Genomic DNA, 144,179 nt, shown 5'->3' with positions numbered 1-144,179 from the left:
TAATATTTTTCTTGATGCAACCTCTCAAGTAAGCAATGAAAAAAGAAAAATAGCAACACTAAATATTTGAATGGTTAGGACTTTATAAGTTTGATATATTAGATTATGAAAGCAAATTAATCAATATTTCTTTTGTCAGAATAATTTGTTAACTTGATCCATAGATGGGAGCCAACAGTGAATTTCTAACCAGTCTAGTGGGTACTAAGGAGCAGCTTAATAAATCTTTTCATAAGGTGCAGGAATTTTTGTGACTGAAAAAAAAAAATAGTCAATTTGCTCTAAGAAAAATACAACAACAAAAATACCCAACAGTATTACTTTAACCTATTTTTACATCTTGTTACATGGTTTTATATTATTGATGCATTTTAATGGAACTGTAGATCACACCTGATATTTTTGATAAAGCATACTGAGTCCGTGCTGCAGCATATTAAAATGAGTGAGTAACTACAGTAACCTTTCTATAGTTGTATTTGATAGGTAGAAAGGAGCTGTAAACTGGATAAATAAGCCTCTAAACTGGATAAATAAGTCTTGTAGGACTTGTAGGACACAAGTAGTAAAGGAAAGATGTTTGTTATGTCATGAGGAGAATAAAAAAGTATATTTTTATATTTATTTATTTATTTAATATCAGCAGTGGGAATGGTGAGGAGCTGAAAACCAAAGAGTAAGTACCAGTTACGTGGTGGACTGAAGAAGTCATGACATCTCTTTGTCCAGAGAAACCAGAAGGTGAATGGGAAAAAGTGAGTGGTTCATTACTGTGATGAGTTCTAGGGAGCTAAGAATTTTGCCTTATTATAATTACTATTTCTTGGGTTTATAACAGTGGCAATTAAAACTGTGCACAATTAACTACAGCATTAAAATTCTAGTTATGAGACTAAATATGTCAACTGATTAAATACTTTTTAGATAAATAAAATTAAAGCTAATGTAGATAATTTCCTGTCTAAGGAAAAGAGACAACTATGCAATGACTTTTAAAATCCTTTTGTGTAGTCATTTCATGCTAAATACCCAGGTTCTCACTCCTTTGTCAAAAAAAAAAAAAGTGGTGCAAGTTTTGGCTGTAGACAACATGGAAGAGTATCTTCTACATATAAGTGAGAAAAATGTTTGATTAATAAATACAAGTTCTGATCAGGGATTATGAAATATAGATGAGAAAATAATATTTTACTAGTTCATGCAAATTTACATCACACACTGAGGTAAAACTTAGCTACATGAATTTGTGTTGAATATGTGGTTCTCTGTGCCTCTAATATATCTCAGAAAAATACCTAGCATTCCTCTAAAACACTATAGTGCAGGATTTCTTCCCCCATGAAAGGCTCCAAAAAGCATTCCCAGAGTGTATTGTATGATAGTATTATTTATTATTCTTTTTTATATGTGTTCATCTGGGTATATACAGTCAAATTGGTGATATAGTCCCTACCACAGACTTTATTCACACTTATCCTAAACATGAATAACCTAAGTTCAAGTAATGAAAACTAAACACTGCAAAAAAGACATGTACAGCTCCTGAAGACAAAACATAGGGTTTGCATAAGTTGCTAACTAAAAACCTCTATTCAGTTAGCAATGCCAGTATCTTCATGTTTCTACTGTTTGACACAATGATGGATTATTTATTTACTGAACAGCACTGGTGGCCAGAAAATCTGATTTTCATGCATGAAATCCATGAAATCTCAGCCACTGAACAGCTTCTTTTACACGTGGCAAAGGTCACCTATCAAGGGATTTTCTCACGTTTTGTGTGATTGGTCATGCCTCATTTCCTTCAAGAAAATATGATTTCCCCAAAGCGTGTGCATTTTAAGAGACTCACAAAGACTGAGAAAGTTATTTCCTCTTTGTTTGTGATAAGCACAAAATATAGAGACTAACCTACAGGGAACGACAAGCAACTGTTTGTAGCTGGAAACCATATTTAATCCTATCATTAAGGAAAACCTCAGAGCACGCTAGGAACAAAAAGAGTGCAAAACTAGACACTTAACCTTGTCACTTAACCTTTCAGACTTGCAAGTATTTAAAGAAAATATTCAGTATATTTGATAAGTGATTTCCCTGTATTGGGAAAGCATTACCTGTTCATGCCAAGAGCTTCTATTCTTTTGAGCAATGGGAAGTCAAAGCAAATGAGATCATACTGGATTTTTATGGAGATTTCACTATTCTTAAACGCTAGAGTAAACAATTTTATTTCCATGTTCTAATCTCTTGGAAGAACTGAAAGAAAATTACAGCTCATGTTACCTACTGTTGGTGCAGTACTTTTAGAAGGTGGCAACACATCTTCTTTGTGAGTTTTCTTCAGAACTAGGACTGCCTCTTATTGTTGCATCCATGTATAAAGTGCCTATCACAATGGAGCTCTGCTAACAGTTGGGGTCCCAAGATACCATGGTGACAGATAACTATATGAAAATAGAAATGTAGAAGAATCCCTCGAAGTGGGATTTTTTTTTTTTTTGTACTCCTATGGGCCATAGGCCTGCCTTTTGAGAGGCTGAGCTTTAGAATGCTGATGGATGTTGACTAATAAATAGAGAAGCTTCTGCAAGACCTTTCAGATTTTCTGTAGTTTCTGGCAAAGTCTACACATCTGCAAGTGACAATGTATACCTTTCATCTAAGGAAGGATCCCCCATGTTGTGATTTCTTTCTTCCTTTTTGTTTGAAAACCATTGAAATTAATAACCTCCTGCAATGCCAGTACATTTTATTATATGATATAGTAAGTCATCATGAAAAAAAATTCTTACTACTCTTTTTACAGGGCAGATATCTGACTATAGTGCATTAATAACAACAATATCTAATAAAGAATACACAGAAATAGGACATAATGTCAAAAGGAAAACATTCTTATCCCAACTGAAAAAATGTAATCTGTTCAAAGAGAAATCCTGTGGGTTTTAACCTGTGCTATCAACATACAATTATCTGTATATGAGAGAGGGGAAAAAAAAGAAAGAAAAAAAAAAGAAAAAAATTATGCTTAATGAAGGTTCCGGGCTCTGTTAATAATGTGGGAATGTTTAAATACTGGCATAGTGTATATTTTAATATGTTAATGGTAATATGCACTGTTCATTTGGCCGTGTTATTTACAAAGCTTTATAATCTTCTCCATATCTTTGGCTCACAGTGTTGATTGAGTCTTTTGGTGTATTTCTGCCAGTAGGGTAGTGATGAATTATTGTGGCAGTTCAAAAAAAACATCAAAACCGATCAGGGAATAGAAGAGATTAAAATACTGTGGTAGGAAAAGAAATACTATACCTCAGCAACAATGAGGAGGAAGGTGACAGTGTAAGAATGTTTAAAGTAGATGGGAGCAAAAATTTATTAAAAAATACAAATTGACTCATGCACCTAAATGAGAAAGATCATCATAGAAATTCTTCTGTGCTAGCTGAAACAGGGAAAAAGCTGCTATTAGCATAAGTCTGTAATCAGTACAAAAGGGAAAGGATGAATAATGACTGTTGAAATTTAAGAAAAGGAAAGATTTAAGCTGCATGTCTGAAGAGAAAGTGGGAGTGAATGAAATCTTAATAATGTTTGGTATTGGAATACGAAATATTTTTGCATGGCAAGTCTTGAAAATTACAAAGCTTGATACATTTAAAACAAGACTGGACAATAAAAGAATTAAACATACTGAATAGTGCTTTCACAGTTGGGTAGAGGGATGGAGTTGAAAACCTCCTATCCGTCTTCTGCATCTAACTGCTATCCTTCTCCAGTAATACAAAATAGTCTGTAGTACTTCATTCCACACATCATAACAAGCAAAATACAATGCTTACTGAGGAATTTTGTGTCTGCCCCTTTTTCTTCTGGGGCAGAACTGCATATCAATATTAATGACATATCATCTTCTAGGTTGTCTACAGCCATGCCACTCTCATGATAAATGCGATCGGATACTGTGCACGGTGTTGCCAATACTGATGCTGTTGAAGAGGTGTGTGCCTCTCTGTTATGTTAATTTTGCCAGCTCGAACTTGGCTGCTGCTCCAGCTGCCACCGCTATTTATGGAAAGCAAGTTTGTGTTAATAAACCTCTCGCGTAGTTACAAATTGCCTGGAATGAGTATGACTGTTACTGCTCTGATTTGTCTTGAGGAACTGGAAGGAATTTTACACGTAGATTGTCAGAATAAATCAAAACAGTGCACAGATTGTTTTATTTGTTCGCTACTCTCCAGGTAATATTCTTCCTTTAAGTACATGGTATAATGGGATAAGATCTGTATAAAATAACCAGGAAAATTTACCAAGGATTCTTAAACTTTGTACAGAAATCCTTCCTTTTTTTTTTTTTTCTTGTCTCCACTGGCCTACTGAAAACTGAAGTTAATCCCCGAGACAGGATGATATGTCTTCATTTTGCAATAACCTTCTGTTGATTTTAAATATAACTTTTGTGTTTCTAGATTGCATGCAATTACGTTATTTACATATTTGTCCTACCTTCCTTTCTTCATCCTTAGAAATATTAAATAAGGAAAAGAATTTCCTGAATTCATACTTCCCCTTATATTAAGGTTTCCCCATGTTTCAGAATTCCCATAGAAAACTTTAATAAAAATACCATTTTTTTCATATTGTACTACAATGCATGTAGTAGATATGCTCTGTTTTCCTACAAGATAAACAATTTTTGGTCAAAATAGGTGAACAATATATAGTCTGGTTTTAGCTTAATTTTTTAGAAATAAGTCCTCTTCCATTTCATGAAAACGTAATATTTAATATTTAATGCAACATTTAGATTAGCCATAGATAACAGTTGTAACACTGTTTACCAATCAAAATAATGAAGATATGATTGCTTTATTTTTACTGGCAAACAGAAATTCACTACAGTTGTAAAGCAGTTACATTTAAGGCCTAGTGAATATTTATTTTTCAATTTTGTCATCGCTACAAGAAAGATTAGCAATTGTTTCATTGACAAAACTAATTCAGTGTCAGAGAAAGATGGGGGGGGACACCACAATCCCCATAGAATCAATTCTTTTATGAATTTGGAAAATAGCAAGTAATCATTGCTTGTTATAGTTTTTGACAGCTTAAGTATAAAAAAAAAAAAAATCAATTACCATGAAACTACTATCCAGATTAATGTTGAAAATAAACCTGCTTCTTAGGTACCTGATAACATAGCATTGATTTTTATTGTTTGAGGGAGGCTGGCTATATTTAATTTCTTTTATTGATTTTTTTTTTCCTTAAGTCCTATATTCAATGCATGTGAGATACAATGCAATTTCTTATAGCAAAGTAATTCCAGGCACCAAGCTTGTGAATTAATTTTACATGAGTGAAAGCAGTGCTTTGTAATTTGCTGAGTATTTGAGAGCAAAACTAGTAATTTTCCTCTTTATTATTTATAAATATCAAGAGGTCCAGAAGTGGGCATGGTGGTGTGGGCTCAAATGAGAAGACCTTGCAGTAATTTCTAATATCTTGACACTGCAGCACCTCATGTTCTATGCCTCATGTACTTTGAATGCCAGTAGTGATTGAAGGTTTTTGGAAACTGGGGGAAAAATATAATTCAAGCAAGATTTCCAATTGGCTTTTGAGACCGTGAGCTTCAAATCACAATGCAATTTTAAACAAAAGTGAATGCATGATTTAAAATCACATACAAAGATGGCAATTAAAAAAAATAATCATATTGTTTGGAGTTTAAAGTGGTTTTAGTCTTTTTTCCAACTAACGAATAACTATAAACAAATAGCATCCATGAGCCTGTACGAGTAGAATTTTAATGATTCCTGCATCAGCAAAGTGAAAGCAATGTCATTTTGATAAGAGAAATGCAAAAGTTTCCTTCAAATAAATGTAAAATATGCAAATGCCATGATTCAGAAAGGTAGAATGAAAAGTTTGGAGCAGTAAGTATTTCGGTTTCACTGAAATGTTGCTCGTCATCTCATGCATTATAAGTTTATAGCAGCAGTTTTCCTTGCCTGCCTAAATATGCTAGGTAAGGTGGGTGCTTGTCACAGAGATTGCCTGTTATTTGGAGATAGCTCAGAGGGTGAGTTTCTCTGCAGCAAAGCACTACTGTTTTTAGCCATAGAGGAAAATGGTGACATCTGAAAGCAGGTAAGCAAAACCCGACATGCAAAGGTACGGTAATGCCCAGAGCCAATTTACAACAGCAGGTGAAGATCATACTCCATCTGATTCAAAACAAAGTAAGTAAAGCCTGACCAACTTACCCTGAGGAGCTTCAAAACCTTAATAAAGGTGTCGCTACTATACCTGGAAAGACTTGATTACTCCTGAATATTTATCCACCCTCATGCCTTTACCTGTGTGAAGCGGGGCAGTGGGTGGCAGTGTTACGCTGCTGCTTCCTCAGCAGAGAAGCTATTCTAATGAGGGGAAGGAGAAGGGATGTATCTAAATAAAGTTCGAGAAGCCCCTTTCCTGATCATTTGATCAGAGGTGCCATAATAAAACCATTCATTTGATTTCTCCTGGCCTCTCTGCTTTCATTAATATAATTTGAGTGGCATAATGTGGTCAGCTCCAAGAGTTTTATTGAAAAAAAATGATTGAGAATACTGATTTGAAAGGGGTGGGGTGGTGGTGTTTATTTGGTGTTAACTGGTGCACATATTTAGTAGTCATGCATAATTATCATTGCTTTCTATGGTGAAAATGTCTACCAAGTTTCCGTCAGGGAATAAGAAGAGTTATGCTCGGTCCTGTTCAGATATAACTACTTATCGTCTTTATACAGTGTCTTGATGTTGAAATTTCTCTCGAACAGCTGGTTCTAGAACAGATTTTTGACAGATTGGTCAAACACAGAAGCACTAGAAAATAACATAATGTTAATGAGAAACTATGCCTCTGCAGGAAAAGGTTGAGATGAAATATGGTATCTGGGCTGTTTAGGCATCTGGGTGGCTAAATTATGAGGCTGATTTCCTTGCCTTTCTCTAAAAATGAAGTAATTTTTGCAGAGGACAGTTAGAGATGGAGCTGACTCTCCACCTCTGGAGGAACTTGTTTCTTTCACTTGATCTCACGAGATGTATAGGAAGATTGGCTTCCTAACATCAGCACCAAAAGTTGAAGGGCTAAAAAAGGATGCAAACACTATTTAACAGTCCTATTATGCAATATTTTGCGCAGCAAACCTATAAAGGAAATAATATTTTGGAGGTATTGATAAAATTGCTGCAAATATATGGCTGAGTGCATAAAGTCTGACCTGCAGAGTTAGGTATTGCTAGAGTTCATGCACTCTCCTGCATCCACAGTAAGCCTGCAAGTCTGACAGTTTGACTTCCTACAGTGGAAGGTTGATCCGGATATCACTAAGACACAATAAATCTGGTCCAAAATTTCATCACTTTATTGTTTGGGTTTTTTTCACATTCAGTTCTGTTCTGGAGCCTAACATAATCTGCTTTCTACTGTAGATAGGTGGGAGTGTGTAAAACTTAGCGAACTTACTTGCACTGAGTAAAAACCCACTCCACCTTCATTTATTCAACACCTCTCAAATTTTGAGAAGATGAAATATTTTTGACTTTAACATATAATATAGTTACCCTTACAGTGTTTCAAGAAAGACTAGATGAGTCCATCAAAACAATATGCTTTCAAAGTCTCCTCAAAGAGTATTAGTAAGTTGTTTAGTCCTCTACACGTGGTGTCCAAGTGCAAATCTTCTTTATAGGAAAGTTTAGTTTTAGAGGAAAACTAAGTTAGTCTTTTTTTTTTTTTTCCCCCCTGAATAGCTGTTTGTCAAGAGAAAATGTAAAACTAGTGAGTTCAGACAAAGTTTCATTGTACAGGTATCTCACAATAAGTAATTGTTCATGGTAAAGATATTACATTTCCTTCTGAGATGATGCCTGTACTACATCCAAATTGCAAAGTAGGGGTATGCTGCTGCTCTCTGGCATCCAGGAAGAGCACCATGCTCTGTAGGGACAGACAGGAGCATATCCTTTACTCCACCTTCTGGTCTTTATGCAGGGGAAAAATGCACACGTACACCCAGGCTATAAAGGCAGTCACACTAGGTCTGGACATCTGGGTATCCAGGACCTGCAGCACACATTAGCATACCTCTGCTGCACAATCTACTTAATGCCCATGAGAATAAATTTGAGGTGCATTGCTATGAGCAACTGCAAGATGCTTACACAGCAGATGTTCCTGTGTTGTGGGTATCTAGAGAGTTTCACAACTAGTAAAATTATTGAACTATAAGATACACAGAAAACAGAATCTGAAAGTCTTTGTTAATGTAGGCCAAGCATGGCTGAAGCCAGATTTAATGGGCCTGAAGGGTTTGGGCAACCCATAAGTATTCTCAATTATCTTCTGGGCAAAATTACAAGAAATGTCTATTGAGGCTTAATAAGTACTTAACTACTTCTGAATGAGTATATGTCTCAAGTACAAATGATGGGAGGCTGGGTTGGAATTCTTTTGTTTACCGAATGACTGCTCTTCTCAGCACCTCATGAATGAGGAAGAGCAGATATTAGAAAGAACCTCCAGAAATTAATTCAAAGCACACAGCTTTTTAATATGGTCATTATTAGCTGCAAGCTGATAAGCATTCAAAGATACTTATCCCAGGTCCTGGTATTTCTGTTTCTGCTTAATGCTGGTGAAGGTGTAAGAATTCATTTAGTGTTTCTCTTCCATTCTGGAAGTACAACACTTGCTTGCATTCTTACATTCTTTTGCACATGCCCAGTTTGGGCCATGGTTGAAGACAAGCTTGGTATGGTCAAGTAAAGACATTCATAAAGTCTTAAATTATAATCTAAATAATGGATTTTGCCCTTTTTTTAATGCAACATTCTGACAAGAAATATGACTTCTTGTTTACCATTTACCTTTTCTGTGATACGATTTTGTGTATCAGTTAATTATTATTGTTCTTTAGGCAGTGCTCAAGAGACCCCAGTCAAAACCTGGAGCTCCATTATTTTATACAGTCTTTACCCTTACAATGAAAAAAATAATTTCCATACTAAAGCTCTGACTAGCCCTGTCCATGATAAGACAGAACAGATTGGTACTACCAACAGACAAAGAAGGAAAACTGAAAACAAAACAGCTATATTTATCATAAATATTAATAAAACAAATACTATTGCTAAAATAAAGTCTTTAAATCATATTCTAGATAAAAGCATATGGGCAATCATATGAGAAATTTCTTTACATCTGCCATTGTTACAAATAGCTTTCTTACAGATTGCTTTGCAAGAAACCAGTTTGTCAATAATTTTCATATAGCCTTAGAAAGGAGTAAAAGAAGTGCTCTTCCCAGGGAAACATTCACTGAAAATTCACAAAAGTATTTTCAGGGAATTGACCTACTTTAAGTTGCAGTCTGTGATTTCTGTGTGTGCAGTACCGTTTCTGGTACTGGGGGCAGATATTCATAGAGGATTTGCAAGATCTGACACTGGTGGATGTTGTGTTTCTGGCAAATTATTGGAATTATTAATTGGAATTTTTTCATATTAACACTTTCTGCTTTTGTCCAAGGGAAATGCAGAATGGCAGGCGTGGTGTGGAAGGTTCCTTAGCTTAGTTACAACTTAACACAGAAATATGGGGAGAATTCCAGCCCCACGGTAGTTATCCACTAGACTCTCATTGGAGTTAATTAAATCACTGTTTCACCCATAGCGATAAAAATAATATAAAAATAAATGTTACCCACTGAAGCATAAGAAAAGCTATCTACAGTAGGGCCACTTAACAAGAAAATGTGCTAGGCTACAGAGAGGTAAATGTATCCTTCTTCACATTAAACAAGCAAAGTTAACCTCAGCTAGGCTTGCGATGGTTATAAAATAGAGCTCATTTACCCAATTACTTACCTGCTAGAGTTCCCACGATCCCTGAAGATCCACCCCATTTTTCACATCTTTCTCCTCTCCTACAGCTTCATCACCCAAACTCTTTCCCCCACCAGTTGCCCACCGCGGTCAGGAAGCAGGAGCAGCCACGAGCCCAAACAAAGCAAACGCCGAACTCTAAACTCACCCAGGGAAAGCTTCACCACCGCCGTGATTACCAGGGCCACACACCTGAGGAGTATTCCTGGAAACCCCCAAGCAGCATAAAGGTGCTCTGTGCTCCCAGAATGCACCAACAGCCCTTAGTCACCCTCACCTGGGACTTCTACCCATGCACCCTCTGCTCCTGGTTCATTTTCCCTTGTGGAGTAGCCTAGGTTTGTGGTTTTTCTGTGTCCTGACAGTATTTTTTCATTAATTATGAGCCACATTCGTAGAACTACTTGCCAAGTATATTTTGGAGAGGATACTTAGAGGATAACAGCTCTCATATTGCTCCTGGGGGACAGTGAAGGCAGTTATTATTTTAATTTTGTTTTTGCAGTATTGTTTATATTTTTTAATAAAAATGCAGGTAAAAAATAACTATTCAGCATATTTATCAGGAATTAGATTCAAATGTTCCAGCAAAAAGCATAGAAAATGTGGTTGTCACTCATAAGACTTGCTTCTTTCACAAGTTTATTAAGGAAGAAAGAAACCCTCCACAAACCTTTTTGTGCTGACTTAGATGTTTTTGGCCAAAAAAGAAAGTTGATTGGAAAGCTCCACACATTGTGAATATGTTGGCATAATTACTCAGTAAAACATTTCTTCAGACTTTACGTACATAGATTGTGTGTGTGAGGGTGGGTGTGTGGGTGGTGTATTTTGGTTTTTTTTATTTTTAATTAATTAAAAATAGACTATATGGAAAATGCCAGCTCCAATTCTTTCTTGAATGGCCTGTCCTCCCAAATTTCTTGTTTTATTTTCACTTCAGCAAGGAACTTGGGCTTTTTAGCCTTTAAAACTGAGATGGAGAGCCCAGCTGGCATAGCTCTGGAGACAAGCAACTGAAACCTGATATCCTGTCACAGGAAGCATTAGGCCAGGTTCTAACTTGACATAAATTAGCATGGTCACATAGAATTGAAGGAATAGGTCCATAATAACGTTTTCAATTGAGAGTATCATTAAAACACAGAGCTGAAGGATTCATTGCTAACAGGGCTAATACTTGAATGAGGGAAAATGATGAGGTCCTTACCTAGGAACATTAATCAGAATTGCTTTATTCAGTTCTGTAGAGCAACTCTGATTTTAAACAGCTAAAGTTCTCACCCAGGCAAATGGGGTTATCCCAAATTCAGTGAGTACAAAGCGTTTACATACCCAATATATTTTTATATATTGATTATTTTGCTGGTTTATTTATTTATTTGCTTAACTATTCAAAAATATTTGGCCAGCATCTACTTAGGAAAAAGATGGGATAATTCAACAGTTACTGCTTTAATTGGAATGGAAGGTCAGTGAATTTCTCTGCTACAGATTTCTTGTGTGGTCTCAGGTAAATCACTCCATTTATGCCACAATGCAGGCAAAGGTAATTTCATATCACAGAAAAAGGTGGTTTTTATAGAATGAGAGGAAGGAAAGTCTGTCAACTTCAAAATAGAAACGTGAGTTTCTCTGTGAGACGGATGGACACCAGTCTGCAGGAAAATTTGCAGTTAAGAAATATTGCAAGGATTTTGTAGAGCTAATACACCATTTGACCACCATCCTCCCACCCCTCCCCCCGCAAACCAGCTCATGTTATTACTGTAGGACTTAATTTTGGTTGTGTACTTTGTGCAGCTCAAAGGCTTACATAAAATAAAGCAGACTATAAATCATCAGTTCCACACTGATTATTCGGGGGGCAGAGGGGATGGTGGGTATGTGGAGTGGTATGGAATGGAATGGAAAGTGTAAAGGTTAAATGGAAATACTTGCACTTCCTTCATCCTAATAGTAATGGATAACTTTCACACACAGTAGAAATCTGTTGTGGTTGTTTCCAAACCTCTTTGCACTACAGTGCAAAAGAGGAAAATTCCCACTGCAATCTATTTCAGCATAGCTTCAGATTAAATAAAAGTTTTATTTGGATTAAGGTTTCCTTTCTCTTGGGTTTCATCATTCACAAAAAAAACCAGCAAACAACTGCCCCCTAAAACTCCTCACACCTTTAAGAGGTGTACCATTTATTATTCTGTTACAAATAAACAAATTTCTTGCTATATTCTCAAGAAAAACTGTTTTGTGGATTTTTTTTCCATTCTGGAGAATAATTGAGTAAAATGATTTTTTTTTTCCAATCAGGAACAGCCAGTAAATCATGTTGGACATAAACATATTAAAACAGCCTGATACAAACATTACCTTTTCAAAGTGTTGAAATTCCTAGGTGTAAAATACCTTCTTCTGTAACTACAATCTAGTGTGATATGTAAAAAAAAAAAAAAAAAAACACAACAGCAAAAATCCCCAACTCAACCTTATTCTCTCCTGCCTCCTGGGATTCTAGTCTAATTCAACGTTGCAGTTATTGATACAGAGTTGTCCCTCTATTGTTTCTTATATGTTTATTTTAATTTAACATCAATAGGAGTACCTGTCTCCTGGCACATTTTATATTTCAATTGCTTTTGGCAGTTAAATACATGTTGGCAGCATGGATGACAAATCTAACTTCTTTTATACTCAATGGATTATTTTTTTCTAGATATTGCAGTTGCTGCATTTTCTTGGTAGTCCTGGTGAAAATAGATGCATGACTCTAACTGCTTTGCTCAAGCATTTCATGGAAGGCAGATAGGCAGTAGGTTTCAGCTGTTTATATAGTTAACTGCAGGTGCCCCTTTTTTAGATTAAAATTTAACTGAAAGAATTTTCACTAGATTTCCATCACATCTGTAAAGGTAAGAAACAGAATTGTACTAATTCTGTCCTTGGATGGGCAATTGTATTGTCCACGGAATTCTGTAGTCTGTGAACCTCCAGAAAATTGGATGGATGTCATTGGACAAGAGCTTTGGTTATTATTAAGACAGATATGGTGGACTATTGCCTCTAAAAGTCTTTTTTTCTCCCACTCTTTACCTCCCCAAGATTGTGGATGCAAAGAGCACTCACAGGAGGCACAGCACATACACTAGGACCTCCTATCTTTTCTCCTGAAGGCTTTGATCAGCATAGAAATAGCTCTTGACAGTAAAAATTGGATTGTATTAGTATTAATACTCAACAGTGTGATAAATAAAAAAATTTGCATTCATTTCATGCTTCAGACTAAATGAGACATTGCTGATAAAAATAAATACATTCACTTCAGGGTTTGAAGGTTATCTTTGCAACTAGAAAGGTTAGAGGTTGTGTTTGTTTAAAGGAAGATCAGGTAGTACAGCATGAGATGACAGACATACTGGGAGAATCCTGTGACTCAGAATTGGGGCAAAACCCAATAAACATAGCCTGTCATGGAAAAAAAAAAAAAGAAAAAGAAAAAAAAAAGGCAAGCAGGAAAACATGTATTTTCCTCATTTCTTGGAAAATGTTTATAATTTGACAATACTTCCTAAGTGGGACTATAATGAGACCTTGCAAAACTGAATTCGTTGACAGAATAACTAACAGTAAGGGCACTGCATTCCAATTTTAGATAATGAGGTTTACAGCTCTGCATCTTATGGGTTATTATAGACATGAATTCAAGTCCTTTACCTCAAGTGGGTTCCCTAACCATGAGGCAACTCGTTATTGGAGAGTTCCTTTCTCTCTTTCCCATTTTTGACCAAAACCTTTAATGAATCTTAAGAAAACTTCCCCAGGAAAAATCATCACTGAAATCTATGTTTTTCTATTCAAGATTTATTTTTAACAAATCAACATTTTTCATTGATATCTCTTTTGTCTGAATAGTTCTGAATAGCATTAAGTCTGAGGTTCCTTGCCCCTACTCAAATAGAAGGATGACGGATGGTTTCCAGCTATCTGTCCTTCCCTTTTTCACCTGAAACACAATGTTTCTGCTGCATGTTATACCTTGCGTTTGATGGGGAGAGGGGATTACCTCCTTTGCACTCTGAGAGGCAAAAACTGTCATAATTCAAGAAATGATGTTATCTCTTAATGACAAAATCATTAAAAAAGAAAAAGAGGAAAAAAAAGAGCTTCTAGCTATGTGAATAAGCAGAAGGCCATGTCTGTTGTGAGAAAAAAAATTAACTGTGACTACTGAAAGCTTTGTAGTGTATCATTATCAACAGCCGACATCTGTGCAGAACTGTCCTGTATGACACTGTGTTCCACATCTCACGTGCAAGTAGCTTTTAAACAGGGATGAAATGGGATCTGGGCCAGAAATCCCCTAGGGACAGTCTGTAGGAAGAAAAATCTCTGCAGCCAGATTTCCAAATCATTGCCTGTAGGCAACCCAATTCCAAACAGAAAGATAAGAACCAAAGCAAAACAGCAGAAACTAAAGGTATATAGTTTTCTGACTTCAGAAGTATTTCCAACCTGATCTCCCTTCACTTGTGTACATCAGCAGCTGGAAATCCATAGTTGCCTGATGAGCTTTCAAAATAATTATAAATGTAGAAATGTTTCATGTTGTGGCAATTATACCCATTGCACCATAATGATTAAATATAATAAGCTACCACCATAAGATTTGCTATTTTCTTTCTGAGCAAATACCCATAACTAAAACAGAGAAAGGGAATTAGAAGACAATAACATGGATGGAGATTCAGGCCATCAGAAAAAGGACAACGTTCTTGATGTCAGTGACCTGAAATGCTCCGTCACTTTAGGGAGCAGGACAACCACCTCCACCCAACACTGTTCATTCAGGATTTCCACCTTATTTTTGCCTCAGATGCTATGCCTAAGATTGCACATGGAACTCAGTTACAGAAAATGTCACTTTGTCCTCCTAAATACTCTGGTCATTTTATGATTGACATTTCTGAGCCCCAAAGTTACCTTTTGAGCCTTAGCAGAAGTGGGAATAGAGTAGAAAGGAGAAAGAGGTGTAGCTATTGCTCTGTGAGCCACCGAAGGCAGATCAACTTGGCAGAGGTACGTGGTCTGGTTCACTGGACTGAGTGTTAACAAAGCCATACTGGGGCAATTATTAGGGTCCCATGGAAAGTAACCTGTAATTGTGGGACTTGGCCCTTAGCACTGCATTTTATGTGGAAGACAAAGAGAAAAATACCTATATTTAAGATAATGCAGAAAAGGAGTGTGTTTTTAGAACTGTACATTTCTCTTTATTAAGACATCACATTTTCAATCTCCTAATCAACACAATGTAGAAAGGCTTGAAATCATTTTATCCTACTAAGCCTAGCGCTCTGCTCAATTATCATCATAAAAAGGAATGGCTTTTGTTCTGCAGTTCACTGCAATTGGTTTCCAATAATTACCTTTATGTCTTTTTAGCTATCTAGTTTACAGAAAAGATCATAGTGTACGTAAAGTTTACATTAAAAAAAGTTCAATAACTTGTTATCTGAAGATAACAATTTAGCCTTATGTTCACTGCATATATTATGGCTTTTGTGGCTTCTTTCCCTTTGAATGACACGGTCAATGGTTCATCACATTTGCACCTCAGAGGCAATTGTTACCCACTCATGTGTGAAAATAGCAGAGTCTATTTAGATTAAATTGCTCAAGATCATCACGGATTGGTAAGGGACAAATCACAACATTTTGCTTGAAAGAAGATTGTTGTTGCCTTCCACCTCGCACATTCTGGGCAAAATTTTAAGTACTATACAAATGCATTCTAAAGAACACAGAAAGAATTCAAATTTCATTCTGTTCCTTCTGCTCAAGGAAGATAAGTGTACTTTAGAAAAAAGGAAGAAAGAAATGACAACAAAATATGTTAAATAGTTACTTGTGTCATCATTTAAGACATCCTTAATAATAGGAAAAGTACAAAAATATAGGAAAGTCTCTCGGGGAAAAATACATATCAGAACAAAATGCACAATTTTTGTTAGAATATGCACAATAAACACACAAACGTACATTAAACATTTTAAAATCACCAGATCATTTGAAAACTACATGTACCAAGTATGATGTTACACTTAAAAATATATTTTGTTTAAAGTGTTGAAGGAACAAAGGAATTAAATTGAACACTTTAGGCCATTTTCTGTACAAGTTGATTTTCATTTCGAAATCAGAGTACAGAATATCCTTGTTTACTTTGATTCATTGATTTAATCAGTTTGCAATTAACTGAGATGATAGTGAAAGTGAAGGTGATTGTACTAAATGTAAATATAAATATAAATAGTAGAAATATAACTATGACTAGGGGTGCTATAAATATGAATAATACTAATAGTACCAATATAAACATATATCCAAAATGACATTTTTAATGTAATCCCATCTTGGACACAAAAAACATAGTTCTTCAGGCAAATCTGTCTTTGAAGACAGTCTTTTTTCATTACCATTGCTGCCTGGAACTACACTAAACACATTAAAGTAAGATTAAAAATGAGGTGCTACTACAAATATTGCATGACAAATTTTGTATTAACAGTGTTATTCCCTACAGTAAAATTATAGATCTAGGGCAACCTAAATGAGGAGAGAGATAAGCAAATTCTGTGAACTAACATGAAAACAAGAAGCTCTCGATTCTAAGAGTGTTGAGGTATGCATGAAAGGAGAGTCATGAATATGTGAGGAAATCAGTAAAAGTACTTTCATATAAGATAGTATTAACATTTATGTTCAACATACAGTGAAAAAATTGATGGTAAATTGACCATACCAAAGGAATAAAACATTCACTTTAACTGTGTATTTCAAAACTACAGGTAAACTCCTGGAGCAGTGAAATCGGTGACCATTTTCTCCCTCTCGGAGTATGATGTGAACTGCTTTCTAACCACACAGTAGTTGGAGTAGTTGTCAATTCTCCTTGATGGCGAGTTGGGTAATTGTTTCAACAGACAAGTAAAATGTCACGCTTGGTTCATTATTGTCTCCTGTCATAGGAATGCTGGGTAGAAAAAGGTTCAGTTTAATGATAATTCGGTATTTTGGCATGTCTTGTTACTATACGTGCGCGGATACGCCGGCACACAACCGACAGAGACGAGCAGTAAGGGCAGGTACGGGTCTGCATGTGCCCACCTGCGAGCACAGAGGCACGCGTGCAAAAATGTCCGTTTGGGACAGGTGCTTTATCAGAGCTGGAGGAGGGCTGGAAGCGTGTGTTCGAGGTTGCACCAGCTCAGTGGCAAGCTGGGCCTAACTTTTCCACAGGGTTTCTGGGGCACACGGGCTCAGCACACTTCATAAAGCTTCAAAGGGTACTGCTGCACGCTGCGTGCCGGGGAGCGCGGATGACTTTGTCTGTGCAATATGCGCAGACGAGCTTTCTCGGTTACCGCCTCACAATTGCCGGCTGGTTCCTGGGGACGCTGCACCCCGCTTCGGGGCATGCCCCTCTCCATCCCTGCCTCGCTGCCAGCAGCACCCGTCCTCCTCTGCCTTTGACCTCTGGGAGCACGGCAGTCCAGTCCTATTTTCTGCAGGGAGGAACTTCAGGGCAGAAGGGGATTCCCTGCTGTTCTGCATCTCTAAAGTATTCCCACAGAAAGCAGACGCGATGTGGCTGTTCGTTTCCATGACATAAAAAGAAGAAAAATACTGTATAAATATGTAGAGGTTTCTTTATCTCGTGGAGTGTAACATTATCCCCTATGAGGAACAGAGAAAGCTTTCAGAAAAGAGATGAAATGAGGAAAATTACTAAACAGTCTGTGGACAGCCAGACATTCTTTGGTGTTCAGAGTATTTTTTTTCAGAATAACTCATTTACTATTTTTGGGGTGTATTGCAAGGAAATCTCTACTTGACTATATATAGAAATTTGCTTCACTTAAAGATCATAGCTAGAGTTCCTTTTAACAATGGAGTGAATTTAGTCTTTCATGTATAGCTAGAAAAGAATAAAAATTAATTTACAAAAATAAGTATTACCTAAACATTTATGTAACAGTGGCAAACAAATTATTGTTTAAAAATCTGTTGCTGATCAAGACATGTTCATCTTAAGAACGCTGACAAACAAACATACAAAAAAGCATCTTCATTTACTTCATGTTAGGATTTTGCATTTACAACTTAACAAATATTAAAACCCAACCAAACAAACAAAAGCAACCAACAAACCCTTCTCTCTTCATTCGAATGCCTACAGGAGTGTGGCAGTGATGCATTTCAGGCATTTTATTCCAGATATGCAGACATACTTTTGAGTCCCTGGCCTAATTTGTGCCAAAGTCCACTCCCTTAGAAGATCTAGCTGTAGACAGATGGTTGCTTTTCGAGCCTGGAATGTCAAACGTGTTTGATTACAACGCTGTTTTCTTATCACTTACTGATTTCAGAAAGGGTGGTGCTTTCAGCTTAGTAGCCCAGTGGACCACCTAGTCTAGAGACTGGCCTTTGATTCCCATCTTGACTAACAGCTGTGACTACACAAGGATATGTTGCCTTAGCTGGAAAACAAAGCTGAACACAGCTAGGTGGTGAAGATTCAAAATAACCAAATTTTGATGTTCTCAACAGATTAGAGATTTCCAATTCATATTTGGCTGTGTTTTACTCAGTATCATGCCCAATTTCTAATGACATTGAAAATCATAATCCTGATTTATTCCCCAGTAGGTTTTTTTTAATATATACTCGGTGTTCAGAAAAAAAGAAGAGAAAACAAAAAAAGAAAACCAAAGAAGAAAAAAACCCAAACCCACAAACACTGGGATTCTATTTACATTCAACAGTTTGTAATTAGAATAATCAATGTATTTAGACAAAAAGAAAGATGTTCATATCATTGGCATTCCTTGGTAAATCTTTTTGGTTGAATGAATGAATATTTAATTAGTGTTGGTTTTGAGACTCATGGGACTTTACAATTACCTTTTCAAATAAAAATTGATCAAGGCTGAAAATCAAAGAAAATATGGAAAGGTTCTTTTAAAATTTCTTATGAAAAGATGTGTATATTACTAACTGAACTAGAATCAAGCATTTCCTCTATTAGTGAAAATATACAAGATCTGAAAAATTGCTGAGTAAGTATTATTAGTGTGTTCACAAAAATAGAACATTTTTAATTTAAACAAGAACTTATTTTAAATACTATCCAAAGGAAGAATTATGAACTGTATTTGAGTATCCTGTGCGCTGTGGAGTAAATACATGGTTTTTTCCTTAAAAAAATTGAAGAAAAATACAAACATAGGTAACAGTACTCTAAAGTCTAGTTGTCTTTTGAAGCTGTTACTCATTGTTGTCTTATTGATTGTTTATTTACTGCATGCTTGGTGTTTTCATTTTAGTATTAGCCCTGTCTGAGAGTCTGCAGGGTTAGAGTCTGCTGATGGAGCTAAGTAAGCAATGTTAAGTTACATAGATAAATTTGCTGTACAGGGATGAGTTTTGGAAAACTATCACAGTTATGGTTTTAAAATTTGCATGCTTTTAGATAAAAAAAATAATAATAATCAGTGAATAACCTAAAAAAACAGGTAAAAAAAAGGAATTAGATTATTTGACTGGTGCTGTTAGTAAAATGCAACGTCCTTATGTCAATATGGATGTATTGGTCAGTACAAAGGCATATAGGGCCATTATCTACCTTTTGAATTTCCTCTTCTGCTGAAAAGTCTCACTGGCTTTTGATACGTGTTTATGGGTCATTGGTGTATACTGTACCTTCCTCTATGATGTGCATATAGAAAAGTAAGATTCTTGCTTATCCATAATTGTTCGGGTTGGTTTGTCTTCTCACGTAGATAATGGGTAATATTTTCTCTATATACTCTCAAAAATTGAAATTTTGGACTAAATACTACTCACTTTTTTTTTTTTAACTTAATATATATATGATGATTAGTGAATTGGCATAGAACCTAAGTATACATTCCTAGTCCAGTGCTGAAGACCGAATCTAGAAATCACACTTAAGTAACTTAATCCATTGCAAACCAGCCCAGGTGACCACTGGCATAACTGTAGGATTCAAGCCAATGCCCTATTGTTTTGTCTACTATATTTATAGTACAGTATATGTAAATATATTTTTAACATATTCTGCTAACTCATGCTGGGTGTATAATTTTAGAGTTGAGATTTGGTAATTTATTTACAAAGGGTGCTACTACAAGCACAAAAACTACAAAAATATTGGTGAATAAATCTATTATCTGGACATTACAAAGTAATCTGTGACCTTTCCTTACTGCTAAACCAAATAACTTCATTTGCTGTAGAGTTTTCAAAAATTTGCATTATTCTCCTTTGAAAAAGTTTGTCTCAGTACCTTCAGTCATCTCCTGCCCTGGACAGAAAATCCTGACTGTTTAAGAACAAAAATGTGGACAAGTCAATGTTACTTAGGCACAGCAGAAGATTGGCAAACTGTTCTAGTTTTCATCTTCAGCCATAAGACTGACATTTAGGCCTGTGCTGTTGTGGACACTAGTATTTGGCACTACCTGAAAAGGAAAAAATGGTCCTTGTACCTTCCTGAAGATGCTCAGCCTTAGTTTTAAACCGATATTGCAGAAGGATTTTTTGCAAGGACTATCACAGATTAGTCTGATAGAGCTGAAATAAAGACATTATTTTAGTTGTCTTTGTCTAACAGTACACTGGTTGTCAGCTCATTTCTGCCTCTCTGCTACACAGGCATAGTGGAGAACATTAGCTACAGAATCCTGGGCTATACTAAATCAATCTTAATGTTGTCCGACACAGTGTTTAAGCGAGTCCGAATGTACCTTTTCCTGTTTCTGCTGGGGAGCTATGGAAATGTCTGCAAAGCACCAAGGAACTGCAATGATCAGCACCGTACTGCCAAAACCATATTTACAATTCAGCTTTGATTGTATGATACTGATTTATGCTGTCTTTGAGATAAAGGCCTGAAGAAGGCCAAGTCCTGCTATCACGTGCGGGCATCGTTGCCACAGTTGGCAACACTTTCTTCAGGATGACGGAGGAACTTTTCCTGGAAATTAAATGAACATAAGATTCTGTCAGCTTTTGACCAATCTCTTCTTTTCTCTGACCAAAGACAGGGATGAGGAAATAACAAACCCTGCAGTTGTGTTTGTACATACCGACTATAAGGCAATTAGCAAACTATTTATTTTACTATTTAAGTACACTGAATAACCTATTTCTTAGGGCTTTACCCATGTTGCTAGAAACATAGATAGGGAAAGCTACCGCCCTCTGCTTGAATCTGGCTCAGGGTTCAGAAAGAGACTTCCCAGGGGCAGAGCAATGGAGAAGTTTTGTATGAAACCTCAGTGTTTTTAAGTCTACCTTAAAAAGATATTTAATATCCGTGGAACAGATGATGTGCAGAGTTGCAAACTGGGAATTGTGAAGTTGGTAACTTAATGGTATCTGTTAATTTACGGCATTGAGGTGATTCTTTTACATGACGTGTGTAGCACTTCAGGAAAGTATTGCTGGAAAAGTGCAAATGATGTAGATGTCTCTCATGAGTCAGATAAGAAAGATTGTTTCCTGAGGGAGTTCCAGGACAGATGGCATTTGCAAATGAAATGGCAGTGATGACAGAACTTGCCCAAGCAGATGTAAGCTGCTTCCAGGGAAACAAGAAGTTGTTGAATGAAGCAGGATCAACATCAACACCTATTAGAATGGCCCATCTGAAGAGATGCTCAGATAACCATTATGTTACACACTGACAGCTAGGAGACCACAGTGTTGTTAGTTTCTGGATTGGAAACCAATTTTTTCCAAGGAGAGCAGTCAGTGAAAAAGAAGAAATGGAAGAAACTTACGCAGCAGGATGTAACCTGGTAGATGCAAAACTTCAACTTCGACATTCAAGAGGGGGAACACAGCTCCTGGGAACTTCAGGGTTTTCATTACTGCTACTTTACTATCATAACTAGAATTTGTAGAGTGGCTCTGTTGAGGATCAATTTCTTTAAAGTGTGAGGGAAATAGATTTGTTTCTGAGAGTCTTTAGGCACTTTTGCTTTGAGTGCATAGGAGAAACTGTGGAATCTGATGGTGTATTTAGACACACCAGTGACACCTCTGCTATGCCTATGAATGATAGGGATGAACAACTCTAGACTGTGCTTTGGACTAAAAGCTGCTCTAAATCCATATTACCTAACTAACAGAGTCACCATTATACGATTTCCATAAGGATAAAATATTGTAAAGGATATTTTAAATAAAATAGCAACTTAGACTGCAGTTTAACAGATGTCTAAGTGGAATTAAGCAGTTTCACAGTTTTTAAGCTGTGGGACTAATTTTATCTCTCAAAGAAAGATAGTGAAGCGAGGGATACAAATCATGGATTTCATCTGTCTGCTTAGTTCCAGACATCAGGGTGAGACAGGAGTCCAAAAATACGCAGAAATAGAGTATGGTAGTGACTAGGTATATTTAGTAACAGTTCCAAAAACCATGTTGAAAGTTTTCATTATAAGGAGGTGGATGAGTTATTCACATCTTACTTAACACTGAGTCAACCTTATGGAAACATGGTAAAGCTTTTGTCTATAAGAATTAAAGACAATGTTATGGGATAATACTGTATATCAAATTCATTTATGACTGAAATATTACAAAATAATAACAATATTACCCTGTTCTCCAATGTGTTATTCATTAAGGTAGTTTGGTCCACTCTGATATGTTCATGGAATGAGACAAAGCATTGGCACATAAGCAGTTTGTCATTTCCAGATGCAATGCTGTCAGTAAAACCTTCAGGCAGCTACAGGCATCACACCAGGATCCTGTTTTTGTTTAAGATGAAATAACAATAGAAGCAAAGATGTAGATTTTCTCACCTTGGTTGAACTAAGAGCAAAACAGGTGTTCTGTAGAGTAAAACATTACAGAAACAATAAGGAGGGATGTGCCAATAGCCTGTACCATTCTGAGAATAGGCTATGGTTTCCAGTATATCAGCATCTGAGGAGATGCAGTCAACTATTAAGCTACAGGCTGAAATGTTATTAGTTATTGAGACTCAGACTATTTTGCAGAGAAAACTGGAATATTTGTAAAAGTTCTTTGTGTCTTGAGGAATCTGACTATCACACACTATGCTCACATTATCAAGGCTGAATTTGTATTAAAGTGTCTGTGAGAGCATACATACACAAGCAGCATGTAACTGAGTTTACATATAACAGAAACAGTTGAGTCTGAACAGAGAAAATCAGCAGATTTATTGTGCAATACATTTCAACGTTATTACTTACAGTGGTTTATATTTTTTCTGTATTTGTTATACTAAAAAACCACCAACCAACCAAAGAGGTAAGCTTGCAAAGAAAATTGGGAATTAGTAATATTTTTACCAGAGTTTCATTTGCAAGAATCTTGCAGATTTGCTTTTTGTAAGTTGTTGAATTTCTGAAGCCTTCTAAAGAGGCTTTACTCTTGTCTTTACAGCAGTACAGTTAAAAAGAATTAAAGGAAAAAGTGTGTAGTAGTTCTATACAGTATTATCCTAGCATATATTTATTTTTGGCATTTAATGTTATTGGCATTAACATTAATAAGACTGGAGTTCTGTATGCTTTGTACAATAATGCATTCTCTCTGAATATTAAATATTTCAACTTCTGGACTTGTTCCTTTTCCCCAATAAGTAATATATATATTATGCAGTGAAACTTACCATGTAAATCATTTACTCAACTTACCCTAAAGCAACAAAGGATTGATCAAATAATAATGGACATATATGTATTTGCACACATATTTCCTTTTGACAATTGTATCAAAGAAGGTTTTGCCCCTGTTTAAATATGACCTCTGTCCAGAGTATGTGCATACTATGTCTATGTGCTTCACACACAATAGGGTGAGAGCATTTTTCTGTTCTGTAGAAGGGCTGGAGTACTTATATTGTATGTCACAATTAGGTTTGGCTGTCAACTGTGTGCTAATAACCTGAAGTGCCATCCATTGTGTAACATCGTATATAATGCTCAATGACCTCAGTGCTTGTTGGAGGCTGATTGTATTAAAGTGGCTTCAGAAAGAATCATATTTCATATATACCTGTTTTGTGTACTTTTTTTTTTTTTGCTAACAGCAGCTTCAATGTATCAAAATGTTTTTTTTATTCATCCACATACAGGATAATGTGATGTCAGGCTGCTAAATTTAAAAGATGCGGTGCTAGACAGCATCAAATAGCAAACATATTAAAAGTAATTTCACATGCATGAGGAAGATCTTCTGGGTATTTAACTTGAAGGTTAATGAAGAAGAAAATTCACCCTCCACTAGTGTTACAAGTTCTGCACAGCTCCTGATTTACCATAAGCCAATTCCATTTGCTTCTTCCTGATATCAGTACCATCATGTTTGCTGTTTCCATTATTCCTGACAAAAACACATATAACACCACTGGCAGATACCAAACAACACGGAATACATACATTCTGGCAAACTAAACAGGGCCAATGCACAGACTTGCATGCTGGTATGTGGTCATTCATACTGTTAATTTCTTAGCATGGCCCCCGAAATAATTTTGGACTCATCAACCAGCACTCTCAGAACTATGCCCAGACACAGTTTGATGCTTAGCATGGGCCAGGGACTCCTCCTCACAAGCAATCTGGATGCAGTTACTACGGTTTGGGACAAAAGAGAATTTATCTGTACAGAAATAAGCTGTGCCAAGGCAGCTGGCAGCAGGACCAAAGAATGGCTTGTGGTGCATTTTCTTTATTAGCACAGGCATAGCCACAGATTCTAGACAATGAATAACATGCACTCCCCATGTAACTACATCTATTTGGATTCTGCATCCTTGCTTTTAGCTTTGGAGTGTGGTGAGCGATGCTTAACAATTCAGAAACCAGCATGATTTACGCACTACTGCAGAAGGCTTCACGTATTTATTTTTAACTAAGGAAAGCAGATGATTAAAATCAATGTAATTCTTTATTAAGGCAATGCTTTGTGATAACATTTCTTTCATAAAAGTGTTCTGTGGGAGTCATAAATGATTCTGTACAAATTATGTCAAACTCTGCCTAATTCCCAGAAGCACTTTAAGATGAATTGATGCAGGAGGCATGCTCCAGCCTGAGTGTTGCATGTCGTTTGTTTCGTGACATTCAAGGCTGAAGCTAAATCCCTGAATGTCAGAGAGACATTCAGGATTCAGCACAGTACTGTCTGCAGAGAGTGTTTGACCTTCACTACGGTACTTGCTGGGGGCATTCTAGTCTCCTGAATGCTCATAGGAGGCCACAGATACCTGTGGCCTGTTTTGGCAGACATAAAATCTAGTGCTGAGCAATTTTCAGTTCAGACTGAGCTTGCAATGCAATTGAGCTGTGCTTTTTCAGCACCAAATACCAGGTGGCATTTAGGCTTCCAGATCTACTTCCAGTTTCCACAGTGTCAAAAGCTGAGGATCTACCTTGGCTGACTTAGTGGATTTTGGATTAAGTTCTGTATAAGGAGTCTGAAGATGGTGCAAACTTTCTGAAAACCCCATTCCTCATCTACTAAACTTGTAATTGTGTGTATGTACTTCTAATAAACCTGTGCTCATTACATCTTTCAGTACTACCTTACCTAGAACTGCCCAGGCAGAAGAAAATTCCTCCTACTCTTCAGCTACAGGCTATTTATTTGATGGAACTACTTATATATTCTTCTCTGCTTAGTTTCTTATTTTATTTTCTATATTTTTTATGTTTTCTGGGACAGTATAACCTTTAAAGTTAAAGACTTTCTTGTAAGAACTGTGATACCATCTCAGGTTTTGATGGTTCACAAAGCTACAGATAAGTTGTACTAGCTCAAATCCTTAGTCATATCTGAAGTTGGAAGAGTTCATAGGATCCTTTATTATAGCACCATCCAGAGGTACTAGACCTCTCTTTTTTATCAATCTGTTAATAATATTTTCCAGCAGGACAACTAATGTTTAATGTCTTTTGGATATAAATATAGATTCGATTATGGCAGAGTTTCATCCAAAAAAATTTCCCATTTTCCTTCTTAAAAGGGGAAAAAGCAGTTCATTTTTTTTTTTAAATGACGTATATAAATAATTATTCTAACAAAAGAAGGGGGAAAATGGAATGATTAAATACTTGGCCTGGTCCTTTGACTCAAATGTAAAGAGACTTGAGCAATCTATTTTCAATTTGTCTAAAATTTTTGTATCACTTTCCTGAAGAATTAATATTTATTGTTCAACACAAATGGGAACAGAACTCAAAGTGATGCCATTTATGAATCTGCATCGTGTTCTGAAAGGCCAACCTGCCTTAGAAAATCATCACTTATCTATCTCTATCTGGCCACTCCAGGAATAGAATAATGAAAGAAATGAGCCTATCTGTACTCTCAATATATTTTAAGCCAATTTCCAACTTGAAATATACTCCTATATGAAAAACAAACCAAAAACCCTTCTGAGTGCCTTTTGCTAAACCCTCTCTTTTACCCTGACCAGTAAAGGTGATTAAAAATGTTCATTGGTCTCTTCAGTTTACCTTTTTTTGTAAAACAGAAAACTAATGTATAATTTGGGTTGCTGCAGTAGCTCAAGGACAAATATCTCAATGGTCTCAGTTACAACATACAGTATTTGTTTGAATTCCACTTCACATTCTCCACCTCCATTTTCTCCAGGGAAAAGGATTAAACAGTATGGTGTTACTCACTTCCAAACACTGCTTTGTCCTTGGAGCAATTACAGAGCGTTGTAGTTAAATAGCACCCTTTCCTAACTGACATTGCTATAGCCTAGGTCTTTGCACTTTTTTCTGCAAACCCAGTCTGAGATAACTTTATGCCTGGTTTTCATGGATGGTGATGTCATACTGCTCTTCTTGAGTGACCACATCTGTGTAAACCCCCAAGGGCTTTCAAGCTATACACGGATAGAATTGGAATTAGTAGCACTTCTCAGAATATTGCTTAAAAATATAGCTTTTCTATAATAACATAAAGAAATATGAATGTTGCTTTCCTACATGCTGCTGTAATATTTTTACAGGAATCAGAGAAGCACTAAATAACATTTTGTCTGCTACCTTCTTTGGAAAAGTGGACTTTGCTTTGAAATGATCTATTTGGATAAATAAATGCAAGGAGTGAGAAATGCAGGTTGTGAAAAGAGCCATACAAGCCATTTCTATGGCTCCATATCTTACTACATATATGAGCTGAAGCCTTGCCATCTTAACAAAGACACATATCTTCTAGCAACTTCTCCCCAAGGAACATCCCCCACCATACTCGTTCCTACTTTCAAAAGAAGTCTGTCCACCTATAAATTTTCTTATTAATGACTCATTTTAAAGCTGTCTGAACCAATTAATACCCATAGCATGTTTCTACAGTGGGAGAATCATCAGAGAATGTCAGATTACCCTTTTGTAGTGTTCTGTGGCAGCCCATTCAAATGTCCCATTAATAGGAAGCAAAATGTTTGTTTAATTGTTTGTTTTCCTTCTCCACTGTATAAAGGAGGCACTTTTTGGCTAGGGAATGTGAATATATAACTCTCAAATGCATCATGAGCTGCCGGCAGGAAATTTATAACTCATGCTTCCTTATCTGCAAATAGCATGCTCCCATTATGGAATAGGTCAAGCATTCTTTTTGCCTAAACCACATTAGACTGCTTTTGAGGGCTGTCCTGGGGCTTAAGAAGCTCTTGCTGAAGGACTAATGTAAGATAGTGGAAAGTTCAAAATATTGAAAAATACAAAGGAGGAAGAGACTTATGCACAAAATCTTCCTTCAGTCTAATCATCAATATACATCTGGAGAAATTCCACTGAAGCCAGAAAATTACTCTGGAATTATACCAGAAGAAATGTAAACAAAATACAACAAATATGTTGGGAGAAAAGAACAGGAGAGAAAATAAAATACACTTAAGCATAATTGAAAGGAGAAACTTCACAAGATAAAATGTCACAAAAGGAAAACAGAACAATTGGACCACCGTTTAGATAAAAGAGGAGTCAGCTAAATGATAAACCTATCTACCTAAAACTCATAAAAAGATCTGTCATTAATGTACAGCTCATATCTTAGTAGTTATAGCAGTCCTCAAAAGTTGAGACAGGTGAGTTAAAATCTGCTGCAGTTAACTGCTCAACAAACATGCTGATTTCATACGACCACTGCACGCTGTGGAAGCCTGTATTCAGAGTAACTGTACGGGAAGACTTTGCACCTCTGTATTCAGACCTCCCTTCTCATGGCACATGCTTAGAAAATTTGTGCTATAAAGCATTTAATGTAATCATTAAGGACATAGACTCACGAAGTCAAAGGCATTCGGCTGCCTAACTCTTCAAACAATTTGTGAAGTTAAGATACTAAAATCTGTGAGAAGTTTGGGTCCAAGTCCCTGAATCAGCACTGTGGTTACAGAGCTGCCTGAGCATTGTTTGCTTTATTTTTTCTGAATTGAAGCATTGATAATAAGAAATCAACATCTTTAGGTTTTGTCCCAAATTAGTGATTTAGCTTACTAATCAGTAACTTAGAGAATGACTGGATAGTCAAGACAGTATCAAAAAATGATTCTTCTCCACGGGGGTGTTAGAAGGTGTCTGTCACCTATGCTAGGTATCTGAAGTTATATCATAGTCAATGGAGAATTAAGGCATAAAAGTAATAAGGCCCAGGGAGTTATTCAGTTAAATACAAGAGTTATTTCAGATACTCTGAGCTATCTTGTCCTGCAGCTGCATCCAGCCTAGTCTCTAGCTGCTGCTCCAGAAAGGTACAGATCATCTGTAACACTGGGACTTATCAGTCAGCCTTATGCACATATCCTGGATACTCTCTAGCATTTGAAATGACACCAGATAGCAATATTTAAGCAAAAAAATCTCACCTTAGTTGTTTATGCTCAAATGAGATTAATTCCTCTGTAATCTCCATTAATTGCATTGACTAAATCTCCACTGAATATAATGAAAGACAAGTTAATTTGCATGCTTGCGGATGCCCACATCCAGACATTCAGTCCCACTGTCTTAATCTCACGATGAATTCTATTTTAGCTGACCATAGTGACATCTAGTTGAAAATATCATAACTTAGCATCAATGACGTCTTGGGTCTGACAAATATTAATTAATATTTGAGGAGCTTTGGTTATATTTAGGTGGAAAGCATCTGTACTTGTGAAGTATATTTATTATCAAAATTACTGTATCTGATTAAAAGTTTAGGGTCATAAACACTGAAACTTTGAAGTTTTGCTAACCCAGAGAGTAAGAAAGGAGAACTCTATCATAATTAAATTATAGTAATAGCAAAAAGATATGGAGCAACCGAAAAAAAATAGGAAAAAAAATAGATGAATGAAAAGAAAAAATAATGGTTGGGCAAAACCAGGATAATAGGGCCAATAAGCTCTTTGTAGGACCCTGGACAAAGTTCAATTGCATCAATTCTTCATATCCTTTCTCACTTTTTCCACTTTGTCTTCATGAAGGACTAACTTCCTGAAGACAATAAATTAGGCCTCATCATGTTCCCATTAAAGTGAGTAGTAAAACTCCCATTAATTTTAGTAGGTCAAGGGACAACCTCAAGTGTGTGTTATTGAAGACAATCGTTTGTGGATATATTGCAAAAAAAGAGAGAAGTTTCATGAAATCATACTAAACTAGTTTCTGTTATACTTACACTTTTGTTTTCCTTAGAAATTCAGTTGTTCCAAACCATGTTTTGCTTTGTTTTGCTTCCTGCAGTATTGATCGAATTGTTAAATTGTTTGTTTCTAAGTAGAGCAGGCAAATGTTGAAGGAAAGTACTCCAAGATCTGTTTTACTAATATGAACAACCATTTACATATTTTCCTCATTAAAAAATGGTCAGCCAATTGTCAAAGATGTAGCTTGAACAGATATTTCAAGGGCAACTCACAAAATGGGAGAATTTATTAAACTATTTGCATTTTTTTTAAAGTATAAATATAATGGATGTTTGTGGGCTATTTATTATGAAAGGGGAAAAAAGGAGTGTGAGGGATATATTGGGTACTTTCTGTGATAAACAATTTGCTAGTTCCTTTACTGGAATGCAATTTTTCTTGGGTTTGCATAGTGATTTTTTTGACTGTGCTAATAAATGTCCCAAAGTGTAGAAATGACATGAAGTTGGGTATGTTGATACAGAGTTCTTTCTTAGGTAAGAGTCCTTTGTATCTAGTATTGTCACAGCAGTTTGAAAAGACTACCATGCAATGTTTTCACCATATTTATGCTGCATTCTTGTATTGTGTAAAAACTAATTAGTCCAAAGGTTATGCTGGGCACCTTCCAGAGCCAGGATGGATTTATTTCTTTCCCTTGCCTTACGGAAAACTTGGGAAGGAACCTAGGGGAGAAGAGGAACTTCTTCAGAATCACTGAAGACTGGCAAAACTAGAAATGGGATACGATACAAATTGAGATGATCTGTTTTGTTCATGCTTAGGTCATCAGAATTGGAGTAAGGAGCTACCTTTTGCCAGTTTGTAAATAGGAAGAATGGATTTGAGATAAGGGCAAGAATTAGTCACCTGCTTCATTACAAGGAATATGTGACATACCTATTTCCTCAAAGATTAGTTTAACTAATCCCTTTCCATAGTAGAAGGATGTTGCTGATGAATTTGACCTTATTTTCTTCCTGGGAAGTTCATATTGTTCTATTGCAAGACTTATACTTACTAAACATCTTGTGGACATTTTTTGTCTGAGGATGTGACCATGTGAAATGGGTGTTCTGTGCACCCTTCTGAACCAGACAGACCTAATGACCCATGTGGCCTATTACTAGTAACCAGTCTTTTCCATGCTATAGACAAAACCTTTTATCACACATACAAAACTTCATCAAGTGACGATATGAGGAAATAACTGGGAATTCACACAGTAATTTTTGTTTATTTTGTCACACAATCTGCAAGTCTGTTTAAACTACACATAGCAGAATTGTGGTTTGAACTCTGTTTTTCCTTTGTGTAGCTGAGCAATGGGAAAAGACATGATACACTTACAAAACAGAAGTACGGAAGTGAGTGGGGAGGGACCCCAACAACTCAAAACTACACCGTATTATGTAAGCTTGGTATTTTAACTTTTTTTTTTTTTTTAAACTTAAAACTATTTTGCAGTGATTGGAATACCTACTACAATATCCTCCATTCCTGAATTTCCTCAGGCATATAACTGCAATCACTCTGTATCCTGTATATACATTCAAACATTACTCTCCCTGGAGATTCCTGTGGGAAATATTATTTTCTCTTTTTACTTCAATCAAAATCATCAGCCATGGCATATCGATTACAGACATAAAAAATAACTCTCCACAAACCTAAGTAAGCAGCAAAAAAAGGTGAGAACCATAGGAATATTTTGCTGGTGTGCAGTATTTACTGCTTCATAGGAAGTTCTCAGGAGAAGTAGCTAAAACCTTATGATGAAAGTCCTGAATTTACTTTAGACTGCTCAGCAAGAAAGATTCCCTGCAGAAAAGTAAGGAAATGTATAAAGTAAATTAAATATTAAAGAGTTAGTAAAGAATTATCAAAGCACTGTAAATAAACAATTTCAAATTGAAAACAATTTCAAAAATGTGTGATTTACAGGTTGATTTAGCAGTGTATTTAAAAATGTGATTGTGCTTTTATACACAACCCTTAACAATACTGCATTTATTAACTTTATGTCTTCATAACTAGCCTTGGGTAATAATGTGATTGACACAGAAACACTGTTCATCAGATGCTGTAGGACATCTCTAGCTAATGTCTAATCATCTCCACTGGTCAAAAATGTGCTGTCACAGCATCATCTTGCTAATAATTAGAAAGGTATCAAACAAAGAAATTCCAGTTCCTCAGAGCAGGCTTTAATTGGTTTTAAATATTCATATGTGAATATGGCTTTCTTCACCTTTATTCCTTGGACTTAGCAGTTAAACTATACCCAATCCAGTCTAAAATTTCAAAGCCAATATTTCCACAACCATTCATTAGCTTCTTCATGAACTTTATGGCCAACACATGAATTTTAGTTGGCTAACTTTTAATAGCATCTTTCTGGCTTGGGTTTTTGGGGGGGATCTTTTTTTTCATTTTTAATTTTTAATTAAGAAAGAATCTGGAGAATCTATTATGGATGGACATGGTGGAAGTTATCATGGCAGTGGCAGTGGCAAGAGATGAGTTAACAAAGGGACAAATGCACCTCCCTGCAGGAAAAAGCTTCTGATCCTTGCCTGAGCTACCCAGATTTGGGGGTCTTCACCTTGGTCTGTTTGAGCTTTGCTAGCAGTGAGTTCAGAAAGGTGAAAATCTACTGCTTGACACATAGCTGATTCCCGCAGGATTTAAGGGTCCTCTTTACGTAACACTCCTGTGGAAAAAAATAAAAAACAGCAGAAGACTTGGAGCATGGTAGCAAAAATAGTATTCTTTATTGAAGCCTTTGGTTGTTTTGAATAATTTCTGTAATTCTTCTGGTGTTAGATTATACAGGAACTTTCCATTAGAGGTTTTTTTTGACAGTGAAACACTCTTTGTGTTTTTGGCTTGGACAGTTGCTAGGACACTCCCTAATTCATCTCTTCACCTGCTATTACACTTCATTCTGAGGGGTGAGTGACATGTTTTGTCAGTAAGTTCTTGTGTACCCCAAATCCCAGTAACAGGGAACAATGAATTGTTACAGTCCACAACACTTTCCATTACCTGTCTTTACCTCTGTGTGTAGATACCCCAGTCTGGTTGAAGCAAAACAGCAAAAAATATGTTCTCAGATGAATTTCTGCTATTTAGACATGAATACATATCACTCGGGGCATTGCACAAGGAAAATACTAAGCGATAGGATTTCAGCCTGGGCTCCCAATACACACCTTTTTCCCTCTTCCTGTTTTGACTCACTGGAGCACAAGTATTTAAATTCTTTATTATAAATTCTCAGCTATTTCCTAAACCAGATTCAGCTACAAAATCTAAATCTAAGACAAAACCATTGTATTGATACCAACACAGAAAAGGAAAATTAACAAACCTCATCTCTAGCGGCCCATTACAAACTGCCTTGCTTACTAAGGTGATTTACTCTTTCCATGAAGAAAAGGCAAAGCTGCATCGTGGGAGAGACAAACAAAGTGAATCGTGTGATCATCCACTTGCATGGGTTACTGACATGATATAGAACATGTGCAAGCATACTATACTGCAAGATAGGAAGGAGTGGTTTCTTAACAATGAAAAATGTGACTGCTTTGCTTTCTTCAGTGAATATATATAAACACTGAGAAGTTCTGTTATTCGTACTCTCCAGATTCCTCAAGAATTTTAGTATAACCTGGAAATCTCCAATGAAAGTGGTTTTTTTCTGTTTGATCTTCTCACATAAGCACAAAACACTGTGAAATCTTTTGCTCTTGTGTTTTAATCACCTCCGCTTCAGACTGGAAGCAGGAGAGATTTTGGACAGTGGCAAATATTGGGATAAAGATCTTCTGCTTTACACAGCAAACTTCCAAAAACTTGTAAAAAAATCGTGTCCATACATAAGAAAATGAACTACTGTATTCATCCACATGTGTTTTCTACTTGTAATGATTGCATCAAGGTTAGTTAGTTTGTTTGTTAGTTTGTTAAAAAAGTTAGTTTGTTTTCTAACATTTCTGCAATATCAAGTTAATAATTTGTTTGTACAATCATTTGAGATGATATTTTGACGCTCATAGTTAAGTCACTCAGTAAACGCCTTTGGCAGTGATACATTAAATCCTGGTATTAAATTATAATGTCTTGAGAAATAGCAAGGAATGGATCTGGGTGGTTTCTGGGAAGCACTTGATCCAGTACAGTGGGCCATGTAGATGACTCTCCTGATACCACTACAACTTTGACATAAAGCCACTCTTCTGTTAAGGAAGTGAAGTAAACTTTACCCAGAAAGTAGGAGAATTGGCAAGAAATTTCTCAATGAAAGGTAAAGGAATCTTTCTTTATATGTCTGTCCCTCTGAGAGTAACCACAAAACAATATCATGTTACCCACAGCTTTATTACTAAGCAAAATTCGAAAATACCACAAACAAGACTTGGGGAAAACAAAATAAAGAACCTATGTAAAAATCTCAAAATTCTGATTAAAGAAATTATACTGGCTATTCTGCATAGCTATCTTATGCTCTGCAGGATGGCACAAAGTCATCTTAGTATGAAGTAGGAAGTAGTCCTTAAAATAACGATATCTACATTGCTGTGAAGCTGGAATCACTAAAATTCAAAGCACATCAAAAAAGCAAGGTTCTAAGTCTTGCAACTAATTACTTATTTATAAGGTTGTATCTTATAAATGGCACTTAGATTTTGGCCCAAAGAAACAAAATTGACTGTGAGGAACTGTTTAAGAATATTTTGTTGGATAGCATGTTTGGATTTTTTTTAAGTTATACGTTGACTTTACATTTTCTTTCTCCACCTCTTCAGTTGGCAAGTGTCTTTATGAGTTATAACCTTTCCACTACTAGCAATACGAATTATTTTACATGATTGATTGGTGCAATTAGGCTGTCTAGTGGAGCGGTGGCAGTTCCTTGTGCTGCCAAACAGGAGGGACCTCAGTGCTGCACTCTCACAGCCTGGGATGGCCAACAATGGCCCTGCTATGGAGAAGCTGGGCCTGACCTCCGAGGAAGGTGGTGGATGTGTCACTCAAAGAGCAGACCTGCTGACTGTGAGCAGAAAGCAGCTGCTCATGCACCTCTAAGAACTGGATGCAAACTGGTAGCTGCGTAATTCTGTATGTAAAGGAAACAGTGATAAGGTGAGATGTTTTGTGAATATGGAGATGGGCTATTTGGAGCAGACTGGAGGGGAGGATAACCCTGCAATGAGTTAAAAACTCACGGCTTCCCTGTTACATCGTTGCATAGAATATCTGTAGATACGAAAACGTGTTTTAAAATAATAGAGCCTTGAGTTATTATCTTCTAGCCCAATTGCATTACCTTCCCTTGTACCCCAACACTAAAAACAGATCCTTAACATTAAGATCTATTCTGGTTAGGACCTCTCATGAGATGGCTGGGTAGCAAAAGGGTTGGCTTTAAAACAGGCTCAAAAATTATAGCCAAAATGATAATTAAGCCCCCTGAATAAAATACTTGACTGTATGTATCTATGCATTTTATATATTTGTACATAGATACATAAAAGCTAACACTAAAAAAATCTAGATTAGAAACTAAACCTCCATATTGGTAACTCTTTTCTTCATGCAATGTCCACACGATCATTCATGTTTAGTATCAGTCTTCACCCTGTTATATAGGTTTTTCCTCTCCTTTGCTATACATTACAATATTCATGTATAAAAAATGATGACATACGTTCTTATATGGCATAAGAAACTAAAATAATTCTGAATCTATGTACAAAACCGATATAAATAGCATTACCTTGAAAAAAAACCCCATAACCTCTGGTAATTTTGTTTTGTATTTCATTTAGATGCATTGTTTCAGTGGTTCTTAATTCCACTGGTCTTAATTGTTGTGATTAAAAGTCATTACACAGGCAAATCGGAAGAGGTTCGGTGGTTCTAAACACCAGGCAGACAGTAGCCGCAGTCCTTGACACACCAACCCAATTAAAAATGCAATCAAGTTGGAGAATTGGAGGTTAAAATAGAAGCAGGATGAGTGGACATGAGTCTTGGAAACGAAACTGTCTGTCTCGAAAAAAGTCACTGGAAATATCTGGAGAATCCACGTAATCTTGATTACATTCCTTTAAAAAGTGCACATATTGAAAGCAGATTAGAGTTATTAAGGGAACCAGACATTAAATATTTTTGGCTGATAAAATCTCAGAGAAAAAAAATTGTTCCTTTTTTGTGCAGATAACAACAGTAAACTCCCTCCCTAAAAACCATGCTAAAAATTTCCATATCACAGCTGCCCAGAGTGCATAACAAGGAGAATATTAGTAATGTCCAGATGCACATAAATCTACAGGGATGCCTCTTGCCAACAGCAAAATGAAAGGGATGACAGTGTCAATCACATCCAATAGACTATGTTAATGCTTTTCAAACAGTTCTTTCACACTCGAAAATAGTGCTCATTAATAATGTATGGTCCGGTATGAAGGAGAAGGAATGTTGCCTCCAAAACTGATAGAATTCATTGTTCGTCTCTATACTCATCTGAACAATAAAGCCCCATTTCTGAAGGACAATTTTTCTTTTGTCTTTAGGACTGTGCTGAAATGATTTCAAACCTATTATACTAATTGGCCCCTTTAGTTTTCGAGCGTGTGCTGCAAATGTTGCACTTGAAGAGCCTTCTCTCCCCCACTGCCTCCGTCCCCCCTCCCGCCCTGACTGGCATTTCGGGATTGTATGAGTAACTTACCAAGCTTTTCAGAATTGCTGGGCGGGTGACGGTGCAGAGTTTTTTCTCTGCTCCTCCGCTCTGTTGTTCGAGCAGCTGTCAGGAAGGTGGGCCTGTGGGTTTGCAGATATATTTTGAGACTAACAGATTGTAAGCTCACACATGAGAACAGAAGAAATACTCAGAATCTGAAAAGGTTATCCACCCCTTGGAGACTAATCTCCTAATATACTATTTTTGTCAGAAAGTACCTCAATTGCTTCTCAAACAAGCCCATTATTTTTGCCTCACAAACCATTCAGAGTGATGTTTATAACTGCCTGCTTATAGAAAAAGGTCCTTTTATACCTGTGTGAATTCAAGTTTTATTTACTTTCAGTCACTTCCCTTTGTTCTATCATCTAAAGTGACAGCCTGTATTTGAAACAGTGACTTGTAATGTTCCTGCTACAGAGGACAACCAGACCAGCAAGAGATAAATCAGCACACTTTCCTTCCTTGCCCTTACAGAAGAAACAGCCAGAATAGGGCAGACTATCAAAATCCTTAGCTTTTTGGGCTGCTCACCACAAACAGTCCCTTCAGTTTTGCACCAACTGCAAAAGAGCTTCTTTTCTCACTTCCTAGACTTCCTTTTTTCTTCTCTTTTCCACACACTGATATACACAAATATATGTGACACCAAGAGTATCAAAAAACCTGAGGGTCCCAGCAACTTCTCCCTACGCAGTGAGAGCAGCAGCAGGAGTTCAGGTTTCACAGCCCCTTGATCTTTCTGGTCAATGTAAAGTTCAGACTTTGAATTTCTTTTTAGATCCATTTGCAGCACTGCCATCAGAATAATGGAGAAGAAATAGTGGTAAATGTTGCAGCCTAGTAGCCCCCAACCTTACAATCTGTTTTCATTTTATAAAGCACAGAATTTATATTCTGATCCCCTTCTGACATCCCTCGTGTCTCATCCTAATCCCTGAGAACTCATAGATGCTACTCTTCCTTTGGCACAGTTAAAATCAATGGCTATTGCTAAGTCAGGTACTGTTGATTTTGAACCATGCTATACCAATCTGCCTACTTGTTTGTTTGCTATATGCTTTTATTTTTTTCTCTAAGGACAAAAGCCTTTTTAAATTTTGAAACTCTTTCAAGCAGACTCTGTTTTTATGAGGTCCACTGCATGAAGTCTCAGGTCAGGGACTGCTTCAGTGTATATATTAAGAAATTCTCCCTTGTATATGTTCTTTTATCTTTTTTATCTTTGTTTCTTTGTCTAATTTATGATAATTTTTGTTACAAATACCTCAAGTAATACATTAGAATATTTTGCGATTATAAGCATAGAAAAAGGACTAGTTAAGGTTAAATGAAAATTAATTTAGAAGATCCAGGTTAGAAAGTAAATATACAGCTCTCCAGAAAGCAATTTCTGAAAATGGACTTTCAAACACGAGAAAATCGTACAATATATGGTGTAGTTGGAAACTATATAATATCATGGTCTTGTGGCTTCAGAGACTCATCCTCAGTGCAAGTTCAAAAGTTACAAAATGCTAGGCAATCTTATATATCAGTTCCATTTTTGAATGTTTACGAATATTTGAATTAAGTTTCACAGTGATACTTCAAAGTTTTCATTTCAAGTATGATTGCAGACAGGATAGTCAGATATATTGCTATATTCCTTATGAATATGAATCTCATCAAAAAATGTGGGCTAGATCCGATAAGGGATTTATACACCACCTAACTCAAGGTGTGTGGTGATGCAGGGGGGAAACAAAAACATTTGATTGCCCGTAGCTATACTGGGCTGAATAAAGCTTTTCAGCAGAGAGTAGAAAGAGGTAACACAGAGGAAGAAGATGCTTGAAACCAATGCAGGGCTACCTGTCAGGGAAAGCCAAGCACCAGCGTATGCCTGAAAGTCCTCTTCATTCTGCATCCCAGAAGCCTCATTTCAATGCCCTGTTTCAAGACAGATGCCTCCATCATGTCTTCTCCGTGTGGCCGGCGGGATGAGGAGCAATGCGAAGGCAAGCTTCGCGTAATGTAGGTGGTCAGCAAGCGAGAGAAACCAATGGAAACAAGCCAAGGAAATGGAACACATCAGCTTCAACCAGGCCTGGCTACTCGGCAAGATTGAAACATTCTAGACAGCAATGTGGTAGGCAGGAAACAACCAGAGTGCCCAGCAGCTACCTCTCTAAAGGAAAGAGACTACAATTTGTTATCAAGAGTTAGTTTTTCTTACCCTATTTACCTACCTTGTTGGAGTTTTCTTCTTCTCTTATTAAAAAAAAAAGTGGTTTATTAGCTATGTGATTTGTATGTGCAACTGAAGAGAGTTATCTCACTGATCATCATAATGTTCAGTAAAATTTTTGTGGTTTTCTGTGGTTTTTTGTAGTGATTTTCTTAAACTCAAAGCAGATCTTGCTACTGACAATAAAGTATAGCAGAAGGGTTCTGCAGGCATTACTCTTTGCTAGTATTGCTATATAAATATATATATATATGTTTTGCTAGTCTTGCTATATAATAGCCCTACAGAAGGTGTCACATAAGTAGGATCAAAATCCAGCATCATCATTAGCCTGAGAAGATTTAAACATCAGAACTTTTTTCCCACCTTCCAGAACTGTCCTGACCAGCTGTTTATAGGCTGCTTTTCATGAAGGTACACTTTTTCTCTCCCACCACTCTACAGAAAAATACCGAGTATCCTTGGGTAGTTTCTAATGGAAAAATAGCAAGATACTGTATAATCAATAACTGGGACTTTACTAGGGTAATCGAAGTGTCTTCTGTTTCTGAGACAAGAAAGAAGTCTACAGTGGTTGAGAGAGTAAAACAGTGATGACTTCCCTCCTTTCCAAGAAAATTGTATCTATCAGAGCATTTCATAGAAAACCTCATGATGTAGGTATTGGCTCTGTTCATCTAAGGGAGTCCAAAGGAAAGACAAGGCAAATTTAGACAGAGAAAAGTTACCACCCGCATCTTGGAGGAACTTTACACTGATCGAGCTTCAGTCACAGTTTGTACTGGCACAAGTCTGGGGATCTCCAGGATTTGTTTAAAATCATGTGAGTTGTTTCAGTATCTCATTTCTCAAAAGGTCCTTTCAGATTCAGTCCAAATTCTGTAGCTTCAGTTAGTCAGCATTTGAAATTCAATTACCCAGTCCCAGTCTCATTCACAGGGTCTCATAAAAAAAAAAAAAAAAAAAAGCATCAAAAAAAGGCCAAAAATGCCACTCCACAAGAATAGTATTTTTGAGGCTTTACTATCATTGATTATTATGTCATTGATTATTATGCAAAGTATTACTGACTTTCAGCTATCACCAGCAGCATCTTTAAGGATTTAGAGACTGGATTCTGATATGCCCTTGGTGAAATTTTTGTTCAGGCAACATGACCTCTGTTATGCTTTTCTTATTTTTCCCCTATCTGAGTATTTACAGTATACTGTATTTACAGGGTATGAGTCAAAATCAGAGTTCTTAACCAGTTTATTGAAGTTGTCTGAGACAAGTGCACCAATCCAAGGACTTGGCATAATTAAATACTACCAGGGGAAAAAAAAAAAAATCACAGCATAACCTTGCTTCCACATTTAGGTCCTCTCCCTCAATCCCTGTTTATACTAGGACAGGACTTCAAGACCCCTTTGTCTTCTATCTCATTCATCCCAAATATTCTAGGATAATACCACTTACTGTCTTCCCTCCTTAAGCAAGTGTCTCACTTGCAGGTTATATTAGGCCCATCTGCCTGCAATGAACTCAAGGATGCTGTCGTGGTTTAACCCCAGCCGGTAACTAAGCACCACGCAGCCGCTCACTCACTTCTCCCCACACCCAGTAGGATGAGGGGAGAGAATCGAGAAAAAAAAGTAAAACTCGTGGGTTGAGATAAGAACAGTTTAATAGAACAGAAAGGAAGAAACTAATAATTATAATAATAACAATAATAAAATGACAATGATAATTAAAGGTTTGGCATATACAAAACAAGTAATGCACAATGCAATTGCTCACCACTTGCCGACGAATGACCAGCTACTTCCCAAGCAGCGATCCCCCCAGGCCAATTCCCCCCAGTTTATATACTGGGCATGACGTCCCATGGTCTGGAATACCCCTTTGGCCAGTTTGGGTCAGCTGCCCTGGCTGTGTCCCCTCCCAACTTCTTGTGCCCCTCTATGCCTGGCTGGGCATGAGAAGCTGAAAAATCCTTGACTTAGTCTAAACACTACCTAGCAACAACTGAAAACATCAGTGTGTTATCAACGTTCTTCTCATACTGAACCCAAAACATAGCACTACACCAGTTACTAGGAAGGAAATTAACTCTATCCCAGCTGAAACCATGACAGATGCAAAGCTCCAAAAGACAGTGAGTTTTGTAGGAAGTTGCCAATGAGGAAATGTCTTATTTTATAGTTCATTCTGGAAAGGTCATCTGATAACCTCTCCATATTTGCAGGAATTTGGGAATGAGATGGTCTGTTTGCCAGGCATATGTCCTGTCTTCCTGGAAATCAAGGACAGCTGGTCATTACAGAACTACCACAGAAGATGGATGCCCAGCCTTCACTGAAAATTTTTGGAGGAGGTAAAAAAACTGTATATCCAGAACACACTGACAGTAGGTGATGAGGCGTATAATGGTAAAAGAGGAATATAATGGTAAAAACTTCAAGGCTGGTAAATTTCATCAGAATTTTCCTAGATGTTTTTATGTTCTGATTGATTCTTCATTCTGGAATAGATTTGATTCTTAAGCATCACTGTCTTTGTATGTTTTTCAATAGTTACTCTGAATGATTCCTGAGAAACAATTTTTTTTAAAAATTCATATTATCAAACTTTATAATGCCAGATATTTGGTCAGGATAGACTCAGAAACCTTTCTTAGTAGAATCAATTTAAAGGGGACTAACGAGTACTCTGAGAACATAGACATCCCTGACCACAGTGAAAGCATCACTTCAGGTTGTTGGAAAATTCACTGTGGAAGGTCACGATAAGAGTTCATTATTATAGAAAACATGATATAATTTCCATCAGATGTCTGCTTGACATAGGATATTGTAATACAGTCAAGTCCAGTTTCCCTTAAATCTTACTAAGAAAATAATTCAGCTTTATAGACAAGTCAGAAAAAACATGGACCTATATTACAAAATAGCACAGAACACATTGCAGTAAGAAATCTATGTATATATGACAACATTTTAAAATAATCGAAAAGTATTCTTGCTCCCCAAAAGACTCTATGTACCTAATTTAAAATTAATGGGAATGATACTTTAACTTCTGAATCTATTTACTGACTATTTACTTAGTCATCAGTTTTATGGAAGCAAAATGAGAAAGTAGAAAAGCACGTAACATACAGAGAGCAAATCTGACCCAAATGGCATCACATAAGAAAAGCATACAGAGTTTGCAGGACAAAAGTAATTTACTAGATAACATCTGGTGCCAGTTATGGACTGTCTCCCTGGGAATGCTGATTTAGAGAAGTGAGAAATAAAGGAAGCCAATAACATTGCAGAACATCATCTCACTTATGGCTGATACATGGGCAGGACTTCACTTGCAATTTGAGCTTAACAAGAGTATTTTCAACTTATTCTTTCATAGTTTTTCTCTTCACCACTTATGTCTACAGAAGGGCATTTTATCTAATAGAGAAGGAGGAAGATTCTTTGGTTTGGAAGTCTGCTGGTCAAGAGAGAGACTATAAAGGAGCGTAATAAATGCATGTTGCATTCCAATATAAAGGCCATGCAAAGCCATACCAAGTATTTTGATTCCTAAGACGTGTACTTCACCTGCATCCCTCACCATCAGTGCTACCTAACAATTCTTCCCACTTTCCTTACCAGTGCCTCTCTAGGCAACCTCTAGCTGTGGCAGACTTCCATCCCTTATTCCTGTGAAACAGCAGTGTATAGTAGGTCATTTTTACCTCCTTTTGGAATTTGCATTCAAAAAAAGCAGAGATGCTTCACTTACCCCATTCACTACAGCTGCAGAATCAGAGCAGTCAAAGCATTTCACAGTAAGTTGAGCTGCAGCTGTGATGTGTCAACAAGATCTGTCTTCTCATACATTCTGCAGCCAAACAGTAGGCGTATGACAAACTTTTTGGTTCAAAAACGTGCATGCCACATGCCACGAATTAGCTTAGCTGTCTCTGAGAGTTTGTATAAACATTTTCCATCTTCTCAAGCAACGTCACACGTGGCATTCATAATCTGTTAAAAGACAAACTGTGCTCATTTTTGTCACCCTCTGAATCTGTGAACACCCAAGGAGAAACAAATGCAAGGTTGGTTGGTTGGTTTGTTGGTTGGTTGGTTGGTTAGTGGGTTTGTTTACTGGGGAGGACAATTGCTGGAATTTTTCCTGGTTTGATTATTTTTGCATAGAACTATTCAGCTTTGATAACACTATCCAAGAGCTAGTCTGAGCTCAGCATCAGGCGTAGAAGAACTGGCCAGATTCTGTACGGGTGACTCCGAGAGATAACATGTCCTGCTTGCTTGCTTTGTTGCTGTGTGTGGGGTGGGGATGGGAGGGAAAAGGCAGAAGGAAGTAAATTACTGCAGCCCTTGAAAAGTCTATTGTGGTCAGAGAATAAAGGTAGGACTGGTACAAAAGCTCTGCTGACTCCTGTTTCATGACTGCCTTCTCTCTGTCCAGTTACCGGAGAGAGGACTCATTCAGAGAGCAGTAGCTGTGCCCTGTAACAGACCTGATCCAGGTCCCAGGTCCTGCACCAGTCAGATGGAAAGGGTATGAGGGAAGGGCTTCGGTCATACCACAAGATCAGTGTTAACACAATGGCACAGTAGGGAAAGGTACCCTTTGTAGAGGACAATGCAATGTATAATGTTCCTGAAATGCAAGACATCAAAAGGTGTAAAACTTCAAAACTTATCACTTAAAACATTTTTTATAGCAAGAGTTCAAATGTATCTTAAAAGAAAGAAAATGAGTGCAAAGATTTCAAGATGTGAAAAGGATTTTTTTCTTACTTTAAACTTTGTAAATGATCCTACAAATTAAATTCCGGCTAGATCAGGAAAGTAGGAAAAAAAATAAACCACAAGTATTTGCTAATATTCCTGCTAATGGGTATTTTATGGAGTCTTTTATATTTGATATTCTCTTTCAAAATACTTCACTACATTTTTATATGTTAAATGCTTATTTTATTACTGAAAAGAACAGTTACATGAAACTGAAAAAAAGGTTCACAAAATGGCATTAACTACCATTTGAATTGCCAGTAGTGTGGCACTTGGAAAACCAAGCAAAACTAAATCAATTTTTGCAACATTTCTATTAGAATTAAGCAGAAAGGTACTGGAATAAGAAAATAGATTGCATATCAGCTAGACAGCGTAGCGGAATCTGACACTGGAACATAGATTATGGTAAAAAGAATAGACATGTTTAGAATATATACACCATATACCACAGTAAGGTTTCAGTCTTTATCATCTCATATTTTATCTCAATCATATAAGCTAACTACAGGGCAATGTTTAGTTTTCCAAATTTATCTACCTTCTCAGAGTCCAGTATTAGAAGCATATTTTCAATCTGGGATGACCTGTATGTCCTTTATAGCCTCCACAGCTACTTGTGTAAGGAAAAAATAGGTGGTGGCGTAGTAAATCCTTCTCCTAAAGAAGCAGTTATATAGTCTGTTTGCCTGTCCCCCAAACAGTTGATTAATATGTAATATTTCTATATCTGAACAAATTTCAATTGATATTTATAGTTTACACCTTGTCTACATAGGGAAATATTTTCGATATAACCTTGGGTGTTAACCGAAATCAACAATTTTATACTAATGCTAGCTCTCCATGTAGATATTTTTACCTTGTATAAGGAAAGTTTTTATCATTCCACTTTATATTAGTCAGGATAAGTTTTAAGCTAAAGAGGTAATTTTATTTCTAAATAAGAGTTTTATCATGGGGGATGCATTTCTAAAATATTCAGAACTATATTGGTATAAGGACAAAAACTTTTTCTGTCAACAAAGCCTCCAGCAACATAACATGGGTTCCCATATTAGAGGTAAGGAATCAGAATAAACCACTTTAATGTAAAAGGCATTTGAACTAAAAGACTTTGAGTTCATAATGACAACCCATGAGCCATGACTTTGTTTGCGTCAAGATTCTTCTTGGCAATAATTAATAGAAATGAAAACAGAATTGCAAAAACAGTTGTAGAAAGAAAACGTGTCTTGCATACAATCACCTGCTTATTTGAGGTGCATGCATGGGCCATTTTATGAAGTCTTTGTGGGTGGGAAATCGAAGGGAATGAGCAAGAGCAGCAAGCAGTGGGCAGCTTGAAACTATTGTGAAAAACAACACCACCTACAGTATGGCAAACCTTCAATCTAGGCGTGTATATTTGGGCAATAATATTACAAAGTTCCAAAGACACGCTATTTAAGCAGAATAAGAAGATTGAAAAAGGCAGAGATACAGAGAGAGAGGCCTGGTGGAAATGTTTATGATGTGCAAAATATTGTCATTCTGGAGAAGAGAAAAATGTTCCTTCCCTTTTTCACATCTAAAACAAGATGAAGGATGGAAAGCCACAAGGACCATAGAATTGCTGCTAGATACAGTCAATTACTGGTGATAGGAAGAAAAACAACAACAAAAGGTGGACCAGCAATCACTTACTAGTATAGAAAACACTATTATGTAAGATTTAAGGATACCATGATTTCAAACAGAAACAAAACCAGGAAAAAGTATCACCAAAAAAATTCTCCTTGAATCAATTAAGCAGAGGACAAATACAGAAAAAAAGAGTATACTCTTTATAAGTAGGATTAGGTACATCCATGCAAGTGTTTGCAATATGACAATTAGAGATTGAACCTCAAGTCAGCAAAACTGTTAAAAAGTTCTGGGTAAAAATTTCAAAATGTTTCTTAAGAATCCAAACCAATTTTTTATACATGACTTATGAGCTTTGGAATTGGCATGACTTCTCTTGCAGGAAACTGAAAAAAGTTACTGTGTAAACCTTGCTATTTTAAGTGTCAAAATGGCATATCAAATTACAACAAAGATGGAACAAACTTGAAAACACAATATTTTCTTTGGTTCACAAATATAGCAAGGGTTTAAATTCACCAAATCAATATTTTCTTAATGCAGTTGATTAATGCATTTATTAATGCAGTTCTCACATTCCTTTAATGTGTCACACTCTTAGAAAGTTGCTATTTCATACATGTACACAGCTAAAAATGCACAAACACACATGCACAAAGACCTACCTCTCCACATACTTGAGTAGCTATGACATTTTCTCTTTCAAAGAGCAACTAGTACTTGCTTGCACTGCCAGTACATTATACAGTGAAGAGCAATAAGACACATTGTTCTGTTTGAATACACGTGTAGAAGTTATGGCCAAGCCAATGAAATTTTTTATTTGTGAAAATTACAAAATGAATACATAATAGAAAATCCATTAAGCAAAGAAAACAGTAGCCAAAATTGGGTACTAGTCCAAACTTCATCTTTATTTACTCAATATATTTAATGTTTAGGCAAATTTCTAAATTTACAAGTGTTTGCATAAATGGTCTTTTTCAATTACTGACCTGTAATTTACTACAATTATTTGTCTTTGTGTTGCCAACATAAGATATTCCTCTTAACAGATTGGTACATGTTCACATCTAATATAGACATTTCAGCTTGAATAAATCCCAGAGGCTTGACCCTGGATATAGCCAATAAACAAGGTCTCAAAATCTGTTTTAATGCAATAAGTATGGATTTTTGTGTGCTAAACAATCTTAGAACCTAATCCCTTCAGTGTCTGATTAATCAATAATATAAACATTAGCTGCTACCTCTTGTCTCATAGCATTAGAGCAAAACCAGTCTTTCAGTTTAAGAACCAGGGCCTAGCTCTCTGAAATCTTTAATTAATGTAAGCTCATAGACAAGAAATTATAAATAGTATTACAAATATATATATATATGTATTTAATCAGTGAGACACAAAGAGGCAATGATTAATATGGAAACACTGCAAAATATATTATTAGAATTCAATGATGTGATTATAAATTTGACTGTGTAGTGCATGTAAAAGAAAGGGAAACTAATGCAAAATAAAAAGCTTTACCAGAAATTTTACATGTTGAATGTAGAAAGATGTTTTTAAATTACCCAGATTCTGCCTCCCTGTGTATTTATGGAATTCTTGGTTTTGCAATCTGGTGTCTGTGGACAGAAATCAAAGATGGAATGTGTCCCTACATTATTTTCATTGCTCAATTTACCTTTTTAGTGGTAAGTAGTATAGTAGTATGTTACTAGTGGTAAGTATGCATACCCAAATAATATCTAGCTTCATTAAGAAATAATGTCTTAGAACTTAGGACGGTTCCTGTCCATGTGTCTATCATTGCAGTGTCCGTGAGGTAGGACCCTTCCTGCTTCAGGAGAGACCTTGTTTCCACTGTGAACAGGATCCCTCAGCACCCATCCACTCACTATGAGGATAAACAGCAGAGCTTAGCTCACATGCTTTTGAAGAAATTCCTTTCCCCTCTTAAGACAGCATGGCCTTGTTCATCCAGCCTTTTGGGAACTGTCCTGGTAAAGTATTATCTTCAGACCATGTCTGTGTATTATCTGGGGAGGGTGAGCTAGCTGATGTCAAACCCATGTCAGGAATGATGCTAAGAAACGCTGAGGACATCAGCCAATGCTTGAGCAGGTGCCTGCATCCCATTTAGCTTACCATTACTGATACAATCAGGGAGACCAGACTACAGCTCATCTCAGTGGAGAGTTTTATTTAACCAAACATACATGAGATTTGGGCAGCTGCTATGGGTTACCCAGAAGGCTTCTCTGTGGGTCAGGAGTCCCCTTGGGCACGTGGCTGGGTCATCCTGTGCTGATCAAGGACCACAGACTTCTTTTCTCAGTTCTCTTCTTTTGTAAATATCTGGCAAGCAGATATTAAGACCATCACTTGAACATTCTTTTTACAACCCTCCGTGGGTGCACAGGCTGGTCCCCTGTAGCTGTCTGCCTAATAATTTATTGAACGTGGTTGAAATCTGGTATAGGTAAATGACTAGCAATAGCAATCTAATTATGATGCCCAGGTAATACAAATAGAAATTCAATCCTTTGCTTCAGATGTTAATACACCAAAGAGAAACTTACACCTTTTCATTATTCTATTTAGTTTTTGGTTTGTTTTATTTTGGTTTTGTTTGGGTTTTTTTCCTACAAGAAGACATCAGAGGCTAAGACAGCATTTATTCCAGTTTAAGCCTAGAGGATGCATATTTTTAAAGATATACAACAAGTTCTACTTTAAGATGCTCCACCCTGTCTTTTTGCTCTTGGTGATGTGAATCACTTTTCATGGTCCAATGTGATCCATAACAATAGAACTGATTCTGAGATAAAATATTAAACAAAAATTAGCAGCTAAGAGAATTGGATTATTTACAGATAGTGGCCAGATGAAGAATAATATTTCCATTACCATGGTGTACAGAGATTGAGACCTAAATTGTGGCTAGCTCACTGGGGATGAGAGGTGTGTATGCATGGAGAGAGGAGAGTAGCTTTACTGTTGCAGATAATTGCCTTATTTATACCAAAAAGCAGCTGGACATTTTAATGGACTGAACTGAAAAGAAGAAAACATGAACTGTCAAGTTCGAGTTAGGGCTTAGCCAACAGCAGGTGAGAGAGACTCAATCTGTGTCTATGTGAGTCACACTGGATCCTATAGAAGCGCAGCCTCAGTTTCACCATTCAGCAGCCAGGCCAGACTATGGACCAGGCTACCACAGGAAGGTGATGGCATTGCATTACACCTTGGTGACTGCAGTACTCCTGGAACAGTCCTAGTAAGTTCCTTTGTTCACTTCTGAACCACAGGGACTTTCCTCCCCCGGAATCTTCTATCTCGGTGTCTCTGTACTTTGGTCTTCTGTAAAACATGGGCATCTCTTTGGACTTATGACAAGGCCACTGCTTGTCAAATGAGTCAAGAGATAATTCTCCTTCCAGCAAGACAGCTGAGCTATACAGGCTTCTCTCAACTGAAACTCACAAAATAGCTATCTATCCCTGATAAGACAAAACAGTGTGATCATAATGGCTTAGTATTTACTGTCACTCAAGTACTGAATGACATGAAGCATGATGAGCTAGAGCTATATTTCTGTCCCCAGATATGAACCATGAGTATAAGATGATGAAAATAATGTAAATGCATATTTTCTACTCCAGCGTGCAAGTTCCATCGCGTTCGTGAAGATAAAGTTTACCACGCAGCATGGCTAACATTTTGACTGAAGTTGCCAAGCTATTTCAAGACAATAAAACCCTTGCACTCTCCAGGTATACTGTACATTTTCTCTAATTTTTGCTTCACTTTGACTTGGGAAGCAGATATAAAATGATATAACAGTTTTCCCAGAAGGAGGCTTAGATTTTTATTTTTCATTTACATGGCTTCATGAAACAATAGTAGTTTGGTACTAAGGCAATCTAATCTGAGAGTCACCACTACTCACAGTGGTGTTCAGCAATAACCAGAGTGTAAAATTGTGTTGAATATCTCCTGCTGTTGTTTCCACACAGGAGCTTTAGCTTTGCTGCTGCAGTGTGGATGGTTCTTGTTAGAACGCAAAATGAATTTAACAGTTTGACTTCTTCTGAGGAAATATATTCTGACAAATATCTGGAAGCATTCTAGGGAAAGAATGTCTCATGTCAAACACGTTGATCAGTTGCATTGACACACACAACGCTGTCAAAATTCAAGACAGCATTCCTCCCTACCAAATTACCCAAACCTTCAATGCATCGATGTCAAAATATTTTGCAATGAAAGTTTGAAATTTAAACTCCAATTCAATTATTTCTGGTTGTCCAGATGAACAGAATGAGGAAACATTTCCCTGTTATTTCCATGAACTTTTCCAGCTCATCTTATGTAGTATTTTACTGGATATGCATTACAAAGGCATGTCAAGTTCTGTAGAAGATCCAGTGCAACAATAAATACGTACACGCTATTAGTCAGAGGAGACACGCATGACAGCATGCAAACTAGCAAGTCAATATGGGAAATTTATTTTAGGTTCAAATGCATATAGCATGTTTTCCTTAAGACTGAACAGCAAGACTAATTATAACAATAATGGGAATGACAACAACATGTCCATTCTATTAAATTCTGGAATGGGAACAGAAAATGTAAAAAAAAATTAAAGTTCAAATCTCGATATAGCTTTAAGTCATATCAAAAATCTTATCTAGGACAAAAGACATTGGAAAGATAAGAAGACAGAAACTCAGCTGGTATATATCATGATTAGTTTACTGCCTTCAGTGATTTCTGCTGGCTGGGAATCAGTTTCAAGGTTATTAGGTGTACTCTGGTAAATCTTGAAAAGAAACTTCCCAGAGTCTTGAAAGTAAGAAAGTCCTCTTCCTGTGAATGATTAACAGTTTCTAACTCTACAGTTTGAACTGTCACAACTGTAGCCGTACTACCTTAGTTGCCTATAGACAACAGAAAGCAGTCATATTCCCATCACAGTGCTACTTTCTGATTAGCTTAGTCCCAGGATGAAGTGCTGAAGGCCATTACAACTTCCAGTGCTGTCAGGCAGGAATAAATTTTCACCTGGGTTAATGTAATAGTTAGCCTGAAATCAAGTGTCTTTCCTCATACCAGCCACCTATAACTGTGGGAAATACTATGGTGGTGTTATTTTCCCAGTCAGTTGTATTCTGAATTTTAGTGCCTCCTGCAGATATTAGCCTCCATAGGGCTCCAAGGCTTAGTTACGCCTATAGCACTTCCACAGAGTTTAAAGACCTCTGTGGGACTACATTTTCTGAAGCATCAATATAGTTTGAAAAGTATACACTTTTGAGATTACTAAGTTGGCTCATAAAAATATAAAGTGAAAATAATGTTAAATCAAAGTTCCTTTGTGCTGTTACTTTAAGAATCTTATGATTTTAACAGGACAAATACTGTCTTTGGGTATCTCTTCTTTATTATATAAGCTTAGTTGCAAAACAAAATATGTAACAGTTTTACCTGAAGTTGGGTATAGGATAAGTTTTACTGAATGATAAGGGTATAAAATCTGTTCCCTGACAGGAGATATTTAAGAAATAATTATTGCACCTAGTGCTTCAGTTGACTAATATGCTATATCATATGGAAAAAATGTTTATAATAGTTTATAACCATTTATAATAGGTTATAGTTAGTATAACCTTATTCCTATAATATTAAAATTAAAACTAAAGGGATCATTATCAAAATTTAATTAATATTTGTTACACTGAAAGTGTTTGGGAGAAGGAGAGGAAGACAGTACTGAAAGGAACTGTAAGAAGAGATCCTACTGTTTTATTCTGTATCAGGACTTCAAATCAGTAAAAAAGGCCAAGCGTGAAATAAGATTAGCATACACTTATGGGCTTATTTCACAATAAGAAAAATGTTTAGCTCTGAACCCATCTAAAATCTAACTCACAGTTACAGGATCTAGAAGCTTATAACTGAAATCCTGATCACTTTTTTTTAAGTATGTTTGTTCCGATTTGGAAACTCGCCTGGAAGCTGGGTAGAAGGAAATCTTTTTAAATAGGAAAAGAATGTGTCTTTCATTAAAAACTAGAATTAAGGTTAAGTGAAGGTATCACAGTAGATGGGACAATTGAAAGGCTCCATGGGTTTCCTTCTGATTAGGCACTGCATGAGTTTCTGTTCACCTGAATGGAGACAGAGCATCGAAAACCCTAGATTCCACGTGAAGCAACTCATTGTCTGGTTTTCAGCAGCAGCTGAAGCCACCCAGCTATACGAGGAATCTCCCTGCCTGCCCTGAGGATTTCCAACGGCTCAGCTGTAGTCTCCCATGCACACGTGCGTTCCCTGCTTTCAGGAATGAGAGTGCATCAAATATAGGTTGAGAGAAAACAGACAGAATCCCTGGAGGGGAGACCTGTACTCTTCCCGAGTGTAAATGAGTTTCCTAAACTCTAATCTAGGAGCAGACTCCCTTCACGTGCCCCCGTCACTGCTGCATGTCCAGGACATGGCTGCTGCGGACCCCCAAGGCAAGGCAGGGCCCCCAGCTCAGACCCGCTCTCTTCCCACGTTCAGGCGTTCCGACCACAGAGACGAGACCTCTCCTCTGTGCCATCACACGCAAGGAACTACTGTTAGGTGAAGAGACACATGTAGTATTTCCAGTTAATTTCCTGCTCTCTGGAAAGGAGAGATAGGTATCTATTTTCAGCAAGCTAGATCATCCTCTGAGAATCTCTGCATTTGCTAGGCAGAGAAAATGGAGAGAGCACCCAGGTAGTAGGGGATGGATCCTCCTCCGTGGGTCTTCAGAGATGATGACCTCTCTTCACGGAACATTTTGTGATGAACAGGATGCTGTCTCACTGCCTTCTGGGGGGCCAGGTATCAAACTTTGCAGTTGAAGATGGCTATTTATGTCAAACTTAGTCAAATTAATTTTCTGCAAATGTAATCCAGTTTTCTGAAAACAAGTATGGTAAATACATCCCTGTAAAATTATTCTTACTTTTGTTTTCTCCCATTGTACTCCCTGATACAATCTTCGGCAAAGCAATATTTAAAAAAAATTTTTTTTTTTTTTTTTGAGCCAGCACATTATTGTCTGAAACTGTAAAATCATTGGTCACTTTTATATTAGAATTAGTATCCTGGGTTTCTTCTTCTTTCCATTAGGACATGCATTTGTTTCATGACAACTAGATTATCTGGAAACCAAGCTTCCATTTTATATTGAACTGCAGTGCTTATAAAATAATTCTTTACTCCTGAACTGCAAAGGAACTAACTTTAATGGGAGATTAGACCTAATAAAACTTTACACAGTGCAGTAGCTCTCTGTTACTTTCAGCATAACTGTTTACACTGCCAGTATCTAAAGCAAACATTTCCTGACCCATTTTTGGCTCCTTTTCAGTATTGTGTTGCATTTAATGTGACGGTTATACACCAATAATAGGCAAAGTCAGTTTGGCGAAGCTGAATTTCCTCTGAACGTGTTGGTTGTCAGGGAGCTACCTTTCAGGTCAGTAGTTTTGTAAATACAGCTCTGAAAGGGTAGGTACAGCTGGTTGTGGAGGTACTTGTTCCTAAAACAGCTTCTTGTGCAAACTCGATGTGTGCAATACCACAGCAACAGTAGCGTACGATGGGTGCATTGTGGTGGATTCCAGAACAGAAACTGTTCTGCTCCTGCTAAAAGATCCACACACAGCAGGAAGATTCATTTTGCTGCTGCTTAACCTCAGGCCAGGGCTTAGCCAATGGCCTAGTCACAAGCCTGAAGCCCCAAAAGGCTACTCGATGCGAATAATGCTAATAATTCCTTTGTCTTTGATGTCCTATACTCTGCCTGTGTGTACCCCTGCCTTCATCCTACTAGATCTCCTTTTCCTCCTTTCTCCTTCCTCTACCTGCTGCTTTCCTGAGTCTGTGCTTGTTGATGCTGAAGACCTATTCATTGTGGGTTTGAGTCACCTGAAGGTCTAATAGTCTCTCTTCCTTAAAAGTGATAGCTCCCACTCCTATCCCTCATCTTTCTCCAAACCTCGGTGGTATTGCTCAGCTGGCAATGACATTTGCCACTTACTGCTACTTCAGGCTTTCCAAAAGACTTAGGTATCTCTTTTCATGTCTCAGAGTTTTCCTTTACAGTGAACACCAGGTATGAAAAATTTTGGTCTAAATAGTCTAGATATAGGTTGCATTCCAGCAAAACTTTCAGGTTGCTTACTTCATTTTGCCTTCAGTCTGTCATCAAGCTTTAATCTGTATGATCTCATACACCTTGGGTCAGAGGTTACCCAGCTTAAAGTGTTAATTCTACTAGCAGTAGAACTAAAAATGCCAACTGAGGATATATTTTCAGTTCATCAACACAAATCAGATGTGAAATGTATAACGAACCCTGGGTGTTGGGCTTTTTTTCAAATTGTTTTAAAAATCCTTAATGAAAATCAAATACGCTTTATCTCTGTGGAAAATCAAACCCCATTAAACTTGCTCAAACAGAAAACAAAAACATTCACATATCCAAAAGTTAATACACTGCAAAGTAAAAGTAGATTGAAAAGTACAATATAGGCAGTCAGCTTTTTTCCCAGCTTTCTACATTCTGATAGATGTGAATTTCTAAGTTAAATTTCAGCTGCCGTGTAATTGAGAAACAGTGGTTCTTTTTGGGAGGGAACAGAGGAGACACATAGGGAAAAAAATGTTTGTATCCTATTGGAGGGCTTTACAGAGGAAAATATACATTATAAATTAATTACACATAAGTATTATCTGGTGCCGAAGTTATATATATTTACAGTACATCTTTTACAGCAATTCTTTCATGTCAGTGCTAGAAGTGTAATTTACATCCTAACAAGTGCATTAATCTCCCTTTGAACTTGAAGAAAGGTGCCCCTATGGGTATGATATATTCCTGCATATGGAGCAGTTTATCCTTTTGCAATTGCCATGTTAATTTTGAAAAATAAAATATAGTACTTAATTTAAATTTCTCCATCCATAAGCAAAGCAATAGATAATATAAAATTAAATATGTTCTACCAAGCAAGTAAATTGTATTGATGGAAGACTCCAGAAACTGTTTTAAGTATTTTATTAAGGTATTTTTAAATTCAGAAATGATATGTGAATTGCATTTATTACAGTAAAAGGAAAATAAAATATTTAAATGAACTGTTACAACACTTACATAAATTCACATTTTTTATCATTATCTTCAAAATATTGACTGTAGTAGATCTAGTGTAGATCTGCTTGGCTTTGCATCAAGCTCTAGACCTACATGCAAATCTGGACTTCATTTGAAATCAAACTTGAAAGTCAGCTTTTCCTAAAATCTTATAGAAACAAAATTTCTATTAAAGATATCCTTTTTTTTTTAATGGGACAAAGATTCAGTTTAAAAAAACAAAACAAAAACAAGCCCTATTTTTATGTTTCTGCAAAATACCTAAACCCACTTTTGGTTTTGGTACAATAATCTGGCGAGAAGGAGTACAGACAGGATGTTTCCTACAAAACCCTATTCTTACAACATTTGAGAAAGCTTCAAGTAATTCAGATAAATGTGGATGTGAAAATGAATCATGAACTAAAAGCCTGTGAGCTCTGGAATATTTATCTTAAACAAGCTGAATGTCCAGCCATCCCTGCAGTTTAATACATTGAGTGGTTTTTCTCCTTTATTTATTAACTTTGCCTCTGGACAAGTCTTTTTATCTAATTTTTTTTTTTTTTAATATCTTGAGATCAGGTATACAACTTTCACTTTTTATAGTTTATGCCATAAAAAACACGGAGTGAAGTTCATAGAAAACATGCGTGACCCTCATTCATCCAGAGAATTTGCAAATTCAAAAATGTACACATTAGCAAGGAATACACAGAAGCAAATTACAGAACACTTGTAATCTCCCATCTGCATGTACCTGTCACTGCACATGCATAATAGCTGATTCCACAGGAGATGCAGAAGGACATATGTATGCAGACAGAATTAAGTCATCAGGCAGGAGACAGTACATTCACACAAATAATAATTTTGTGAAAATTGCTTTTTAAAACTATCATAAATTGTTTGAAGTCTTTCATGATAAACACCTACTTCTCAGCATGTCGAAGAACATAGATATAATTGCCTAAGCTTATATAGTGCAGAGGGACAAATAATTACAAGGCTAGTATTTAAAAACACATGTAGCACTAGGTGGAATAATGACAAGTAATAAATCATTCGTATAAGTTACAGGGTTTAGAAAGGATACAGGCCTGGGGTGCTGCCTAAAGGTGCTGTCATGGTGCCCAATACACCCTTTTTTCAGTCTCAGGCAACTTCCCCTTCTCATTTGATACAGAGAATTCTGATGAATTTTAATTTCAAACCACAGGGCCTGTATTACTTCTGCATCTGTCTGTGGGACATCATTTAAGACTCTGTCTTTCCACAGGGAGTTTTAGTATCTGCTGTCACTCACAATGATGTTGTCATTCCCGCTTCCCGCATGTGAGGCATAATTAGCGGTGCTTAGTAATCTGTATCCTCTGCTCTGGCACCGTTCTGTTTTATAGTGCACTGTGTTCCTTTTACAGTTGATTGCAAAAGCAAAGGAATTATCTTTGTGCTTTGGGTGTAGGCTTTCTTATCAGCGTGACACTTGGGCAATGACCATATGTACAGCTTCCTCTGTCGAGAATCTACAATGTCAGTTTGTGAGATCACTGAAAATAATCATAATTAATTTTTTATTGATTGACAGGCTAATTCCTTCTCAGAATAATATGCAAAGGCAATTATCAGTCAGTGCTAGCCACATGTCTACGTAAATTGTGTTAGCAATCCTCAAGGCAGAGGTTAAGCTTGCATCACTTTAAAAGCTTGTGCCATACTTCATACAGTTAAATCAAATCATGACCAGCTAGGCAGTTTAATCGAAGTTGTTTTGTATTTAAAAGGGCCTTTTCTGAAATATGCTTCTTATAACCATGTTGGTTTTGTGAGGGTTTTTTAGAAGAATGGAATGAGCCTTCTGTTGTCAAATTGGAAGTACTATCTTCTGATGACACTTAAAAAAAAAAAATCAAAACTTATTAATAGTGTAAAAATATTCCATTTCTGCATTTTGTATTGACTACTTCAAGTTTTCATTTAGAACAGATTCTTTGAAAATAAATCATATTTCAATATGTAGCTCAGAAAATACAATATGCCCAAATCACATTCATATTATTTCTGCCCTGGCAACTCTTTTTGATCAAATCAAAATTGATTGTTTTCTAATCAAAAATGTTAACCTTTTCAATTTTTGTTCCAGTCTGGAATTAAAAAAAAAAAAGGTATTAGGGAAATTGTGGTGCTCAGAAAGATTTACTGTTTCTATTCAAATGTAAAATTGATGCCTTACTAGAGGCAAATCAATTGATTTTATGAGTTATTTTCATCATTTACCAATATAAACTTTCAGCTGCATATCCAGGAGGTTTTTAATATGCACTGATGAGGAAATATAGAATAGCTTGTACAAAAATGTAGAAAATGGGAAAGTAGCAGAGTTCAATTTCAAAGTAGTCAAGTCCTATTTGTTGTAACTCCCAGGTAAATTTATACACAGGAAATCAGAAAGAGACCCTGTCTGCCACGTTTTCTAGCTAGATGCCTCTATGTGCCTGACTACCTGAGAGAAGTCAGAAAGGTGCTACTTTTGTTAAAAGAATCACTTCTTGGCCTATTTCTGTTAGGAAGTGAGCATTTCTATTGGCATGACCACATGTGTAATTTGAAGGTGAGAATTTAGAGATTTTAATGAGCCTTGTCTGGTAGAAATCATCTGAGCATCACTGAAGCCAGCAGAGCTAGATCAATTGGTACCGGAACAGCATCTTCCCATAGAACTTTATTTTAAAACATAGATGGTGCTGATATTTTTGGAAAACGTTTCTCATGCTTCACGCATATGTGATTTGTTCTGCACTTTCAGTGACATCTTCTATTCATTTACTGGAAATGAAGGATAATGCAATCATCCTAAGGCTCAGTACTGTGATGAAGAACTGTAAAGAGCTGCAGTAAAAAGTAAAATATATATACATACATGTACAAGTATATGCACTTATGTGCAATTTTTTACATATAAATATGTATATATTATTGCTTAGGCAAAATAAGTTCTTACCTTGTTTAAGAGGATTAATTTTGGCTCTGTGGTAGTTAGGACAAAATACTCCACTTTCACTCATTTCAAATGTATCTGTAATATTATGCAAAATGTCCTCCATTTGGTTCAGATGAGAGGGTCTCTTAAAGCACATTTTATAATGAAACTTCTTGGGGGGGGGGGGAAGATTGGGTTCTTGCTCACTTTATAAACAGGTCACATTTATGATGGGAAATAAAATTCAGCCATCATCTCCTGATTTGCTCTTTCTCCTCAAAGTTTTCTTTTACTCCACTTCTTTATTAGAGATGACAAAAAAAAAAAATTCTTAACAGTTCAGGCATTTAACACTCCCTCTAAAGCTAATCAGAGATTGTGTCCCCCATGATACACAATGAACTCTCTAAGGAGCTCAGAAAGTACATTCTATTGTTTCTATGTGGCTTTTTTAGACTGCTTCCTGGAGGAAATCCTTAGTCCAATAAATTTCTTAATCACTTTGAAAAACATGTTTCATTTTGTTTTGTTTGGGATGTGTGGTGTTGTTTTGGTTTTTTTTCCTTGAAAAGGTGTTTGAAGTCCTTGAATTTACCCCTGGGCCCAATAGCCATCTTTAATTCTCATTTCTAATCCCTGAACACTCTTAATCAAGTCTTCAGTAGTTTTAATTATTATTCAACATCTTATTTAGGATTAAAATTTTTCGATGATTGTACAATGAATACAGATCATGAAATACTCATTGTATAATCGCAATTAAAAGAATAATCCCTCCAACAAAGTGTAGAACAATTTAAACTACCCAGGATTTAAAAGAGCTAAGTGATTGGAAAGGAGATTTATGGCTTGGCCAAATGTTCTGAAAGTTAAAACAGATTTGTAAGCATTCTCAGGAAAAAGGAAATTGCTATGATGGACCAAATGTGAAATCTGTCAGGTTTGATAGACTGTCTCGTATTGTGGCCAGTTCAAAGAGTTTCAGAAAAAAGGTCTGAGAACCTCACAGCAAGAGAAAAACCTGCATTTATAGTTAGGTCTCTTCCTAATCTTTGATTTCACAGAAAGCTTAAACCCTGAAGCCTGGAGGTAAAGATTTCTTCAATAAAAGTGTCGTTAATTATAAAAATCCCATGTAGCCTTGATATCAATCTGTAAGTCCAGCTTTTTTGGTTAAGAATAAGGCTTCAGAAACTACAGCCTCCAGAGGACTAAAATATTTCCAGGAAGAGCAGGATAACTGGGCACAAATTAAAAATTTAAATGCATGATAAAATCAGCAGTGATGGAAAAAGTGCACAAAAATGCAGTGTCTCCAGATCTTTTTTTCCACTATAACCAGAATGTCACTTTATGAGGCTCATTAGGTAAATTATCATTAGGCTTACAAGAGCCAAGTATCTCACCTATCCAATAAAATACTTACATGTATTTTAACCCTATAATAAGTAAGTTCATTATTCTGTGAGTTACTGTAAAGATATTTACAAAATAGCATCTTAGTAAAACAGCTGAGGAGGGAAAAAAGATGAATTCCAAAGCAGCATGTGTGGAGCTCATGTTCCTCTCAGGAAGAAATATTTTTCATTTCCTATTAACAAGGCTTGAAAGACACAGATGACCCTGTACAAAAGGAGCTTTTGGTGAGTCTTAATGCAAAAATTGCTGCTGCAGACTGCTCGGTAGGATTAATGGTGGTCAAGACCATACAGAAGGACAAGATGGTTAAACATAGCACTGGTCCATTGATGCTGCTGTCCAGCTACCTCTTTCCCCATCTGGGCAGCTTACATTCACATTCCTGTCAGTACACGCTCCCCTGGGCCTAATGTAGCATGCACACTGCCTTTGCATGGGCTTAGTGCTCTTTTCCCTGTGTTCCAGGAATATAGACATTTTTGGCAGACATGTAATGCTTCAGTCTACAACAGTTCGGCTGCTTTCACTTGCAACACATTTTTCATGTCTCAGTACCTTTCCTAGCCCTTCCTTTTCTACTCTGAGTAGTGGTATGCATCTGGATTTTCTGAGTTATCCTGCCCTTCCTCAGCTTTTCCACAACTGTCTGAATAGCAAGTATTGTGTGGCTTACCTTTCAAAACTGCTTTTTGGTGTTTTCCTCACTTTGAATTCATTGAGCATATTAAACTGCATTGGTGCAGGCCTAGTGACAAAATAACTTGAGAGGGAGGTATTCCTATTTTTGTAAAAGAAATTCCTCCAGTGTAAACGGCTGAGTGTCTTAACAGAGTTGATATGGAAAATATGCTCCCAAATTCTCAGAACACCCTTGAAAAAAGTTTTATCTGTCAAGGGAGAAGTGGGAGGAGAGGCAAAAGAAAAGAATTAAGCCATTCAGAAGAGAGTTTCCTGGCAGGTGGCTCAATTTGTGCCACTTCAGCAAATAGAGAAAAACAAACAAGCAAGCAAAAAAACTACAATAGCACTCAAGGTGATTCATTAAGTTATGTTTTCATTAATGTTTGAGGGTGTCATTAAAACACTAAAATATTGAGAAGTTTACCATGTATTAGACATTAGCCATTGTATCACACTGGGTTATAGCCTAGCATTGCCCTGGATCATACTGGGAGACTGCTTAAAACCATCCTGTGTTGTCTGTCATCAGCGTTCAGTGTGGGACTTCCTGCAAGTTTTCAAAGACAATGATGAAACCTGGGGATTGTATCCTTCTGAGCAAGTGACTCACCAAAACATCACAGATGTTCATTACCATATGAATTTAGCACAATTTCTAAATCCCCAGATCACTGTTATCTCTGAGTTTACCCTTTGTAGTGAATGGAGGAAAATTGTTATTTTATTTATCTGACGACTGCATTGTGATAAGCAAAGTGCTGGAAATAATCATATGAAATTTACTGTAGCATAAGACTTTCTGGTAAGGAGAAGAAAAAAATGAACTTTTGGGGGGGAGGGGAGTGAGAGGAAAGGATGTAATAATTTTAGTAAAGAATTGTAGTTGCTATTTCTGACACAACGCGTAATTTTTTCCTTCTCAAGAAAAAGGCAAATTTCATATGAGGGAATAGAGAATATATGAGACATCCCATGAGTCTAGTTTTACACCATGTTTATATTCTATCTAATAGTGAAGAAACCAAGGATGATGCCTACGCAGTCTTTTGAAGGCACATTTGAGCTTCACCAGAGAGCACCTGAGGTGATCCAGCTCCAACCTCAAAACTGCGTAGGGGACAGAGGGGCTTGTTAGAGAGGGTGCAGAGCTCTGCCAGCAGCTGCAGCACAGGCTTGAAAACCAGGCGAAAACCACAGCTCCACAGAAGAAACTCTGTTTGCAAATAACCGTACAGTTACGCTCTCAGAAACATTCCTTCACCTATGGCCTCACATTATTAGTACCGGTTCTTGAGCATTTCTGGCTGAAGCCAACCAGCACTCTCCCATAGACTTTCTGGAGATGGGTCGGTAGCTAGCATGGGCCACAGCAGTTCTCATTAATTAGGCAGAGATTCCGGTAGCATGAACACAAGCTGTCTTGTATCAGCTAGCATAGCTAATGGCTGTGTTTCAATTTCAGCCTTCATGCTTCCAAATAACCTCAAAAATATCTTTTCCTCTTCCTTTGTCTGCTCCTCTTCCTGCATTATTTTTCCTTTAAACCCAGCTAAATATTTCCCTTTTAACAAGTACTCTGTTCTCTGTACTGCACTTCTTCAGCATGTTTTGCATTTGTTTAAGCTATTATAATTTGTTTACAACTGTATTTCAAAAATATATTTTAGAAAAAGCAAACAAACAGAAAAAAAGCCATAGAATATGGTGAGGACTTTACACTGTGACTTAATATTTTAGGAAATTCAGATTCAGTGAAGAAAGAAGCCTGAATATAAGGCAAGAAGCACAGAAATACAGAATAAAAATGCAAATGATTCATTCTGGGACCATGACTCTACATAGCTCTGTGTACAGGTAGGCAGGATGTGGGAAGCACTCAGCTGGCTGGAAACTTGAAGACAGCACAGAGAAAGGCTTTCTACAAGTGCCAGCTACAGCTGAAACTCTACTTTGTGACTTTGAGGACCAGGCACACTTCTTCTTATTATTACCAAGTTGAGTTTGATGTTTCTCCAAGACCTGATGTAAACAGAAAAGGGAAAGAAAATTCAGCTGACGAAAACACCATCTAAAAAGGAAATCAAAGACATTTATCTGTAGTGTGAAACAATCCCTTTACATACAATTACATGAATTTGTAATTAGAGGTCATTTGATTTTATTTCTAATATTTACTAGTTTTTTGTTTACAAGACAGCCATGTTTGCTATCCTCTAACTCTGCAAGACGACTAAGCAATACCAATGAGTTTGAGGTTTCTTCCCAGTTTAAGCCAAGTGAGATGAAAAAAAATACCAGCAATGTGTAATCTCAAAGATCTGGCATTAGCTGAGGAACCTGTAGCCAACGGTTTTAATTACTAAATTTAAAAATGTTCAGACAACCTTTCTCAATCACATTCTGGCATGAAGAAATTGAACAAAATTATGAAAACTGCATAACCATCTTGTATAAATATTGGGGTTGGGGGTGGGTGGTGTGCATTTATTCTAACTTAAAATTTCCAGTTTCTATCTGTAGAGGACTGGAAGGCTTTTGGTGCTATAGGTGCTGACAAGCATGTGGTCAGCAGTCACATGGGATAATTTGACCTTCCCAATCAACTCTTCACCCAGGACCTAAATGAAATGGTTAGTACTGAGTCAGATAACCTGGGGGCTGATATCTAAAAAAGACATGAGGCTTCTCAATTATTTAATTTAATAAGGGGGCATTTGTTCATATGGCACAAAACAATCAACCTGATAATTAGACTAAGAGAGCAATCTGTTATTAACTCAGCAATTATGATCGTATTTACTTCACATTTTTGCATAACGAACTAGTTCATTTGAAACTGAAAGTTTCAGAGGCTGAGCTATTTAGGCTAGACATAGACCCTCCATAAGACCTGGAGGGAAACAAGAGAGATAATCTTTATAACTCCACTACTGTCAACCTCTAAGTACAAACGTTGCTTGCTTTGTTCTTTATTTATGTTTGAAACACTTATTCTGACAAATAACATGTTCACTGATACTTCACTACTTGGTATAATTGGTAGAAGCAGGTCAGCTTAATGGTTCATCCCAGCTTGTCTATACTGCTAATGAAACTGCAGCGTTATCACTTCTTTTCCATCCCCAGGGAATACAATTGACCAGTAGCCTCACATGTTCCAACCCTACCCTTTCCCCACCTGCTGAAAGACACTTCTGTAACCTATTTCCATATGAAAGTATAGTTTCTTTTGTACTCCAGAAAATATAAAGTTAAATCCTAACCAGCTGAGGATCTGTCCCAGTTGCTTATTCTGTGTTAACTACTGCCTAGCACTCCTGCTGAGGCAAAATGCCTTGCCAGTACCTCCTGCAGTGGGCTATGTCTTAAAGGCACATATTAATCGTTAATTAACAGATTATAATTTAAAAAATAAACTCCAAACAGCTCATTATGGTGACATTTAAATCACTCTATTCAGTTAAATAGGATGACAGTTTATTTAATAATGATCACAACGTTCCGTTTTTTCTGTTGCTTTTTTCGCTCTTTAGCAACATTCTGATACAAAAAAGATACTGGCGACAAATGCAATGCAAATAGTCTTTTTATGAGTCAAAATTTGTGCGGGCTGATTTGACTCAGGCTGGTATTGTTTCTTGAAGGACAGGAGGGGTGGTGGCGAGAAAAATCTGTTTCTTTTAGGAGACAACTCCGCATGCCTTACTGTGTAAAATAGTAATAATTGAAAAAAATACCAGTTTGGCTGAATGAGGATTGTAGGATTCAGCTGACTTCACAGTTTTAAGGGTATTTTTTCTTTTTAAGAATGATTGGCCCTTGTGAAATGTGAGGAGCAAACAACACTGCAGGATCTATTTTTATGGAAGGAAGCATCCTTCTATATGATCCCCAGATGAAAAGCTGTCATCCGGCTTCTGAATAAGTTTTATCCTCCTCCCCTTCAATGGCTAGTTTTTTGAAACTGCAGAAGACTCCAAGCAATTCCTTATAATTCTCTAAATAAAGACATCAGAGTATTGGCAGAAACAGTACATGAACAGGAATGGGCACCTGTCTCTGAGAGGGGAAAGAAAAAAAAAGAAGGGAGAAAAAAACCCCCACAACATGCTTACCAGCTTAGTTAAAAGCTATGAAATGTTGTTATTGAGTGTATGTCAATGTGATGTGTCCTTCCAGTTTAAAATAGTGCTTTAAAATGGTGCTTCAATCAGAAGATTTCTCATTTATGATATATTAGCCTAAGTCTATGAACTGTTCTGTGGAAAAAGTCTTACCAGTCCATCAAAGGTAATTAAAGGCAGAGAGTAAACTTCAAAGACAAAGTGCAAATTGAATTGGGGAAAAAAAAGAAGAAAAAAAAAGGAAGAAGAAAGAAAGGAAGGTTAAAAAAAAAATCTTTTCATTTGGGAATATTTAAAAAGGCATCTATTGATATCATGCTGCAGAGAAGGTTTTAAGGGTGACCAGAAATATAAACTAGCCCCTGAATATTTATTCCATCTTATAGAACTGATGTAAAAAGATAAGTATAAGGTTGCAGTGTTAAGTGTTACATTGCACATTCTTTATGGTGTATTATTATTAGGTGGATAATGCATTCTACTAATAGCTTAGACATTTATTGCTAAAATTGTCATAGACACCCCTTATTTTTTCCCTTGGATCAGTTCTATTACTGGTCAAATAATGCATTCTTTTTGTATAGTGCTGTTTCCTAAATAGCTGTGCCAAGTATTCATTCTGTTCTGTGGGACGTAAAACTTTAACTTTGTCTCTGCATGTGTTCATTATAGTAGTCTTCAGTTACAGGATTAGATAATATTTCTCAAACAGCACAGTCTTATATTATTTGTTCTTGGATTTTCACCCCATTTTTTTCTAGGTTCAAGTGCCATTCAAAGATACTTGCAATAAATACATTGCAGTGGAAAATTAAAATTTTATTGTCATTATTTGAAGCATGAAAGCTGTTGAAAAAATCATAACAAATAGGAATTTTTGTACTGAATAAAGGATATTATTCCTCTCCCTGTCTTGGTTATCTTTCAAGACTGGCCAAACATCTTGGATAAAGCATCTTCACACAGAAAATAATAACCAGTAATAAGTATCATGACAGTACTAATAAAGATCACATACAGAGAGAACAAACCTGTAAAATTTCAATCTGAAACCTGAAAGTTTCAGAAACCTATGAGACACTATAATGGACTATAATGAAAAACATGATTCATTTAACTTTAGAGGTTGGTACAACTCCTATTATAACAAGCAGAAACCATCTTTGCTGTCTTTAGTCAACTCTAGAGTAAAGGCAAATTTTTAAATATACTGTCGGATAAATGAATGAGAATTTATTTACCTAGTGAGTAATTCTTTACAGTTTTCATATTTTCAAAATCATAGTGCATGGAACTGGTTTTTTTACTATTGGGATTTTTTTATATATTATGATCCAAAACCTACTTGCAAGAATATCTCTGATCTTTTCAAGTCAGGATAGGGTTAAAACACTAAATCATGATATTGCTCTTTATTTATGATTCAGCAGTGGGTGAAAATCTTATTTCCGACCCCCCCATGGGAAATGACCTATTAAAAGTTTCAGTTTCTTTTGATCTTAATCCAAAGCTCATCAAAATCAATAGTTGTGTTTCCATTGACCTCTAGTATGATTAATACTAGCTATTTTGGAGGATTAGCAGAGTAGATATATGTGTGACACAAATGCAGCTTTACAGAGAACCATTGGTATCCCTGTTTCCTAACTGCTTGCTCATAGTTTGTGGCTATTTAGATAGGGCAAGAGCAACTGAACTATAAGAAAGGAATGAAGGGAAGAAAATGGATAACAGGAAAGCACATAGTGGTTTTAGTTTATGTTTCTATCCTATTTTGATCTATTTTAAAATTAAAAGGTAATGTGTAAAATGTAACATATTTCAGAAGATGAAACAGATGTCTTGTAGGAAAATAAAACTCCTAAGAACAATATTAGAAGTAGCTGAAAGTTAAAACACTCAATCAATTCAAAGCTAGTTAAGCAGAGATTTCATAAAATATGAAATAGATAGAGGTTTAATATGAAACTAGCAGAGAAATAGAAAGGGGAGAAAAAATGTGTATAAGCTGATCTTTCTACTTTGTTTTTCTTCTCTCCATTGTTTGTTACATTTCCTTGTTCTGTGTTAGCTTAAAATTAGATGTGAACTCTAGCCTTCCTTAGTGTTTATTTTTTACGCAGAACTTTGCTGGAACTACTCGTATTCATGAAGTTAAACACATTTTTCAAAAGAATCATAATTTATTTGCAAATGGTTGCTTCTTTATTCTTTCTTCTGAAAATTCCAGATCAAAATTATTCTTTTCATGTAGCAAGCAAATCTTTGTTGGGGAAAAAAAAGAAAAAAAAGAAAAAAAAAAGAAAAAAGGAAGAAAACGTTTTGAGCCAGGGTCTTGATACATTGTAATAGATTTGTGATTCCATACCAAAGTTTTGGTTTTTCACTTTAACCAATAGTTATAAACTGCAAGAAGTATTTTCTCTTTCTCAATGTTGTTTCTACAGATATTTCGTAACTGTCTGTGTCTTAGGCTCAGCACTGAAATTTACTTCTTAAAGACTAAATGAGAACTGGCTGCATGAAATGTTTTTTCTCAGGCCTTTATTGTCGAAAGGGTGAAATGCATGGACTAGCACAGGACGACACTGAAAAGGCACAAATGATTTTTACTTGGCTTGAGAGTTCGTAATTAAGATTTGCTTCTGGTAAATGTCTATTGCTACACTTCATCATCTGGACAGAGCACAGATGTGTAGCCTCTGCAATCCTACCTGATCTGTAGAGTGCATGTCTTTTTTCATATTTATTTGTCATTATCTGGTACAAACAGGGCAAGGAATTTTCTGTGGGACAGAAATAAATGATAAAGGCTAATCCTGAATATAGACTTCAGAAAATTACCATTTCTTTAACATTGCTTTGTGCAGAAATTGGTTGCAGGCCAGAACCTAATACTGTGCACTTATCCTCTGAGAATGCCACTTGCAATGGCAAAGGACCAAGTGAGATATCTGAACTACTGTAAGCAAAATTCTGTCCTCATTTTCACTTAGTCATTTCTATATGAATGCCAATGGCAGCAGTATATTTCTCAGTGCCTGAACATTCACCTCCAAGCCCCAAAGCAAACAAAAAAATCTTTAAATCCCCTTCAAGAAGAAATAATATATTTATTTAACTTTCAATCCATGTTTAATGATTATTAGGGCAACCAATTAATTAAAATGTACTACATGAAAATGAATGCAATTAAAATGAAACGAGAGATGGGATTACAGCCTCTGCACTTTGTACTGGTCTACCTGGAAACTTTTATGTCCTTAGTGATCCGTTTCAGTGAGGTCTGAGAAGAACAAGAGGTAGCTCAAAGATGTGTGTGTTCTAAAAGTTTTGCCAACTCTGGAGACAGAGTGAAGAACAGAAATTATTGTTCCCTCTGAGGAAAGAACAATTATAACTCGGCCAATTCAGAAAGGATAGGATGATGCTGGGGAAACTGGGAGCTCAGAGCTGCGAGTTCTGTGTGTGTGTGAGGAGGCATGGAATTGGTTAGGAATATGGGATACAGTCTCACAGGAAAACCAGCTTCATTAATTCTGCTAATTTAACTTAGCTTTAACTCCTAAGCACAGTAACAATGAGGCGGGAGCTCTTAAATGGGTGAATGCACATTGTAAATTGGTTATTACAAGCCTGATTTATAGATGCATTTATATCAATATATGCATATAATATACAGATATTTATATATCTATACATGCATATATGTGTGTGTGTATGTGTATGTACATATATAAATATGTATACATAAATGCAAATGTCTATATGTGCTGGTGATAGAGAAGGTGCCAGTAGATGGCAGTCAAGAATGTATAACTGATGGGTTTGTTGGCTGCCTTTTCATGAAGAAATCAGTAAGAAATCTAATCAGTTCTTGAAACAAGGATGGCCTCCACCCAAGACAAAAGCATAACAAAGTCTCTACTTGAAACTAAAGCAATGTCTCTCTAACCTCCAAAAATTCTTTCTCTGCATTGTCTAGGGAGGGTTTGTATGCACTTGGGCTCAGGTGGGACAATTGTTAACACTATGGCTGCTTCCAAAGTACTGAGTAGAAAGATTCAGATGTTATTTATTCTTGTCTCTGACAGTACCTGTCCTGGTATGATGCTTCACTATCAAGCTAATCTTTTTTATCACCTGAATTAGGGCAGCTGCATCCAAACTGCCTGATGGGAGTTGACCCAAACACGCTAACCATTGTGTGTTCTGGACATAGTCTGGAGAATAGCTCACCCAAGTCAAAACCATGAAGACTTTTCTAATAATTTACATAGATGATCCAGTCCTTGGGCCTGTTTAGTTTCTGGATATAGATTTCTTATTTAGCTTTTCTAAGTGGCATTGTATCTGCAACAGAAATAATGAAAAAACTGTGTATGAATGCACTGAAATCAGGAAGAACTAAGTGGAACTTGTTCATGGTAAAAAGGGATTTGAGAAAAAGTTGTAACATCAGCAGATGGAGATTTTTCTCCTTTATTAATCCAGAAGTCTGCTAGCCTAGAAAATATAACTGTGCCTACAGGCAGCACAGGCATACTCCACTGCGTCTAAGCTTCGGTCTTGCCACCCCTACGAGCATGTCTGCGTGTCAGAAGAAAACCCAGGTCTATACCACCCTCCATATCCCCAGATTCTTCTTGGAAGGAGATCTGAGCACAGAGATGTAAATTGAACCACACTGCGCAACCATAGCTTGCCAGGTTTGGACAGCTGGGAGAAAAGAAATACCAGCCCCTCCATATAGACAAAACCAGAACATTTAAAAGAAAAAAAAGCAGGGAGGGAGAGAAGAGCATCAGCTTTTGTTATTGTAAGTGAGAAGCTTGAGAAATCAATAATGAAAAATGACACGCCGACTGGAAAAGCACTGGGACCATGGCCTTGTAAAAATCTCTTTTTAAACCACATGCTGGGTAAAAGTGGCTTGAAGCCACAAGTAAAGAAACACTTTTGGGGTTTTTTTTTCATTCTCCTGTGTTCAGGAAAACGGGCTCTTGTTCTCTAAGAACAAACAGCATTTATGATACCTTATTTCATTATAAAAATTCCCCTCGTATGAGATATCTCTCTCAGGTCTAAAAACTTAATCTGACTGCTCAGATCTCAGATGATGAGAGATAGCAGTACTGTACAGCGTTTGGAAGACCAAGGAATGTGTGTTACAGGTAGCTTCCTTTCTAAAGGTCTGCAGCTTTACACCTTCCTCATTCAACCTTAAAAAAATTAAACCTTGAGTGGGACTTAATTTGGGAGCACAGACTTTCCAAATGCTCACAGAAGAGCAAATTTATTCCTCCATATAAGTCTAGCTTGAACTTGCTCCTTGTCAAGCTTATGTACACTCTACTGTCCATCTCCTGTATCTTCATTTTCCTTAAAGGGCCTTGTTTTGATATCTAAATCTTATGTGACATCAAATAAAGACAGTTGTAGTGTTCTAATTTCCATGAATAATCTCATTCATAAACACACCGTGAACACATAACACACACATGCAGAGAGAGGAATCTGGGTATTTATTTCAAAAAATAAAGTGTTTGGATCAGCCACAACAGTTTTTCATGCAGAAAGTTTTTGCCTGTCAACCATTTTAAATAGCCAGAAAGAAAGAAAACCTGAATAAAACTTTGTCTGAAAGGCTACAGAAAAGCAAACAAGTGATGCTGACTTCTTGCCAATGAAGCTGTTTCTTTTTTTTAACAAATGAAATAAATTCTGAGATATGCTACACTCAGAGGCAAGTGTCATTCCTGATCTAGTTTTCACACATTATTTTTCCTGCTTTTTCTCAGCTGTAATAAAAAGACTAGCAGAATAAATGGAGAGAAAAGGAGAGATGAATCTGTTGAGGGGCTCTCTAATGACTTCTTACTGCAGCATTCTTTCCATGATGGCTTAATTAACTAGTTATGGTATATATCTGCTATCCTTAGTGAGTACTTATTAAAACTTTTATGCATACTCACACATGCAGCTTTGAACACAGCTTTTAAGATACAAGGGCTTTTTTTTCTTTCTTTATTTTTTTCTGATGCTTTTCCTCTAATTCTCTCAGCAATCAGCTAACCCTAATTATATTTAGTCTACAAAAGGCTGCTGTATGCTGTTGTAATATGCCACCTGAGAGATACCTCCTTGAAGTTTGGTAGAGTTTAATAAAAAACTAGTTAGTGAAGGCGAAATCCCGGAAAGAACTAATGCCACAAAGTCACTTTGGTTACATGGGAATTCTCCCTTTGCGGTACAGACACATGCCCCTTCTAAAAGCTCTAACTAGTTCGATAGATTCCTGCTTCTTGCTACATTTCCTGTTCAGCCACAGTTACTTAAGAAATGCTATTTTAGATTTGTAGGATTTTTACGAGTGTTACATAAATTGCTTAGACACCCTTATGTAGAACAGAAGTGTTTGTTTTCCTTCTTCTCAAAATAACAAAAATAATTTCACTCTTCTCTCACATTCCAAATGGCAAATCACTTAAATTCTTTAAGAAAAGAGCACGTTTTTATAATCTTCTATAAAGTATAAGATAATATAAAGCATAATATGATTTGTTAAATAAGCAATGAGTTACATATATAATGAAAATTAGTCATATGCTTATGTTTTCTGTTGACTCACCTATCATAGGAATGACTAAACTAGCCTACACAAATATAAATGGCAACATTCTTATGACATAAAACTCTAAAATAAGATCATCACAGGATTTGGTATGCAAAGCAGCATGGCAAACATTTCACCTTCCTTCCAGAATTCTCCTATTCCATATCCTATTCCATTGGACCAGTTTTTTCCGCATATGACAGCTTCATGCATAGGCTATATAACAGAAGATTCACACTGGCAACTATCAGTAAAAGTCCTGTTTTTCTCTAAGACACGAGGCCGCTGTGGTACAATGTCATTAATCTGACTGTACTTTGGAAGGCAAATGACTGTCAGCTGAGCAGTCGCAAGGCAACTACCATTGCCATGTAACACATTACCTTTATTACTTTTTAAACATAATTTAAATTATTAGCAAATTATTTTGAGGTACTTTTCAAAGACTAAATAGTGACCATGAGGTCCAGCTGATGTAAGCACCTGCAATTCTTTTAAAGAGTCCTAGGCAACCTCATTTTGTACACTCTGAGGACTGAGAAAAGTGACAGCTAAAGATATTTTTTTTGACCAAGTCTTTGGTAATAACTTATTTTTTATTAAAAATTTCATGAATTAGTTCTAATACTCAAAAACAAGAAAGAGAACAATTAGCTAGTGCAAAATCCAGCTGTATCACTTCCAATACCTGAGATATTTTATTTATATGCCTAAAAAATATTTCTACTCTGCCTTGTTTCAGGTTAGAGGTAGGAGCCTAAATACTAAGTACTTTCTCTCTATATATATTTTTTTTCCTCCCAGGCTGTATCTGCATTACTGACTATCAACCTGTGAAAAGAGCACCCTGTTCTTATTAAAGGCAAAGCTGCAATCCAAAGTAGGTCAAAAGAAAGGAGCACCTGACACAGAACACAGCTTCCAGAGATCACAGTTAAAAAAGAAAAACACCCATCTGCGGTGCCATTGCTAATGACAAGCCGAACCTAGGTGAAAAGGTTCCTTTCAGGAAAGAACTAGGAGGAGGGGCAGTGCAATAAATACAGTGGCACATGCCTGCTTGCCTGAAGAGTTTCCTCTCGCTCAGCCCTGATACCCCTCCATCAATCACGGCTGATGCCTGCATTACATTCTAATTCCTAAGACACATCTCCTGTCATCTGAAAAGATCAAAGGGGAGGCTTGCTCAGGGACAAGGGAACATGTTAATTGCAATCCCACCCCTTTGTTTGTAAATCCTTCCCAAGGTTCCAATTGTGGTGAATTAATTACGTTGGTTCTCACACAATGACACTGATTCTACCTGTTTCTTTCCCCCTTTATTTTTTTAAATGTCTTAAAAGAAATATACGTTGTAATATCTTAGGCAGCCAGCAATTCAAGGATATGAATATGATCTTGAAGCGTTATGATTACAGAGCACTGGGAATCTACATGTATTTTCTCTCATACGAGAACTGCATTAACATTTCACTTACTTAACCTCCCAGTAGAATTGTGAAGGTATCATTTATAAGAATTGTATAGGTAGTATAGGAAGAAGAGAGGATTGATTGATTCAGGAGGGAAAATCATATTTCTTTCAGGCATATTCCTAAATTGCTTGACACACATTTGCTTATATGTGAAGGCTATACTTGAAGGAAAGCTGATATCTGAGCTTGAATAAAATATATTTCAAGGTAGAACTGGGAGACTTAGTACGGAGACAGCTGAGATTTAGACTGCACAAAGGTTGTATATACAAACAAGAAATTTACACCAAATTTACACTGAATTTAAACCACTTTTTAATCCAATTCGATTTCATTAAACACACTTATTTCAATTTCACACTGGTTTATTGAAGTTTAATTTAAGCCATTTCCTCCAAGCTTGTTCCCAATTGACTTAAACTACATCTACCTTAAAGATTTAGTTACAGTTCAAATAGCCAAGGTATGGAAAGTGAACTTAAACTCACATATCTGAGCTGGCATAAATCCCTACTACAGGTTCTATTCTACCAGTAAAAATGTCCTTTAGCCTGATTTGCTTCAAGACAGTGAATTTATTACATTGATACAAAGGTTCAGTTTGATAATGGCTCCATTAGGAGCACTTTGCTGGTTTACTGTATTGGTATTTCTATAATGGTAAAGTGTTTCTAGTATAGATGTTTCTGGATATCAAATTGAACCAAACCTGATTTAAACCCAGAATAAGAGCATCATCCCAGCTTTCCACATATAAAAAACCCCTGTGCAATAGCCAAATAAAAGGAGTTTGTTAATCCCAATATATACTGTTTTCCCAAGGCAAAAATTTTCTGATGGCAAAAGAAAAAAAGTATTAAACCTCACTTTGGAGTTAAATAACAGTGAAGGCCATATTCAAGGCTGTCAAAAATCCCAGACTGTCCCTGAAGTTAACACAGCTGAACTCCTCCAGAGTATCTGCACAACTGTATCAACTTCTTTCTTCTTTTACAGATATGATATATTTACATTAAGCTTTGAATGTCTATGAAGAAAGGGACTTCAGAAAGGACTTGCAGAATGATTTGACCAGGCAACAAAATGGAACATGTAAAAGTTCATGTTTATGTCTCTTTCCATGTAAAGATGTGGAAGAAGGAGACAAAAAAAGTCCTTGAGGGGAACATCAATGATTTGGGAGTTTAAAGCTCTTTAAAAAGAAAAAAAGAAAAGAAAAAAAAACCTTTAAATAAATGATTTTAAAATAACATCTTCTGTTACTGTGTTACTGGTAGTGGTATTTCAAGAACTAACCTAACATCTGTAAGTGAAAGGAAAATTAGCCTTGCTTTTAAACTTAGATTCCTATATGAAAGCAATGTTGCTTTCTACACTGTAACTTTTCCGGAGTTAAGAGTGAGTGCCAAGGCCCTTTAAAGTTCCCTTGTGAATTTGCCATGGTGAATTTTCCTGGTAGTTTGATTCTGAACATCATATTAAAATTTTATAGCTTATATACATAAATAGTGCAACAATTTTAGCATGGTTTTCATGAAATGATGTGTCCATTCCTGCCCTGCAGAATTGTAAAATAAAAATGTTACTTTCATGTTTTTCTTTTTTGCTTTTGGGAAGTAAATTATTGTAGTCTATCAATAAATGTTCACCTGTTTGATGTGGATGCAAAAATCATGCCAGGTGGAAATGGCTCATGTTCACACAAGTGTGGAAAATAAAAAAAAAAGCCAGGAGGGACATACAGTACAACGAATGTGTTTCTTTTACTTATTTTCTTCATGTCACAGCTGCAAAAGTAGGTAGAACTTGATTTAAGCTCTTTAAAATTTTTGTTATCTTGGTAAAACTTGATGATATTTCATGTAGCCCTGAAAAAAAGAAAAGAATGTGTTCCTCGAGTATTTATTTAATTCCTATGAATGTCTGAGGGTACTCTTGTTGTTCTGACCTAAAACACAGAGGCACATATGGTCTCGGAGCCTGTATCAATGTGAATCTTTAGGTAACAGGCAGGCTTCCATGTCAAAGTCTGCTCCATGGTTTAATATGTTAAAGTCTGTGGCCTTTACAGGTTCCTGAGATGGTCAATTCCATAGTTCCTCAAACATATGACAAGACAAGACCAATTCCCTTAATTACTACTTATTTTTCCTTTTTCTTCAAGGAGAACCTGTGTACCCTCTTTATAAATTTGACTGTCCAAAATAATTTTATAATAACTGCCATCCCCTGTCATGTCACTTCATGGGAGGAATGACATACTGCACAGTTTTAAGAGCCTTCGGTGAATGACTAAATGAATTTTACTGCCCGAGTCACTCCTCTCTATAAATTGGTTAAGCAGCTAAGAGAAGTACTTCTGTAAGTAACACACCTCCACAAAAGCCAAGTTAATGTTCTGGTGTGCCCATTTTGTCTATCCATATGTTAACTTTGATCTTTATTACTACATTTTGGTACAGAGCAGAAGTTGTTGATTTGCATGCTGGGTGAAACTATTTGGGGAGACTTACTATCTTCAACTTTTTAAATAATTGTTATATTTATTTCTGTGAACTGAAATCAAAGCTGGTTTATCATAATAGTTTAGGTCAGCTGCCCCACTGCAGAGACAATAAACTTTAGAAGAGGGGTAGGACAAACCTTGGGAAGTGACTACTTCAGCAATCGCATTCTAATTTTCTATTACTCTTGAGTCAACAACTTAAACCCTTAGGTTGCCAGTTTCCCAAGATACTCCTGGATGTCTTTTTGAAAATTGTATGAGATTTGCCATTTATATTTTTCTGGTATTGAGATAAATGTTAACAATGAGCTGAGTAGTCCGGAAGCTTCACAGCTGAGCTTCTTTAGAATACTTATGAATATAACTTTTGTATTTATTTGTTTAATGAAACAATTCTAAAGCAGTTTTCCAACACCCACTCCCCCCTTTAAAAAAAAAAAAAAAATTTTTGTGGGTGTTTCTCTGACTTGCTTGGTAGTGAAAATAAATATAATAATTTAGCCTGACTGGAATTTTATATGTAACCGTCCAGAGCTGATGTTTCCAGAGATTTCTGTTCTCCTTGATTAGAAGCTACTTTCTCCTTCTGGAGAAGGTCTTTCTAGTTGAATGTTTCACTTCAGGTGAGATGCTGACCATGGAAAGAGTCTAAAACTAAGTAGAAAGACTTACTAGCAGATTAGAAAAAATGACTGTGAGACTGAAGCAGCCAAGGAGCGAGGGGCGGGGTGGGGGGAAAGTAGAGAATACTGAATGGGAATATTAAAAACAGTTATCGAGTACACAAGAGGCTACTGCAAGAAGGAAAGTACTTTGTACTCTGTATCCATGGTGGTTAGGACAAGTAGCAATTGACTTCAAGAGCAGCAAGAAAATTTCAGGCTGGGTGGAAAGAAAAGCTTCCTAGCGTAATGATAATGAAGCTCTAAATCAGGTTAAATGTGGAGGCTGTGTCCAGCACTGGGGATCTTTCAGAACAACATAGAAATGCACTGGACATCATATAAGTATAGCTGATTCTGACTTGGCCAGGGGATGTGTTAAATGACAGCCTGAGGCCTCTTTTATACCTGTTTTTCTCTGATTTTATTATTCAAATAACTTCCTTTATTCTGAGAGCAGGCTGGCTTATGGCATCTCCCTTTAGAGTCTATTTCTTCTATTTGTGCCATATAGAGAGCCTCTAATGTGGCTAATTTAATCTCTATGGCACCTGTTTAGCCTTGCTTAAGTGCCTTTTAATTAACTTACATATGTTTATGTAATTATTCTTTTAAAAAATAATGCTATTTTTGGCCTTTTTCCTCCATGAGACAGACTACATTTGCCTAATTTTAGACACTATTAGAGAGTGAATTTTCTACATTAATTCAGTTTGAAAATGTTTAGTTTCTTATTAAATCTTTGTATGAGAAAGACTTATTTTGGATGAGTTAATATGTGAAGGCAGTAGATACTTTTGTAAGTGAAACATGTAGATTCTTGACATATCAGTTTTCTCTCCCATACAGTGACCTTGGAATTAGTGAAAGAGGATACAGAAAGAATTTTTAAATTAACAGGAACAGCAAACAATGAAGTTTATTTCTATACTCATTCAAAGAGCATTACAATATATTTTTTGAAGTTGTGCAGACGAAGTACCCCAGAAATTCTTCTAAAAAAGACATATTCCATAAGTAGTTTCTTGTTTGTGTTTCAGCATTAAGTTTTTAAGGATCTTTGGAAGGGATTCATCTTATCTAACTCTTGGCTCCAGCAGCATAGAGATATACTCCAAGCAGTACACTTCAGTCTCCCTTTCTTCCAAACAGAGACAATCAGTCGTTTTAGGAAGTAATTATCTTGGTCTACATTAGTTGACTATTTTAGGATGAGATGTACTACTCTCAGTAAGAGCCTGCATGTTTCTGATGATGAAAGAAATTAGCTCAAAGATGGGTATATCTTCATAATTAGCTCAAAGGTGGATATAACAACATTTCTGATGTTTGTGTTTGTTCAGTTAAATGAATCCCACTCTTTATGTCGTATTATACTGTGGTTTAATACTATAGCTTTGTACAGGGCCTAAATAATCCATCAGATCATTTTGAAGGTGCTAGGTGTCTAGCTCTGTGCTCTACAAAAAACATAAAATGGACCCAGGCATGACTATATACATTTATAATCTGTGCCTTTATTACCAATAACCAGCCCAGTTGAATAAATGTGCTTTGTCAGCAAGCCACAAGATCTGCACAGCAATATTTGAAATGTGCATTTGAACTTCATCAGTGAAGCATTGGTAGGAGGTTGAATGTTTAATGTTCCACCAAATGGCTTTACGCAGATCTTTAAATTACATATCTAATACAGAAACTGAGGCCCGCAAACCATTTAGGGGTGCCATTTCCTCTGAGCTACCCTATTGTAAAAGCCAAGCCACATCTCAGACTAACAGCGTTCCTCCCAGCAGCGGTACCTGAAACAGGATTAAATGAAGGAGAATCTGCTTGTTGTCCAAAGATCTTATAATCTGTATCATACTCAAATCTTTAGGTGACTGGATGATATATAGCCCTAAACCTGAAGGTAGAGATGAGATTTGAGAAACATTACATATATCAGTTCTTTGCCTTCACAGCCACTAAAATCTCACTTATTTTATATGCTAATTTTATGATGAGATGAACTTTAAGTACTGATATTTTCCTGTTTGCAAGATAGAGAATCTAAACAGTCAGTTTAGATGAGGTGCCTTTTAAAAAGCCATAGGAGAGATGAATCCCATTCTAGGTAATCATTTCACTCTTTAAATGTAGCCTGGTTTCTATAGGACTATAGGCAGGGGCTCTTTTCTGAGACAACCCACCCAGTGTTTCTGTTCTGCTTCTTTTGGGTCCCAAACCCATCCAGGGAATTAAGCAACACATTTGTGCAAAATAGGAATTCCACCCTATTGGCAACAATGCAAGGCTGTCACAGGTTATTCTGTGCTGCACTTAATATTCTACTTACATTTAATGAAGATGTTTTTATTCATATCTATAAAGCCTTTAACAACTCTCTTACCTCCTTGGGGCTCCCAAAAAAATGCTATGTAGTAGTCCTCAAAAGCTCCGTTTCAAGGGATCTTGACAATCAAGAAAAGGCAGTGTGATTGTCTAAGTTGTTTTGAAATATTGGCTTGCCGCCTACGCAAAACTAAACAAAGGCTTACTCTGGCTTTTAGGTCAGACCAATACAGGCCAAGCTGGAGCTCTGATTTGCCCCATACGAGGAAATATAAAGGAGTGGAAGCAGCGGCTACTTAATATAGGAGTTAAAATTACCCGTGACTGAAGTGAGCACATCAATCAAAAGTTTTGGCATGTAATGAGCTAGAAAAACTGGTGTGGCAGGTTTGGGGGCAGGAAAAGGTTTCACTCTGTATTCAGCAGTTTCCAAATTACCATGACATCCCTTTGCATAAACCACCCGACTTCCAGCAGGTGGATTTTACAGGCATTGTGCTGCCAGCACAAAGATGGATCAAGTGGGAGCATTCAAAATAGCTTCCTGTTTTGTGTTCTTAAAATCAGAATTCCATGAAGTCTGCCAAAATTCTTAACATTTTTAGAAGCTAGACTATAAAATAATAAAAGGGACAGAAAATCAAGAATGAAAAATGTGATGGGTTTAATACATTACACAATCAACAGTGCTTGCTTTCTGTGCCCTGAAAAAACCCATTTTTTAATATAAAGAGCGACATTAAAATGAATCAGAGAGAAATGCTCTAATCTTTCTGAGGTGTCTTCCTAATGCATGCATGTCATTCAGTGTTCGTTGCAATAATTCATAGCATCTCCTCTCTTACCACCTGAATGCTTTTTGATTTATTATTCCTGTCTTGATTTTTTTTTAAAAAGATACTGACATGTTTACATGTCTAAAATCATTAGCTAAAAAATCTCCTCTAAATACATAATGATTGCAAAAGTGCATTTGGGAAGAGATCAGATGCATGTTATGACACTTTTCTATAAATGCCTTCCAGGCATCTATATATAGGGGATCAAATTCTTCTTTCAGATTCCCACATGGTAGTGTGATTTGTGTAGGAAATCCTTGCAATCATCCCAGAGAAGATCACAGGCAGTGCAGGGCTTTAGGGTGTGCTTATAAGTTAGTACCTTGGAGGCCCTCTGTTCTGGGAGATTTTACCTTCTTTTTTTTTTTTTTTTTTTTTTTTCCTTAACAAGGTATCCTAAGATTTAAAAGCAGACTATGCATTTGCAGTTTATAACCTCTTTTTTAAAAAATAAAGTCATTCTAGTGTATGTTGCAAGCAATGCTAAAATGTTTCTCAAGGAGTGTTAAATTAGACTCTCCTGTTGCTGCAGGACCACTAACCCCACCAACTGGATGTTCACGCTGAGTCACTGCAAAGTGCACAACACAGATGTTCATAGAATCGCTAGAAAAATCCAGTGTTCAATGGTCATAGGATTTCCAGCTATGTGGAATGATGGTCTAGTTTCAGGATACACTGGGTTGTAAAATAAAGCATTACAGACTGGAAACAGTTCATTTGGAACTTTTTTCCTTTTTTCTTATTTATGTCACTGCAGGACAAGACCTCAAAATTTTGGCCAGGAGAGGAGGTAAGAAAAGGTGGAAGAAAAGAAAGAGGAGAAGGAAAATTGAAAATCTACAAGAACTACAGGAACAGACACCCTTTGCAGGTTGATAGGTTAAAAACTTAATGTAGGTGTGTTCAGGAAGCTGAAGAGAAGGCTTTAGTCAACAAGGAGTTTTAAACTAAAATCAGAACATAACTTGAAGAATGATTCAACATCTAGTCCTTGAGCTGAACCCATCATTGTTAGCTGGCAAAAGCTTAGGTGAAATCTAGGCTCCATTGCGATCGATAACTGTTTGCCATTGATTTCGGGGGGGGGCAGGATTTTCCCCCAGCTTCTCCTCATCAGCGTATTACTGGAAACTTCCCCTCTGTTTTTGCTTTCTAGCACTACAACGCGAAACTCAGCACACAAGAGACAATTGTCCCCTTACAACAATTTCAGCTCATGTCCTCATGTCATCTGTTCCTCCTCTCCCCACAAACAAATTGTTTATGAACCCTTTTCTCTTCATAAAAATGCATTCAGCAGCAGGCTTAAAAGAACAGGCCCTCATCAGCCATTGAATTTGTTATACTATGTGTGAAAGCAGAAACCAAGGATAATATTTTTAAAAGTGCAGAATTTTACAGGAACAGCAACATTAAAAAGCAGATAAGCTACTGGTCTTATTGTTTTGCTTTCATAACTATCCCTTTTTTTTGGTGAGAGAAGAAATAAAAAGAAATCTTCATTAAAGAGCATGTGCTTGACGTCTGGCACTTAAATTATATATACTGGCTCTAGATCAAGAGGATTCTTCTGATGTCTTTTTTTTCTCCTCAGTGACTAAACCCACAACCCCCTCACAGCCCTCATCTTTCTCCTTCCCTACCTTTAATGGGATAAAGTCTTCTGAGCTAAAGCCAAAAATTGTTTTGAATTTAATCTGTGGCATTATCTGTCTGTGTATCCTTTTAAGGGTTGACAGCAATTTGTTGTTCTGCATATTTCATGCAACTTAAAATCAAATCCAAACATTCCATTAATATAGGTAAAACATCAGAATGATGAAGCTTTTACTTATATCTGCAACAAAGACCTGATCTAACAAAAGTATTTCCAGGGACTTCATTGGTAGCTGTATCAAATCCTGTGTTCCTTGCATCAAATTTTGTATTTTTTCTTTTCTTTTTGAGAATTACTTTCAAAAAGTAATTCCCAGTTTCAGAGGAAGTCTAAAATTCTTAAATCATTGTTAAATTCCTCAGCCTCTGTATCAAGTATGTTCCTTTTAAAAATGTTTCCATAGTCCTATGGCTTTCTGGGGGGGGTGGGGAAAGGTCATGCTTAGGCACAGTTATGGATGAGCTCTTTGGAAAGGAGAACAACAAGCTGCCTGCATTAAGTCTCAAAGTCAAGAGAAAACAAAAAGCAAATGACTTATTGAAAATAAGCTTAAAGAAAGGAAATGAGCTTACAATTAAGATTTTAAAAGAAAATCTTTCAGACAAGGCAAGTTGGTTAAATCAGTACCTGATTTTGCCTAAATGAAAAAGAGATGGAATACTTATTTTTCCTACTAGCCAGGGATAATGTCTCTTTAAGCTAAGGGAATTAAATGTCTGTTTTTATCCGTCTTTTCCCCTGCAGTACATAATCGCTGTCTGTCACACTTTGATGTCATAATCATCCACTGAAGCTTCACTGTTAAAGAGTAAATCTGCTTAACACACCAAAAAAAAAAAAAAAAAAAAAAAGCACTTGCTTTTTATTGCCTCAGTGGCAACAAATTTAAATAACAGACGTGTGGTATTATGTCAGTCCGGTCTTAATGATACCATTCTGAATGGCGAAAGTGCATTTTTAAAACAATACCTTAATCAGTTCAACGAGTAACTGCAACTGTTTTCTACGAAGTAAGCACAAAGAGTCCTTTCTTGTGTGTGATGTATGTGAGCAGCATGACCTCAGTGTCAAATAGTAGTTCACAATATCTTTCTGCAATCATTTTTTCATACAAGAAAGACATCTAAACCTTGGTATAGATTTCAGCTGTGAATGAAATAGTCTTTTATGTATTTAGTTATTCAAAAAGATTGCTTTACATTTGGATCAGCTGGCCCAAAATGAAGACAGTATCCAGTTCATTTCTGGCACAAAGTTGAAAGTTGTCATCCATTTGATGTTATATTATATTTTTAATGCCCAATGAAAGTACTAGCTCATGTTTAAAATTTTCAGTTCTTTATTTGCACCAGTCTCACTTTTTCTGTTGGTTTTCTTCTTTTTAATTCCTGTCCAGTTTTTATCAACCTACTGAGCCATTTAACGTATGATTCACTGCATCCCTCTGTTAAGATTAATTACAGTAATCAATGAAGAGAAAGGACTTTCTCATTTCCAGTAATTGTTGACATTCTCCTGCTGGACACCATACTATTTGGTCAGCTATCGTGAGAAGGAAAAAATAAGAAATCAAAAAGAGAAGGGAGAAAGGAGAATGAGACAATCTGTGCTCAGTATCAGTAGCCCACATTATTTCTTTTGCAACTTTTCCATTTTTCCTGTAGGGTTCCCATAAGCCAATTCCAATTTCCCTAAAAATGTTGACAAAACACACTTTCAAGTGTAAAAGTATAACTGAATGTTACCATCAAACCTTAGGAAGTTACCTCCATCATACCACTTCTGCTTCCTGATTTTATCCTTGAAATATTACCAAGAAATCTTTTTGTTAAATAATAATGCTAATATTATTATTAACAACAATAGCAGCAACAATGAATTTCCAAAATTATTCTAACACAATGTTGTTGGCAAGCACTCCTGAACTGGTGCTTATTTTATATAGTGGGTCTGTAGAGAACCAGATGCCAAAAATACCTCTTTTCTCCATAGAATACTCAGTGTTCTTTTTATTATGTTAAGGAGATGATCATTTCAGTTTAATTATCCTTTGGTAAGATACTGTAATACTTACAGTACAAACTGCTTTCCCTATTATATTTCTCTGTTTTTTTCCCACCTATTCAGTTTTCAAATGGTATTTCTTTATACAGTATAGAGGTAGAAACTGTAGTTCCAATATATTTACGTTCAATGCAAATAGTACAATATAAAATCAGTTGGTTCACTCAACAGAGTAAGTAGAAAAGATTGTTGCATTTCACTACCCATATTGTGTAGCAATTCTAACCTAGTTTAGGCTTTGACTGCCTCAGTAACAGCCAGAATAGCCAAGGAAAAAGAGGCTCATTTGCGCACAGTCCCTACATTTCATCAATTGCACTAAAAAGCCATGAAAGGAATCCATGTGAAGCATTGATCAAGGAGCGCAGACAACCTGTACTGGTGTCAAATAAAACTGATGCTGGAAAACTCATCTCAAACTCACCAACGTGAACCTAAAATATCTCTCATTCTATACTCTTAATGACAAAACACTAAAGAGAATATAGTTACAATGAGGTTCTTGTAAACACAGACAATGAATTGATGCATTTCTTAAAATGAAGAAAAAATTGGAACCACAAGACAGCATCTTTAGGATCAAGGAAAGAAACACTGGCTCTTCTCAGTACAGCTGCCTGTCAGCTTGAATATGATCTCATTTTCTTTCATATTAATCTGAATACACCAGTTTAATAACATTATGGACACTTTAATGCATAACAGTCTATAAAAAAAAGGAAGGAAATAAATTATATGTGGGTTTCTTTTAAGATCCAGCAACTATTGTTTGAGTTTCTATGCCTGTTCTTTCATTATCCCGAAATGAGTTTCCTTTCAGAGACAGCAGAATGGTTTGACACAACAAAACAAATAGCTCTCCTCCCCCTCCCTATTAGACTCACAAGCCACGTGCAGGTCCGCACTGCTGCACTAAGCACAGTGTGTTTTATAAATCAGTCAATTCATGCTTCTTCACAACAGCAGACTCAGCTTAATGGTGCATGCTACTTTTAAATGTACAACTTTTAAATTATTTTTCCCCTTGGCACTTGTAAGTGTGAGGAACCAGTAACATCAGCTCAACTCGAGCCTGCTTCAGGGAAGCGTGTCCGAGTTGAGCTCTGTCACTGCAAGGCGAAGGCAATCCTGATTCACAAGGTGTCTTCTGTCTTTAGAAGTTGGGCCATGAAAAAGATGACTGCATTTGTGTGGTAATTTGGGGCTACATAAAGGGATGCCTGCTGCCTGTTGACTTTATAAACCTGCTTCAGCAGCAACCACAGCGTGGAAATTATGCCACAGAATGCAGATATTAACAAATGCATTTTTAAGTAAGCATCAAAGAAGCGAGGTGATGTCCACGTCACAGGGCTGTTGTTGACTTTGCTTTACAGTCTGATATAATTCAGGTGACAGTTCAATAAAGTGACTAGATGCATTTGAAATGTATATATGTAAATATCTTTACTGACTCCAACAGAATTGCTGACCTCTTGAAGTCTTAAGTTAAACAAGCGTTGCAGTGAGGAGTAATGTCTTTTGATAAACGTAGTGATATAGTCAGGAAAAGAAAGGCAAACTTTCAGACACAAAATCTATTTCTCTGTTCAATTACCAGTTAGTCTAGTGAAAGATGAGTCCCCATAAGCCTTGCTTCTTTTTCTAAACCTTGGCCACCATAGTTAATGTTCCTCTCCGTTCTTAATTTTAGGGATATATTTAAGAATTTGCTGCATCAGAGACTCGGTGAAAGCTCTGAGTTATTCTACAGTAATTTGAATGACAACCAGCATATACAATTTTTAAAGTTAGTACTGATGCAGCTGTATTCTAAGTTTACATTTTGGCTCTAACCCTTCACTGCATGTGAGCGTCAGCCATGTGATTCCTGGCTGATCTGACGTGTGGTAGTGAGAGCAACAGAGTGACTTGGACTTCTGTTATTGCCATAAACATATGTTATTGAGAAGGATGGTATCATCCATATTGTGGCTTACCTATACTGTCAAAGTCTTAATCTCCTAATATATCCCTTACTTACTTATATTAGGAATTCACCTTGCTCAGTTTTATATGTGTAACTGGTTAAAAAGGGATTTTTTTTTTTTTTTTTTTTTTTTAATAGAAGAAATCATTCAGGTTATCAAACTCCTTTCTAAGAAGCTTTGTTCTTTGAAATTATTCGACCACCTCTGAAAGGATCCAGGAGAACTAGGAAAAACACACAGAAAGGTAACAAAGATTGTCAAGGGTGTGGAAGTGTTCCTACATAAAGCCTAGTTTGGAAAAGAGGCCATAAAAAACCATAGGTTACAGTCCTATAAAACAATCAATTCTAAAAAGAAGTTTAGTGGTAAATATGTTTTTCTCACTACAAGATCTGGATAATATTTAATGAAATGATGAGGCAGCAAGCTTAAAACAAACAAAAGGCATCACACTCCTTAAACTGATCTATTACCTTTAAAATTACATTATATGGATTTAATATGTCTTGTCACAAAAGGAAAACAGTATGTTTAATGTTATAATTTCTGGAAATGTGCAAAATTAAACAGAATATAGGTATGTCATAGTTCTCTGGGAAAAAAAAAAATGGAGCAACAGATTTAAGGATATTCCATTATGGTTTTTGTTCTTACTTGCCATTAATTCACTGCTATTCTTCTATTTCTATAACTGTATTTTTGCATGTGTTGTTATTTCTAGCTTGACATCGTCTTAGTTGTAGGTCTCAAAGCAGAACCTATACCCTTGAAAACAAAGTCTAAGAAAAGGTAATGTAAATCATTATATGCTTTTGACACTTACAGAGAGTTACTGCACCCCAACTAGTACTTGTGAGAGTTCTTTCTTATTTATAATAACCCCTGCTTGTTCTTAGTTTTAGATTTTTGAAATGCTATATGCATAAAACAATAGAAATGCACTATGACTAGACCATTTAGTACAGATCACAGAGCAAATACAAATAAACTTTCTCTGACAGATGTTTGGCTAAACTGTTAGTAACCTTCAGTGACCTTAAAGAAAATATGAACAGCTTTTTTTTTGTTTGTTTCTAATAGGCATTTCTATTTTTTCCTCTTTCACTGGTATAATTTCAAAGACATACACTGAAGGACAGCAATGCATCCCATATACTTTTGTAAGAATGCAAAGCACATCCCTTCCATGAAGCTTCTGTGGAGACTGCTGATCACAAGGGACAGAGAATTTTGTCATTAAAGACAAAATGAGTACATATATCAATCTCTCAAATGTACAACTGTGTACCTCTGTACAAAGGAATTTTCTGAAGCGACTTCTTCAAATGGAAGACATAGGGACAGGCTTCTTCTCATAATTCAACGTATCTTGAAGCCTTTGAACTGCTCTGCTATTTTTGCCTTTCTACACATTCCATATCACTCAGCTGCAGCATCATGATGTATTTTGCCCACTGCAAAAGAGTTCTTTTCTAAGCAAATTTCAGGTATATGAAACTGATCTTTGATCTTTTTTTATGACAAGGTTCTTTTTTCTTGCAATTTTTGCTGCTATCCAGTCATGCCTGGTATTAAATGGTAGTGCTGCCTCCTGCTCACTACAGCATTCACAGACAGCCCCATGCTTGTGAGACATCTCAGCAGCTAATCCATTTTGCAGAGAAATACTTCATGTACTTGTAATAAGTGTATTCTGAAAGTTAGTGAAAATGGAACTTTCTCCATTTCTCTATATAGGAGAACCAGCAAAAAAATATCTGTCAGTCTGTCTAATTTGCTGACCAAGTATCTCCTGCCTGGCAGCAAACATTTCACAACTTGCAGACAAGTAGCAATATTCACACTTTATATTGTTGATTAGCACTTTAGTGACCATGCAAAATTTAATCCCACCACCTTGTCTTCTCTACAATTAACAAGATTCTTGCTGTATTTACAGGTGTTGACTTAAACAAGCAGACAACCATTCTTCAAATTCCTTGGGATTTATTTCACAGAGAATCAGAACTGCAGTGTGTAGCCACTGGCTTTCTTGTTTACTTCATTGGCAGTAGCATTATCCCTGTTTTAAATCTAACAACATAGCTCTGTATTTTGCAAAACATGTCTTATATGCCAAAGGGTGGTACAGTGTATTACCATGAATTCTGCCATTAGGACTGAAACAGGATCAAGCAAATTCCTCACTGATTTTTCTCCATTGTCCTGATTCTCCATCTTTCTAGCAGAGCAACTCCACCATCAGGACTGTGAGTCTTGATGCACACTTAGTAAGTATGCTTTTCATACCAAGAGATTTCACATCATGCCCATCTGAAGAAAAAAAATGCAATTGTCAGTGTAAGTTCATCTTGAAGACCCAGCATGACTCCCACTGGCATTAAAAAGAAAACACAGTTTCTTCACAAAAGGATCATAGAGAATAAAGTTATATTGGTGTCAATGTTGTGCAATAGTGAGAGCTGTTTGACAATTACAACTCACCTTAAAGGCCTTGAATGGAAAGGAACATCTAATAGCTTTTTATTGACATCATCCCTTTGTACCTGTGAAAACAGTCCTTGCAGATCAATTAGAAAAGGGTATTAGAATTAAAAATGCTTGTTACAATGAATTCAATAATATCTCACAACCAGTTCTTACAGAACTAGAAAAACTTCCGTCCCGAATATTGCACTCAGAGCTTAAAAGTAGTTGGTGGTAGATGTCTGATTATGAGTACTACTGGTATAACAATAACAAAATTAATAAACCAGCTTTAAATATATATTTTTTTATGATTTTGGAAGACTTTTACTTCAATCTTTAAAATTGAGAAAGACTGGATCCCTAAAGTTAGTAAGTTGTACCACTAACTCTTAGCTGTTGTGCAGCTCCCATGTTCCTTAGCTAAACGACACTTTTGAAGTAGAACAACACCCCATGCTTATGGATGAAATTTAGAAAAATGAAGAAATCCTGAAGTTTTTCAAACACGCTTCCTATAAATGGAAGCACAGGAATGTCATCCTATTCTTTGTCTTTAAATACAGATTATTATCCTTTATATATAAAGAACTTCAAATGAAATAGAATGTTCTTTGTTTGTGATTGGGTTTTGAATGACATTTTAATATTTTTTTCATAAACTAAACTCTTTTCTGTTATGAGATATACTACTCAATTCAATTAGTTTATTTTGATGACTGGGTGGTATTTATTGGTAGCTTTTCTTGACGTTCCCGTAAAAGGTATTCTTTGACCATCAGTTCCAGGAATATACTTTTACATCTTTTATTCATTGCTATCTTTACATCTTCTCTAGGTAAGAGAGACAATTTTCCATATCCAAATACTGGAAGTCATTGCTGGTCCTTGTATAAGCGTGTACATTAAAAGCATGGTCCTGGCATTGACATGTAGAAATTACTGTTTATTGTATCAATCATTAATCATTAACCTTGCTTTTTTCTCCTTGTGTTTTATCTGCTAAGGCTTTTATTATCTTGAGGACATAAATTCTTTGAGCCATGGTCTGTCTTTTTCTTTTTTATGTGTATAGTGCCTGACAGTCAAATCTCATTCTGTTGTATAGAAGTAAACAATAAAAATAGAAATAATGATAGTAAAATATGGTCTTGAATTAATGGCTAAACAAAGCACAGTTTCCTGCTAAAGAACAGAAAGTGAATCTTCACTGACAGCAGAGAATGAAAAAACAAAAATTCCCACAGAAGCCCTCTTCCCTTTCCCACAGACACATATATAGGCACAGAAAGAGGAGGGAGAATGGAAAGATTTACTCAAGATAATACGATAAAGTCACTATCCACAGCAATCCACCTGCAGAGAAGTCTTTAATTTTCATTTTATGGACACTGAATAAACACTTGAACAATATTCCTATGATCCCAAAGCATAAGGCTCTACAGGAGAACTGAGTCAAAAAGAAAAGCAAAATCTGTAGTGACTTGATGAATTATACCCTCTTCATTTGCACAAATTAAGAAACTGTAAATACAAGTCAGAGCCTATATAAAATGTTTAAGGTCATTCTTGTTTGTTGCACACTTAATTCTAAAATGCAGGGATTGCAGCATTGTAGACAGGGAACTGATTTGTTCAATAAACCTATAATGCTGAAAAAAAATTACGGTATAAAAGATTTGGCTATTACTGTGTACTGCAGAAGAAATTCAGCTTGTTTAGTAGTTGAGGGAGCTCACGGATGTATCTGCTAATGCTGATTTGGCAATGAAAAAGTTGTGAAGTTTGTAAAAGGCTAATTAGAGAATTGCAGGTAGGTGCAGTGGCTGCCTTTGTGCTTTTTAGCGGGTGGGCATCCCTCCACTGAGGGCTGCTCGGTGGGAGCGGTGTAACTCCAATTCCAGTTTGTGCTCCCTTTCCTGATGTGCTGTGGTGCCAGGCTTGGCACTCGCACGAGTGGGAAACAAAACTCATAGAGACACAGGATTATAAGCTCCTGGTGAGGATGGGTCCCTCATTCGCCATGGAAAAGCTTCCTCTGGGAGATGGCGAGAATTCCCAACAGGAAAAAGCTAAAATCTCTGTGAAAAAAAAGGTGTGGGGAAAGGCTCCCACACATGTATTCAAGAAAATGCATGTTTGTGCAATTTTCCAATTTACACCTGACAGATCAAAGCGTGTCTGGCAATAAGGAGTATCTCATACAAAGCCATGTTTACGTTTTTTTATATGTGCGCAAAAAGAACTCATAAACAGGACTCAACAATTGTAAGTATGATACTATTTTTATGCAGTTTTTTTGATTTAAAGACTAAGCTTATCATAAACTGTAACAACTGTTCATCTGATATTCCTAGAGCCACTTCAGCACCAGAGTCAGCAGCCAAATTACCAGTTAGTCTTCAGATAAGGAGACGTCTAAAAGAAATTACTATACCTGTGGTGTTGTGTGCTTATCACTAATGTAAACATGATAAATGGTCTTGTAAAGTCCCCCCTTGAAATACATAGTTATTGATGTAAACACAGTGAGCCAAGAAAATTAACTTATAAAATGACTGATAGGTATTTTTGTTTCTTTTAATTAACAAATCCTAGGAAAAAATAATTTGATCAAAATAAGAATACTTTTTTTCATAACATAATGTCTGTGGTTGGGAATTAAGTGACTTTCCCTGTATTTCTCTTGGTGACTTAGTATAAATACACATTTATGCAAATTGCATTTTATGTTAATTTTAAAATTTAAAATATACATTAGAAAACAAACAAACAAAACCCCAGAAACAATACAATACTGACTGAAAGCATTCTGTTATAAAGTAGAAAAGTTATAAGACAGGTTGCAATAATGAAATACGAAGTTTTTTGTGTGTACCAGCTGCACTTCAGAATAAAGACTGAATTAACACTCCGAGAAGAAAAGAAGAGGAAGGAACATTTTGCTTTGGACTAAACATTTATGTGATTTCACTACACCAACATGGAAGGTATTTTGTTTTGATTTATCTTTTTTTCAGTGAAATAGTTTGAAATCTTAAGGAAATGAGAAAAAAATGATGCATATGTTTTAATTATCAAGACAATTAACTATTTTGCTTTTATTTTCATGATTTCTAGCTGCTTGCAATGCTTTAAGAATGAAAATAAATTGTCCTTTCAATTTCTTTCCTGTCTTCTGAAACCATAGGGTCATTACCTTTCTGGCACTCGGATTACAGAGAACTGTTTGTGTTGGCAGGTTTTAGATCAAGGCAATATAAGCACAACACTTTATCTCATCTCTGAACTTCTGTTTATTCAGTTCCATAGCCAATGGACGAGATTACCGAAAAATGATGCTGTGTCCTTCCTCACATAAAGATGGGATGTCTAAGAGATGTGTTTAATCACTGCCACTGTAGCTGTAATGGTTGGTGCATTGTGTATAATTGTACAGAAGAGGAGTAGATTATTATAAAAGCTGCTGCTATCCCTACATATAGAATGATGGACTTCCTAATTTAAATTAAAAAAAAAAAAAATAAATCTAGTGGTATGAACTACCTAACACCTTCTAGTCAGTGGAAATTTAGATAGCCCACAAAGCCATTTCAGAAAAAACATCACTTTATATACACTGATGTTTGCTGATAGTCATAGATGCTCTTAGCTTACTTTAGAATTATCTTTTTATTGTTGTTGTGTGTTTCTTAATAAATGTAACCTTCTCTTCCCTACTAAACAAAAATAATGTCTCTGGAACATGCAAAGCTGCTTTGTATTTTTGGTGTAACTTTAGGCATTATCAATTTTTGAGAAAATTAAAAAAGGATGGGGGGAAAGTAGCTGAAAAACTGCCTAGAAAAAAAAAAACACCTTCATGTCCATGTGACAAGAAGAAATCAGAAATTTAAGGTTAAGAGCAACAAACAGGTGTGTGGTAAAAATAAATGTAAATCTGACCTTGAACAAATAATAAATATGAGAAATAGACATCTTTCCCTACAAGACTGATATATTTATTTTGTCACAAACTTAAATTTAGTATAAGGGTTTTTTCTGATCTATCACATTTGGAAAAAGTAAATCCACACCAGAATATTTCTGATTCAGATCACATTAATAGGCTAATTATCTACTCAGGAAAATTAATTAGGATTTCCCCTGTAACCTTTTCTCTGAAGATGCTAGAATGCACTGAGAGGCCCTGATTTACTATAAAATTAGTAGGCCTGGGTCCAAAATTTTCAATGAAGTAAAACATATACTTTACTTTGTAGGATAAAATTCTACCAATGGCCTTGAAAAGAAAGGTTTTATATGAAAATGGGCATTGCCCTTGTGGTTAAATTACCTCTAGGACCACATTTGTTCTTTCTGGAGGAACAGACAGATCTGAGACTAATTTAGAATAGTCTCACATTAGAGTAGTCAGAAGGACATCAATGACTGCATGAGCTGCTTTACTCTTATAAAGAAGTCCTGTGAAACCATGTCTTTCCTTTCCCATATTTATTCTCTTCTACCCTGGCTATTTGCTATTTTCCAAACAAGGTTTATCCCGTCTAATGTTCATACCAAAGGAGAATTGTCTCCAAGGTTGGCATGGCTTCTTGCAGCCACCAGGATACCATAAAAACAATTCTGCAAAATATAAATTTTATCTTGGTTTCTTTGGTTTGGTTTGGTTTTTTCATTTTGGATTTGTTTACACAAAATTAATATACTAATTGTCTTTCTTTAATACAGCCAATCTCTCTCCTAAATTAATTCATCCTTTCAATTATTATCATATGAGCAGCACTATATTTAAATCCTCTCCACTGGATCAAGAGCATCAGTTGGGCACTTGGTCCGTGGCTCTTGGTTTGGGGAGATGCAATATATTGAAAATTTAAACTGGATGCACAGCACTTTGCCACAGTTCATAAGCATGACGAATCCCATGTGCTATGTACAATCTATGTAAGATACTTCTTAATAAACCCACTATATTCCACAGAGAAGAAGGATTTCTAGGCAGGGGTAATATCTTTTGTTAAACAAGCAGAGTGTGATAGGGACAAGAAGATGCGTTTGGGGAACATGGTTTCTACATAAGATCCCTCATCAGACATAATCTATCTGTGATCTTGGTTGCGTTTCCTTCGGATTGTTATTTCCCTGAAAGAGGAAATAACAAAGGAATGAAGTAATCTCACAGAACGACTTTCATTTTTAGCAGCATTTCTGCCTATTTCTACAAAAATATGACTAGCTTTAGTCTCTACAGTAGTTTTAGGGCAGGTATACAGTCTGGATCAGAGTTGAAGGTGACCGTATTTCGATCAACGTTATTTTGTGTGGGAAAAACAAGTAAGCAAAAAAAGATCTGTTTCTGTATTCCCTATTCTTGATACAGATGCATGCTTTAAAAATATTTTGTCCTCATTATGAAAGAGGACTTTCTTGATTAAGGTTATTATATAAGGTTATAGATGAGTCAATTAGCATTAATGAACATTTTGCACAGTTGTTCCCAGTGAAATGTGTGCAGCCATGCTTTAGAGGATACTCGGCTCAGTGGGAAAAATCAGAAAGAAAGAAGTGTATTCGTTATAGTTGAAAGGATCATAACTTAGTGTGCTAACCCAAGCTACGTACACTCATCTGGTCATTCTTACACTGAGCTCATATCTTGAGGTTAAAATGCAGAGCACAGATATCTTAAACAAAGATAGATGTCCGACCTGTGACCAGAGATCTGCAAGGCCTACGCTGCCAGTCTGAGAGGTACCCAAGGAGTTCCTATATCCAGGGCAGGCTCATTATCCATGAAACATGGCAAAACATTTGCTAGCCTACCCTAAAAATATGAGTCTCTGTCTGGTTGTGGGCAGGATGCCAATGACATGCCTGGATGCCTCAGTATCGGTATATTCAGTATATGTGTTACAGAAGCGATTCCTAGAAGAAATGATTGATGCCTTCTGTACTACAGCAAGAGAATGGTCCAATATTGGATGCACAGATGATTTAAAGCCAGGATATACAGCTTCAGTATTAGTCATAAATTTATTTTTCAATATTCAGTCCAGTGTATTAGCAAACAACAAAATGTGGCTCACACACCTATGAGAACAGTTTTAATGAAGAATTTTATTCAAGCTTATTTCGTTACTTTTTGCTTGGTAGTGTGAACTGTGAATTAAGTTGAATACAAAAGGTTTTCACTACACTGAATTACCTGTTTCACCTTGAAAAGCCACACAAAATGAAGCTCTTAAAGCCTTTTGAAAATGACCTTTTTCCTCAGCAATGATTTATCTTTCCCCTCGAAAATCCCTTTTACAAAAGGGAGTATGATTAAAGGAAGCCAAGCAGCACAAACACTCGGTGAAGATCCTGCTTATCTGGAACTCACTTGACAATGTATGTTTTTGGGGTCGGGAATGCTGCAGGTTCAAGGGATAATTCTGCCTTTCAAGTACTTCAATTTATTTCATGCCTGAGCACTGTCATTGTACGCAGACAAGATGAAACGCATCGTTGTGTAAAGAAATTGAAATGAAATCCTACTTGACCCAGCAGGATGGGGCATTATGTTTGACTCAGTAGTGATTCCTGGAATAATATCTAATTCCAGGAGGAAAATTTCTTGATATGGCCACCTGCTGTGAGTGTCTTTGTCCAGGGATCACAAGTTGTTCTGGGTGACTGGGCTCAGGACATGCCTAGAAGAAAGCAGCCAGCCTCCTGCTGGCATTTAGATCTCTTCATTTTCTGTATGCTGCCATTCAGTGGGAATGAGTGAATGAAGAGCAAGGGAAAGCTGGAGCACTTCCACAGGAAGACACATGCTCCAGCAGAAGTGAGAGCTAAAAACCGTTTGACCCAGGTTTCTCATGCAGGTTTCTTGAGGGAGTGGGGGGGGAATCTGAAATTAAGAGTCATTGTTTTTTTTTTCCTTGACAGGCAAGTTTTTAATTTTTTTTGGTCACGCAGGCCAGTCACTGGGATGTCATTCCCCATTCGGTCCCTGTGAAGTGTTTACTTTGAAAAGGCTGCACACCACCAGATTAAATAAAATGGGAGCGCTCCATGTCTCACAAGAGGGAATCGTGCAGACAGCTTTATTACTTCTGTCAGAGAACAAAGGTTTTCCCAGCATGCAGGGGATTATTAGGCCAGCAGCAAATAAACGGAATGCGCGGCGTCAAAACTTCAAATATGGCTAACAGAGAGGAGAGGGGGGGAGAATCCATAATTGATTTCTCTGCTGCTACAGTATGAAGAATAAAACTATTCAGGTGATACCACCTAGCCAGCTTCACTGTTGGGGTAGAATCCAATTTTGATGCAAAATTCCATAATTTCCACTAATACAATTACTACAGAAATTGATAATTACCTCCCCCCCCGACCGTCCATCTGTATAGCATCAAAATATCCTTTTATATATATATATTAGAAATAACATTTATTCCTGCTAGGAAAAAAGACCAGCCTTTTCTTCCCTTCACTATTGGTTTAGGACTCCTGAGAAGTTCATTAGAAGACCCAGCATTTATTTATTGAATTGTCTAAATGATTCTTCCTTGCAAATGAGTGCTAACACAGGCAGCCTGCTCCTTCCCACCCCCCCCCTTTTTTTTTTTTTTTTCCTTTTAATGACTGTTTTTAACGGAGCTGGGGGCAAGGAATTTTCATATGTTCATTTAGTCTGAGCAGCCGTATTTCCTGCATTGGCAGCTTTATACAGTGCAGCTGAGAGGAGTGATTGCAGAGATACATCTATGCCATGGCATGAGTGAGTTTCTGAATACCATGGAAATCACAGAAGATCATATCTTGTAAAAAAGAGACTGGAACAATAACCTGCACAATACATGTACCTGGCGAAGAAAAGCAAAGGTGTGGAGGATGCTCTATCTGGCAGCATCTTACCTTCTTTCTCTATAGAAGTAAAAGCAGCTCATGAATGAAAAAAACATATTTGTAATTAAAAGCTAGAAGGAGAAAAATACCTATGGCAAGTACTTACTTTCTTTTCATAATCAGTTCTGCTTTCTGTTATATCCTTACGCCAAAACTGGTGGGAGTGCACCAGCCTAAACCAAGTCCTGAATTTACCCTTTGATATTTCAGCTGCAGACATTGCAGCTAGGAATCAGCAAAAAAAGTGCTTTTGCTGCAGTGTATTATTCAATTTTTGTGCATCCCCCTTGCCTTGTGCAATACTAGTGCTCATGTTTTCAGGCTTTGTGTTACAGCACTTGGTTTTGTGGAAGCATGAGAAGTTAAGGACCCACAATGTAATAAGAGAGGGGTTAGGCTTAAAATTATTATTTTTTTAAAATGCCAAGAACAGTTTAGAGCCATGAATGCCTTAGGCCATGAAGTAATCCTAGTACCCATAATGAAAAGAATTTGTCAGACTAAGACATGTCAATTTACATTGAAAGAAAGAAAAGGAGACTTACTCACAGGCACAACATCCAACAGTTCAGATCAGTAGGAGTTTTTGCCATCAACTTGAACAGCAGTAGGAGCCAAACCCTTCAGGCCATATTTTCAGTGCCAGCTTCCTTAGCTTTATGGCATGGTTTGGTACTGGCAATGAATTGTATCTTGATTTTGTGGACCTGCAATTAATTATCAGCACAATAAGATAGGACACGTTATAACCCTTCTTCAAAGCCAGGCTTTTGTGTGTTACTAAAATATGACTAGTCATAACAACAGGCATTTTTGTTACCTAATTGACAAGTTTATATTTAACCCATCAGAACCCAGATGATGCTGTGTATGTGGCACTGTAAATGTTTTAACTTCCAGGGGAATAATCCCTTAAACTGCTGATTTGCCAGCTGAAAAAAATCAGCTTTGCTATTTAATCCCATTGATACTTAATATAGCACATACAGTGCCAGTGGTTTCTAGCTGATTGTAAGATTTTACAGTCACAAAAGGAAGAAAATAATTTTAACAATGTTAAGCTGTCTATGGAACAAATTATATACATTATCATGGAATCCAGAGTACTAATCAAACTATTGACCTCTGTTTTTTTAGTACAAGCCCATGTCAAGATAGCCCATCTGTTCTTATATACTTCGGTATCTAATATGACAATTAGCATATATATGAGAGGGTTGCAGGGGAAGAAGGAGAATGTGGTACAATCTTTCTTGTGATTGCATTTTTGTTACAACTTCATGCACCCATTGTTCCTCCACCTAATCTTGGATGGTGTCCTATAGGCAAAGTGATTTAACTATAAGGACTAGATTTTGAGGAATGAAGGGAAATTATTATAGTTCGGTTCAGGTCTACTAGTCCATACATATAAGTACCTTGAAGTAACTGATAATTGCAAAGAAGCTGGAAAAAATTGCAAGTCTCTTGTCAGGTCTAGAATGTCTATCCATTTTCTGTTTGACTGTATAAATAGAAGATTTGAAAAGCTGAGCCTGAAATTAGAGAAATGATACAAAAATAGGACATCAGTTCATGCCTAGCCAAGTGGATGAGAAAGGAGAAAGCTATCCATGAGCAGGAAAATTAAGGGGAGTCCAGAGACGAGTTGCAATTTCATGAATTATTTTTTCTGCATGAATGTACATGTACGGAGAGCTTACTCCTTCACTGCCAGCAATAACAATGGACAATATCTAAACAAGAATCAGAAAAGCTAAAAGAGGAGAAAAGAGCTGGAGTGGGAAGTCCATTTCACATTGAAACAAACAGTATGAATAGACAGTTTGTAGAGCTAGATGCTAGCTCCCACAAACAGGGACTGAAGCTTTGCTTTGGACTTTTCTCTAACAAACAGATGGCCTTAGTAAATTATTTTCCAGTTTAAAGTCCCAGTAATAATGCAAGAGAGGAAGATGTTTATCACACACACACTGTTGGCACAGGGTGATAGAGAATGTTTTTGAGTTTTCAGTCACAGGAGTACCGTGTATGCTACTTTGTGAAGTTAGATATCTTTGAGTAAGCTGCACCAAGAAGCAAGAGTTTGCTTTTTCTTAATTTAACTAAAATCCACTTTGGAGAAAGAGTTACCCTCTGACAAGTGGGTGTCCTGAGAAAGTGCTTCCTGTAGTTTTGTGGGAACCTCTTATTTCACAGCTGTTATGCATATATAACAAGTTACAGTTAAAAAATATTACTTGAATCACAGATTTCCCCTCTAGTAATAAGCTGACTTTCAGTCTCAGATATCAATACTGGCACAGAGACAACCATTAATAAACAGAATTTGTCTGCTTTTCTGAAGTAGTCAAGTTCTCCTGTGACACACTTGCAGGTATTGGTGTATTTCTTTTTCCTGTGAAAAGCAGAACGAAGAAGTCATATCCCTTAACCAATAGGGGTGCCTGAATTTAAAAGATTCAGAGCTTTGGTTCACCTAAGCATCCAGAATTCAGGTTTGAATCTAATCTGAGAGTTCAAAATTCCCTCGCAGGGAAATGTTCTACTGGTTGTTAGAACCTGGTCCAGAGAGCTCGAGAACCCAGTTGTCCTCTGATGTTCACTGGCACTTTTTGGCACTTTATATGATCAATCACCTAGATTTAATGTTTCTGGGGGAGAAAAAAAAGATCATGCCTTTAATTTTGTCTGTACATCTCTACATATATCTTTGCTGCTATAAGAAGATAATTAATAAATACATCCCAGATCTTCCCAGGTGCTTTAAATGCTTCAAATTACAGAGTGTGACTCAGAAACCCCAGAGTGCTTCAGATTTGAATGATTCCAGGGCTTCAGAGATGTGCCATGTGCTTTGAAGCAAGATTAAAAAAGAAATGCTTAAAGCACCAGGAAATTTGAAAGGTATTGCCACAAAACCCAGCAGAAATGCTCACAGACCTGCTTCAGTATGAGTGGTGTCGGGTACGGAGGTGCAGGTGGCAAGAAAAAAAGATCCTGTCAGTTCTGAGTGCAGCTGAACAACTGTAACATTAAAAATCTTGGCTGTGAAAGGAATTAAAACCCAGGGGACTTTTCCTCACAGGTTTCGTGGATGTAGCTGCAGCTATTCCCCATTTCCAGCTCAGTGGTGGGGCTGAGCGCAAAAGATGCAAATACACATGCACACAATAGAAATATGTCGGGCCACGGAGATCAACACAAATGGGAGAGGAAGGCCTTTACTGAGAGCCACATTAGCACTAACAGCACTCACGTAAATGTGAACTACACGGATGGGCCTATCCTGTCCCTCGTGTCTGGTTGATCAGGCTTGAAGTTCACCTGTCGGAACACGCATACACCCTCACTCTCATGATTCACAGGTGTGGGTCCCTCAAACCCTAGACCAGACCTTCAAAGATCATCCACATTCCATGCCCAGCCTTTTTTATCCAGTCTTCAGCTCTGACCTTGAGCCCTTCCAAGTTCTGGTCCTCTTCTTTTCCAAGTCACCAGCTAGTCCAGCATAAAGTGTATTACCAAATTACATGTGTATCCACACAGAGCATCTTCACACAGGAAATAGAGTTAGAGTTTAGTAAGAGGACAGGACAGATTGCAACAATCAGATGCAGATCTTGACCAGAGAATTATACTGAGCCACTGTTGTTACACATTTTGTCCTCCCTACACTTGTTCCTGCATAATCCACCTTTAGCTCTCTCTTTTTCCATTTGTGGTCCTCTTTCTAAACGTTTCCTAATACATTTAGGAAGTTTTGCACATCTCCAAAATCCCCTTACAACATCCCATTATAAATTATTTTTCTTATGAGATCTATGATAATCTTGCTTTCCCTTCTTATAATCACTTACGTTGTTCTGGCTGAACCTCTCTGAGGTTGTTCTTAAGTGGTTCCTTCCATGGCACAAAGATTTCAGTGGCCCAAGTGACCTAAAAGTTCTCCTTTTTGATATTGTCTCCTTCCTATTTTGCTTTTCATGAGCTGAATGCATGTTCTTGGACAGAGGAGAGAAGAAACTCTTCCATGTTGGTAGATCCACCCCAAGGAAACTGACTAGCTGGCCTAAATTTGGCCTCTCTGTCAAATTTCTTTTTTGTTAAGACAGAAGGTTCTCCCATGGAGGCCAAAGCTACCCACAGCTTTTACTTTTGATTCTGATAAACAGGCTGACTCCTGCTCCTTTTGTCATCAAAACAGGGCAAAACCCAAGTCCTACCTTGCCCCCTTTCACATTGTCAGGTAATCTAAATAACAGTGTCAAAACTCAGCATAGGAATCCACCCCCCAAATAATTGTTTTCTCTAAGGTAGTCTCATTTTTTGTTTCATCCGTTTAATAGAAGTTGGCTTCATTACTTTGACCTGCCTTTATATTCCAGTTAAAACTAGTTGGGTTTACCTGCTAGTGTGACCCGATGACCACCCAAAAGAAATCTGGATCAGAATTATAATATTTAATTTTTAAATGACTGAGCTAAATATCCCTGCACTAATACGTAGCATCTTAGAACTGTTCAAATCTTTCTTTTGCACATCATGTCCATTGAAGAATTATGCCTCCTCCTATCCACTTGTCGTGGTTTAAGCCCAGCTGGCAATGAAGCACCACATGGCTGCTCGCTCACTCCTCCCCTCCCCAGTGGGATGTGGAGGAGAAAATATAATGAAAAAGCTTGTGGGTTGAGACAGGGACAGGGAGATATCACTCACCACTTATGGTCATGCGCTAAAAACAGACTCAACTTGGAGAAAAAAACAAAATCAATTTAATTTGTTACCAATCAAAGCAAAACAAGGATAATGAGAAGTAAAACCAAACCTGAGAATACCTTCCTCCCACTACTCCCTCCTTCCCAGCTCAACTCCACTCCCGATATTCTCTCCCTCCTCCCCCCGGCAGCGCAGGGGGATGGGAATGGGGGTTGGGGTCAGTTCAGTTCATCACACGTTGTCTCTGCCGCTCCTTCCTCCTCAGGGGCAGGACTCCTCACGCTCTTCTCCTGCTCCAGCGTGGGGTCCCTCCCACCGGAGACAGGTCTCCATGAACTTCTCCAATGTGAGTCCTTCCCACAGGCTGCAGTCCTTCATTAACTGCTCCAGTGTGGGTCCTTCCCACGGGCTGCAGTCCTTCAGGCACAGCCCGCTCCAGCGCGGGCTTTCCCACAGAGCGGCGGCCATCTTGGGGGTATCCATCCCCCTGCTCCGGCGTGGGCTCCTCTCTCCCCGGGCTGCAGGTGGGCATCTGCTCCCCCGCTCCCCTCCCTGGGCTGGGGGGGGACAGCCTGCCGCCTCACTTCGGGCTGCGGGGGTATCACCTCTTCCCCCTCCTCCTTCACTGACCTCAGTATCTGCAGAGGGGTTTCTCTCACATCCCACTCCCCTCTCCGCTGCACGTTCCCCTTCTTAAATCTCTTCTCCCAGAGGTACCACGACCTTCGCTGATGGGCTCGGCCTTGGCCAGAGGCAGGTCTGACTTGGAGCCGGGGAAGCTTCAAGCAGCTTCTCACAGGAGCCGGCCCTGCAGCCCCTCCCCTGCTACCAAAACCCCGCCACACAAACCCAATATACCACTTCATGAAAATTTCCCTGATTTTGCAGAGGAAAGGGGCAGAATCTGTTACCAGTTTTAACTTTTGATGGTTTTCACACACTTTCAGTACTAGCAAATTATGGTGGGAGGGCAACTGGGAACTTGCTGTTCATAATTATCACACCCCCCCCCCCCCGTGATTATAATTAGCTATTTTCAGCTACTGTTGACATGTGCAGGTAATGTACAGCAGAAGGATATCAAATGCAGCTTGAAAATCACTGGAGTGAGTCATTTTTAAGATGATTCTCCAGAAGGATTGCACTAAAAAGTAGTCCTTGAGAGTTCACAATTCAAAGACCTATAATCATTTTCATCATTATCCTTGAAGTCAGAAATGTCCACTTTTAAAACTTTCTTGATATTTCTTTGCCTAAAATTGATTTAAAAAAATGAAATTCCTTATCACAGACTGCTTATTTATAAAATCTACTGATGGCATAAAACATGCAATAATATTTTTATTTACCTGCACCAGGATTGTTATGCTCCCTTGAATTTTTCATGATGTGTTTTTATTTCTTTCTTAATTGCCTGGAAGAGCTTAATCTTCCAAAGTCACACAGGTGCCAATGGAATAATTCATGGTATATTCCAGGCAGTTCAGTTCCAGAGTGTTTACAGTCTCAGTGTATCCAAAAGCACTTTTCTTAAAGCATATTCTCAGTTTCTAAGCAAAAAGTAGTATCTTTACTTGGGTGCATAAATCAAGCTTGTGCTACACTATCCATATCTGTGTGAACACATCAGTTTTTGTTTCCTAGATTATGTTCTTGCAAAAGACAGGAACACTTCATGGTTCTTGGGTTGCTATTATAATCAGGTTTAAAAAAAAAAAAAATACTGAAGATAGAGCTGATAATTAAAACATTTTTACCACTGCCTTAATCGTGGCCATCTAGCACTGGGTGAAGAGATGGAAGGGAAAAGGGGTCCTCAGTCCATGAGAAAAGTAAAAAGGTTGCACAGGTTTAATCACAGAACTGAGAGTGAGATCATTCCTGTGCCTAAGCCTGGAAGAATCTGTGGTATTACAGCTGTAATGTGTGCAGCATCTTAAGTAGCCTTCACACTTGACAAAGAATGTGTGTGTGCATGCAAACTTTGAGGAGATCCTTTAGGAGTTATAGTTAAAAAGTCTCAGTAGGTGTTTGTTCTCACGATGATGATTAGATTTTAATTAGCACAAGAGCAGTCAAACTCCCAGAGCCTCAATTACTTACCAGCTTGGACAGTGGATGCTATTCATATCAACAAGATATAACTGGAAAACTGAATCCACATTGAAACTAAAATTAGCATTTTCAAAATCAATAAGTAATCACCTATATTTATAGCACTCCCAGAGGATCTAGATAAACTTTGCAAAGTGATGTTAGACACAGAAACCTCCAAAACCCCAACAACCAACACAAGTTTCTATGCATATGCTGCAGGCTTTGTGTAAACATTTAAAGGGTTCACTGCTTACCTCTATAAAATGCAGTCTATAGTATAGCTGCTGTCTACATAGATTATGCTCCAGAATACAAAGACTAAGAGTCTTTTTGATTATAGCATGCACGCAGCATTCTATTTCAGTAGATGTCTATCTATTTTTTTGCAAAATTTGTCCAACAGTTTATGGATGGTTTTTTAAGCATTCATGTGAATAGATAGACACTGAAAGAATCGTAGGCTAATTTAGGCTTGATTTGAAAAGGAACTCTTATGGTTGTCTAGTCCAGTCCTTGACTCAAAGCAGGGTAAACTACAGTAGGTTGCTTAGGACCACATCTAATAGAGTTTGAAAATCTCCAAGAATGGAAATTCCACAATCTCTCTGTGCAATCTGATTTAGAGATTAACTACTTTTGTAACAAAAATAAGTTATCTCATGTCTGGTTAGAATAACTCCATTGCAATTTCTCTCCATTGCCTCTTATCCTGTCACTGTGCATCACTATACACCTCTGACAACAGTCCGGCTCTGTCTTATCTATATCCTCCCATGAAACAGATGAAAACAGCAGATGGGTCTCCCTTCAATCTTCCTTTCTTTGGGCTGAACACACCCAGTTCTCTCTAACTCTCAGTGTATGTCACGTGCTCCAGTATGTCTACAACATGTTGGTGGTGCACTGGAATCACTCTAGTATCTCAGTATCTTTCTTACACTGGGGAACAAAACTGCACACAGTACACTACATATGGTATCACAAGTGCAAGGCAGAGAAAAATTGCTTCCCTGGACTTGCTGTCTATACTCTTGCTAATACAGGACACTATGCAGTTCACCTTCATCTCTGCAAGGTCAGAGTGTTGCCTCATGATCATCTTGTTGTCCACCTGAAACCCCAGTTGCTTTTCTGCGAAGCTGCTTTCAATTCTTTTGGTGCCCAGCCTGTATTGTTGCATTTCACAAGTGTCTTTGATGTATTTCCTGAGGTTCCTACCTGCCCGTTTCTCCAGACTGTCAAGGCCTCCCTGAATATCAGCTCTGCCTTCCCATGTGTTGTCTGCTCACTCCAACTTGGCACTGCTGGCAAACATACTGAGAGAGGACTCTATTCCTTTATCTAGATTGCTAATAAATACGTTAAATAGTATTGGCCACATCACAAGCAGCCAACATGATTTGTACCCCTGATGATAACCCTTGAGTCTGGTAGTCCACTGTATAGTTCACTCCTACGCTGTCCGTATCTCACCAATTTGGCTGTAAGAATATTATGGGAGACTGTATTGAAGGTGTTATTGACATCAAGGTATAAAGCAGGTTTGTGCACTGAGCCTGTCCTCATCACATAAGGCAATCTGGCTGGTAAGACACAATTTGCTCTGGGCAAACCCATATTGCTTTTTTCCCTGCCATTTTCTTGCCCTTTGTGTGCTTGGAAATGGCTTCCAGAGGGATTTACTCCATAATCTTTCCAGGGGCTGAAATGAGACTGACTTGCCAGAAGGTCTTCAAAACCCTCTGTCTTGCCTTTCTTGAAGATGATTGCAATGTTTGCCTTTTTCCACCCACCTTTGCATCATTTGATAATTCTACTGAGCATCAGTTTAGCTATAAGTAGGCATGGAGAATTACTTTCATGGATCTATTTGGAAGTTTACTGCCCTGCTTTTTGCTGTGTGAAAAGTGGTAAGTTTCTTTCAAACATGTGATCCTGTATGTTTTTCTGGCAACAGGCACTACGAATAAAATTCATCCTATCTAACCTTTAGGTACCTGCAGTGTACACTTCTAAATTTGGGCTAGTAAAATATAGAGCTTTTACATATAAACTCTGGTTTTTGAGTCAGAGGAAAGACACAGGCACTTCTAGTGTATAACTTATCATACAGCAGAAACTGTTTAGGCTAGAAAACATATGAGAATGTAATTTCCTGATGAAAATCAAGGTTAAATGAATTATGAAGAATATATTGCCAAGCTTCTTTTTGATCACCACATGCATATCAACTTTGTTAGTTTTATGGAAATTGTCAGAACATACACAGTGACAACAGGTACACAAGATGTCATTTCCACATGTATGGTGGTATTTTCAGAAACATCTAATTGCATCAGTGTTTCTGGTGGCAAAACTTTTACATATCTGAAGAGAACTGGATTGTGATATGGAAGCATGCCTTAACAGTTTTAAGAAGATACAACGCAATGATTTTCCAAGATGCTTGCATTCTATGTCACATAAATATTTTTTAGTATTTCACCATCAGCTAAAAGAAGCTACAGTCCTAGCAGTAACGGTCTTGGGTATAACCCTGAGGCACGTGACTCTGATGAATAACAAGTTATGTTCTCTATACCAGCTTATTGGAGGACCTTTGGAGATCCTGGTGTCCCTGTTCACTTTAACTTACCAGAGTTGCTGCTATGAACATATTATGGGTGGTTTATAATGTCTGAGGTATATATTTATATGTGTCTGTATACACACACACACACATATATATGTATATATGTATACAGCGGTGAATTCATCAAATGCTAACTAATAATCCAAAACAGGCTACCAGTTAATGTGGTGGTAAGAATCACCTTTGGTAGACTTAAAGAAAGAGGTGAGAGACTTTAACTGACACATGGTGTGGGTTGGGTTGGTTTTTTTCCATTTGATAGATAACAGGACCTCTGTTAAGTGAAAATTTATATAGTATTTATATACATATGTGCATAACAAAGTATAATTATCCGAAGGAAAGACTTTGATTAAAAAGAAGGAAGCACCTGTAATTTAAGGAAAAGGATTTAAGGAATGTAATTATCCCAGATCAAGACAAAACATTTTTGCCCATGTAATTCAGAGTTCAGATTAAAACTAAAAGACACAAAAAAGATCATACACTAATGATACATTTAGAATTTTGGTGTATTATTATTTGCTGAACTAAACCTGATTTTTAAAGACAAATGAGATATTTTTATTTTTTGATGTTGTCATTCTGTGAAGTGGATGACAGAAAAGGGACTTGACTAAATATGAGCACAGATGAGAAAAAAAGCCCTGCATGTCAGGCAAGAAACTGAACAGGAGAGGAACACCTGAAAAGTACCATTAACCATGCCAAAAGCCAAACAGAAGGGCTACGGCAGAAGTTAAGGAACCTCATGCAGTGTAAGAGAGGAACTGAAGCTTCCCTGCAGCAAATGCCGGAATATTATTTGCAGAGCAGACTGTATCTTTCCAGCAGGATATTAACTAATTGCCTCTGACAGAAAATTCACTAGGCTAGATACAAAGAACAAGGCCTGTGGAACCCTAACGTTTTCTAGTGACCAAAGATGGCTAAGTTTTGATAGTATAAACTTGAAGTATTTCTCATAAGTACTTAAATTATATGGAAGGGTGTTTTTCAATTTGAAGATCCCTAAAATGCTTCCAAAGTAAATTTAAACCCTTTTAGAGGTTTTACAATTGAGGCTTATATATATATCTATATATATCTATGTGCATGGTGCATTAGCATCTGTTAACAGCCAAATGCCTACCCAGCCACTCACTGACTCCTCCTCAGCAGGACAGGGGGAGGTAAGAGGGTGAGAAAGCTGGTGGGTTCGGTTGGAGACAGGGAGATTGCTACCGATTGCTGTTGCAGGCAAAACAGACTTGACTTGAAAATTAATTTATCGCCAGTTAAAACAGATCCAGATCATTGGAAACAGAAAGACAACCATTAAAACACTTGTCCTCTCGCTTCTCCCATGCTTAACTTCACTCTTTCACTGCACACTCCTCTACCTGCTCCTCAAAGTGATGCAAGGGATGGGGGGTCATGGTCAGTACACGGCGGTTCCTCTCTGCTGCTCCTTCCTTCTCACACTTTTCCTCTGCTCCAGCATGGGTCCACCACAGGCTGCAGAAAATATTTGCTCCACCATGGAACATCTCCTCTTCCTCCTTATTCTCTGACCTTGGTGTTCCCTCTGCTGTTTCTCACTCCTTTTTGTTGTTGTTGTTTTTCCCACCTACTCTGCCTGTCGCATTTTCTGCCCTTTCTTAAATGTTTTCATAGAGGTGTCACACACTCGGCTGATAGGCTCAGATGTGCCCAGCAGTGGGCTCACTGCAGAACCAGCCATGTCCAGCACAGAGCAGCCCTAGCTCCTTCTCGTAGAGGCCACTTCTGCAGCCCCCCCACCCCCCAAAACCTTGCCACCTAAACCCAATACATACAGTCTGTAGGAACTTGCTTTTCTTCGTCATCTTCAATGGATTCCTTAAAAGCAGTTCATGGATCATGAAGGGCCCTTTCTCTGCAGACAAACAGTGACTCCTCAGATAATTGTATTCTTCCTTTCTACCTAGCTTTGCAAATTGATATTTCAGTTTAATAAACTGAATGAACGCTTATTTACACCGCTCAGGCTCAATGAAGCCTGTTGTAGAGGCATCTGATTCATCTCCACCGAACGCCAACCCAAAGTGAAGAGCTCTAACCCATACTGACCCAAGCTGATACATCCACATAGATCAGTCCAGTGGATGGAGATGTAGTTTGAGTTTGAAAGCAGGTTACCTACCTTAACCTTATCACCTACCCACCTTAACCTACCCTTATCACTGTGTGTTGTGACAAAATTGTAGAATATTTTAAATGTCCTGTTTTTCATTTTGCTCTCTTGGGAGTAGTAGTGTGCATATACAGTATAATGCTTTCTTTACTTCAGTACAAGCTTGAACATGACTTAGTGTTATATCTTTGTGCAACATGTCTTCATTCTAGACCATACTTGAGTTTCTGGAGGAACCCATGTAGACTTAGTACTTACACTGCCTGGTAGCTCAAGCATCTTCAACTCTTGCTTTCACAATAAGAAGTATGTCAGTCAGTATTTGAAACATAGCATAGTATGGTGCAGTTGTGCTTATTACAATAAAGGCTGTGTTAATTATAACATGTTCAAATTAGGTACATGCACAACCAATCTTCTTCCCATTGTTAGATGCTTGCATTACATTTCCAGGTGGGAAATAACAGACAGAAAACTATGTAATCCGATGATTAAGATGAAAGTGTCCAAAAGGATCAACCCTACCCTCTGAAAACCACCTCTCATTCTTTGCTGTAGTGACACAGTTGAAATGAGATATAGTGAAAGCGAGGGGGGCTGATGGCACTAATTTTCTGTGGGGGCTTTTAGAATCAATCCCCACTTGTACTGAATTAGGCCAAATCTATAGACATTGAGGACACATTGCACATGTCATTTTCCCAAATGCATTTAAAATTAGGTTACCAAGGGGGAGGGGAGACTTGAATTTTCAAATAGTGTGACTCACTGTTGATGGATTGTATTAAATTCTACTGCTGCACTTGTCATGTTATGATTTTTTTAATAGATAAGAGCACTAAGAACACCTAGACAACACTTTAAAGCATTTATATAGTATATAGAACAGAATGAATAAATGAAATACCTCAAGGTATGTCTTCAAACTTTCAATGACTTGATATAGTAGCATACTATCAGAAAGCAAATGATGACAGGTGGAGACTTTTAGGGACAGTGAGGAGAGAAAAAAAAAAAAAAAAGAAGAAAACCAGACACAAAAAAACTTCAGATAATACTTGTATCTCCAGCCTAGGAGTTGTAGATAGGAAAAGTCTTATAGTTTTCCAAGCAATTAATGCTGAAGTCTCCCTGTTGTCTCTTCAGTGAAATAGTGTCTCTGGTTTTGCAGCAAAAGTATGTGTTGTGCACACAAAAGACGGTTTGGCTGTTGATTTCAAATGTTATGACTTGTCGCTGTTGGCTTTTGGCAGAAAATAGTCCACAAACAAGTCAGTGGAGTAGAGTGAACATTGTACGCAATAAATAAATTAAGAGCATCCACAGGTGGGTCTGTAGAGAAGCAATCCTGGGTGAAGACAGAAATTACGTGATCCAGGCAAGAAGAGCTTCTCTCTGCAAAGCTGTGTAAGGAAGAATGTATTAATAAAAATATTTGCAGATCTGGTTACAGGTAAGCCTAGCAAGGAGGAAGGTGGACCTGGGAGAGAGATGAGCAAACAGATGGTTGGTGCTGCCTGGAGAATATGGAAGAGGGAATATTTTACTGGGCATTTTGTGTTCCTTTGTATTCCTGTGACCTTTAAGTCAAACTCTTTGCTGCATTTGATCACTTTCTGTTCCAAAAGATAACAGGTTATCTGAGATGACTTCAGTGAACCTTTGTAGGTTTTACTTTAAGAAAGTCATCCCAATAATGTGGAACATAACAGTGAGAAAGTTGGGGTTTTTTCCTCCTAACAGATGAATTCTGTTTCCAGTCAATTTAGTTTCAGAAGAAAAAGAAAATCATAGTTTTGAACCAGGGTGAATTTCATACATGTAAAGAACCTCTCTGGTTTTCTTTTGGGGGCATTGTTTGTTAGTTTGTTAGTTATTTACAGAACTGTCTCTAGCAGGAAGCAAAATATCCAGTTATTTTGTTATATGCTGCTTTGAATTTCTTAAAATTCCTGGAATTGCATTAATTTGGTGATGCTGCATGGGTACATATGGTACATTGTTAGGCTACAGGTGATCACACAAATATGTGTGTTACAAAGTGATCCAGAATTCCAGTAGGTGTTGCACTTTGTCACCAACTCAAAGAGGATGACTTTTTAAAGGAGAGGTCTCATAGCTTTACTCACTGTAGACAGCTGGAAGTTTCACATTTGCCAAAGGCAAACAATAAACCATTAGTTCAGTGAATCCTGAACTGTTTGTTTAAATTAAAAATTTAATAAAATTAAAAAAAAAAAAAAAGAGAGAGAGCAGAGAATCAAAGAGAATATATTTATTTATTTTCACATATAGCTTACATCTTTGTGCACAGACTCAGGACAATATTGTGTAGGGAAATACAGAAATAAGAAGGATGATTCTGACTCTGCGTTGCACAGCTGAAGTCAATAACATTTTGGATTAAGACAGGAAGCTTGACATAGTTGTAAATGCAAATGTAAAACATGTAAAATACGATAAACTAATGTTAAAGCCAATAAAAAGAAAAAATCAATCTGACTTCTGCAAGGCCATAGAAATCCTTTATACCACAATCAATTTGTTAGTGCTTGTATGGCCCTAAGCATCAGAGAAGACTGCCATTTTTTCATTTAAAAAATAACTCTGTTTATTAGGACCGTGATTCCTGATATATATCAAATTTATTTCTTCTGTGTTGCAAGTGCATTAGCATCTGATCACAAAGATATTATAAAATCCCACCTCTCAGACACTGGCCACTGGTCTTCTGACTGTACAACTGAAGGGTCTCTTGCCTAAGGCTACTAGCAGAATTACATTATGAAAGACAGATGAAATGCCATGGGGAAAACACAGTCCCCACCTTTCTCATTCCCCCCACTGTGGAGTTGGCACTTCTCACTGCAGGTGTTGCCTTTATGGCATGACTACTAAACGCAAGGATGCAGAAGTTGATCATCAAGACAGATTTCCTGCCAAGCAAGAGAGCAGTGTATGTAACCAGCACACCAGAAAATAATATGTGACCATGGAGTTTATAAAGAGAGAAATTTAACATAAATCTGACCCAAGGCACCATAGCAAAATTTAACTAGGCATTCAGATCCAAACTGTGCAAATAACATCTCTCTGGAGTCACAGGTGTGGAAATTGCATGCCATTTCTGCACTATGGGAAATAATTGGATTATTATAGTATAGCACTGTGCATATCAACTGTTATTTGTTTTATTCTTTTATTGGAACTTAGGTCAGTGTTATGGAAGATCTGCAGTTCGGCAGAGGGAATTAAATGAAAACTATTTTTGTTATCACATGATTTGAGTTATTGTACAATTAGTGCAAGAGAATCATACTTTACCGAAATTTTCCCAAGCAGGTGGGCATTGTTTGACATCAATTTTCTTTTGATTTATTTTTATTATTCGTTTTATATTTATTTACTATATATATATAAATACACACATAACTATGGACATACATACCAACCCACACCATTATATTTAATCATATAACTATTGTCTTTATCAATCTGGTACTATGCTGCATATTTTATGAGATATTAAGCATAATTATTGTTAATAACTTCTCATATTGCTTGGACAAATACATATGAAGAGCTGGTTATAACCAGAAAAGAAAGTAGAGAGATTGTAGAAATTGTTTCAGGATGCCTAACAAATTCAGTTGTTGTTCCGCACTGGTTTCATGAACGAATAGAAAGCTTATTTGCTTAATTTGTTAGTATGCATATTTTAATTCTTACATGAAAAGAAAATGGCTAAACTGTTGTCTAACTAGGTGTAGCAGAATAACACAATATGAGGAAGAAACCATAACAGAAAGTCAGGTCTCACTCATTCTATATCAGTGCTCTACCACTTGCCATATGCTGCTTTTTGCCTAATGAATATTGGGAAAAGTGAGACAGTGTAGACAGGTATGATAAGTGGACTACAACATTGTAGATATATTTTATTTGGAACATTCTTCTGGGAAAGGAAAAAAAAAGAAAAAAGAGAAAAAGGAAATGCAACTTCTTATGCCCAGTAGGCAGAGAACAGAATGCATCTCAACCCATCTCGTGTGTCTCCCTAGGACATATTCTAATCACTGAACTTTTCATTATATATATGTATATCCTTTAGTTGGGAAAGATGAACAGAGGAATGCCTAGCAGGGAATATGTGTGAGAGAGAACATTTAGCTGCTTATACCTTTAAAGAGGCATTCCCTGAAGCAGGTATTTGCGGTTTAGAGAATTTTGCTGAGAGAAACCAAGCAAAAAAAAAATTAAAGAAACTGAGCATCTACAGAGATTATGTGGTACCAAAGCTGATGGGTTGCCTAAGCAACCTAAACTGGATAATAATGTCTTTTGAAGATCTACACTTTTCAGTCCCTCTATGACCCATTTGATACAATATGAAACAAAGCCACACGAGGTCAAGTAACAGCCAGGGCTTCACACCATTGCTCCTCTGACCAACCCCAGAGGCAGTGTTGGCCTGGGTCTGAGCAGAAGCATGCCGTAAATATTTTTGTGGAAGTACCCTGTAGCATTAAGGTAAAGCACTGAATGAGTAACCTTTCCAGAGGATATCTAATGTTCAGTCCCAGACATCTTTTTGTGAATTGTAACTGCTCTCTTCCGTTTCAGTTTCTTGTAGGGCAGAGGTGCAGGGTTAGGACTTCTGAGAAAATGTTTGCTTTGAAGACTCTGAAGACACTTTTTCTAGTGTTGCAAAGGGTGCAGGCTGCTGTGCCCTTTTGGGGCTGCTAATGAGAAATCTGAAATGAAGCTTGTAACTCTAATGAGTTTTTAATAAAAAAAAAACACAACAAAACCAAACACAGACAGGTTAAAGTATTAGAGGTTAGAGCTTTTAAGGGAGGACAGGTCTTTCTGTTGACCTTATCAGCTTTCTAACATAACCCCCTAAGAACAACTAATCAGAAAGTACCAAAGGGTGTTAGAATTCTTAAGGAGACAATCCCCATAAAGAGAACAATGAAGCTGACACAATAATAAATAAACCTTCCTAGTTTAGTCAAGTTCTTTTATATTCCATCTGGAAGGTAGTCGGCGGTGAAACTGTAACTAAGTTCTGTAATGTATTCTAAAAAATACTACTTTCCGTTAGACATTAAAAAGGCAGACACAAGCTACGCTGTGTTTTTGTAATGCTATACAGACCTAAAATAAAGTGCCAAGAAATTTCTCACTCATGGGAACCAGACAAATCAAGGTAATAATGATAATCAGAGAAAGTATTATAAAAAATGAAAACTAAGTTCAGAGGACATTTGAGCAACACATAACTGTGCAGGGAGAGGATGGATTGTGCTTAGCAATGGCAGAGCACGTTTCTATCAAGTTTCTGTTGGCTCTGATGGGTGCTTAAAATGAAGAGCACAACTCCCTTTTCCAATGAAAAAGGAACATGCATCTCTAAAGTAGCCATAGTTAAAATTCACATACCCGAACCCTAGGTTACAGTCCTAAACACACCAGTTCAGCAGTTGTCTATTCTTTTCTATTTGACAGAGTGTACCCTAAAGCTTCATAAGTGACAGGGTGTTTTATTTGTAGATCTCAGTTATGACAGAGATGAGCAATGCAGCATGTATGTCTGGATCCAGATACCTAAACAGTCTTATCTCCTTGTTATCGAAGAGGCTTGGCTTGATAGAGTGGTTGTACACAAAATGCTTTGAATACTCCCCCAAGGGACTAATCTCAAGACAGAATGTAGTGACAAACAATTCTTTAGTTTAAAACTAAAGAACAGAGTAACCTTTCCAGCCTCTTTAAAATAGGCTAGAGAAAATCTTTCCTCAGACCAAGAGGATACAAAGCCATATATCTCACCAGGAGTTTTTTAAACATTAATACAGAGGATATTTTGGAAGGGTTATTTTTAATTCCTCCTGTTAAAGCCATATCACTGGACAGAAGTGAATTCAACGATGAGAGAATGGAGAGAGGAAACATGAGTATTTTCAGATGGAATGACAAAAGTTTCTCTTTATCCTCTCTTGGCCATTTCTGTATGTTTTCTAGAGATAATTTTGTGTAGAATAGGGAGACATTCCTAAGACTATGAACCTATGATCTCTATTCTCAGGCTAAAGACCTGCTTAGGAATTAAGAGAATCAGCTGTTCTCTGGGTTTTGGCCCAACTAATCTTGAATTCTCTTCCATACAGCACCTAAATATCAAGAAGTATTTGCACATCCTGCACTAACTTCCATTCCACTCTCCTTATGCCACTCTGGTAAGAATAGAGATATGGATTTGAGTTTATTCAGATGGAAAAGGGACATGGATTCCTGTTCTTGGAATAACTGTCTTATTGACCAGCTTATTGTGTAAAGAAAAGAGCCTTTATTCAACACTGTTGCTTTAAAATGACTTGCTTGAAAACAAACAAGGAAACAAAACGGGGACCAGTTTCAAGCATATGATGAGTCTTGAGCATGGTTGGGAAAGTTTCTTTGGGACAGCTATTCAAAGGAAAATAAATTTAAGACTCTCCATCTATAATTAACTAGGTGACTGTTGGTAACTACATCATGAGAAGCATTGTGGTGCCATTCTGAGGTCCTGAGCGACCCTTGACATGTTGAACAGACCCACTAATAGGGTCAGACATCAAAGAGTTAATGGCTTAAATTTCCTAGGAATTGAAGTTAAAAAGTCTTAAAAACTCTAGCTTACATCCAGTTCCCAAATGCATGGAAATGGAAATGGAGATTTTGAAAAGCAAGTTCCCAACATGTGATAAAGGAAGCTCTCTTTGAATATCAGACAGCTGAATCCAGTTCAATGGTGTCAAATACAACCAAATTCTAAATAACAAGAAAATAGGTATAGGAATCTGGCAAATCAAGGTTTCTAGCTAACCAACAAGCTTTCAATTTACTGCTTAGCTAAGTAGGGCAATGAAGTATCCAGACTTTACACCTGAAGCTATTCTACTTCCAATTTTCTACAATGGCACTGACATTAATCAGTTGCATGGTTAAAATCATTAGGGAAAACAAATTAAAAGTTGCTTTAAAAGGAGGCTAAATGTACAATTTATACATTACACATCTCTTGCTCTGACTTTTACATCCAGGTATGTCTGAGACTGCATTTCAGTGAAAATTGATACCACTTTTATGGGTATGTGAACCCATTATCAGTTTTAAAAATATTTTTATAGCAGTGCCTGAAAATCATTAGTCTATATTTTCTCTTAGCTATCTAATATTGTTGGTGGTCTAAGGAGCTGATCTCAGTTTGAGCCTTTTTAGGTTTGAAAACATTTTTCTGTGCTTGCCTTACTATTTGTTTAGCCCACTGGCATGAATAAGCAGTATTTTCTAGTGCTGGAAGCATATGTACCAGCAGAGAGAGCTTGCTCTTACTGCTAAAAGTCAAGAAATAAGGATGCCTATTCTCTGAAGGCTAGCAAGGTTTTTAATTAAATTCTCTTTAAAAAAAGCAGAAAGGCTTCAAAGTAAAATACTATGATGCAAGTGTTAATCACAGGGTTGTGGTTCTGTGTTCTCTACAGATACATCAACAGTAATGATGTAAGATCTTCAGACATGTATTAATCACAACAATGCAGTCTGAAGAACTGGAAGAAGTCTCTAGCAGTCAAGGAATGAGTAATGCCATGAATTGAAGTCCCTACAGGGGCAATTGAGAAAATATAAGAAATCTGATTTGGGGAGGGCTTTAATTAAAATTTTTCCCACTGAGGAAAAAAGAAGGTTGTTGTCTGTGTCACAGCTGACCAAGGATCGTTGCTTCACTTTTAAGACTGCCATCAACTTCTGCTTACAAGTACGAATCCATCAGTAGTTATTATCAACCAAATGCTGGCAAACCCACATGCAAAACAACACTGTCTGTGTTGCACTTGAACTCTTAATTCTCTGACGTGTTTCTTATCATTGATTGTACATGATGCCTGTGAATAAGTGTGGTATCCATGAAGTTTGCTAACATGGAATTGTTGACTTCCTCTTGTAGAGTTCCTTTTCCCTGAAGAAAAGCCTGAAATGATACAGACAACCAAATGCACTTCAACAGCATGCTTTTGATGTCCGCAGATTCTGTGCCATCAGAGGAGCGTTATTGGACAAAAGTCCTCCTGATGGTTATTTGGCCTCCTCCAGATGTACCTCTACTAAGGACAGGATTTCTTGCCCATTCCTTGCCACTGAAAGCTGACAGCCTGTTCTCAAAGCAGGTGAGAGAAAACAGAAAGGACAAATTCAGGGACTGTGGAGTGAATTTTGAGCAAAACTTTGATTGTGTGTTCAGCCCTGTTGTTATGTGCCTTAAAAACAATATGAATGTGGAGGCAAGAAAGTGAAATGGAAGGCATTACCAACCTACTTAATGAACACCTTAGGTTCTGCAAATCCGTCTTCAGATTGTGACAGCTTTTGCCCATTACTGATGTGGTGTAGATTAAACCAGCTGAATCAGAGAGGAGAGAACAGGATCTGTGAGCCTCATCATTAGCTTTCCTAATGAAACAAGTTTTCTATGGCAGAAGTTGTATAGGTTTTTAATAGCTCAGGATTCTAGACAGAAGCGGATGTGGCAATAGGCCGATAATATTCTGTGTTTAAGGTTAGTCATAACAGCCTAAATAGCACATAAATGTTAGATGGTCAGGGGTTTCTTACGTTTGTCTTCATTGTGGATTATTATTTACTAATATAACTGAAAAAGCATCTTTTACACTAGAAGTATGGTAGGTGGTGTTGTGTTAAGCTGCAAACTCCAATGTAGTTAAATCACAGGACACAAAAAATGTTTCTAAAATTTCATGCTTCAGCAATGTGTGAAGCAGCAGCTTGGAGTCTGAACCATGCAAGTTTCTGTATAGCTGGCTTATTGTGACCTACCTTATGTATGATGTCTGACTGAGTATGCAGAAATATTAATGCTAATAACCAGTTCTTTCTTTGCTCTTCATTCATGGTTGAATTCTACTGTTTTCTCTAGGGCAGAAAGAAACCTTTTTCTTTTCCCAGAACACAGGAATAGATAAAATATTAATTCAGTGCCTGACTTCCCTGCTCAACTGAAGTGTATATCAGTTCACTGCAGTTAGAAAGGTATATAGTCTGGCAGCTTGAAGCTGTAGTGCTTTCCTAGGGACCCTCTGGAACAGAGTGTGGTTTTCAATGTCCATTAGAAAGGTGACTGCTCAGATCTATACTTCAATTCACTTTTATCCCTCAAATCTGGAAGCACAGCTCTGTGATTATGCTTTTCACCCGAATAGGAAAACCCACAAATATTTGAATAAGCTAAATAATAAAATCTCTATATTTTACACTACCTCTTAACACTAAAGACTTGCTTTTGATAAATAGCTTTTATTTTCCTGTGGGAAGCATGAACCCATAAATAATAATAGTATAATAATAATAATAATAATAATAAATGCTTACAAGTCTACCTCTACAAGTAGGTCACAGGTTCAATGTCTCCTAATGTTCCCTGAAAAGAGAGATACTTTGGACATTCATTTTCAGATCTTCAGAACACTCCTTTTCTCTCCCTCCTTAAACTTCAAGAAATAAGAAACAATGCTGTGTAACTCTCTTCCCACCCTTCACACTGCCTGAAATAAAGTCTATTGTGATCTTGTCTTTCCCTCAAATCAGAGAGAATAATACTCTCTTTTTTTCTTTTTTTTTTTTTTATATGGCAATCAATCTAGCTTTGAGAAAATGTGCTGAATTGTAATTGTCACTTGTAACTTAATGTTCGCATAGATAATGACCAGGGTTTGTAAATCTTTCCTGCCCTGTGGGCAATACATCCAAATCTTACGGCCACTAAACACTGAATTTACACCTTCAGGAAGTAAGAAGAAAAGGGGAGCTCAAGGAGTAATTTGTACAGGAAAGTGGCAGTGGTCTTTTATCTCTTCATTGCATAATGTCTGGCCTGCAGCTGAGTCTGGGGGAATCAAGCAGTATCTGCTGCAGTAGCTTGTGTTGACTCTTTTCATCCCAGGAAGGAGCATATACTCTCCAGCCTTGCTGCTAATCTGATGGTCTGTGCCTCTGCACATGATCTCGTGAGCTGTATTTACCCATGCGGTGTAAATTGGCTACTCTTCTTGATATATTCCATTTGGGTAGAAACTTTATTATCCACTGAAGATGCCAAATTGCATATCTCAATGCAGTTTGGCATTCAGATCTCAGCTGAGCTGATAGAGATTGCAGGTTATAAACTGTAAGTAACACAAAAATGATCTGGGTGTCGTTAAGAAATACCAAACAAAGAAACACTATTCTACTGTCATACTCAGTTTTCAGAGGGTAACAGAACATTTAGCTAAATTAAAGCACTTGTTCCTTGCCCTTAACAGACGAGAACTTTTGCCCTGCCACCATTTGGTGACCAGCTGATGTCCTGGTACATGAAGACTGATTGCTTTTAGTCCTGCCCAATGTTGATTCTTACAAAAGGTTAATCTGATTTTAAGTTTACATTGGAATCTCTGCTAAATATTATGCAAAAGTGAGTTCCTTGGGTTAATTATCTCTTACAAGAATAACAATGCCAGTTTTAAAAGTGTTGTTTTTAAATGTCGGACTAACATCCAGCACCTATATTATAGAAATAGGTATACTGGAACACCTGGTGTACTTTCACTATATCTCTTTTTTTTGTTTTCTGTTTCCTGGTCTAAATTCTCCTAAATTTTTTATCTCTACTTCCAGGGAATATACAGCCCACTTACTCGCCACTACCTGGTCATTGCTCTTCTGCTACAGATCTTTTATATTCACACAGTTTTCAGTCTTTCTGTAATGACATGATAAAAACTGAAAACAGTATCCAGGGCATGTCTTCATCCTCCAATCTGTAATGATGCATAGATCTTTTCCACAGGGCCCCACTATGTGATGTTTTGCTCACAGTGCATTCTTACCAGAAAGTACTGATGTAAGATTAACGTTTTCTACCTGCAATTAGAAATGTATGAAAATATTAATTTTCTTTGTGTGATTATTGATATATAACAAATGATAGTCTTAATGCATACAGCTTTTCACTATTCTGTCTTATTTCTACTCAAAGTTTGAAATAAAATAGGGGGGAAATGGACAAAACCTTAAGGTTATGGCTATTTCATGCATCCTGCTTCTGTTGACTTTGCTTAAAAATGTTGCCTGCTGGTCTGGGCAAGGGACTGAGTCTCAAAAGTGGCCAGCTGGCTGAATATCTTAAGGGACTAAATCCCATTGACATAAGTGTTTTCTTTCTGAAGTAGAGACTTAGCAGACTATTATGATAACAGATAAAAAGACACTGCAATATTTCAAAATAGAAAAAAATATTCCTGCTGGACTGAGAGTAAAAGGTGTTTTCCCCTCCCATCCCCATCCCTCCCGGCACGGAGTTTGAGCAGTCTGATTTTGTGTATGGGTATTCCAGGGGCTTGGAAGTAACCGAATTTATGGCCACAAGCGGTGGAATTGTTACAAGGTTGCAAAGCTTCGGGGCTGCCTGTCACTTCTTTGACTGAAGATTTCAGGCTAACTGAATCTGTACTAGAATAGATGCTATTATATTGGTGGTACCTGAAGGCTTTGATAAAGCATCATGGACTCATTATACCAGGAGTCCACTCACATTCATGGAAGAAACAAAAAAGTCATTTCCACAGAGAAATTACAAGGGAAGTATAAAATGAGAAAGAAAGAAAGAAAGAAAAAAAAGCAGATTCAGTAATCTATCTTGCCTGTTCCATGTGTTAATAGCACATAGCACCAATTCATCTTTTTGTTTGGGATTGCCTTATTCCCCTCCATGGTTCCCGAAAGGAATTCATCAGAGAGCTAACATGGGCTATTAAGATACAGAGACTCTCGTGTGAGCTCTCCACATGCATCTGAATCATCCCAGCTCTCTGGGGTTGTAGCGCATTGTATATGACAAATAATTTTATGTTAGCTGGGACCTACTAAGTCTGATAAATTAGATGTATTTAATACACTTGCCTTAGGGAATATATAAAAGATAATGTGTTTTTAGTATTTTTGAAAATAATTCCCAGTTCTCAAAACTCCAACAGAACAATTTTCTCTAGTTTTTCTGGCAACTGGATGTTTTTTCACATGGCTCTAGTTGCAGAGATCTTGAATGGGAACAAGAAAGCACAGATTTATACCTCAGCAATTATGTGATGCCAGTAAGCTGTAATCTTCCTGGAAGAAGAACAATAAGCATTTGAATCTAGTCTACCTGAGTTTTTCCTGCTAAACACCTTGTTGGCATGCACAGACAATTGCTGGGGGGGGGTGGGGAAGAAGAAAAAAAAAGAAAAAAAGAAACAACTGAAAAACCAGTATTTACTCTTAAAGGCCTCACAGCCCTATCAGTATGCATGACTAACTCAGCACACACCAGAGGGGCTGGCAGCACTGCATATGTTCTTAACATAGTAGATCAAGGAAGAACCATTTCGACCAAGACTACTTGGAAAAGTATCCTTAAGTCCACTGCAGTGTAGCAGATCACTCAATCAATCTGGGCTTGCATTTTTGTGCTGAGATTTAGTTCTACAAATTTAGATCTATCTGTTGTTATTCTAGCCACTACCCTTAGATTTTTTTAGGCAAAGATATTTATCCTCTTCTCTCCAAAAGTTTGATGATGTGTCTTTAGAGAAAATGACTGAAATTAAAGAGCTGTTGCAGAGAAATTGAAAAATATTTCCTAAACCTTCTTAAAGACAATCCCTCCTTCTACCTTTTTTAACAGAAAATGTCTCTGCTATATGTCTTATTTATTTTTTTCTCTTTTTTTCCTTTATTTTCATTTTTCTTGGAAGAAAAAAATGACAACCAGAAGTTAAAATGAGTATATTAATTGTCTCTAACAATGGCTAATGACTGGGGGGAGGCTTGTAGATAATTGAAAAGTTATTTCTTCAAGAAATACAGCTAAAAGCAAAGGGGTCATTTTAAACCCAGGCTTCAGGACTTGATATTTCAGTAGAATTTTAGTGAGCTTTAAAGTGTCTGTGGGTTGTATACAACCGCTTTTCAGTATTTCACTTTACTACAGGTATTCTTCTCTTCCAGAAATTATTATCATTCAGTGCCAGTCTAGTGTTCTCCCACTACTAGTTAAGCTATAATAACTTCTACAAGGAGTTTACATCTACAAGGAGATGTAAATCAGTGAAACCATAATTATGGACTGGGTTTTGCTATGTTTTTTTGCTGTAAGTGTCATGTTGTCATTTTTTAATACTCCATATAGATGGGGTTTTTCATATTTATACTTTCAGCTTTTTTTAAAAATTTTATAGTCTACAGTAGCAAAAGTAATTGAACCTCAGGATTCTTTCATTGTCCTCCAAGAGTCTTTCTGAAGTCACTTGGAGAAAGTTCAGTATCTTAGGTGTTGCCAGACTACAGCTCAAGTTCAAAAACACAAAGAAAGCAGATTTTCCAGATGAATTCTGCAAGCTTAATCTCGAAAGTTTTTTTCCAGTAGTTTCAGTCCATCCTTTACTCTCATTCAAAGATTATTACTGATATATTGACAGACTGTAAAACTACAGGCTCCTAGTAAATGTAAAAACATTCTGTACAATACTGTTCTCTTGGTGTATTCGAATTAGCTGCAGGCAGTTTTTCTCCTAAGTAGACCTCATAAATTACCAAAATACTTACATGAAAACAACTCTGTTGTGTTATTAAGAAGAGACAGGGATCTAAACGTGATGAATGTGTTATCATGACATGAACACATCAAATCTTTGACTTAGCATGCCCTTTATTTGAGGTAATGTGACATGTACCCTGTGAAATAGTAGGTGACTAGTATGAGAAATATCTTCAGATGGAAACATTTCTCAGACTTTAACATATCTCCAGGAGCTCCTTCAACATCTGCAATTTTATGGGCTAAGCACTGCATTTTTCGACCAGGCAGATACAATTGACAGAAGGCTTCAGGTGGGAGAAAGGCAGTGGGCAGTGGTACCATGCTCTAAATGTTCAAGACTGAGGCTCTGAAGTGAGAAGAAAAAGAGAAAGTGAAAGAGTTATAGCCGCATCTAAACTGTGACATGCTTGCCTAAGATGCTGGTAGCCCAGTTCTCCTCTTTCACACTGATACGAAATATCAGTGACTGCACAGGAACAGAAAAATGGTGAAAAGCATGACATAGTCACGTCTTCACTGGGAGTTAAAGGCAGTGCTAAACACCACCCACAGGTTAGCATCCTGCTTTAAGATTCCTCTTACCTAAAGAGTCAGACAGCAAAACCTATTTGAGTTGCCCTTCCTAAATGATGCTGCATGCACTTGTACACAATATATATAATGTAAAGTTAAATACTATATGTTGTTTGTTTTCAAATGGCAATAAGCAAATTTTCACTTGGAACTTTTTCCACTGTGCAGAAAGGAATTTAGTTAACCATCCCAGTACCTGGGGATAATTGTGAAAAGGCGTGAGATTGTAATCATTAATGGCATGACTAGTATTGGTGGAGCATGACAAAAAGCAGGCTGTTTCCAGGAGAACATAACTGCCTAAAAGGTTGAATTTCACTGGAACCCCTAATTTAAAAACAACAACAACAACAACAACAACAAAACCAAAACCAAACCACAAACTTAAAAGCCTATAAGAGAAAATCAGATCTTGGAATTCAACTCTGAATGCCTATTTCTTTAAAGTATTTAGACTGTTTAAATAAAGTTACTAACCCTTTGCTGGAAAAGTCAAACTTGACTTTTAATTGCCCTATCAAGATATCTTGCACTCATCAGATCAACTGAATTTTGTGACAAAACTCTTTAGTCTCAAGACTGCTTTACTATATTTTAAAATTTGTCCTTTTAAACAGTCTGCCTTATTCTTCTACCAACTCCAGAAGATTTAGGAAAAGATGAGGAAAAAGATGATATTCACTAGACACATTTATTTTTTTATGTGACAGAGCCACATTTATTTAGAGATCATGGCCCAGCCACTTGACCTCTCACAGATAGACCTTGAGGTTTATGAGCCAAAGAGAACAATTAACAACTCAATTGCCTATAATAAATTAGCAACAAATTGAATTGTTATAATCTGCATTTATATTATAGTCAATATTTCCAACTGCTGTGTTCCAACTAAAGTTCTGCAGTATTTACAGTGTAGTCCTTTATGCCAAAAGCACTACTCAACTCTCACATGTGGAGCAGGCAATATGAGGAAAAATACAATAAAAAATAAAATTCATAAAAATAGAAAGTTTCAGGGTAATAGTCATAATAGGCTAGTACTGCATATGATGAAATGCATTATCTATGCCCTTGTAATATATCAGAGCTATGCAAGACATTAATAACCTCACGCACGCTTCCTTATGATATACAATGCATCAAATAAATCAAAATGATTTTTCTGTGATAAAGCCAGCTATATTATACCTAGAGGTAGTCAATTAAGCAATAAGACATGACACTGGGTATATTACACTAATTCATCTTGAGCTCAGTCATGAAAGGTGTTGAGTTATCTCTCTCAAGCTTTCCCCCACCCACTCCCAGGACTTTAAGTGGAAGCTGAAGCTATTCAGCTCACAGGATTAAGCCCCCAATAATTTGCATTTTGATCTGATGTATTCTTAGAGAATTTTTTGAGGTACTTGGGTACCAGCTTCTACTCAGTGCCTGGTTTTGAGTGCAAAATTACGAATTGCCTTCAATGCATAAATCACTCATCTTTATGTTTGGCTTGAGTTAGAACTATGTATTTCACAAGAATAAATAAAGTTAAAAATATGAGATATGTATGCTCATCTGCTTGCTTATAGCTACTGAAGTACTTATAGTTCCAAGGTAAGGGACTAAAGATATATAAAAACAGGCTAAGTGTGTGGAGACTGTTTACCTCTTTTTCTAAATAATCTCTTTTCCTGATTTTTATTGATACATATGTATGTACATGATATGACTACTGATATGTATGGTTTACCTTGTCTTACAGCTAGGGCAAAACTGGATCAAATCTCAATTTACCGGAAAGGCCTTTTTCAATAGCTAAAGGGCTGGAAAGGACCATGGGAATTTGTCTGCAGGAAGAGATGCACTGCTGGACTGAACAGAAGGTAGCTACACAGCTATCCCTTCTTCATTTAATGAAACTTCACTATATGGACTGTGAAGTTCCTTTTCTTTTCTCTCTCTTTCCTCATCATAAATGGGAGGCCTAACTACTTCTGGATGGAGATGGCTCTCAAGTCTCTTTAAGTCCTATGTTGTGTAATTCTGCACCTGCTAACGTAGTTTATACCATCTGCTAACCAAGCTGAACCTCACATACCTGAGCTCCTTGGCCATAGCGTGGATGCTGGTGGAAAAAACTTTGTGGATGGAATGAAGTTTTCCCAAAATACCTAAATATCATTTGTCTAGTCAAGCAGCTGCAAAAGCTTCAATTCCATCTCACTATTGATAACCTTTTCTACAAATGTCCCAACAAATCAGACTGAAGAAATCTTATGGCAGTGACCAGAACACTGCAGAAACTATTTCTTGCTATTGTATTCTGTATATTTTAAATATAATGTTCTCATTATTAGACTAAGAGAAACTAACAAGTAGTTAACAACAGAGAAGACATAGAGGTAGGGAGGAATTCTTATTTGAGAAAATTACCATATGCTTACTTTAAAGTGTGTGTTTAAATGCTATTAAATTTCTAAAGGAAGATCACTGTGAGTGAAAAAGTAAACGTCACCTGTGGAGTATATAATAATATGTATTCTTACAACTCATTTTAAGAGAAGACACCCAAAATGTGATATACATCTTATAGTCCAAGCCCAGAGAAGACGAACAATTCAACTTCTGTAAAAATCATCTGTATCACATACTCAATTACAATAGTTACATGCATATTGAGCCTCTGAGACAATCACTATGAAATGAGTGTGGACAAAGGAATTGGATTCCTATGTACAGGAATGTTTTGGCTATGCTCAGGCCTTCTTAAGGGAGTATAGAAGTCTAAAGGATCTGACCTAATCATTCCAATTTTCGCTTTTCTTCACTGCATAAATTAAAGGTGTTGTAAAGAAGTGTTTGGATATCTCCTCCAAAGATGCCATGAAAAAATCCCATCATCAATATTCCATGAATATTTTCATGCTCAGTTTATGAAGCCAATTAAAAAACTTTTAGCTGAAAAAATCATTATAGAACTGTGGCGTAAATTTGCCAAAATAATAATGAATCTGCATATTGTCAAGACATGCCTTATGATATCACAGAAGATAGTGTTAATTACCAGATCTAACACTTACTCAGTAGGCAGAGAAACTCTATTTCAGCCATTTAAATGTTGCCCCTTTATGCCAGCATGAAATACAGCCAAAGTCCCCATGCTGCCTAAATTTCTTCAGCAAGCAAGGATATGTAGTATAAAAAGAGAATTACAAGTTCATTAGGCAATACTACCTCTACATCTCAAAGATCAAATAGTTGTAAGAGAGCTGCAGGCCATGCCAGCATTGCTATTTTGCTTCTCTCCAGGCCCTGTAAGATCTTATTTTCTTTTAGTGCTCTACTGTACTGATAAAAAGATAAATCTCTTGTCACTGTCCTATTTACACACAGAAAAAGAAATGTCTCGCGCCACCTATTGGTACGATATGGAAACATCTGACCAGCAAATTGGAGGACAGAAAGTGGAAAACAAGACCTGTTGAGTGTCAGAGGAGGAAATAGCTGTTCACTATGATCTTTTAAATTTTGTCTTCTTTTTCTGTAAACGAGTATTTTAAATATTTATAAAAGGAAAACCAGTTCTGATCCAATCGACACTTAGCGGGAACATAAATCCTCTCCTGCTTCACAAGGCATTTAAGGAATAAAACAGGAGTCCAAAATTAAGTCCATTCATAAATTCCGTTGAATTAGGCTAATATAGAACCAGCATAGTTGTTGATAGGCAGGGTGAGAGGAGGAAAACTTCTCAGGAATTATCAATGCAGGATAATCAATGGGAAAAGAACGAAAAGTTATAAGCTGTTACCTACAGCTCAGTATCTACTTTTTTGATTTCTTGCTGTGTGATGCTTCCCTGACTACAGAAAGAGTAGACGAAAAAATTCAAAACAGTTGCAGAAATTAAGCAGTCATTAGTATCTTGCAGGGGTTTCATCACTCCAAACCACTGCTGTCTAGCCGTTAAGATTCTAGTCGTAACAGCTATTTCTTTTTCCTTTACAGTCAGAGCAAACACAGTGCCTTCTGAGGGCAATTCATCTCACCAGTTGCAAACACCTTATCTTTAGATGGAAGGAATTACCTTCTTGAGATAACTATCTTTCTCCATTGACCACAGAAGATGACTAGATTACTAGCTTGAACTAGACATGTAACTTTGAGATAGCTAATGGTAGATGAATCCTACTGCTGAGATGCAGGTATGAGATTAAAACAAACAAACAAACCACACTACCTTCATTAAATAAGGTATTTAAGTACCTGCCTAGATTCAAAAATGGGAACAGCTCTACCAAAATCAATTGAATTGTTCATTAAAGACATTGGAAGGAAAAGGAGATATTATTGACAGCAAGTTTCAAATTGTTTCCATTTAACAAAGTTCAAATTGGGCTCATTTTCACTTTTCTGAAAACATTCATGACATGTTAATCAATGTTTGTATAAACAGTTATTAAAATATTTACCAAAGTCTGTTCTTAGTAAAAAAAACCAAACAATTTCATCAACCATTTAAAAAAACTTCCTTTATTTTGATTTCTACAAATATCGATTAAATTTTGAGGTAAAAATCACAATAAACAATATATCTGAAAGAAATCCATGCTTGCGTGGGATATTTTTGTTTGGAACTGAAGCCAGATTTTAATGGAGGAAGTTTTCATATGAGACACTTGGGTCACCTCTACTATTTATACTCTGAAACTCAGCACTAGTAAATAATTTTACTGAATCAGGATCCGAACCTGAAGTTCTATGTAGGAATTCATATCTGGAAAAAAGCCCAAGGGTAAAGCCAATTAATAACATCAACTCAACAGGGGAAGGACAAATGGGAATTCACACAGTATGTTAGGAGTTTAAATTCTGCTTTCAATTTTTCATCTTACTTTTCATAAACCAGCTTTGTCCTTTGATCCTCTTTGACATTTACCTGGTCACCTGCTCCTGAAAGACAGTGATTCTTTTGGTTATTTAAAATATCAGTGTCAGAAAAAGAGCAAATGAAAAAGCATTACCAGAAGAGGAAAATTTATAAAAGAGAACACGAATTAACAGAAAATGCCAGGATGAAGGTGTCGAACATGGGCCAGAGAGTCAAAGTGGAGAAGTAGAGAACAAGAACCAGACTGGTAGAAAGAAGGAGGGCTGGAGAATAACAGCCTGTTTTCTCTCCTGCTAAAGTCAGTGGGGAAAGTCCTATTGACTTAAAAAGGAAAAGATCAGACCACCTTTAGCGCGTGTGTTTATTCTGCTGTTGAGTTGGTATTCATGCTTCTATTTAAGTCTAAGTCCATGACGTAGTGCTCCCTTCATTTTATCTAGTGTCTCCTTCTCCTCTGCATTCCTCTGTGATTTTTTTTTTCTCCTCATGGATGCTAGCTATGCTGAATTCAGTTACACTGGCGCTTGTATATTTGATTAAAAGATAGTTGTCTGAGTTATTTGAAGTTGTGCTAGGAGACAGACTTCATCGTTCAAGGGTTATTATTACTCTGTCTCACGCTCTATTTCTCTCTTTCTCTCCTAAGGTACTGCAGTGCCTATAATGAAGTGAATCCAAATGACTACTTTGAGACTGGCAAAGAACCTGACATGCACACAAAATATTCTTTTAACATTGGTCTGAACTAATCATCCAAAGGGATTTTCTATTTCATTTATGGGATTTGATTCTCCCATGTGTTTTTCTCTTAATGTGATTGTACTGATGCAAAATCTGGCACGCTTTCAGCCTGCAGGACTTCATAAAGAATTCTGGAGAGACTGAACTAGCCTCTGGGTACTAATGGGGGCAGTCTGATGGAGTAATAGCAACGTGGAAGGCATTAGCACCTGTAGGGCAGATTCCTTCCCTTGTCCCTTTTTTTCACTATAAAAATGCAAGAGGGGGTGGGCTTCCCTCAGTGGATGTAAAGGAGGTGCAGCTGTGTGGCTGCTTGGCACTTCGGTTTCTGTTCCCCTTGTACTGATTCAACTATCACAGGTAGGTTAAAGCCTCTGCTACAAAGTACTAAATCAGATGGTGATATTTTGTCTGTAATAGGAAGCTTAGGGATAAATTCACACAATTTAAAGTTTTGATATAACCTGTGAAACTCAGGATGACATTTAGAGTTTTCCTCTTTATTGTTTTTTTAAGAAATCCCCCAAAGAGTGAAGCTAGCTGAGAAGCCTGAGCGGTGCTATCAGCAGATCCTGACAATGTTTCCTCTGGAATGAGCTGCATTTTTTTTTCTGCTATGTTGTGATCAGTATTTTCTCCAACCTCCAGCACTTGTTGCTCAGTCTTTTCACCACCCTTCCTCATTCTGCTCCCTTAATATTTTCTTCCCCCTTTTTTAAACTTATTTTGTCCTCTCCCTGTCTCTTACCATGTCTTTACAATTAAATGCTTTTAAAAAAATATTCCAACAAATCAAAAAAGTAACTTGATGTTGTTTCAAGTGAACTTACCCCTCTTTTTGTATGTTTTGACTTTTCCCCTCCCTGCCTGCAACCGTTTACCAGGTAATGTTCAGGGCTGGAGTGATGACAGAACTTCTGTATTAGATCATAAGCATGGACTTGGGCATGGTTTTGAAACCAAACTGGGATTATTAATTCTGGGTAGAATTATGCCTATATCTGAGGAAAGGCTTTTCAGTTGTCTTGTACCTGCAGTTTTGAGTGTGTAACCACAACACGGGTAGGCTTAATGCAAGGAAGGACAGGAATGGCATAATCCTCAGCTTGGGATGTGGCTAGAACCGTCAGCTTAAGCCACCTCCATCCCACAGGCAACAGTGTGGGTACACTACTACCAGAGGACATTGGCCTTCTTAGCAAAAGTACAGAACAACATAACCAGAGAGCTTGGCATAAAGCAATGGGACCCAGCCTGAAAGGATCCAAATGCTGGTTAACATCTTCATGACCACTGAAAGAAGAGGCACTAAGCAATAATAATATGAGGCTGATTGTCATGATGGTTTTGGCTAGTCTTAAAGTTTGTTCAAATCACGTTTTATTCCCACTGAAGATGTAGTATAAAATATAAGCATAATCCTACTGGAAAGCTGAGGACAGGGCTACCCACATCTAAGTGCACCATAAGCTTTAAAACGATTGAACAAAATGATATTCAATTTCAGCTGCTTTTCGATATGTTCTAAAGCTAGGATTTCTGACCATGGGCCCTGTCCCTCCATTGTGCTGACACATAGTGCAACAGGCGGAATAGGGTAGTCTATACAATTAGAAGCAAACTACTAAGATAAATTTGTGTGCTTTTGAAGGTATGCGTATGGAAACATATGCCTTGATATAAGCTATATGGAGGAGATTGGTGAATAGTGGCTTCACATTGTTATAAATGGATCTGTCTACCTGAGCCATCAGGGGAAATTCACATCTCAGGAGGATAAAACAGTTTTTGTATTGCTGTAACAGTGAAAGAGCATTGACCCAAGAAGAGAGGTTCTCAGTATGAACAACCTACTTAGGACACACAGACTAAGAATACTTTGCTTCTAATTTAAAAGCAATGAAGAATAATCCTTCACTCCTTTCTTTGCTTCCCACAAACACAATAATTCGTTCTATGGGGTTTTTTTCCCAGGCAAAATATAGTTCAAAAGGTTCCAGACGAGCTCTAACAGTGGAGATGTCCTCTGAGAGGACCACTAAGCCCTAAGCTATTTTATTTTTGCAGTCGATCCCCATCCTGAGTACAGAGGCCTAGACTTGGGTCACCTTACCAAGGTTAGAATTATAGGCATTTAGCAGCACTGCAGTTTGCTTCCAGATTCTCTTTCCATCGTAAAGCTCTAGGACAATGCTAATGGCAGGTGTAGTCCTAAAACGGGGTCAAGACTAGGTATCTGTAATGTACAGAGAGAGTTCACACATACTAAGTGGAGAAGGAAAATTAGCATGGTTTCAAATAGTACTAGATATTTTTCAAATTTTCTAATAGTTTTCCCAATGAATGTTGAGTTCAATTGATTTTACATACATCAGCATATTGGTGGCACCCTACCTTTCCCCTCTGTAAACAGACACATTCTACTACACAAACTTTCAGCTTATCAAATTACAAACCATCCTTTTTTTTTTTTTTTTTTTTTAAATTTGTGTTTCAAAAACATCAAAAGACAAAACTCCTGTGGGAAAATTATGCCCCGTTCCATAACTCCTTTTGTCACTAAATAGAACCTTAAACCTCTTCAATGCCTTTATAAGGAGCTTTGCTTCTCAGATGCATTAACCCACCCACTTCCTCTCCATATCCTATTGTCATCCCCTTTGAGGTTTATTTCCCTGTTTGTCCTTTTCAAATGCTAGCATCTATAAAAAGGTTCTTTCAAAGACATTGTGCTCAAGCCTTGATGGCAAAGGGTCTTCTCATCGATACAACTGCCCACGCTTCTTTCACTCTTTTTGAAAAGGAATCTAAAAAATAACAAATATTAAGCTGCTAGAATGGACTTTGTTTTAAAGCCGCTTCTTTGTTTCCCTCCAGTGGTTTTAAAAAAGGATGTTTTCCAGGGAAGGGATTCCTCCCACTGAAGTTGTCACGAATTCTGCCTTTAAAACAGGTAGAAGTAGAAGTTGGCCTAGACTGGTTTGTACAGCTCAAGGTTGTATTGTATAACTACTTAGCCCAAGACAGGTGTATGCAAAAGTTCATGGGAAACAATAGGAAAATTTTTATTGTTTTTTTTTACAATATAGAAATGGAAATAATTGTATGCTTATATAACACTTGCCCATTTATCTACTGTATGTAAAACCTGCAAACTTCAGTGTATATGCTTGCAGGAGCCAGGTCAAGTATTTCATAGGCTGGATTTGCAGCTCAGGTAAAGCAGTGTAAATCAAGAGTAATTCCATTACAGATAATTAAGTTAGTATACCAGTATAAGCCCGGAAGAAGTGTGTGAAGATTGAAACCCTGTAATTACATTTGTTTCCAGAACAGATAGACCATCATTGACATTTAAAAGGACATTGTTCAATAAATTAGTACCAAATGAAACACTGCAAAGAAAAGAAGCTTACAAGATATCATCTCTGTAGACCTGTTTTAATAATATTTTTTTTATTTATTTAAACTATGCCTTAAAAATATGGAAGCTCAAGACCACTAACTACTAGCACAATCTGACGCTGTCAGATCCCCAGTTAATGAAAAAATAAAGACAAGAAAATTAATACAGGTTAATAAATGAGTGAAAATGCAAAGATATTTAATTTTATTTGGGTTTTTTTTTTCCTTTTTTAATCTTTTTATGGTCTTAATATTGAAAACTTCTTTTAACAAGGTAGTTTTGAAGTTTCAAATAGGATTTGTATGAACTTTGGATGGGTTTATCACCATTTGTGGATTCCTTGTAAGTTATCCCTAATGGATTTGAGTGTCCAAGGTTAAAAATAAATGGCTCAGGAAATAAGCCTAAGCAGACAGTAAATGATAAAAAGTGAACACTGAAATAGCATTCTGTTCCAAACTGTTGTTATTGAAACAGATATGGATGTCTGATTAACCAGGGAGCATCAAATTATTCTCTGAAAAATGTTTAACTCTAATAAATCTAATTGCTAGTTTAAGTGAGAAAGAGAATCGGAACATTTTTTTAAATCATTACTCTCTTCAGTCCTTAGTTCACTAACCGTTTCTCATTCAGGTGTTTTAGATGACTGGTTCATATCTAATCATTTTGCTGTATGATAATAGACATTAGATTTCATCCTTGTCAACTTCCAGATTAAGGGGTAAACTAAGGGAGAAACTTTTGGATTAAGGGATAAATTAAGGAGTAGTTACCTGGGCAATGAAATCAGTGAGTTAGCAAAATATGTGGATTTACTAGCTTTGGATCTTGGACTTATTTCAAGGCTAAAGGTGAATGGGTCAAAGGAAGGGAAATATTATCTTTGTGTTTTCTTAACCCCTGGATTTATTAGAAAGATAACCTGCCATTGGAGAAAATTTGAAGTAACATCACGACATTCTAATTTGCACCATCTGTTGATAATTGCCAATTCCCTAACATGTCAAATGTGAAAGGCTGAGAGGACGGAACAAAGATGGATATGCTTGGTGCATGCCAATCAGTTTTCTTTGTAACAGGGGGGATCTACAGCAGCTGAAAAAGGACTCAGAGCACTTTGGGAGCCATAACAGAAACAGCAGCATGAGCTACTAAATTGCCACAAACCAAACTGGAGAGAGGAACGTCTGTGTCCCTACGCTTTGCAATAGCAGCCACAGAAAATCTTTGCTTTTTTCCTCCAGGGTAATATTTAACAGAATACAGCATATGAAAACAGAATATGTTGTTTCTCAGTCCTGAAGATATTTCCCTGAGTACACAAGTTTAAATGTTCTTGTGAAGAATGCGCCTGGACAGCGAAGCATCTCTTCTTGGATCAGTGTAACTAGAATTCATGCTATCTATCTAGGTTGTACTTATTTGTAAGCCCTCCCTACTACCACTCTCTGTTGTTAAACAGCTGGAGCCAGATGAATCAGTCAGATGAATCAAAACAAGCAACTTTTAAGTATGAGAACAACATGAGGATCACTGTAAATTAAGTTATGTTAGTTCTCTCCATCTTTTTTTTCTCAGGCTGTGGACAGATGCTGAAGAGGGCTGTAATTCCAGATGTTACTTTCCCTCATCTGGAGGGTACAGTCTTGAAACCCAGTGAATTGACTAGCTCCCATGAGCACTTGCTAATCTGTTTCAAACAGAAATCATCTGGCTTAGTCTGAAGAGTTTAAATAAGAAGCACCCACATAATTCTCACCTTTGGCACAGTTGAGAGGGTAGGACGTCTGACTAGTGGGCACTGAGGAGCAGATTTGGGCCCTTCTACTTGTAAGAACAACCATTAATCTTCTCTTTGTTCAGCCTAATCCTATATTCTGAACAGCAGGTGCAGCTAATGCTAATTTGAAAAAAAAAAAAGGTTTCACTTTTGAAAAACATCTTTGCCAGCCAAAATTGTTGGCATTTTCTAAAGGAACTCAAATTTAGTCCTCTTTAACAATCAGGATAGTTCTTCAATATGCCTGTGGCTTTTCTTAGTTGAGAAAAGAGGTATATTAGACTTAAAAGGAAAGAAACATACAGATTCTGCACGCTTTTAAGAAAAGAACTCTTTGGATCTTTCTTATTCCCTGGTGTTTATGTATGTGAATGGTTTTATTTCTATGTGTGAACATATATAAAGACTCTAACTATATCACAGAGAATTAGACTGATGATATAGATATAGCAATAAAGTTAGACTCAGTTGTTAAAGTTGCTTTTATATTTCTGTATGATCAACACAATTTATAGAAAAAAGATCTTGACTCTGCTGCTGTAGCTGCTTTGATAGCTCTGTATCTGTGACAGGAACTCTGGTTTAGAAAAGTTTCACAACTGAATATCATGTCAATAGAGTAAGAACTATGGAAACTAAAGAAAAATAATCATGTTAACAGCTTAAGAGAGTCTTGTACCAGGAGAGATATGAAAACCTTCCTCTCATCTGAAGACAGGGTATGTGAAAGTAACTACTGACAGTTGAAGGTGAAAGAAAATATATTCTTTCTGTTTACTTACCCTTGGTAGAGTTTAAATTGTTTCAAGATGAAAGAGTTTTTGTTGGAATTGAGCTGATTTAAATCTGTTTGCTCTGCTGCTGCTCTTTTTATAGCATCTGTAACATTAGCTTCTGCTCAGGTAACTGTTTGCTAATGGGCAATAGACCACGAGCTAATTCCAGAAAGAACAAAGACAGATATTGTACAATCAATATTCAGGTACAGATGTACCGATTCTCAATTTTCTGTTCCTACCATTGACTAAAGCAACTACACAACATCGGCAGCTAGACCACCTTATTGGTGATAATCTCACAAGTTAACCAGGGGTGGGTTTGCTCCATATTTAAAGAAGAGACTTTCAAGAAAATGTCATGATGCTTTTCAAAAGGGGTGGGTTTGCTCCATATTTAAAGAAGAGACTTTCAAGAAAATGTCATGATGCTTTTCAAAATACTGAAATATTTTATATCAACTCTCTTTCCTCTTAATATATTCAAAAAATGAATCGGTAAGGAGGAATTAAAATTAAGGCCTTACTAAGTTTACAGTCCTAGTATAGGTTTTGTCAATGTAGTCTGTTGCTTGTACCAAATACCAGCTATTTTTCCTATTAAAAAATCTAATTATTCCATTTGATGGACTGCTTTCCCTCTGTTCTTTCTGAAAACAGCCTACTTCACGAGCTAGTCACCAAATCACCATGAAGCACTGATTCTTCAGATGATATTTTGGAAAGTAATCACTATATAGACTGTTTGTGCTCCTGGCACCCACACACAGAAAAGTGATTATCTGTTGTTCATCTGTTGTTCAAATCACATTATAAATAAAGATAAATGAAGAGTCTGGTACTAAGGTTCTCTCTTTTGAAAGGTCAACTGCTGATAAACTACAGGAAGAAAACAGTGAAGCCAGCTACTCTATAGCATTCAGGAACTTGAATGGAAAGAGGATCTGGATTTTATTTAAACCAAAGGGGCAAAATCATCTGAATCACATAACCCAAAGGAGCAGGAGGATGAATCTTTCAGTGCTCCAGAGCTAACTGGGTAAATAAGCGACTCAAAGAAGTATTGGAATGAAAAGAGATCAAATATAAACAGAAAGAAGAATATATAGGGACAAAGTTAAAAAAAAAAAAAAAAAGAGAGAGAGAAACTGGGAAGGTTTATGCTTCTACACTTCCTATATAATGTTATAATGTTTGTGAGTCAAGCCATAAGAAGTTGCTTCAATCATATAAATAAAAAAGATTAAGGGTAGAAGAACCCAGAGTAATATGCAAGGAGAATAGGAAGATATCTATTTAAATTAATATTTTCTTCATTTTTCTATGAAGCTGATGATGCTGAACATGAAGACAGAGGTAAGGTGATTAGTGTGTGACTAGAGGTTCAGAAATGGAAATTACTGCAACTGAGGTAGATGCAAAATATAAAGATCTTACAGTGTTCAAAACAGAGGAACCAAATAATTTTTATTCCAGAACCTGGAGCAAAATGGAACATAGAATTTCAGGCTTTACAGCTAGAATTTGTAATAATTTTTTATTTCCTGAGTTGTTTCATATTAATGGAGAACAGAAGATAAAGTATGAAAAGGAGGGCAGAGTGACAACCCATTAGTTTGATAAATAATAATATGCAAGACTTCTTCTGAAAGACATTTTGAAAGAAAGAGTAAGATATTGCCAGTCTAACCTGATAGAATTCATTGAAAAATAATAGATTTTCTAGACAGGAAAAGAGAACAGATCTAATCAATCTGATACCACACAGGAATTGTTAGTTAAGAAGAGCAGAAAAAAGGGATTAGTCTGGGAATTATAAAGTGGGGAAGGGACTAAAGGAGGGGTGACAATAGGAGTAAAGAACAGGAAGGAACTCAGGTAGCGGGAGGCTGCCACTGCAGTTCCTCAGTGATTGGTCTCTTGAGTGGTTTCATTAATATTTTCTGTAATAACCTTGAAAGAAATATGATACCGAGTTAAATGAAATATGTAACTTGTTAGGAAAATTGGGATACACGCAGAAAGAATTGGATGACCCTAAGCACTGGAAAATTAGGAATAGAATGAAATTCAATAGTATGAAATACATGGTCATGCATTTAGGAATTAATAACTTTTTTTTTTTTCCAGTAAGTCAGGAATTCATCATTTGGAAATGACTGAGGCAGAGAATCTGTCTCTACACATCATAGACAACTATGTACCATCAAGATAGTATGACCATGAAAAAGACAAACGTGATCCTACAAAGCATCATTTGAAGCATTTTCAGAGGAGAGAGGCAGGAATCAATGTCATTGTACAAGGCCAAGGTCAAGTGTCATCAAAAAATACCGTATATAATTCTGATTACCTACATTCAGGCTGGAATAGGTTGGAGAAAGGCACCTAAGATCAGGAGAAATCATTCTTACAAAAAGAAACAAAATATTCTTTGGTAGTTTAGACAAAGAAAAGAAGGTCAAGAAGGACTGAAATTATATACGAGTGAACACCAGGAAAAAAAATTAAAACTGTTAAGTTTAACAACAATGTTGACACAGGATTAAAAAAAAAAAAAAAGACCACTAGTCAGGTCATGAATAAATGTAGCCACGAAAGGAGAATAAGATTTCTGCCGTAAGAACAATGATGTGTCTACAGGAAGAGCTAAAACAAAAAAACCCTCTGATCTATTTTTAAAGTGGAACTTGTTTTAATTTATTAGAAGTATTATGTGATATAGATACTTGTAATATCAGGAGTTGAACTACATTTAAAAGAATCAATTTCATCCTAGTCCTATGTTCCTAAGTGTTTGCTGACTTACCCGTAAGATGGACTTACCACTGGCTAATGTAAATCAAAATTACAGATTTCAGCCCTTTGTCATTCTGCCAGAGGAAATCCTTAATCAAGAGCAGCAGTACACGTTGTATACAACTTCTTGTTGAATTATATTTTGTACATCAATTTAGTAGTGAAATTGGAAGTCTTTTAGTACATTTCCAATTTTTATTTTATATCATTTTTCTAAAACAAAGGCTTTTTTAATTTGAAACTGGTGTTGGTTTGCTACTGTATTTTTCATTCACCTTCCAATTTTTAAAAGGTAGGTTTATAGGGTAGGTTAGTAACTGGCAAGATTGCAGGTGTGAAGAGTCTGTCACAACATACTGTTTCAGGACTTTCCAGGGACTCCAGTTAGAGCTGTGTATGTCCCGTTGGGAAGGTAGGAACCATCTGTTTCTAATGGGATAAAGCTTCTGTTTCTAACCCTGCAGGGCTGCAAGATACTGAACTTACAGTCTGTCTTACATTTAAAGGCAGAATGCATTTGGAAAGGAAGTTTGGGAGAAAGAAGGAAGCAATTCTCTGGCAGTTATAGCTTGAAAAGACTCTGAGCTTGAGAATGACAGAAATAATCCATGAAGAAATGGCACAATGCAGGAGAGACTAAAACATTTCATTAACTTAATTTACCACACTGTTCCAAAATTAGGACATAGTTAAACTCATGACATGGTTATCACTCACAGAGATGATTAAACGGTCCATTCACTAGAAGAAAACTGATTTTAGACTTTGCCAGTTCATGAGGATTATGTGACAAAATATTCAGGTATCTAAGTATCTACAGGTAGTTAGATCATGACAATAGAAAAATATAAACTGAACTTAATAAAATTTTCTAAGGTAAAAGATGAATATGTAAAAATACTAGGATCTCTACTAAATGTTATTTACTGGAGAATAAAATTAAGCAAGGCAAAGCAAAAAGGTAAAGTCAAGAAATGCAAAATGCTATTCCCCTCTATTGATGCTTCAGTATAAACTGAAAAGGAATCCAACTGCCTAATAGAGGTGATTAAGTACTTCTTCTCCAAAAATGTGGGGAATTGGTCCTTGCAAGGGGAGGCCACACAGATACCTAAATTCCCTGCACCCCCAGCAGTGTGAGAAGGTGCCTCTGGAGTTGTGGAGAGGGATATACTGTATGTTTCACTTCAGAGTCTGCTGCAGGGGAGAGAGTCTTACTGACAGTATTCTACAAACTGCTAATATCCTATATTGGCAGTATACAGAATAGAGGTGTCTCCTTCCATCATGTCATCCTGAAATTAGGATTTAATGCTTCTTGCCTCTTCTCCAGAGAATTCAGGGACAAAGGGGAAACATGAATTTTCTTCATCATTTGGGATCCATCCTGCTTACGGCTGCCCTTGCCAAACTGCTAGCCACCCTTTATACTGAAAGTTAGCAGTTAGGGCAGCCTTGGGGGATGAAGCAGGATACCAGACCCAGAGTAGGGACAACAAACTCATTCTCCTTCCTCTAAGCCATCTAGTTCCTTTCTCACTAGATAAAAATCAGTCTTTCTTTCCTCTTGCTCTGTGACTCTTAACTGCTTGATGGTCCACAAGCTGAGTGTGGAAAAACTCCACAGGCCTGGTGGTTTGGGCACCCTGCCAGAGTGTAAGCGTTCGGTCCCTTCTTCTTGAGTAGCCCAGGACCTAGAACAGGGTTCTAGCACTAGTCTAGAACAACCCTCTATAAATAATTAAAAAAAAAAAAAAATCCCAATCAACAGCCAGCATGCGAGAGGATGATAATTAAAGTCCTATAGTTCATGTTTGTCAAGCTTCTCTTAAGACTTTGACAGAGCTCAGGTGTGTATTCGCACTGCCCAGTGTGAATGCAGTTCTCATATCTGGGCAATTAAAATTAAGCACCCAGGGGGCTTTAAACTAAGAATGAAAACACCTAATTTAAATGCTTGAGGAATTAGGCTATTTCCAAAAGTACATAAATATTGGATTTCTTTTAGGGACTTTGATGGGGTTTAGGCAGAGTATATGTCACATTCCTAGACTTGGCTTTTCAAAATAACTGCAAAGATGCACACTAAGAATGGATTTTAAAAGTTGACAGGCTGTCTGTTTCTTGCATATTAGCAAAGTCCCTGTAAATAGGCATTAATAGTCGTAGAAAGAACTGCCTTTCCTTTAACTTCATTTTGTGTTTTAAGACAAATATAAGATTGTGTGTCTGTACTTGTGTGCATATACATGTGAATAATAATACACTTTTATGACATAAGTTTAAGAGCCAAATAACCTATATAATTTATTTACTATGCAATTCAGAGCAATCCACTTTAATAACTTCTATTTTTAAATACAAGGCAACTAGGGATGGATTAATGAGGCCTAATATTATGAAAAGAAAATTAATGATACGTGTGGAGATAATACTTCACAACACAAGCCAGCAGGGGACTATTCTCCATTAGAAGCTGAGTTCTGTGAAGGTTCAATGGTACAACTGAATGCATTATTTTATTAACACATAGTTATATTTTTCAGAACTGTGGAAATTCTGTTTTCTTACAGAAAGCTCACCCAAACACATTTGGTCCTGCTGAAACCCCTGAGATAATCATCTTTCCCAAACGTCAAAACAATAATATGCAAGGTTATAAGGAGAGCAACAAAACTGTCAGAAACATTGAATTCCTGCACCAAATGAAATTAAAAGGGCCTATTCTAGTTAGGTCCCAACCCTGTAAAGAGTTCACATTCCTATCTTTAACTGTGTGAATAGTCATATTGATTTCATATTCAAAAATCTTCACAGGATTAAGGCTTAAATTGGGGTCAGATGTCTCTGGTCACTTCTGTTGCCCTTCTTGAACTCCACGGAACTACTCACATGCTCAAAATTAAATGTTTGCAAGGTCAGAGTCTCAGTCTGAAAATAACAAAAGTAAAAGCAGATATGATAAAGAAGTAATTCTGTATGCTGTACTGTTAAAAAAAAAAAAAAATCAAAAGCTTCTCTTTATATCCAAGCTATGATATGAAGATGCTTAGACTAAGTTGCACACAAGGTCTTGGTGAATGGTCCCTTAGGAACATATTTCCCGATACCAGTTTGGATTCTGTCTCTTGAAATTTAGGAAAACGAAATGAGGTAGACTCATAGGAGAAATTTAGATGCTAGTCTTCAAGTATACGGCTGTGTAATAACTCCAAATTGTATACGGTGGATGCAGATGAATACCTTTCACATGCCTGGGGAAATCAGGGCACCTAAAAGAGGATGCAAAGCCAAAATGATGTGGCTATAGCTCTGTGGCAGCCTGAGTAACTCTAATTGCTGATCTTGCCTCCTCCTCCACAGTTGGGTGGGATTTTGAGTCCCCTCCTTGCCCCAGCTCCGGTATTGCTTCACTATGGGCTTTACTAAGGTCCTTCAGTGAACTGATCAGTCACTTTTATTGTCCAATTTTCTAGAGATATACTAAGTTGAGGCCATTCAAGAAAGTGTCCAACAAGTGCTAGCACCTTTCAGAAGGAAATCACAGCAATGTCTGGCCATGGGAAAGAAAAAGGAGGACAACAGCTTCCAGTTATGGGCTTGCAGCATCATGGATCTGTTGAAGAGCTCTATTTCACCAGAAACTGCTGAAAGATATACTCCTCCAAAGACAGCACTACAGCTGATGGCTGTTCAATTTTCAGAAATTCAATTTTTATATCTGTAATACTGAGAAGTGCCTAACTGGAAATTCACAGGTCTTGGATTAAGCATTAGCATTAACATTGGTGCCTTTAGAAGAAATCAATTTAGAGTTAAGTGTGTCTTTTTTTCTCTTTTTTTTTTTTAATAGATGTTTGCCCTGCTCTGCCTTCTTTATCCCACTTAGAGCACTCACAATATAGCAGGGTGTATTCAATTCCCACTCCCCCCTCTCCCTTCCCTCTTTCCCAAAGTGGTATAAACCATCATCTACTACGTAAATTGAAACCACCTGGTTAAAGAGGGGGTAATACTTCCATTTCTACATGGTGAAGCTGTTCCACCCTTTCTGGATTTTTTACATGTTCCCTCGAGAAGACAGTGGTCCCATATTCCAGGTGAGTGCTTGAACCGTCAGGCTGCTGAATCGTTCTACTCTCCCTCTGGCCCTCTAGATACTCAATTATTTCCTGGGAAGTGAGACAGAAGAGGCTGAGAAATTCCCAAGGTGGAACACCTTATCAGTGGCACCCCTCAGGCAGGTGTGGGTTCAGCCAGAAGAGGAGTCAAAGCTTAGCTCCCTCACATCTCGCCAACCATTGAATTGCCCCTTTAAAGATATGGTGGCTTTGCCTTTCCTACAGACTGGCTACACTCTGAATCCACCCAGGTAAAATAGTTCTGGAAATATCTATTTTATTAATCAAGCTGGGATTTAGGCAGGATCTTAGCACCTCGCTGTTTAATGCTAACAGAATTAAACTGTCACGTGTGCCAGGATTAAGTGCCTAAGAGACTTCACTAATGGGAATTTAGGTGCCCGAGGGCTTTAACCTTGGCTCCTACAGTTAGTCATGAGGTGGAGGGTTGTGAAACACAGTGGTGCCATGAACAAAGGTGTGCTTTATTGGTCAGGTATGAAATCTTTCTATCGTGCATGACAGCTTCATCTGGAAAGTTTCCCCTCCTTCCAGGAATATAAGCAGTAGAACACAATATTACATCCTATTTTTTAGGCAAATTATATTTAATAATCAAATAGAGATGACAGGTATGACTCTGAATGCAGTTTGCAATTTTCTTTAGCTAGTATAAACACAAGACCTACTTTAATGCCTCAAACTATAAACCAATCACTGATTACGTGTTATAGAAGGAAATTTTTTTGGTGTGGTAATGCAAGTTCATTAGGGGTTATTTTCTCTTCACCTGAGCAGTTTTAATGAAGGTTCTCCAATGTTTCTTCTTCCGTTACCTTTTTGAACTTAGTATCCCCATCAGGTTGCATACATCTTCTGCATTGCTTTTCCAAGTATGTTCTAACAAAAAACAGACAAAGAAATTGTAAGGTATGCTTAAAACACACACCAAGAACTAAAGGACATAATCAGCTTACTTGGATTTTGCTAATGTGCCTGTCTATTCATTTGATAGGAATTAAAATGAACTCCAAATATAAGTAATTTAGAAACACAGATTTCTGGAAAGCCTATGAAAAGTGAATACTTAAGTCATGTAAGCACTTTTGAAAATCTCACCTCGCAGATGAAACTCATCCGTCTTAGCACAGCTATGTAAAAGCTAGCCTAGCCTAAGCAAGCTGTCTTGGGCTCCTTTTGTAATCAGTGGAGAGGTACAGGTGTATCCAGAAGGCAATTTTTCTCATTTCTGTGTCTCCATGGAAGGGGAGGAGAAGTCCAAGGAGAAGTCTAATTTTTATAAGATTAAACTTAGGTGAGAGAAGTCTTACATTTGACTTTCTGTGACACTCAATTCTTGTCAAGATTAACAAGATTCGTATTTTCTGATTTGTTAAAGAGTAATGACCAAAACTCGAGTGTGTATAATACACTTCTTTCCTCAGCCCAGACTCCCACTGGCCTTTGTGCTAAATCACTCAAAAGTTTTCCAGGCTTAGGATGATAATTCTTGGAGGGGGGGAGTCCACATCTGTTAAAAGTTCAAAAATGTTTGGGCTGACATTCTTAATTTTCCATGTTTCTTCCTGATGTACATACAAGGTCAATAGTGCATATAGTGCAACAGAACATTTGAAAGCAAAGAAGTTGACATTGGTTTTCCTTAATGCATTTCTTTTACATTTAATAAAATTGCATATCTGTTTCCTATGATGCTAATTTTCACTGTGTTTTTAAAATGCATTTTTCTCAAAATTTTCTTCTAAATTTTTCAGCCCAAAGCAAAATAACAATCTACATATATTTACCAATATCCAAAAACATTTACAGGGTCTTCTGATTTTTGAAATATTAAACAAAAATTCTGAATTTTGATAAAAATCAATCCTTTTACAGTGAAATTGACACTGAAATTGTGAAACGGACACTGACTTCACCTTATATAATATATACACATGAAATTTTCTTTATTTTAAAGGAAATCTTCATCCTATGCATGCATTATTTTAAAGCACCCTTTAAAGCATCTCTAAAGCTTTGTAAGCAATGTAAATACTTAGTAGTAGGTATTTTTCACAGAGCATAAAACACTCTCTGGCACTTTATAATAGCTTTTTCAATGTGTATTTCCTTTGTGTTCACAGCTTCACCGCACTGTTATTTGTGTGTATGGTTATATCTGAATCTGGACACAGCTGTGTGCAGGATTCAGCTGACGGTAGCATAAAATTTATCTTTTCGAGATTCAGATGTGACAGAAAGAAACTTGGATTTCTAGAGCAGTTTCACCAGCACAAGGCAAAAGAAGCTCGGATGCAGCCAGCGAAGTGACTTTGCATTCCCTATAGTCTAAGCAGTACCTTTAGCATAGGACCGCAGCTCTGGAAGGCACCAGCTGAGCCACTGGAATCAGGTAGCAGTGGCTCCAGAAATGGGAGCTGAGCAAATCTGGGGATAGAAACCAGTGCTACCTGTCTGCTTCAGGTATGCTCAGTGAGTTGATGTGGCAGCCAAAACAAACCCATCCTCACTTCATGATTTTGAGCTACCTCATATGTGCCTACACTTGTGTTATATTCCTATTTCTTACGGTCTCATCAAAGCCTAAATGAGACCAGACTTAGTTCCTTGTGACGGAGTGTAAAGTACTGATCTGGCAAAAAGAGTATATTCTGATTACCTATTCGTGTTATTTGTTATTATTGCTATTTCCTGTCAAATCCCATCTTGCTGGTTTCCTTCACCCTTGCCGAGTGCCGTCCCCAGCCTTGCCGAGCTGCCTGCTGGCTGCCTGTCACAGGCAGGCTCAGACACCCGGGTGCTCGTCCTGCACAGCTGCACGCGTGCCACTGCCCAGCCCTCTGCAGAGTGCTCCAGATGGCGGTTTCTCCTGGAGAGTGGGCTGACAGGCAGCTCCATCCGAGAGGGAATCTTGAGTGTATAATTAGAAAACATTGCGTTAGGATTAGTTACGGTGAGAACAGCATCAAACCTCTGCCCCAAGCCCAGCCTTTATCCCGAGTTCAAGGAGATTCGGTTTACCTGTCTGGTGGGGGGTGGGGGGGGTGGTTCTTTGTTTATTTTTTAGCTTTTGTACTTTCCCCTGCCACCTGTGAACAGAAGTGTCAAAATGCCGTTACAGTGGCTGTTCTTGCCATGTTTATTCTGGGTCTGCAAATGGAATATATTGAAAATCCCATTTCAGAATTCACCCTTGTGAGATTAATTCTAGCCCAGCCCAGATAATGGGTAGGGATACAGGTGTCTGAAAAGTAAACAGAAAAAAAAAATCAATTAAATCCTGAAACGTCAATAATATGTGAAATTCAGATGGTTCAGAAAAAAATCAGGTATGAGACAATGTCTTAACACTGAATCTAATACCCTTACAAGTTGGTGGGGTCCCCCTGCTTGTCATTTTGTGTACAGTATAAACTACAGTACAGTCTAGAACTACAAACACCATCAGGGACACTTTGGGATATGGTGGAGAAAAAGGAGCTGAGACACTGGGAGTAAGAAGAAAGGAGTGAAAATCTCAGCTGATGTAAACTTGCACAGCTTCAGTGACTTCAAAGGAATTACAGTGATGCCTTAATTCAGATGAATTGACCCTGTAGATCTTACAAATATTCACGTTGCTGAATTATACTTTTTTCCTCCCTTCCTCCTCTTATTTTCTTCCTGTATTTTCACCATTGATTTACCACATAAGAATTACAATGTGACTGTTAGGGACAGCACTACATTTTTAACCTACATAGTCATAGGCATAAAAAGGTTTCTCATCAAAAGAGAGCTGCAAGCAATGTCTTCCCCTCCTCCTCTTCTTTCTTTCCAGCTCAATTAAGAAACAACATGTTTTTCCTCTCAGTGCTTGCCTTTTATCTATTCCTCTTCTCATGTTTCTCTGTTATTTTTTCTCCTTCATGGCATAGCAGTGGTACTGAATGCTGATGAGATAATACTATATTTAACCCCACGCAGTCCTTTTCCTAATTTCTTCAAGTACTAGAAACGTGACCTGCACTTTTTGAGGTTCCCTGCTAGCCCGGGGAGCTGGTACAAATCTCACAACATCCCCACTTACTCCAGGACCAAAGAATATGGAATAATTCTGCTCACTGTTGAGCAGAAGTTGGAAAACAACATATTCTGCATCAAAAGCAACTGGTGGACATTGTTAGACTTTTTGACTATTTCTTACTTAGTTTTCTCTAAAAAAAAAAAAAAAAAAAAAAAAGAGAGACTTATTTCCAAGATAATCACTGTTCTATACAAATGCTTTCTATCACAGTTTTACATATGAAAAGTGAAAGTCTGTATTGGAAAATTATTTTTATGAACATCACTTTTTGTCATCCACTGGGACTACAGAGAATTGTCTTACGTCTGAATTTGTTTAGCTTTTGTAATATACAAATGATGGACATTTGAAAAATGGTAAATATAATGGCATATGATTTTTTTCAACAAAATGAGAAAATATAGAATGCTTGCTTAGCTGTTAATACTGTAACTAATAATATTTTTTGTTATTTTTCAGATTTGGTGACATCACTGTATATAGGAGCTTTACTTCAACTGTTATTTATAACAATTTGAAAAATGATCTAGTGAAAGAATTTCCTTCATGATATAGATAAGTATATTAATTTCAAAATAATGTTTTTGCTATTATAATACATACTCTTTCTGCAATGTCTGCTATAAACTATAGGTTCCTCCATGCCACTCAAACCTACATACTAATTTGAAAAAGCTGTTGGTTAAAACACACATAACAATGAATGAAAAGTTTAACTAGTTTTTTTTCTTTCTTGCAGAAGAGTGAAAAATGTTCTTCTGAAATGTGATGTTTTCTTCATTTTCTAACAAGCATTGTTTGCAAATTAATATACATTATTGAAGTTTTCATGAACAGAAGGAAGGAAGGAAGAAAATTTGGCTGGTTTGAATTGTCAAGGTAATATGAAACCGAGGTTTTAGTCTTCATTGAAAACTACCTGAATAGTATCATTCCTAACTCTTCTTTTTCTCTTCCTTAATTTTTTAAGATTATTGAAACATAGCTCAAGGAATAGCATCGGTAAAACTAACAGGGAAATTTCCAAAGGTGGGAAAAAAACCAAACCACCACATCAAAATTCTTTTGTTCTAGGCTCTCAGAGTCTCTTGCTATCCTGCTTTGTCTTATTTTCTCAAATAGCTCTTCAAATATAAACATTTGTAGCTTTTAGACATGCTTTTCATGCTATACATCATAACCAACCTTGCGAGTTTGCTCACATGTTCACAAACTGCTGAGCTCGCAGGTATACCAAAATATAGAAAACTAAGCTAAAATTTATAAGTTGTAAGGAAGGATTACACTGCTGGATGCAGTGATTATCCAAATAATCTTTAACAGCGTTATCTTACCAGATAACCACCATCTTCTGGTAGAAAAGCATCACTGTTTAACATACTATTAAAGCTTTCCAAGTTTTCTTTGTGATTATTACAGAAAATCCTGTTGGCTCTCCACACATTGTATCTTAACTTATAAAAACTTTTGCTCTCAGAAAAATATGTGAACGGTGTAATTTGTTAATGGGGGACACAGTCAGTTTTCAGCGTCCTTTCTGGGAGCATTGGGAACACTGCTTTCGCTGAAGAGTCTCACTCTTCACAGCAGGGCTTATTGCCAGGTAGAAACTGCCATCCTAACTAATTTAATAACACAGGATATTGGTTTCAGATACACTGATGACAGATTGAAATCTAATGGCCTACAGGTGATAATGTGAAAAAATAATAACCTGGATACATAACAAAACTTTGTGCATATAGTGACAGACACTGTGTCAGTGAGG

This window comes from Buteo buteo, chromosome 15 (genome assembly GCF_964188355.1).
Source record: "Buteo buteo chromosome 15, bButBut1.hap1.1, whole genome shotgun sequence".
Taxonomy (NCBI): Eukaryota; Metazoa; Chordata; class Aves; order Accipitriformes; family Accipitridae; genus Buteo; species Buteo buteo.
Note: the sequence above shows the minus strand (reverse complement) of the source record.